Source organism: Macrosteles quadrilineatus, unplaced genomic scaffold (assembly GCF_028750875.1).
Source record: "Macrosteles quadrilineatus isolate MER2022 unplaced genomic scaffold, UCM_ALF_1.0 Scaffold_5__1_contigs__length_97177068, whole genome shotgun sequence".
Classification (NCBI taxonomy): domain Eukaryota; kingdom Metazoa; phylum Arthropoda; class Insecta; order Hemiptera; family Cicadellidae; genus Macrosteles; species Macrosteles quadrilineatus.
This window is the reverse complement of record NW_026542598.1, coordinates 84,973,891-85,118,069: the sequence shown is the minus strand read 5'-3', so window position 1 is coordinate 85,118,069 and position 144,179 is coordinate 84,973,891. Positions and strand designations below refer to the sequence as shown.

Sequence of the window (144,179 nt, the reverse complement as noted above, 5' to 3'; positions counted from 1 at the left end):
ACCGTATTATGTTTTGGTACTTTAAACTTGTTTGAATAACAAAATAAGACTCTATTTAAAAAAAATTACTTAAGTTTATTATTGGTGTTACATTTTTATTTGATTAAAAAACTATATCTTAACTCAGCCATTTCCAAAATGATGTATCTTCATTGATAAATCTTTGTTATGGAGCTGGTTTTACATATTAGTATACATTTTCAAACTGGTTTTTTTTTTACATTTCCTAATGAAAAACAAATCATGAAATGTCTGAAATATCCTCTCTACAATAGTTTCTGGCAGTAGTTCCTAAATTACTGGCAGTAGTTGGTAGTTTCTGGACTACAATAGAAGTGGTGCAGATATTTTAAATTCAAACTGAGAATTTTTATTACATCTTCTATCATTAATAGTTAAATTTATGAAATAATAATAAGTGGTTCCGACATAAAGATAAGGTATTATTATTTAACTTAAGGGTGCTTAAGAATAAAATCTTTAAAATTAAATATGAACTATGTACAAAAAAACAATATTAACAAAAATATACTATCAAATATGATTAAATACTGCCTGATTTTAATTATTGCTTACGTCTTGAAACGAATCTCTTATCTTTTGCGTATGAAAAATATTACTATAAATTAAATTAATTACAACTAAAGTTAAATTAAGTTTTATTACGATCAATGTAGTTCAAATGTAATAAATAATCAAGTTTTGATTAGCAAACTCCATAAATACAGAACCAAATTGCTGCTCGATCTTATAATTGGTCTCTCAGGACTTATTAGTTGACCTTCCACCCTCCCTACAAGATTTATCTCTTAACCTTTTGCGTCTTGATTCTATTATTAATCATTTGATTTCCTAGTACGGTATTATGCAGATTAGGTGTATCCTTTATTTAATTATTTATAAATAATAAGGCAGAGCCACATAAACCTTTTCATTTTAACATTTAATTTGTTGTCACTAGTTTGCTATTGTAAAGTAGTTATAATCAATATCTTCTATTGAATTGGTTCATGTTTTCTAGTCAAAAAACCCCTGGAAATATCTAAACTCAATTTCTTGAACTACTATTTGAATTTTTACTCTAGACACAAACTATTTTTAGTGTGATTGTAATAATATTATGTTCTATTGTTATGTAGTTTTGGCTGGATCAACACCATTACCTGTTTACTTATTTAGTGCTTATTTAAGATATTTTCTAATTAAATACAACTTATTAACATAATTAAAATGACATACTAAAATGGTCATAAACTCATTCTAAGATATTATAGCTAACAATTTCAGACTTCATAAATCTGTACACTATATCACAAAATAATGTATTTTTCGAACATGTTATCTGCTTGTTAATAAAGAACTATTTTTTATGTATTATTTTTTTTTTATGTAGCTACAAACATTAACTTATTTTATTGTTTTCAGGTTTGTTACTGAGTCTCTTGTGCACATCTCACTTGTCTTAAACTAAGATGTAACATCCATTGGTTGTAAGTATTTATGCCTTTTTAACCAGTTTATTCCATTTAAGTTACTAAAACTGAGATTGCTCAAATAATGTCATGATACAATTTTCATACTGTCTATTTTAATGGTGTTTTAAGTATATAACTGGAGTGGTATGTATATTTTAATGAGTAAATAATCTTTTTTAGTATAGTATTTAGTATTTGGTATTTTTACATCGGACGTATTTGAATTTATTTTAAATTTTAATACAAATCTTAATCGGGTCAATTGATGGTACCGGTATATGACTTATGCAATATTTAAACAAATGTATTCCGGCTTAAAAAAAATGTTCAACTATGTCATATTTTTACATTATATCTCGTTATGTAAAATTATTTGAAAAATTAATATCATCTGGAAAAGAATTTTTTGGAATGGTAAAAATGAAAACAAAAGCTCGGATTAAAATATTGCAAGCGGGACATTCCAAAGACCTGGTTTCATTCTTCGAATAAACCCGTAGAATGTAATGGCTTTTCAAGATATAATAATTGCTATGGCTTCCTTAAAAATATAATAATTCTCGCATTTGCATAAAAATTAATTGTATTTCGAAATATTTGTTTCTAAGCCACAACTCAACAAAACAAACAATACTAGTTTAACTTAAGTATTGAGTTATTCTTAAATATTTTAACATCGTGTTGTAAAACCTGAAAAAGAACAACCAAAAGTGTATGGTTATAATATTTTTTCTTTAGTAGAAAGACAAGTGTTAGTTAACCCGTAAGTTAAATTCAAAAAATGTTTTTTGTGTCAGTCCCAGGTTGCTTATATAGCTTCTAGTTAGAATTTTACAACATTATTTTTGGTCAAAGGATAGGACTACGCTCTAGAGATTGGTTGAATACAGAAGTGAATAAGGTTTATAATATGATTTTTAAGTACAAAAATTAGTTACATAATATTGAGAAGTTTAGTAACATACAGATATACAACGAAGATGAAATTAAACAAAAATATAATATTTTAGAATAACATTTCAGGTAGTAAAATTACGAAAACAGTGAAGGAAGGATGCAATGTTTCACATAAAGTACACTTAGCTCTAATGTTTACCTTCACTTTCACTAATGATTCTATACACTTCGTCAGTTAATTACTTAAAGTTATAACGAGCCTTTGTCAAAGTGCTCCTCTCAAGTTTATCTAACTATTATTAACTTCTACATACTCTAATAATCTATCAAGTTAAAGAGCTTATAAGGCAAAAATATCTAAATAAAAACTACCTATTCAATTTTACCTTAGACCAGTGGGTGTGAAGCTAAATGTTTTAGTTTATCTTTTATTATAGAATTTACGTGGGGTAGACACTTCAATCCCATGTTAGAGATTTCTCCAATTTGATAACTACAAAATACTACAATGTATTTGACCACAGTGTTTGGTGTTATAAAATTATTCTTTTCTTCTTATGTGCCACATATTTAATCATGCCTAGCTAAAGGTTAGCTTAGATTAAACAATTTCAGATGTTGTGCCCCCTAAACTTTTTGAGTAAGAAAGGCTGTCAAAATAAATAACAGTAAATTAACTGCAACGAATTATGTGATACGCTAGTTTCACTATGCTTACATTCATTAAAACTCCGGCTACATCCAGTTATTACTGATATAATGTCGTCCAAAGTCAGTAGTGCAAACGCTATGTGGGTAACCTATCATAGCCACCTCTTATTCAAGGCTGTGGCGTTGAAATGTGGCAACCTCGCACCGGCCGGCCTAGTAACGTGCCATTGTAATAAGAGTAAACGTGTAGAAATAAAGCCCTTTCGGTAGGCCGGAATTGCGGTGTTGCCACATTTGTCTTGCCGCGGCCTACAACGTTCATCCTGTGATGGTTTAAACTCACCTAATACCATTCCCTTGTGTTATCAGCTGTAAACTAATTGTAAAATTGTATCAAGCATTGGTTTAGTTCAGATCGTGGGTAAGTAAACTAAACATATATAACAACTAAACAATACAGCCCAAACCAAATAAAAAACTTTAACTAGGACAAAATTTACACCACTGTGTCGTGGTATTCAAAAGTTATAAATGTTACACATTTAGCATACTTCCGGAGTTAATACCGCAAATTTAAAACGGTTATTAATTATTTTAATGACGAACCTCATCTGAACTTCCTTCTGTCATTATATTCTAATCATCTCTTTTTTATCGTCTCTTTTCCTGTTTTAAATCCAGTAATACACCATTCACGATAGGTTGATTTTGGTCCTTTGGTTTGACTATGTTTATTTAAATGGAAAGTTCAATTTTCAAAAAAGTTTCACAATTAAAAGGAAGAATTTTTATGCTTAGTGAAGATGAAAAATCAAACTAGTTATTATAGAAGTATAAAATAACTTTTTCCAAACTACGTGTTATCACCTTAAAACCAACATGATTTCATTGGATTGTTTCAGTGATCCGATTACTGTGTTTTGTTGGATAACATTAATTGAAACTATTGTTACAGGAGAGGAAATCAAGGGTTGGACGTTTTTCACCTTACAATGCCATTACATTCAAACTAGCCAACATTCATTCAAATTGTATAATTCTAAACCCCATCATACAGATAGATCTATTTGGGGCTATATTCAAGCTAGATCTTGACCTTGCCTGAAAATATGTTGTACTAATATAACTTACAGTATACAAATTCGCAACACTATGAAAATTCTTCTTGTGTCAGATGGTGTTTATATGCCATGCAAAAATAATATTAATTTTAGTTTTATTATGATACGTAAAAATGATAGCATTTATATTTTTTATACTTTTACAAAATAACATTGGCTCAGATTAAAATGTATTTTCACAAATGCAATGTATTATTTTATTGACATTTTTATATTTTGGACAGACATCACTGTTTAGAAAACAGGGTGACATGTGTGCTTCAATATTTATGCAATTCATCACTTCATATGTCACTTTGTGACAGGCGATCTACACAATAAATATTATATTTCAACTAAACCAACATGTTGATCGAGTTTTCTACCTCTTTACTAGAAGGAAATAGATTATATAGTATTACCTACTGTTATTAACTACCCGTACATTTCTTCTTTCATTCGATTTTAAGGATAAAATTTATTATCTTAAAATACAAATGAAATTGACTATAATTGAAACATTTGAAATTAAATTGAATATTCTAATCAGAATGTTTTATTTAAAACATTTAGCATAAACATAAACAAGCCCTTTCAACAGCAGATGAAGTACTTTAAATGCTAAACACATTGCTTAATATTCAGTGAATGAATTTAATAGACAGTATATATCACTACTGTAATTTGCAAGTTACTTCAATATAGGAGTAGCCTACATTACTTTTTATGTATACGAATACATCAATCGTTGTAATACCACTTTATCTTATAATAACACATGCTAGTACATTTGTTTAAATATTCGTGCTTTCCATACGATCGATTTTTTTTAATAATTCTTATTCTTAGTCATGGCGATTTTATTTAGTATTACTTTTTTCATTAATCATTTCATTTGAAATTTACCTAAATTATTGAACCTTAAACCCTGACATTTCTTTAACTAAACCATTTTCAACGAAAAATATTTACCTTTAATCAATACAGTTATTTCTTTGGTAGCTGTATTTTTAAACTTGTGCCAATGAGTAAATTCTATAAACTGAAAGATAACTTTATTCAAACCAATTCCGTGGGCTGCAGTATTTACTGTAACGAAAACAACCAAAGTAAAAAAAAAACCAAACAGCGAAAACCGTACGTACTTTGTCCTTCACATCCATCTGTATTTATGAACTAAAACACTTATGACTATTAACTTTAGTCCCTCAAGGGTGGAGTTCCTTAAATGTACGAAACTCTCTGAGCGAGTATTCCAGTTTATTAACGAAAGTGGAGGCAGTTTTGCGTGTTGCAAGTCTGGCATTCTCTGGAGTCTCGCTTGTCGATGAACCAGAGAGTCTTTATTTCTTCTTTCATTTTCCTGAAGTAATTACAAATTTCTGGAGAATTAAGTTTTTGAAAATTGTTTTAGAGTATGGGGAAAGTATTCTTAGAAAACAAGAAAGTGAATAGTTCATTTAAGTGTAAAAATAATAAAGATGTACTTTATAATTGATCATGATTAGCTTTGTCTTTATATCCTATGCTTTTCTCTTTGAATATATTTTTGGAAGCTATCTTTATTCAAACAAGGTGGTGTTTTTGTTGGAATTTCACTCATGATCTGTATATAAGCTAGCATGTGACTTTTAATTTTATTTAAGTCATATGTTTATGTTTTTATATTTGTGTTTTTCCTTGATTCAATTAAACATTAGTTTTCTATTCTGTCTAAATTTAATTTGATATTCATGAGTTTTAGAGTCAATTCCACATTTAATATGCACTCCCCTTTAGTTTTACCATCGCAAAATATCTATTTCAAAGGTAAAACTAACATAATTTTTTTTATGTAGTAGAAAATCCTAAACGTTGAGTCGTAACAGAAAACAACTTCCTAAAAATTTTAAGGATGTTTTAAAAAGGTGCCTTGCACACATCTTCGTACTTGTTTGTTTAGATACCAAGGTAAATCTTCCATCGCTGGACCGGGACCAAAATAAGTTCACTTCAAATGCACTTAGTGTATGTAGAATTTAACGGATTGTCCCATCAAGTATGAAAGTCTTAATAATTAATTCATAATCGTGCAAATCTAACCTTTCTAAGTACGAATTAAGTACAGTGTAAATGATATGAATGACTGATTATTGAGTGCCATCTTAGTTCTGACTAAATTAATTGGGCTTCATTACACTAGTGAGGTTGGTATATTGGCTCACCCCTTTGGATGTATTATTTTAATTGGATATTTTATACACATGTACGTACACATGCTATTTATTTATCATTTATTTATTTTTTTATACTAAGGAATGGCCATGGAAGCAGTATTATACTTAATTAGTGAAAATCATAGAGCAAAACAGAAAAAAATCGTGTTAGGATATGCCAGCTGAGATAACTACTGCAAACGGCCCAATAGAGAAATTGAGTAAAGGTTAAAGAAATGTTAAGGTGATCCATACCAGAACGTAGAGTCCTATACAGATGTTTCCTAGATCACAATAACATCAATCAAACCCACACTCTCCCCCAAAATCCCCCCCTCTCATAACACCAAACCACGAATCTTCCCACCAACACCACAATTCAACCAATACCACTCTTCTTGTCTCCACTTCGACCTACAAAAATACTACACTACCACTATAAAAAACTTCGAACTTATATTTCCTCGATAAAAATAAACCAAATTAATTTTGTATTTATTTCCACTACACCTCTCACATTTATTTTAAGAATTGGTTAAGGTAGGTTTAGCTATGTTTTCTCCGTCAGGTTATCGACATTAGCTAGCCCAGTAATTTTCATCTGTTTATCCAATTTGTGAACTGATTGGAATTAATATTTTGACTTAAGTGGCAAATTTGATATACGGTACTTGTCTGCCACACTTGTCTAAATTCAGTATTTCAAAGCTGATCAGCTAATTCAGTAACCTGGTTTACAGCTGTTCTCATAGGAACAAAAAACTATTCCATATTTTAACATAGGGTAAATGTCACAGCAAATATTACCATTCTCAAGCTATCGTGTTTTGATTGCATTGGTTTGGTTGTGTCAGTTCTATCAGACACAGTCCCAGTTGTCCACAGAGTACAAAGGACCAAACAGTACCAGCTGCGCTCAAATAATACGTCAACAATACAGTTCGTATAGTAGCAGCGCGTCTGTTTCACAGTGTCTTGCACACATCTCTTTTGTACTGGTGCTGCTACTAAGTTTATATTCCATTTACCCACCCTGGCCAACATATGGATCCTTCAATGAACTTAGTTTATGTAGAGCTCAATTAGGTTTGTCTTTGATATGAATAAATAATATGAAGAATAAGCAAGATAACTGTTTATGTTTTAAAACACAAAGATGATTGTATAACAAAAACTTCGAGACAAAATGTGGAATGTAATTTCACCAGAGAAAATCTCCCTCACACCATCTCAATGCCGGAACTCATATCGACTTGTGGACCTAAAACAATTATGTTCTGGCATTGGTATTATCCAATTAAATTTTACTGTTAAATATTTCAAACTTCAATCAAGTCAAACACAACAAAGTATTAAAATTTTGAAGTCTAGGAAATTGAATCCACAATGTTGAATAGTGACAGACGAGGTGAAATTATATATATCAGTATGACATTGGTTTCCCGAAACTGTGTTTGATATACGAGAGGTAATAAATATAACATTTTATATTGGAGGGTAGTGTGATACTATATGATATGTCCTGTTTATGCATATTATCAAGCCTTATGAATTGATTCATTTCCTTTAATTTTATTTACGTCAATAAATTAAAACATTAAATAAACAGTCTTTAGAACTTGCAAATTAATTTATTTCTGAAATGTCTTAAATATCTAGACTTGACTTAATTTAACACGCTTGTCTTCTATTAACGAGTGAGATTGGCAAACTGTAAATTAAATTTAGTTACTTTTTCTTTTAAACACGTTTATATGCATTTCACATGTTTATCAGTGTGCATTTCACGTCTTGTGTGGGCTACAGCTGTATAAACACAAACATAAATGTCGGTCAGATAAAAGCTGTGAAGGCATAACCGTGTTTTGTTCTCTAGAGAACAGCTTTAGCCTTGCTACTGCATTAACTGGACAGCTTTGATTCACTGCCACTGGGGTAGACACGGGGTCTACATTTAAATAAAAAATACAAAAAAGATTAATACAAAATGTATATTCTAGTGCTTTTTATACATTGATATAGTTGAGGCTGTTTCATAATTCATTAAGGATTAAACTAATGACAATGAAATGTTACATAAATAGGTGTGGTGTTTTAGGGGCATGTTTTTTTGGGAGTGGAAAAGTGGATTTTATTTTCAAGAGTGTGGCTACTATTTTTGTAGGATTCGAGTGACTAAACTTTAGTGCTTGGGTGATAGTTCGGTTCGGAGTAGAGTGATAGTACCCAGCTACAACTGTTCCATTTGAGATGTTTATTTACCAAACACTATGGTGGTTGTGTGATGATTGAGACAGTGATATAGAGCACGGGTGTGAGATTGTGTTGTGGTTTTAGGGGAAGGTTGTGGTTTAGTGAAGGGGAGGGATTATGGTGGTGGCAGTTTTGGTTGATCCTATTGTTAACAGTGTTGAGGTTGTATGGACCCTTTGACCTCTGAAATTAGATCCCTTATCAACTAATGTGACTAACTTAATGTGAATTACTAAAAATTTTTTTATAAACATTATCAAACTATTAGTGTGTTCGGCCTTAAGCATTTATGTAAGGAAGACCTAAAAAGGTTATCCATATACTTTGATGAGAATAATCATTTCTGTTATTTTAAATTATTTGGGAGTGATAGGCCTGTCAATTACTTTATTTTATCTAATACCTGATTATATTTTAAGTTATATTCACTTTAGTGTTTCCTATAACCGTTACACTACTAAAAGCAACCTTTTGTATTGATCACAGACAAATTACGGTTTACTTTATGGATCTCATTACGTAGCTCTCAAAATTAATTATTCTTTTACACTCTTTCACGTTCTTAATATCAAGGAAAACATGTACCGGTATTGAGATTTTATTAAGTTAATAACTGTCTGACGTATGAATACTTTAGATCACAATTAACTAATACAATTGTGACAAGGGGAATCAAGGGAGAACCCTGAGATCATCAGACAATGTCAGGAAACAATTAAACTTGAGCTGCCTATCACAGTGAGATGGAAATATATCTCGGTTCATCTGTTTCACTTCATCATTAAATAACGTCATCAAGACAGTGACGTATTTTTCGTACTTTAAGCAGAGTATGTGGAGTTATTCTTGGTTTGTTGGCTACTCATCACTAAAATAAATTAATCACAGTTTACTAAAAAATGTGGAGGTATATTTCGAGTTTTCATCAAAACCCATCTTCAGGCTCTGGTAACAACATATCAATTCTATATCAAGGATTACCATTATGATATGACATCAGTAATGACGCAGATTTCTTTATTTTTCAACCTCAAAAATCGTATTCCCAGACTAATAATTCGAAAACACAGCAAGAACAAGAATCAAAATGAAAATTAGTACAGTATAAAACTATTGCGCGTGTTTTTATTTATTTTTTTACTTATATTTTAATTTATCGACAAGTGGAAGAGTTAAGTAAGTTAGTTTAAACTACACCAGACTAAGTAAAGAGGTTATAGTGATTAAATAAACCGCTCAAAAATAATTAAGCCTCTTTAGATTTACTTGTCTACTTTGATTGACAACTTTACTTTGAATTGACTTAGATGAGATGAAAAAGACTAGATTAATTATTCCAAACAACAGTATCAGTTTTTATTTCAGTTCATGGTTTAAGAACTGTGATATCTTATTCTACAAACTTAATTGATAAAATAAGCCACCATTCAAATACCGGAAATGAAAAATTTTGATATAGTATAGAAAAGTTTAAATATCCGAAAATAACTATTATACGTACTGTTATGCAATATTTAGACCTCAGTATCTATTAATTCTATCCGAATATGTACACACTAACATTGATATAAATACTTGATACAATCCTTGACAAATTCAATTTGTCAAATTTTGATAGATTGAAAATATAGTATTTTTTATTAATCATTGTTTAAAATCTTAAGAGTGAAAATAATCCATTTTTTACTATATTCAAATGTGTATCCCCTTCAGAATTACATAATGAAAGTAGTATTTTTTATTTGTTAACAAATCATAGAAATAACATTTGATAAGGAGGCTGTTAAAGTTAGACAAATGAACGCACTTTGCAAACATTTACAAAGATTTTACATCCAAAGACAGGAAATGAATTTTCATTATACGTAGGTTCTGGGAGACACGTACTTTTATCATTTTCCATTGGCTGCTGAATACAGCCTAATTGCTTCTTGAGATTGCATGGATGAGTTAACAACTCACTGAAACTGAAACAATTACCTTTTAATTATGATGAACCGTTTATTCAGTTTACCAAGTTAATTAAGATCTTATTGAGTTAATATCAACTGCTTGCTATAGGCTATTTATGTGCTAAGTTGTTATTCGGTTTAATTTGAAAAGTTCAATTTTATGAATATTCTACAATTTCATCATGATATATCAACCGAATAACTACCATTACTTCTTTTTATAGCAGTTTTTTTTAGTACGTCAGTAGTATGTGGGCGAAGATAGAACTTACATGGGCTCTTATGGGAGCTCCATATTTGGACATGGGATAAAAAGTACTTGGCGGCTCGGGGGATCGAACACGGTCCGACTGGATGAGAGGCGAGTACGCTATCCACTCGGCCACAACGGCAGTTAATAGGATAAGAGTGTAAGGTGGTATAATAGACTTGGAGGTGTGTGTGTATAGGATAAAAAGTGTTTGGGCGGGTTGAGGATTCGAACCCGGGGCGCCTGGGTGAGAGGCGAGTACGCTATCCACTCGGCTACAACGGTAGTTAATAAGACAAGAGTGTAAGGGTGTATATGGAGGCGATAGCTGCCGCGGTAGCCGCCGCCGCCGCCGCCGCCGCAGCTAATGTGTCTGGTTTTGATTTTGGCCACCAGAGGAGGGGTGATGGAGTTCTGATTTTGTCCGCTAGGTGTGTTTGGTTTTGATTTTGGCCACCAGAGGGGTGACGGAGTTTTGATTTTGGCCGCTAGGTGTCCCGCGTGTCTATGGTGGGAAAAAAAATCCTGTGGGAATTCGCTGTGCGGTGTAAGAGATTGACGGAGTTCTGATTTTGGCCGCTAGGTGATTGCCGCCCCCGGGGGTGGTGTGTGTAGTTCTGATTTTCACCACTAGGTCCTGCGAGTTTGGTTCCGTGGTGGTAGCGGGATAAATCCCTGCACCGGGATCCCTGTGCAAATATCCCACAAAAATCCCCGCTTGGTTATTACTCTGTGTTTAAAAACCTTACCTGGGGAAAAATCCCGTTTCAATACAGTGGTACAATGTCCTCTGGGACGGCAGTTCTTATTTTGACCGCAGGTTTATGTAGTTCTGGTTGTTGCTACTATGTTGCACCACCTTTGCCGGATATTATTATTGGTCATCTGAAACAAAACACAAGTTTTCTGCAGCCTGTAGGACAGGGTTTGGGACTGTCCGAGTGCCTGAAGGACACCCCCAGGTTAGGGTATTATATGATGCTGAACGCCAATCCAAAAATTGATAGCTACTAGCTGGTAGCTAGTAGCTATCACTAGCTGGTAGATACGTTAGCATAACACATAATACCCCCCTCCCTTATTTTAGGCTGAGAAAGAGTTAATAAAAATAGATTGTAAATCTGCAAGGTTGAATAAAAATGTTCGGGAGGGATGATAAACAAAACAGCACAGCAGACCTCTCTTGATGGTTCCGGATCTTGTATGAGAAAGAATCAATCAAAATATATTGTAAACCTGCCTAGAATTGGTGCCCGACATATTGGGCAGGAATTGAGCCTGTAGGCACAATCTGTGCAGCAGGTATGCCCACAAGGCTGAATAAAAATGTTCGGGAGGGATGTTAAGCAAACAGCACAGCAGACCTCTCTTGATGGTTCCGGATCTTGATTGGAGCGCTGCTCTTGAAACCAACGGGTGATGCCCACCACTATTGCAAATAACGATGACACCATCAGCTGGAGTGTCCCCTGGGCTGCTGTATATCGAAGGTCCTGGTTCTCTAAGGCGATATTATTCACAATCCAAGTGAGGTCGGAAAGGTCCATATGCAGTTGATTTATATCCTGCCAGGCCTCCTCTGGATTTTCGACTTCAGGAATGGGGAATCGATGGTATTGCTGAAAAAAATACGAACATGTTAAAAAGCTATAGATTATAACCACACACACACACACACACACACACACACACACACACATAAATGCACGAGCTTTTTATTTTGTGATAATTACCTGGAAAATTTTGTCTACTCGTTTCAACCGTTGATTGAATGGAATGTTGAAGCAGTAGACACATCCACAATGAGTACAATCTGACTGTAAAATGGACGGGCTAGGTGCACTATTGCTTGGGGATGGTGGTGGTGGTTCCTAAAAAATGTAAAATATATTATATATACGTAGAGAGAGAGAGAGAGAGAGAGAGAGAGAGAGAGAGAGAGAGAGAGAGAGAGGGAGAGATAGACTCACCTCATTACAACGTAGTGATAAGTCCAGCGGTTGTGGAGCTGGAGAGTAGGAAGTGGAAGGCCTTGTTCCGGCAGCAGAAGATTCTGCCAGGTCTAGAGCCTCTACGTTCCTCGACGTCACTCCGTATTCTCCTAAGAAGTTCCCTAAGGTGTTAGGGGATGGTGGTCTGTCAAATGAGGGAGACGGTGCCCACCGGGAGTCTCTTTCAGCTGCCGAAGGTGGTTGACTGTCGGCAGACGGAGGACCTCTGACAAAGAAGTCATCTAGGGTTAGCAGAAACTCCCTTATAACCGCAGAAGATGGCCGGCTGCCGGGAGATGGAGTGCGTAAATCAATATAATCGGGAGATGGGGTACGAGAGGAGTCATTCTGCAAATCAAATAACATTTCGGTCACTATGGTTTATTTTACTCATACACACACACCCACATATGTATATGAATCATACACACAGGCATGGAAGAGGTGATATAGGAAGCAGAGATTTTGGGTAAGACCTAAAGTATGTGGAAAAACTAAAATCTACACCTATTATAGTAGTTAAAGACAACGCTATTTGTTACCTCAGGGTTTTGAGGAGGCGACCAATTCTCTCCGGCGAATGAGGTGGAAGGTTGCGGCTCGTTTGGTGGAGTGCGCAAATCAATACAATCAGGAGATGGGGTGCGAGAGGAGTCATTCTGCAAATCAAATAACATTTCGGCCACTATAGTTTATTTTACTCACACACACACACATATATATGCATCATACACACAGGTATGGAAGAGGTGATATGGGAAGCAGAGATTTTGGGTAAGACCTAAAGTATGTGGAAAAACTAAAATCTACACCTATTATAGTAGTTAAAGACAACGCTATTTGTTACCTCAGGGGTTTGAGGAGGAGGCGACCAATTCGCTGCGGCGAATGAGGTGGAAGGTTGCGGCTCGTTTGGTGGAGTGCGCAAATCAATACAATCAGGAGATGGGGTGCGAGAGAAGTCATTCTGCAAATCAAATAACATTTCGGCCACTATAGTTTATTTTACTCACACACACACACACACACATATATATATATGCATCATACACACAGGCATGGAAGAGGTGATATGGGAAGCAGAGATTTTGAGTAAGACCTAAGGTATGTGGAAAAACTAAAATCTACACCTATTACAGTAGTTAAAGACAACACTATTTGTTACCTCAGGGGTTTGAGGAGGAGGTGACCAATTCTCTGCGGCGAATGAGGTGGAAGGTTGCGGCTCGTTTGTCCAAGGAGGAGGAGGCTGCGCAACAGCTCCAAACACCAGAAATAATAGAGCCACAAGCATCTTGGCAATTCTGTGTGACATAGGAAACAAGAGCTACTTTTATACCATCCTTTTTCCCCACCACTACTTCTGTTTGAGAGACTAGGGTTAAAAATAAAAACAAACAGGAGTTTCATACAAACATTGTGCGTTTATTGATTCTTTCAATGCTTAAATATCTTTACATCTGGTGATTTCCCTGCAGAGCCTGTGCATTGAATGCTATATGCTTTTGTCGAGGTGAACTCCTGCAAATCCCCCGACGTCAAGACGTCCACAAAGCGTGCCGGAAGAAATGTGACCTTCTCTTCCCCCTCGGCTGTTTCGATGTCCAGCAGGATTGTCGGTCTTCCGAACTTTGTGCTTACTTTTCGTGCAGCTAAAATTTTAGCTGGTTTGGTGAGCTCCCTCACCGCAATCTTGGGATTGTCGGCCTGACGCTCGCAAGCAGCCATACGTGATAAGAGATCCATCTGAAATCAAATTACATTATTAAATATGCAGCGTGTTGTGTATATCTTCTTTTCAGACACCTCGGCAATTGCAAAAGATGGAGCTCCACAGCCCATCTCTACTTACGTTAGCAGCGATGTGGTCTGAATGAAAGACTGGAGACGATTGTGAGCTCCCCTCAGGTGAGCTCTGGTTTTATACCTGGTCACTGTGTAAGGTGATACTGGCGCATATCCAAAAGCGGGTGATGACGCAATCTGATGCGGTGACTCATCAGATTGTGCAATCATAGCATAGTGGATCTAGGTTGTTTATGTGTGTGTGTGTGTGTAAGCTTTATTCGGTTCCCATCCACCTACGACAAAGGACTATTCCTGTTGTTACCTGTTCCACACTTTAGGTATGCAAACTGTGTGACAAAAGCGTGACACCAAAGGTTAACACACGGCACGTTTTGCGGAGGTTGTTGACCTGCTCGATGTTGAAAGCAGCTTGTAGCTGTTTGACTCCGTTTCCACACCACGATAGGTTATTCAACCATGTCGTAGGAGCCTCGGCGCGTTTTTTATTTAAGTGAGTTTCCCCAGTAGGCCTAATCTCACTATAGGCTAACAGCGGACCCACATTTCCACACCACGATAGGTTATTTTAACCATATCGTAGGGGTCTTGGCGCGTTTTTTATTAAAGTGAGTTTCCCATTAGGCCTAATCTCACTATGCACTGCTTGTATCTAGCAGCAGACCCACATTTCCACACCACGATAGGTTATTTAACCATGTCGTAGGGGTCTTGGCGCGTTTTTTATTAAAGTGAGTTTCCCCAGTAGGCCTAATCTCACTATTGAAACGAGCCCCAACCATCGCTCATCTGCAGTGACGACCACTCCATAACAAAAATGTCGCCTCCTGTCTGGTACAATATTGCGGTACCGCAAAAACACTAAACTACTTTTTTTTTTTTGGTCCTTTGACAAAAATGTAAATGTGGTTATTTACTTGGTGAAGCCTTTCAATTAACCCAACACACATATTTGACAAAGGATATATTTTACTCTTTTATATGTTTTTTTTTTTTACTTCTCGTCAACCTGTTCATTGTGAATACGATATCAGGCTATTTACTAGGCGTACCGTTCATTTTAGCCTCAGTTTCACCTTTCCAGGTTGAACGGAGAAGTGGACTTTGTTTTTTCTGTTTCATTCTACTTTCTACACTTGCAATGCTATTAAATATAACAAGGTACTCAAATATACACAATCATACACTGTGTGGGCCGAAGGAAACGCAATGTTCTACGAGTTTTACCTCAACCCTCTCATCTACCCAAGGACTTACCAGGGTTTAGCCCCAGCCTAAAGGGTAGGTGGCACCTACACAGCTAGGAAACGTCTTAGCTCTATTTTAGTGTGGGTCGAAGGAAACGCAATGTTCTACGAGTTTTACCTCAACCCTCTCGTCTACCCAAGGACTTACCAGGGTTTAGCCCAGCCTAATGGATAGGTGACTCCTACACGTATATAGAGACAATCAGCTTCCCAACACACACACACACACACACACACACGTACACATGTTATATATAATAATATTGACTTTCTGGAATCTCATCAAAACTGTGACTCTGTTCATAGAGAAATTTACAACTCACATCTTGGTACAGCGCAATATTATCCCAGTCAACTTTGGTGGCGAATTCTCGAATGAAAGACTCGGACAGCTTCTGATAGCGACTCAATATGCTCCAAGCACCTTCACTGAAATTACCCGCCATTTCTCTGAGGAATGCCTCGGAAAATTTGATACGCGTTAAAAGTTTTTCCCAGTTAACTCGGTGAAAATAACGTCTCAACATATCAGTTGAAAAATTATAATGTGTGGAGAGCAAATCCCAATTTATGTACCGATCAAATTTCATAATAAAACCATCTGTCATCACCCCTTCGGGTTCTTTAGGCTCCTGAGAGAGAATTTCCCACACCTGTTCAGCCATGATCCGCACAGCACAAAGTCAAACTACAGACTGACACTAGAGAAAATATTTGATTCTTTTTTGTGCCGTGTGCAGAGCACACTTTGAAAACCCCCCACTGTGTTGTGGTAACAAACAATTTACATGGTTATCTTCTCCCTCCACCCCCTCTTTACCCTCATCTGATGTTATTTCCAGAACATTTGGATGAAAGCGCTTTAGGAATGTAACCTTTTCCAATCCTTTAGTGTAGATGACACTAAAAGAAGCACATAAATTACGTATTAACCCCTCATCGTATGGAATTGTTCCATCGTCCCAACGAATACAATGGTAATGACGTGTTAGCCATCTATTTGAACGCCTAGTTTTTTCGTCAAGATTGCGCAACACATATGGAGGACGAAATATAATCTGACAGCAGAGTGATTCTGCAACTATTGCAAACTCTTTTACAATAAACGTGTTATTGTTGTCTTTGAAAGCGTGAAATTCAACAACTGCTACTGGTAAACGGCCAGCGCTTGAACAACAACAACTCATTGTAAAGTGATGTTGAAAAATTAGGCAGAGATGGGGGATTTTCCGTTCCCTCTTTGTTGTTTAACACCTCTGTTATGAATTCTCTAATATCGGCCTCGCGAGAAAACAGCTCCGTGAGGTGAATGTGCACGAGCGGAAGGCTATTAATAAACTGGACCCATTCTGCGTTGTTTAGTGCCAAAGTGTGTTCCCCGCCGTGAATGAATACGTGTTGTTTGCCAAATACCGAAATAACCTTCACACTCTCACCGGTGACGAGTGAAGTGTGGAATTTTTGGCCGAGCTCCATCGCTGCTGTGACAGCGTTGAAAGCTGTCACACCGAATTGATTGAATACATCCTGTGACCAATACACACTTCCTTTCTTTGATTTAAACAAAACGCCAATCTGGTTGTCTCTATTTTTGAATACCCCCGTAATTACGCACTTTGTCACATCGTGGTCCAGAAAGAAGACTTTTTTCAAAAAAATACCGGTCAGCAGGTTTATTCCCTCTGTAGGTTTAGGCACGGTTTCTATACTCACCTGGTCAGCAACAGCTGTGGCAGTGGCCACGTCCTCACTCGACGGCTCCATCATTGAAACTGAGAGATTTCGTAACGTTCACAGGTATCGTACCCCTCAATGGGGTTATTCTCTAGGGGGTCTGAAAGCGCGGGCTTTGTCACTTCCGGTACCCGTGTGTCCAGTAGTGACCTTCCTAGAATAATTCGGACATTATAGGTGTCGGGGGCGACATTGACATCGATACATCTTTCATTTAAACTAAAAACACCCAATTGTATGGTGAAATCGTATTTCAACTGATAAACGCTGACAATGTCAAATTGGCTGTAGAAACTGACACGCTTGAGAACATTTTCAACGCTACACGCTTTCCTTAAGAGATACGATCCGGGGAACGTTTCAATCCTTATACGGTCAAAGCAGGAATAGTCTGCGACGTGATAGTTTAGCATGCCCCCGTCACGGTCAAACGATCTGCCGTCACTGATATTCTGGCCGTTTTTATAAAGCGATACTAACACCTTCGCGAGTCTATTCGTCACATAGTCTTTACAAACTTCAAAGCTGGCTTGAATCACCTGTACATCGTCCACTACCTGTGAGGCCATCTTAACGACTGAGACCCTCATCTGCCTCTGCCTCCGCCTCCGCCTCCGCCTCCGCCTCCGTCTCCACCTCCGCCTCCGCCTCCGCCTCAGCCTCCGCCTCCGCCTCCGCCTCTTCCTCCGAATCCTCCTGGTAAAACGAAACGTACTTTTTTCGATCTCTCAACTTAATCCGCACACATTGAACATTGGCAACTTCAAGATCAGGTAGACTGATATAGTGACGGGGTATGTCGTCGTCGTCGTTGTCGTCGTCGTCGGTGTCATTCTCTTCATCGTCATTATTTAGCATACTGTTTAAGTCAAAAGATTCTCTATGATAATCATCTTTATCGCCATAGACATGTACATCCAGCGTGTCATACTTATGGAAATCAATTAATAAATTAATCAAATCCACCGCCGCACGAGACATAGCAAATTCTCTTATAACTTCAAATTCGATTCGATCAAACACTCCGACTGTGGCGAAATCCAAACTCAACAGCCTGCCGTTCCAATCTATTTTACGTTTTAACCTACCCTTTTCAAAGAGGTTAACATAAATCCACGCAATGTTCTGCCACTTTTTTTCTTCCATGTTTATCAGACAGAGACCAGCTGTAGACTAAAAACTATACAGTCACCTTACTTACAGAACCGGTGAGTAACTTATAGGTCATGTGACTATCGTGTATTAAGAGACAGTATGCTGTAGTGCTGGCGGGAACCGCGTTCTTTGTTTCAAAATCCACTCTCACGTCTACAGGTCCCGACTTGATTGCATCATTTTGTTTGGAGCAATCGACTACGTATAGCGGGACATTGGCGTTGAACTTTTCCATTGTGACAGCGGTTTGACCGGTAGACTGTCTACCATAATATGATTCTAGAAATCGACAAAACATTTCGTAAAATAGTGTTTTATCTCCGTTAATGTTGTCGTAGGGGAAATATTGAGAATTCAAATACACCTTGATGTTTGTCAAGTCGCAGTGGTCAAACGAGGACATGTCTTTAGCGTATTGATTTTTCCTATCCTCCTGAAATGCCAAAATGACATATCGAGGTTTCTCCAATTGTGCTGATGTTTTAACCGTCCACGAGTGTATATTAGTTTGTGGCAGTGACGGGTATTCGTGAAGCTCCCAAGACCTAAAAGGTATATGGACCGTGGTGTCCTTTTCGATCATGCGCAACATAGTAAGTCGGTAGGAGTCGGAAACGTTCACATGAGGAACACGCCAGTACACCCCTGTAATTGTTATAGAAACATCACTCGCGTCATTACTGATTACAGCATTTTTATCTGAAGCGGAGCGCAGAAGCACCAACTCCTGTTTGTTATTTACAATTACACGTCTGTAGTCCTCAGCAAAACCGAGTAAAAGTCGTAGTGGAACGGAAAATGAAAACTCTTTGGACTGTAATTTCTCGCCAGGGCCTAACCAGCAGGCATTCTTCAACATATTCACCTCATGGGGTCTGATCGAAAGAACATTTTTCATAGTTGTTGTAATACCGACATTCTTTGTCCTATCCACTTCAATACCCGCAATCTCATAGCGTATTTCATCAAAGAAAAACGCCACCGCGTTATTCACGAAATGCCACGGCGCCTCTGTTCTATCAGTTTTTGTACTTTTAACCGTACCCTTAACGAGCAATGTACTCTCAAACGGTGCTGTAATAATATCCTGTTGACTGATCGGTATTCGGATCTCATCGTTATTTTTAAACGTGGACGACGCGTATGGCTTGTGAGTGTGAAACTCCATGCCGGTGATGGCATCACTGTACTCTGCCTTTGTGTTTATATCCAACATTTTCAACCTTAAATCCAAGAGACCGCAAAAACTTAACACTCGACGATGTTAACCGTACAACGTCTTTTGGCCTACTGATGTTTAGAACAGGTAATATGTCCCTAAATACCAGTCCCATTGTTCTTTTTTCTAACGTGTAACCTAACAGACAATCTTTCGTTTCTGAGATTAATCAAGTTGCCGTCTTGATCGCGCAGAGATATCGACACGTTGTTGACACTTGAAACGTTCACTGGTAAGTAAATTATTGTGTTAGGTATCTCGACTATTTTATACCCTGGACCTACATTTGGGTAAAATTCGTGCACCGTATGACTTTCTCTACCGTTATCAAACGATCCACGAACAATATTACACTCGACACGAATAACATCAACTTTCATTATGTTGACTGTAGTATCGGATACATGTGTTTTCCCAGCTTCAAGAACTCTATTGGAGAAGCCTAGCAAGGATCCGATTGAATCGCCTTTAGTAAAATCAACACTCTGTGAGCAGAAAATTTCCGAACGTAAGGTGCTGTTGTTAGCTGTGAGCTTAAATTCCACATCCTTTCCCAGTTTCGCCTTTAAAGTAGACTCTATATTTTCCACCTCATATGCCCCTTCATCAATACTGACAACTCCCGCTTTACCATAGTAAAACTTGTTATTTATTCCAGATTCAATGTTGGGGATTGAATGAAAAGTCATTAAATCCACAAGTCCAATCTCCCACTCACCATCGCTCATGTCAACAGGTGGAAAGTATTCATTTGTAATATACGATCCACGACCGCTTAAGCTAAACATTTTTGCAGAGAAACTCTAGACACAAATGCCCGCAAACAACTGAATCAAATGATTGCACTCTACGATAATTATAGAAGACTTCACAGTTGGCAAAGTACTGCAACAGTTCTAGCGGAGGTTTTAAGTTGCCAAAACTATCAAAATAATGCACCCGACTACCCTCTTTTCTATAGCACACCCAATGTGTGCCTTCACCCACTGCCGAATCTAAGTTTACAATAGCAGTCTCATTTAAGTTAGGTCGAACAGGTAGAGTGTCTCTCATATACACTCCGCGAAAATGAGGGATTTTCAGTAATTTCGCGTAGTATTTCAAGTCGTAATTTGTCAACGGTCTTAGCGGGATCCACGTTTTTTTTTCCTTGTATTCCGCTTTTTACGTTTAACTCCACCCCCTCTAGGGTAGGGACGTAGATACAATCCTCTACCTCCAGGTGTCTTTCTCTTAACTCTACGAGTCGATTGCTTCTTCTTCCTCTTTCCACCACCAAACTTTGCCTTTGTCTTCATCGCTGTAGTTACTGCCCAGGCAGCCGCCTTTTCTCCTACAGACGCGTCTGATGATTTAAATCTACGCCAAGCGCGTTCTGCTAGCTCCTTATCTGCCTGTTGTCTGTGCGCGTTATCTTTGTACCTCGAATATGCGATATCGTGCACCTTACACGCTTCGTCTAAACCGTTAATACCTCTATCACCTCTGGCTAGTCTCTTTTTTAACCTTGTTCCAGGTCCACAATAATTATAACCCGGCAGGTGAGCTTCAAAAGGTAAAAGGTCCACAGCTTTGTTAACAATAGAAGATATAAGACCTTCTCCGACGACGGCTCTTTTGCGTCTGACCGATGTTATCCTCTTCCCAACCATTTTAATACTGATTGGAATGAGATATTTTAACTTGTCTTAAAAAGGTCGTCCCAGGTTGCTGTCTCGTGAACAACCTGCCCCCTCCATTCGTCATATGAGGTTAGACTCACGCGTTTCGTCTGATTCATCTGTTTATACAGTGAATAGGCTAATTCCGCGATAATTTCTTTGACGTACTGCTTGTTTACAGCATCGCTCAATGCTTGTGGTTTACTAACATTCGCTATTCGCCTACCCTTAACATCCCAGGATTTATCATTATTAGGTAAAATTGAATTACGTTGAAGATATTGTAGGGTAATCGCATCATGAGCACTTGATGGATCAGCGACATGACCTAAACGTTTATCCTTAAAGTTCCATGCTAATGAGCCTTGTAAAGGTACACGGTTGTCCATGTACAATTTATTTACAGCATCTCCCGCTCTACTAGGAGGTGCCAAGTTTTGGATAACCGTATTTTTTACATCAAAAGCCCCATCTTTATTTTTAACTAAGGCTGTGCTGTTTAGACACTGAAGATTTACCGCATCCGCGTCTTTTACCGGCAGTGCTACGTTCCGAATAACTGCATTTTTTGCATCAAACTCTCTCTGTACACTTTCTCGTGTTATAGCGTTTTCTTTAAGAAACAATAGATTAACTCCGTCTCTATCAGCTTTCGGCTCTGCAACGTCTTGCAACCGGTAATGGTGTATTGAGTATGCTTTTGCATCAGTCAATTTAAGCGGCGTATGAAAATCCATATACTGCTTAGACACAGCATCATTAATACTAACAGGGTCAGCTATATTACACACACGGGTGTTTTGAGCATCAAAATGACCACTTTGCCTTGTCATACAGTTTAAAAGTGATTCCGCGTGGGTTCTAAAATTAATCACATCAAAATTGTCCTTTGGATTTTCGACATTACACAAACGTTTACCCTGCATATCATAGTTACCATCTTGAGTCAGTGCAAAGCCCTCGCCCTTTGGCCCGACAAGAGCCTTTTCCTTTTTCTCGTAACGTCCGAACTTGTCTACACCCATTGTAAAAGTGATTTGTATCTACTATTGCCCGCCCCTTTTATAAACCCAGCTTCACGTAGCTCCTCCACAATATTAAGGATTTCATTACTATGAGACGTGTTTCCAGACTCAGTTGACGCGGTTAGTAGTTTCATTCTGCTTACAAGTTCATTAGGGTCGTCCCAGTGAACAATATCCCGAGATGTAGCAGTCTTCCAAGTCATGCCCCGGCCCTGTTTAGCGGGAAATAATTTTCTAATGACGTGTTTGTATTTCAAACTATTATCCCTTCTTATTTGCTTGTAAAAGCTGTATTGTTTTTTGTGCGCGTTTGTTGCTACTAATATATTCTTGTATGTCTGCAGGTCTTCACTATTGTATAGATCCTCATCGGGTAGTCGTTTGAACAACAATTCGTATAAGCCGACTGTAGGTTGATATTTTGTATTATTTATAACCAATGACCCGTCGCTGTCAAATTCTAATTCTTTATCACCAATCATTAACTTATTGCCGTCACTATTGTAACGGGGACCATAATCATGATCAATTATTCGAGACTTTCCGCCGGCATCTGCCATGAGTAGTTTCATATATTTCCGCGTCAACGGGTTTTCAAAATGTTCGTCGACATATCGGGAAGCCGTTTCCAAGCCTACAGGTGAAGACACAACATCATGCAACCGGTTCGGTGTCGAAACGCCAGTAGGTTTAAACGATTGGTTAAAGTAATTATCATCATCGTCCCCACTGACATAATCCATTGCTTCTTCTCCTTCTTCTTCTTCTTCCCCTTTGACAGCAGACATTTGTTCAGCTTTTATTTGAGGCTCAGTTTTTTTCAATTCTCTGATAATCGGTCTATACTGCTGCTCTAGTAATCTTTCATTTTCAACATTACCATCTTTAAATCGTCGAAACTTACGTCTTACCGCCTCTTCTAGTTCGGCAATTTTCGACACAAGGTCTTTATTCTTCCGACTCATCTTTGCTACTGAACTATCAACCAACAACAACAACACATTTATGGCAGCTCAACCTGCCTGAAAAACATTGCGCGTCTCTTGTGTTTACGCAAATAACGAACCACATCCTTTAACGAGATACCAGATGCTATATTGATACCTCTGTAGTACCTCTTAGTGTGTGCATCAAATAGTGGTATATTGTATCGTGTTGACCAACTTCGAAAAACAAAAGTCCTTTTCCACCCTCCTCTCCATTGTGGTATTTCAGCCACAGTGTATCTATCATCACTGTTATCCATATATTTTTGTAAAAGACTCATTGGCCGTTGAGCCTGATTGTGGTGTAATAGAAATGAATTTACGAGCCAAAACTCGCTAGGATTTGCGCCTGTAAATTCTCGCCACTGATCAAATAGTGCTCTATTAGTTATTGTATAAACACCGTCACTACTAAGACTTATACCAAAATGGTCGCAATAGAGTGGTAAAGTTGGCAATGCCGCTTTCAAAAAATCTGTAGTAAAAAGTCCTTGGCACAGGTTGTTTGCTGCTGCATAGCGCTTACCCCGAACCCCAGGAGGTAATCCTGGAGGCACTGGACCATATGCTACATTATAACTAATGTCAATATGACATTTAGAAGCTAATGCCGTCTTATATATTGTTACGGGGGACCTTATTGGTAGTGTACGCTCAGTTAATACTATGCAACGAGCGGCGTAAGGGATTTTACACCCATATTCAAGCATTCTCAGATAAATCTGTGTAAAGTTTATGCCGCCATGCCGGTCTCGTAGAGGTAGGACCTTTCCAAAAATATCTGGAAACGGTCTGAATCGCGATAACATATTATGAGATTCGCGTACAGTACAGTTTGTCATATCTTCGTGGTAGATAACAAGCTCTAGTGGTACCTTTTTTTCTTCGCATTTTGCTAAAAACTTAATCCACAGTTCACGGTTGTAGGTGCGTTCACTAGCAGATATCATAAGTAAAATTACAGGAGGCAGTGTGGCGCTTTGTTTTGCAGCTTTATGTCGCCAGCACCGCCGGTTATAAGGATGACCATGACGCCCCTTTCTGCTGCAATAATTACCGCAAAACTTTCTCCTATCTGAATAGTAAAAAGTGCAGAGATTTGATTTAACATTATGAAGTTTTGTGTCGTAACCTCTAAGATCGTTGTACGTATAGATGTTTACCATTGTAGTTCAACTATAAAACTAATGTGTACTGTACAAAGCATAGCACTTTTACATAACACATACCCCCCCCACCGCTATCACAAATCCTCTACAAAAAAGTCAAATTTCAATCTGTACCTCCCTTTGTTAATATCACGAGTCTTATCTATTACCAAAAACCCATGATTTTCCTTCCACGCTTGAGCACACAACCCTCTGAACTTATCAAAGCTCATATCAGTGTTAACATGATCAGTGTATACATGTCTTAGATTCATATCATCCTGCCTGAATAGTATAATAAAGTTACAGTTGTCTCTCACCAACTGTTTAGGAATCTTACTGTACGACTGACCAAGATAGAATACATCAATATTCCTATGTCTACCCATTGAAAAATAGGACCGGATGTTGTTGTGCTTTTCACATGATATATCGTCAAATATCATAACTGAATTCGGCTTAGCTTCGCTTGGGTCGACAATTTGTTCATTGTCATTGAATGCAAAGTATCCGACTTCTTTGGGTAAAGCTGACGAAAGAAATTTGTATTTCGGCTGATAGAGGGATTTTGAAAACACGTAGATATTTTCAAATACTACACCATTTGGATCGAATATAAGATTGAATAACACGTTCGTTTTTCCCGCATTTGAAGGACCTGATATAATACAACGTACTGCTTCCGGCAAAAGGGGCCCATTTTTATTAATAGATGAGCTCATACCGGTACCAAAATATTCATCAAAATTCCGGACAGAAATATGAGATCCTTGCTCAGCTAGTCTCATTGTGACACTGAAACTTTTCCTCTCCTGCTTGAACTTTAAATAACACCTCACCGAGGGATAGCTCTAAATAAGAATATCGCTTTTGTTAACCCATGTGTCGTCTTTACCATCAAAACCCAACCAGCGAACTAGCACTTTATCCCCTTTACGTTTTATTACTTTCTCCACAAGATATACATCCCCAGTCTTAGATATACTCAGCTCAGCCTCATAAAATCCGCCCTTAAGGATTTCCCCTTTAGAATCTTGTAAGATATAAGTAACCGGGTGGGTTGGCTTTATTGCATATATTTTAAATACTTCGTTTGTCCAGTTAGGCATGTATCCTTTAGTGAATACCCGCTTGTATTTGCTAATTCTCACAGAATCGCCGACAGAAAACTTTGGTTTGGCAGCAGCAGCAGCCGTGGCACTTTTATGACTACTATTTATTCGCGATAAAATTGCTTTAACATGTTTTTGCCTCACGTCCTTGGGTTTCATTCCTATAGTTCTATGTTTTGAATTGTTATATTGATCAACGAGCTTCTGCAGAATAGTTACCCACTCATAGCTCCCCTTTGCTGTAAATAACGTCCACATTTTTTGTTTTATTGTCCTGTTGAACCTCTCAACAATGCTGGCCTTGAGATATGAAAATGTCGCATAATGATTAATTTTAAACCTGCTGACTAACGCTTTAACATCCTTGTTGAACCATTCTTTACCCTCGTCGGTTTGTAGATGTTTCATTTTATGTTTTAATAATATCGGCTCTAGCACTTTAGCTACTTCAACACCTGTCTTGCCTTTAAGCGGGATCGCAAAAGCAAATTTAGTGAAACAATTAATCATAGTTAGTATATAACGATAACCTTTATTGTATTTTGCATACGGTTGCATCTCAACTAAATCCGCCTGATAGAGATCATTAATACCTTTAAGAGTCACTCTACGTCTTGGATAATTTCGGCGAGCGGGTTTGTGCAGCTCTTGAGCTATTACTCTCCTGATGTCCATTTTGAAATGACATTTAATTTCGCGTTACAGACTACTTTATTTAGAGCGCTACAAAAAGGGGAGAGCATCTGTGTCGCAGTTGCGAGATGGGCTTCAATTTGTTCTGTTGTGTTGTTATATCTCTTCCGCCGCGGTCACCGCCTATAGTTAGAGCCGCTCGATCGTACAGAAAACCGAAACCTGACAACGAGGTCTCTAGTACAATACACCATTACGAGGTAGTAGGGCCTGCACAGCGGCCACTACCGCCACTACCGCGACAATAGGTGAGTTTATTTTCTCTAAAAAGGATGTCATAGCCCCTCCACCGCTATGACACGTGAAGGCCTTCCACAATCATTATAGTTGCCTCCTCCGTGCGGTATATTTTGTATACGCGGTGACCATGTGGTGACCGAGCACCTCATTAAAGACTTACTATTATGTTGTCTCAGTAGGTGACAACCTCAGTTACACTTGTCGCGTCAGGATCTATATTTAGACTCCCCACTACTATCTCAGTAGGAGATGCTTCACACCATATGTGAACGTGGGAACAGTGTGTAGTATCATGTTAGCTCTACTATTATATATACATAGTGTTTGTAAATCTGCTCTTGTGACTTTAATTGGAAAAGATAATCAGTGTGAAAAATATTACGGGCCACGTGTTTGTGTTGTTCATCCCACCATAAGAGAACGATCGAACTCTTCTGGTAGTGCTAGTACTCTATGGAACTTTGGAGGACCTGCTGAGTGGTCAAGTGAAGAGGAGGAAGAGGGGGAAGACTCTTCAGAAGAGGAATTTATTTGGAGATTACAAGGTGGAGGAGGCTGGAATGGATGGCGAGATTATTAGCAAGATGATGATGATTGATTTGGTGAGTGATGTTTCTTAAAACCGTACGGTAAAGTATCATAGTCCCCATCTCGTTTACGCTTAGGCCCCGTAATCTTAAAACGTTTCGTTTCCCAAACAGTCAGCACGTCCTTACATTTAGTTCGCCTAATTCTCATCTCTGTAACCTCATGCATCGGATTTTCACTTGCTGACAAGACCATTTCTTTGAGTTTTTGAAAATTTAAACTTTCGCTAGCTTTTAGGTTCAGAGTCAGTCCTTTGATTTTACAAACAGAAACAAGATTAGGTCTAACGCCTTTATTAGTATACACAACATAGGCATACGTCTTAGGACCTCCAGAGACAAAAGCAATAATAAATGAACCTGGTCCGTAGTCAGTCAGCTCATCAGTCATCTCACCTAAATAGTCACCAGTAGGTACTTTATGTAGATTATCGCTTAAAAGATATACAACACTGTCTGTATCGTAGTAGATTACCTGTGCTCCTAAGGCCTTAAGATGCTCGTACAGCTTCAACCGTGCTTGCGCTGTCGTGTATGCCGCTATAGCCACATTCACCCTACGCAAAGAACCACCCACCTCCTCTATATTTTGCCAATTTACCAACAATGTATCTTGATTGATTTCCTGAATAGTATTTACCTGAACAGCAGGGTTAATTAACATATTGAACAGAGTCTCAGGATCTCGCACAATAGTAGCCTTTGTCTGATTTTCTCTCTCCCCAAATTTTCCCCAAAAGCTGTTCAACATTAATTTTGCTAGTGATCGGAGACCGCCGTTCTTTTCAATTTTCAAAGGATCCAAACTGATTCCTTCATGGTCAAGGTACTGCCTTATATATCTATTTTTGTCCTCGTCAGTTTGACACCATTCTGGATATCCTGATGCTTCTTGTTTCATTTTCAGAAATTTATTAATAAACTCTGTAAATAGGCCTCCTTTTTCAAAAGTTGCAACACCATATTCCCAGAGTTCATAGTACTGTAGAATATTATATCCGTTCTCTACTGCTACGCGGATCTCATCCATTACCCATGTTCCTACCAAGGCTCTTTCGTCATCAGAGTGATGACAGGTATCCTGGTTTGTCTCCTCACCACATTTTCTGCAAAGTACAAACATAAGCTTCCCATGCATTCTTGAAGGAAGAACCGGGTGATATAGATCTACTGGAGGAAGGATTTTACATTTCAACAAACCCTCTACAGACAATCCTCTTCCCCGGCATTCTGCATCTCCAACATATACCGTCGGATGGCCTACAGGGTACTTTCCATACTTACACACATATGGGTACAGCGAACAAACATCTACATATTTTATTTCCTCACCAGACTCACACTCATGATAGGTTTTTGTGTTTCCTGTACGGCCACCATAAAACGCGTCTCTTGGAATCAACGGTACATTGTTTAAAACCGGGTGGTTCTCCAAATAACTAAGATTCTCTTGTTTCTTTAACACAAGAAAATCACACTCCCACATCTCTATCACTTCATATAAAGTGTTGGCTAATCTGTCCATTTTCTCTTTTGTCTTTTGGTATCTATTGTTAAGCGTGTCAGATGGGTCATCCTGGAGGCGCTCGTCACGTTTGAAAGGAAAGCATTTTTTGCAGCCGTGAAAGTAGCACCCGTGGAACTCATAAATACGCTCTCCATCAAACCCATCAACTTTATAGCCATCTATAACTGTCTCTCTCTCCCTACCAGCATGCTGTATTCGTACATTTCTTTGCATCTCCTCGTAGACTAACCACTGGAGAGCTATAGATGATTGAGTGTCACCCATCCTATAGCCTTGCTTAGGAATCAGTCCTATTGTATTTGGTTTGAGAAAATTTCTCCTAAACGCAAGATTACAAGCACTTGCTATTGTCACAGCTTCTAAAAACGGGTCTACATTGCACTCGGTCAATAGTAGGTTCCTAAATTTAATGCAGGCCTGTGCAAGAATGTCAACATCAGAAATACAGTATTCCACCAGTTCTTTTTGAAAATCAAATGTATAATTACTGTTTACCTGCTCATCATACCATCTCTGAAAGTCCTCATGCGTCTTTTCAAACATTGTATCAGGGCAGAAATATTCTCGAGGTGGCATTGGTCCTTTGTAGCTCTGGTTTGCTAAGCTATTAAAGAGGTGGGGAAAGTAACCTTTCTTCTTCTCAGGTGGCAAATCAAAAGCTTTTGGAAGGGCTGACAGAGGCATTGGAAAATAGTTAAGGGAATCAATGAAGCGCAAATTATCAAACTTCATTAGAACAATCTTAGATCCGCGCATAATCAGTTCAGGAGTGAATTTTGTATTTTCTAATACATATTTAAGAACAAATTGAAAATCAAAGCCCTGACCATTGTGTGCAATCACACATACATCTTTATAATGTCTCCTTAGAGCCAATACGTAGTCCATAAAGCCGTGGACAGGGTCATCTAAAAATATGCGGGTCCTAGCTTCACATTCTTCACAAGGCGGCTCATTAATACATTTATGGCAGAACCGTTGAGAGACACAAAGGTTGACTCTATGAACCTTTTTATCACGCTCAAACTCTGATAGGCATTCGTCCTGTCTTGTCTCAAAATCAAAGAATATGTAGAGAAAATCTGATGTTTTTGGTTTTCTAGTATCTACTTGCATATAACACTTGTGGTTCGCCTCTTTAAAGTCCATACATATTTGACACCAAACCTCACCACAAACATAAGGAGCTTTCCTCTTACTCAACCAAATCAGTTTGGTACACTCTTGACATTTATAAACTGATTTACATATACTGTTCTGATGAGCTGTAAAACAGAGCTGATTTTTAAAGTGTCTATTACACTTCGGACAAAGTATACCATTATATTCTATCTTACATGGCGGAGATGTTATCATACAAGCTGAACAAATAGTTTCACAATGATGATCACCAGCTGTGTTATACGGGACGTGACAGCCTTCACAATAGTAATTACAAGCAAAAGCACCGGTCAGATTGGTAATCACATTATAGTGACCCTCATGAAACATAAGGTTAATTTTATACTTGGCATTCTCCGGATCACCTGAGTAATACACTTCACGCCCCTTTCTGTCATAATTGTATACGGTTATTTGATACTTTTTCAAATGAGATTGGAATTTTTCTAATTCTGTCACACCCGCTCCTTCTGTAGGAATATCTATTTGTGTTTTATCCAACAACTTTCTAGCTTTAAGGTCCTGACGCCGCCCCTTATTTGCCCTAATCAATGTCCATTCAGGGTCTTTTTTCGCGTGAGCCTTTGCTACTACCAAAGCTCGTGGAAGGCACAGATTATCTTTATTTTTAATTACCACTATTGATTTTCTTGATCGACACTCCTCGTCAAAACTATTAAAAAACCCTGGTCGTCTACGTCCACTGCCTACAGGTAAATTAACACGGGTACAGGTGATTTTAAACGTGTCACTAGATTTAATTATGTCGGTATTACTTTGAATTATTCCCCCAAATATTTCCCACAGGATCTCTCCATTAACCTTATCAGCGGGTCTAAACGCTACGTACCCGGGCTCACTTTGTTTTAGATTCAAACTCTGCAGTGTAAACCCGAGCTGATCAGTATCAGACGCTTCAGATTTAACCTTATCAACCAATTCATTAAACCCATGCTTCAACCACTCAAGCTCATTTGTATCTTTAGGCGGATTATTAAATTTAAATGTAGTCCTAATACCATACAACCTGAATCTTTTAACATATGTCTCCTGTGTACTTAACACCTTAACAACTTCCATTTAGTTAAGTATCAAAACACATAGTGAAAAATAAACAGTATAATATAATAGTGTACTTAACACCAGCGGCAGAATAGTATGATACGTTAAAATAATACAATACAACACAAATTTTAATAAAACACTACTACCGGCATAACAGCGTAAAGAATAGAACAGTGAATTAAATGCTAAACTCACCTCAAGTCAGGGAAAGACACTGAACAAGACTGATTTCTTAAAATAAACTTCCATCCTTTTATAAGACAACAAGCGGAAGTAGGCCTTGGCCTCACACCAAATATGGCCAAGCATCAAAGTGACACACAATACGCATATCATGTCCTCGACATTATTAGCCAAAACATTTTAGTCACGATTGTGCTATTATGCCCTCGACATTGTTAGCCAAACATTTTAGCCAAAATTGTGCCAACAATATAACCTATTGCAACAATATAACAGGGTCGCATAACAATGCGACCATATATATTCCAATTACGCACCGCCGCGCGAGCACGTCCATAGCCTCTGTCGCCGCGCGATCACATCAAGCACGTCCGAGGTCGCACGTCGCCGCGCGATAACATCTAACCCAGAGACACGCATATTCACAGTAAAGCCTAGTCAACTTAAAGAATATCAAACAGTCACAGCAGCGTTCAACCATCAAATGGATATTACTCCACAACAGCACTGTGCCACTGATATATTCAGTTTGATACCAACACATATTAATATAACACACTATCTGTTAATTAGCATATTGGTTTAACCGAATACTGTTTTTAGTTCAGTTGTTTAAAACCCTCTGCAAAATAACAGTTAGAATACCCCTACAAACAATACATAAGATTTATTTACACTGAATTATATTAACCGAGCGGGGATTTTTGTGGGATATTTGCACAGGGATCCCGGTGCAGGGATTTATCCCGCTACCACCACGGAACCAAACTCGCAGGACCTAGTGGTGAAAATCAGAACTACACACACCACCCCCGGGGGCGGCAATCACCTAGCGGCCAAAATCAGAACTCCGTCAATCTCTTACACCGCACAGCGAATTCCCACAGGATTTTTTTTCCCACCATAGACACGCGGGACACCTAGCGGCCAAAATCAAAACTCCGTCACCCCTCTGGTGGCCAAAATCAAAACCAAACACACCTAGCGGACAAAATCAGAACTCCATCACCCCTCCTCTGGTGGCCAAAATCAAAACCAGACACATTAGCTGCGGCGGCGGCGGCGGCGGCGGCTACCGCGGCAGCTATCGCCTCCATATACACCCTTACACTCTTGTCTTATTAACTACCGTTGTAGCCGAGTGGATAGCGTACTCGCCTCTCACCCAGGCGCCCCGGGTTCGAATCCTCAACCCGCCCAAACACTTTTTATCCTATACACACACACCTCCAAGTCTATTATACCACCTTACACTCTTATCCTATTAACTGCCGTTGTGGCCGAGTGGATAGCGTACTCGCCTCTCATCCAGTCGGACCGTGTTCGATCCCCCGAGCCGCCAAGTACTTTTTATCCCATGTCCAAATATGGAGCTCCCATAAGAGCCCATGTAAGTTCTATCTTCGCCCACATACTACTTACGTCATAACTTAATTGAGTAGATAGATACTAAAACTTGTTTTAATTTTCATAGTTACAATGAGTTTAAGCAAACCTTGCTAATCCAATTTCATCCAACTACAGTCATTTTATACCAGGCAAAAAATTTAAAGTAGGCATTATATCATTTGTGTTCTTATTCAATAAACTTGAGCTACTACACCACATTTATATAGAGTATGTAGACTTGACATAAACTAAGACTTAAATAATTGATTGTAAAGTATTTACGATTAAAGGGTACGATAAAGGGTTTGACAGATTTTAAAAGATTTAAAACCAGTTTATTCAAATTGTTGTCAGATAAATGCTGCTACAAGATTGGGGACTTTTTCAATTAGCTATTAGTATGTCAAATCAATAGTTAGTTGTAATGGTTGAACAGTAAGTAGTTGTAGGGGAGAAAGTGTATATAGATTATAGCTCTTAATTAATTAGTGTTGTAAATTTGCCAAATGTATAGTTATGTTTATTCTTGACTTGACACAATTCATGTATAGAAATGTACTGTTTGAATAAAGGATTTTTTGATTTGATTTGATTTGATTATTTTCTTAAACTATTTGAAATCCATTATAAATTTCTATAACTAATATTCCTACTAGAGTAAGTTACTTTAATGAGGCCCTTTATAAAATCTAGTAGACTTTTAATTATAGATTTCATAACACTGTTCATCGGACCGTTTAAATTCAATGTAAGTTTCTTCCTGTACGTTAAAAGTTTAGTAGATTTTTAAGAATGAAAGTAAAATTTCGCATTTAAAAGCATTATACATATCATAATGTAGTCTTTTCTATTAAACCTGAAAAATATATGTTCTGTAAAGTCGTATCTTAGATTATTTATTGTTTTGTAAGATTATTTAAAAAATATATCCCCTGGTGAAGAATTTGGAATTGTAAAAATGAAAACAAAGGCTGGGATTAAAACAATGCAAGCGGGACATTCCTAAGTCCTGGTTGAATTCTTCAGATAACCTGTGAAATATCTAATGGCTGCTCAAGAAATAATACTTTAATTTATTTATTTACACGGCAAACGCAACTTGTTTAATAGACACATCAGTGTTAACAAGACTATTGTTGTGGATTTCTAAAAAAAATTAAAACTAATTTTTCTCTTTTTTGCAATAAAAGAAAATATATTTTGAATGAAATATATTTTAAACTAACTTTAAATATTATTTTCTTAGTTTCAACTATCTAAGTTGAGTTTTCGTATTATAACAAACAGTTGGAAATAGTATTATATAAAGTAGCTTGAAACGGCAAATCCAAAAATGTATTCCCAATATTTTTTAGTATGACAAAACTTATTATTATTTAAAATATTTTCTTTTTTTCCATTCCAGATTGCTTAGCATCATAGTTTTAACCTGGAAAATAAGTAGTTGAGTACAGAAATGTATTAGGAATAATAATACCGTGATGTTTAATTTATAATACTTGCTACGTAAAATTCAGTAGGCGAGGGAAAAAGTTGAAAAAAAAATACTTTAGAGTAACATTTAGATGGTAATATTACAAAAACCAGTGTGGGAAGGATGCAGTGTTTCACATAAAGCACACTTAGCTGTAATGTTTACCTTCACTTTCACTAATGATTCTATACACTTCGTCAGTTAATTACTTAAAGTTATAACGTGGCTTTGTCAAAGTGCTCCTCTCAAGTTTATCTACCTATTATTACCAACTTGTACAAACTCTAACAATTTCTCAAGGTAAAATATCCAAAAGCTTATTCAGTAGAACCTTGATAAGAAGACCCTTATGGGGATGATCAAATATGACTTGTTATCAAGGTTGACTCCCTATATAGGTTTGCAATAACATGCATTTAAGGGCAATATAAAATAATGGGTATTTGAAAATGAGAGTTGTTTTTACTTGTTATTGAGGGTCTTCTCATCAAGGTTGTACGGTAATGATTATATTAAACCAATATATAACTGTCATATATCCAACCACGCTTAGACCAGTGATTGTGTAGCTATGTTTACCCCATATTTTACTAAACACCACTTGAATTATACATTTCATTGTTGAAACTAATTTGATAGCCACAAAATTGTTCAAATTAATTCAACCATAGAGTATTCTGATGTCAAATGCCATGTTTCTGATATGCTATATTGTTATTATGCCTACCTGAAGTTAACTTAAAGTAAACCATTGGGAATGTTATGTCTCCTAATTTATCAATGCTGGAAATGAAAACTACATAAATAGTGACAAACTCAGTAAAAAAACTTTTTAATCTATACTCTGTTTAATGACCGGGTAAGATTATGTTGTAAATATTAGAATACTTCTAAAATCAATCTTGAATTCTCGTAGGTTTCTTTGGTGATAATTCATCAATTTTCTCGTCATCAAAACTTAATGACAAAAATAGTCATCTACGAGACAAAAAGTAAAATTTCATATTGGTTACATTCTTGGTATATAGATTTCAACTACAGATATATGCACAAAATAAATATACAATGAAACCAGATATACGAGCTAAAACAACTAGAACAAAATTTACATAGTGTCACGTTCTTCAACAGTTATAAATGTTATGCTTATGACATGCTTCCGGTATTATTATCAAAACATTTATTCGATAACATATTATTTTTTATAACAAACCTCATCTAAACTTCCTTCTGTCATTTCATATTCATATTCTCATTTTTCTTTGTATTTTAAATCGGATAACACTATTCACGAAAGGTTGATTTTGGTTCGTTTTATTGACTGTTTTTACTTTGACGGAAAATTCGATGGTTTACAATGTTTGAGGAAAATGGGAAATAAAATGTTACATGTATATTGAGTATATATACTGTAAAATCATTTTCGCTGCACTACTGTGAAATCACCTGTTTTCGTTATATTTGTATCCCCTACGAAAAGTCCTCATTACATTGCTTACTACGCGAAAAGAATGTTTATTGTGCAAAAGTAAAGTTTACTATTCTTTCCGACATAAACAAACATACGTCATTTGATATTGTTTCATCAGCTGTTTCAATTTTCAACAACCAAAACCGTACGATCAATGTAAAGGTTAACATTAAATAGAATGCATAACCTGAAAATTTAAACTTTTGATCCTAACTGCAATATAGAAATTATTCTAATGTCTACTTTTTATAGAAAATAATTAGGCTTTGTTTTGTAGCGAAATGTAACGTTCAAACTCGAGTGTAAGTGGATCTTTACATATTCTCTACCATATTTTAAGTACCTAAACTCTCGTACTTTAGACATGCAATGACTCACTTTCTATTCTTCTTATGAAATATACCATTTCGTCATAATGCAGGAAAAATGGGTGTTTCCAATACATTCTTTGTGAGTCTAAATTAGCTCTGTTTCCTCCTTGTTCGAAAAATAGTCAACTGGAGTCAGGGACATCAGGTATACATTCTTCTGCCAAAGAAAATAGTCCTGTTTGGAAAAATAATAGTTTTATATATATATATATATATATATAAATATATTTGTGGCCCTTTACAATAACATCTTTGCGAATCCACATTAAAAAACTGAAGGTCAACGACAAAGTTAACATCATTTTATTAAATAAAAAAAAAAATTACAAAATCTAACAGTACAATCTGGATACAAACAATATTTTGAGATTTTTTAAAATTATGTATAATATTTATAATATATCACATTGTATTGACATAGTTGTGAATAATTCTACTGACGTTAGTAATCAAACTAACAAAAATACCCACTAACATTTAACCTATGTACGTATTGATGTACAGTCATAATAATATCGCCAAAGTGTCAATAGATTGTTTCAGTGATCCTATTATTGGCTATGTTCAATAACAATGATTGAAACTATTGTTATAGAGATGAAATCATCGGGCTGATTGTTTTTCACTAAACAATGGCATTACGTTCCAACAAGTCATGATTGTTATCAAATTGTGTGATTCTAAAAGGTAGTCCGACATTTTTGATATCCGAAATTTTGGCTTGTATCTATGATAGGTGAGGTACGTTTTTATGTAAAACTAAGCTGTTGCTTCAGTACAGTACAGTACTTATTGTTAAATAATATACTTTACCTACGACCGTTTTTTTAAGTAGCTGTTTCAGTTCAGTTCTTAGAATTGAAAAGTTTCACATAACAGCATTGTTTACTTTCATAACAGCATAGTTTTACCATTGACTATACACCTCTACGTAGAGGTGTATAGTCAATGGTTTTACTCGTAACAACACGGGTAACGGACTCACGAGGTTCAAGGATTGAGAGAGAAGAAGTAAAATTACAATTATTCGAACTTCAACTAATCAGCTGTTCATGCCAATTCAATTGTTGAGTGGTGCAAATAGTGTTTGGTACAATGTTTCTTTGCATCACCGCCAGTGGCAATGAGAGGTTATAAACGAAAACATAACCTCTCTTAGGAGTTATGAGTATTGATTTTAGTAATTAAAACACTGCCATAGGTAAAGGTAAAGTAGTGTACGCAACTCAAGTAAATAGTGTTAACGACACAAGTATAAAATTTAAGGTACGAGCCTCATGGTTATAAAAAATATAATTTGAAACCTTTTTGGAAACAATGTCTTTAAATGTTATAATAGATGTCAGATTTAAGATAATTTCTCAAACTAAGTCGAGCTATGTATATATGATGCTATATCTATTCTTTCTTCTGTATTTATTTAAAAAAATTAAAATAAACAAACTTTTATTAATATTATCAGTTGAACAGAAAATATACCTTATATAAATCAAGTTATTGGCACTGCTACTATTTAATGTCACTTTTTCAACTTTTCCATACGACTGTGTTTTTAACTAAGGTTCTTCTAAGTATCACTTTAATCTCTAGAAAGCGAATTCCCTTAAATGTACAAAACTCCCTGAGTGAGTATTCCAGTTTATTAACGAAAGTGGAGGCAGTTTTGCGTGTTGCAAGTCTGGCATTCTCTGGAGTCTCGCTTATCAATGAACCAGGGAATTTTTATTTCCCCCCATATTTGCATGGATAATTAAATTTATTCTGGAAAATAAAGTCTTTTGAAATTATAACTATTCAAAGAATATACTATGACTAACCTATTAGTCATAAAATCGTAAAAAAAAGTATGTTGAGTTTAGTAATATTTCATTACTAAAAAAGAGTAATTGTTGGAAGATAAATTGGGGACGGACAGGTGATTATCTATATATTAATTTGAAACTGTTTTTCTTTGTCATAGCTATTTTGAGAGAACGGCTGGGCGTAGAAACTCGGTAGGGGTGTCTAAAGAAAGGTCTTGGTCTGTAGATGAACCATCAAAAGAGAAACGTGGTAAATTCCCTAGGGGCTCTGCCCCAGTGGCCTTTAAAGTCCCATCCCATGTTATTCTTATGGAGGAAAACGGGGTTTTTGTCACAGCTAATTTGAGAGAACGGCTGGGTGTAGAAACTTGGTAGGGGTGTCTAAAGAAAGGTATTGGTCTGTAGGCGAGGCCTCAAAAGAGAAACGAGGTAAATTTCCTTTGGGACTCTGCCCCAGAGGCCTTTAAAGTTCACTCAGCAATTTTGTTTACATTACGACCATATGGATAATTTTACACTACTTTTAATGAACCAGCTGTTAATATTAAAATTGTATTCAAAGGTCTACTGAAACTGTCAAAATTAAATGTTTACATTATCTATTATTTATGATTTTAAATTGATTCTCCACTGCATGGCAAGTTTTTTATATAATACGTTTTAAATGTTGTGATCAAAAATATATGCTTTATTGCTCTTAGAAAATTTTAAATTATGAAATAAGTGTGACATATCAATTTTAAAGGAACATAATTATTCCTTATCGGGTTAGCTTATATATATATTGTATGGTTGGCACTTGCCTTTTTTTTGCCTACTTTCAATTACCATTTATTTTTTAATTCAAGAAAGAACACCAGAAATTCATTTATTGGAATAAAAGTTTTTGACAATCGGGTTAAAAATTGTGTCATAAATGAGTACGTTGAGGATGAGAGCTGTGTTCAAGTTTTGGAATAGACTAACTACGGAGTCTATGGTTTTGGTAAAGTAGGTGAACTAATGTCAATACAGGTATTTAAAAAAATGTGTACAGGGGTTTTACTTTGCTGTAACAACACATCTAAACCTCACTACATACAAAGCATTCGGAAACACAACAGTGTCATCACATCTAATTGCATTTGCATAATTTGTTACCAAGGCTGGACTAGATTATGGATTTGGTTCCGCAAATGTTCAAGATTTGTGATCAAATTTCCTACAATTATGGTTTATTCCATCCACGAAATACATGCACAGCTTTATGTTATCGATCTGGCCAAGGCGAAACTATCCCATAAGTTAATGAATTATCATGTAAGAACAGGATGATTAAATACATGGGTCGATGTGGCAAGAGAAGGAATTAAAATTGCTTAGATCGAAGTAAGAATCTTACTGCTTTCTCTGCTTGAGAATCAGATATTTTTATCAAATAAAAAAACTGATTTAATATGCTGATAAAATTCTGTATTTTTATGACCAAAGGTGAAGATTTACTTATAAATCCGGATACAATCTGAATGTGTTTTTTTAAGCAGATTGAATTTGTTGTTAGTAATAAATATTGACTCTTTCCGTAACATGATAGACTAATTATGTGAACTCATTCTCCCATATAGTGAAAGTGGCTTTGACATGAAACAAACTCATGAACAAACAATTATAAGATTCCTAAAAAAACCTTTTGGGCAACATAAAGCCGATAAAAAGGTAGGAAATATTGTGTTAAACGAATTCATCAATCACGTTTTTTAGGGAACACAATCGTCATACTTATATTTATGTTTATCCTCCCTTCATTTACCTAAGATTTTAATGACTTCACTCTATCTATCGCAGTTAGCTGAGTTTACATAAAACCTCAAGATTAACCGTCGATTTCGACGGGGTTCTACTAGTTTCTCATTATTTTGGAATAGAGTGGGTATGACGAACGTGGTCAATGAGTCTTACCGCTTTCCCCTAGTTGGCTTACGCCTTTAAATCTAGTCCTCTAAAGTTTTATTCATCTCGTAAACATACTTAAATGCATTTATGATATTTAAAAAATAATTTATAGTCTTCATCGTAATGCCTGATAAAATATGGATGGCTAGTCATTAAAAACTGAAAAGATTCTGTTCAGTTCTCCAGTTTTCGGTTCAAGCATTAATACGTGGTAACTAAAGTGTCGACTATTGTATATTATAACGATAAGCTGTGATAACTGATGCAAACAACCCGAATAGAATGATTGAGTTAAAGTTAAAGGGAGGCTAAGGGTATCCATATTTTTGAGGGCGAGGCCCATACAACTTTTTCCCAATTCACAATGGGATCAACTAAAACATCCTTTCCCCAAATATTCCCCCCTCTTCCACAAACGAATCCTCCGACATCATAATGCATACCACTCCACTAGTCTGTATTAATATTTTTTACATATATATTACCTGGTTTTACAACTATTGTCGTAGCACCACTCAGTTCTAAAAACACCACCGAAGTATTACCCTCTTTTAATATCAGTTAACCTGCATTAACTTGCGAAATTTGTAAAGCTAGTATTTGTTTCTTAGCCTGTTATCTACCATGGCTTATGCAGTCATTTAAGTTTTTATTTAGTTTAGAAAATGTGGTACTGGTTTGAAGGATATTATTATTATTTTGTTCTGGCTAAGGCTGCTGATTTAAGCTATAAACTAGAAACCACAGCCAGTGCAGTATTTCACAGCTGTTCAACTAATGCAGTTGTAAGGTCTAAGCTGTTCTGAAGGGAACAAAGCACGATTCCGCCTTCGCAGCTTTTATTGGACTTTTGGTATTTTTTACGCTTATCCAGCATAAAAGCCAATAAGAGTAACTGACCGTATAAAACACTTGACCGTATAAAACAGCTGGATCTATCATTACGCTTATTTCAAGTGTAAGAAAGTAATAGTGAATTTTGCCACGCCTTAAAAGTGTATGTACCTATGTACATTCAAAAATGCAAAGCTCATAAAAACGTATTTCTTGTGTGTAATTGTCCCAAATTTCTAAACATTATGGTTGAAGTTACAACAAATATTCCCATTCTCAAACTTTTGTATTTTGATTGCATTTGTTTGGTTGTGTCAGTTCTATCAGAGACAGACCCAGTTGTCCACAGAGTACAAAGGACCAAACAGTACCTCCTGCGGTCAAATAATACGTCAACAATTCAGTTCGTATAGTAGCAGCGCGTCTATGTCATGGTGTCTTGTACACATCTCTTTTGTATTGGTGCTGATACAAAGTTTATTTTACATTTAGGTGTCGTAACCAATAGGTGTATGCTTTGAAAAAAACTCAGTGAATCTAGAACTCAAAAGCAAGGAAAAGAAGGTTGCTGTGTCTAATTAAATAATAGCCTGTTTGTCTAATTTTCACAACTTACTCATTCCTTCACTGGACTCTGATATTATCATTATAATTATCAATTAAGGTGGGGACTCATGAGTAAAGGATGATCAAGTACCGAATAAGTGTAGACTATAGTGAGATGATCTGTGTTGCTTTGTTACTGCCTAAGATCAGCTGTTTCATTAGTCAGGTTCATGTATTTTAAGCTTAATGCCTAGAAAAGCTGGACCAAGAAATAAACCATAAAAAAGCTACTGATTTATCTCAGGAAAAATATGGTATCCTTTCGATTGTTAGGAAAACACTATAACCATTTAGCTATCCTGCCAGTCTATAGTCAGAATACTTTTTTAAACAATTCCCTTACACATTTCAGCTTGACAAAATATATTACTGTAGTATGAATTCGACTGTATTATCATACGAAGTGGAAAAAAATTATAGTTGATGATACAACTTATTATCCTCAATTTCGAATAGTTAGACTATATACCTCTTTTATATTTGCAATCTAAAAACCAGTATTATATTCGTAATCGTGAATTAAGAATAAATTATTGCATAATTATTATACCACACATCATTGCATACATTCACTACTTCTAATTGGGTTCAATTACTAAAAAGACATCTAACCTCTTTCTCCTTCACAAATAAATCTCATACATTTCCTAACACATTGATAATTTCTCAGGTAATTAAGAATAAAAAAAATATATTTCCAAAATACTAATTAAATGTGCGGTTTTCTCTCATGAAAATGTTTTACGTTACTACAAATAACCCTAAAACCCAAAATGTTACCTTGATATCCTCTCTATACATGGAACAGTTTCTCGAACTAGTAAACATGATCACAATCATAAAATACCATAAGAAATACCTGTCAGCTTGCACAAAAGTTGGTCCAAATAAAAAGTAAACTCACAAATGATTACATTAAAATAGAAATATTTTTAATTTAGCTTCAACAAGTCTCACACACATTCACATAGAATTTATACAATATCCCCAATGAACTAGTAATAGGAGTATTCACTGTCAGTTCTGCGTCTTCTAAGCCGCTTGACTTTCTTTTGACGCGGCTGTTTGGCAGCCAGATCCACAAACGGCTTCTTGTCACTGTCGCTGAGAGACCTCCACGCCGCAGCCGCCTCCCTTATCATCTCCTTGGGACTGAACTCCCCCAGGTGCGAGTTGCGAAATGCTTGCACGAAGTTTATATAAGGCATCCTTGTGGGCTTGGGTACCAAGTTTGTCGTGGTTTTCTTCAACCCAGCTTTTCCTGCTTTATCCATGATTCACACAAATTACGAAATTTGCAAAAATTTGATTGAAGAAGATTGTAGAATTTTTAAAGGTCCTGTTGCAACGGGGATAATTTACAGACTGATTTATTTTTTGTTTCCTAGGAAACCACTTACAATCTTTGTTTACTTTCCAATTTTCCATTTAAATAGATTTAACACACACTCCCACGTGGTGAGACACGTTACATTCAGAGGTGTGTGACGGCTCGGACTGAACCTGTTAACCAAAGGTGGATGGGAGCATTTAAAAAGTCCCCTTTTTGTAGAGAAAATTCCTGTGTTTATGCCAATCGGTATAAACGCTTTATCTTATTACTATAGATGAAGACTCCGTAAAAAAAGACAGCTGCCTTCTGAGCACCACTAAACAAATTTAAACTAATTGTATTGTTTTAACATTGTAAAGTGCTTTCGACCTTTTTAAACTTTCTGATGCACAAGCAAAATGATGCAGTGGCTATGTTGCACTAGCATAAGTTACAGTTAACTATTTCATGACATTTGTCTAAACCTTTTCAATTGGTGATTTTGCTTTCCAACCAAAGGCGCTAAAGGAAGTTGAATTCACATGAGAGTTTAATCAGGTCTAGCTGTATTTACAATTATGAAAGTCTTTCATTTGATGAATTAAGAAGTTGAATATTGTGTGTAATTTAAAATACCATTGGTAGAAGTTCCCACTTGATTAACGTTTGTTGACTGATTATAATATAAAAAACTTATTTATTTGATCATTTTAATTTTTTGTCGCACGTTCGATGGTTGCGGGACAGAAGAAAAGAGTAAAGTTATTACTACAAAATCCTACGGATAGCACTGATATACTGCAAATTAATACTATCGAGTGTAGTCGACTAACATGATTCACATACATCACGTTTGCATGCAAAAAATTATTTTCATTATTTTGTTTTCGTTTTGATTTTAATATCTGATCCGGACAGTCAACTTGCTCTATTGCACGTAAATGTGCATTCATATTTTTAAAACATTTCTGAATTATAGAACTACTAATTAAAAATGCAGTATTGCTAAAGTGTAAATTTTCTACACGGTCGTCCGTAGTCTTTTTGCAGTATTCAAGACACGAGGCAGTTTTGCGCGGTAGCTTTCGGTGGTCGGTGGTCGGTGATTTCGTCTTTATCGTTGACAAGAATGTCACCCTCGTTGCCAGGTGTCCAGCCAATGTTGTCTTACACACTTCTTGTCGCCATTTGATGTTTAAATACGCGGAATGCCAAGTTGTCCCATGTAACTCCTGTAGCGGTTATAACGAGAAGCGTGTTATTATGCGTGTAGTAAATATAAATTGCAGTAGTTTCACTCTTACAAGGATCTTTTTGTTGACAGTAATGCACATCTGTGTTCTGGCTGCAGTAGTTGTGCACTTGAGTTTTTAACTGTTATGTTTAACATGTTCTCAGGTAATTTAGAAAAAATGTTTATATTTGCAAAAGACTAATTAAATGTGCGGTTTTCTCTCATGAAAATGTTTTACGTTACTACAAATAACCCTAAAAGCCAAAATGTTATCTTGATATCCTCTCCATACATGGTTTACAGTTTAGACACATGTGGAATACTAATAAACGTGTATTTCTACATCATTTGTATCTATTCAGCTCAAGTCTGATTACTTCCTACAGTACACTGAGTTTTGAATTTCCCTCCGGTAGAAATCAGATTGAATATCAATGTGTAGAACTGTCTTTCAATAATTGAACAACATAATTTTCTCAGGTACATAAGACAATAATGTTGGGATTTAGGAATGTTCTCTGGTGAGATTATATAGTTTGTCTCTGCCTTCTTGTTGTACAATCAATCATCTTTAGTTCTCAAAACTTTCAAAAAGTATAACCTTTTTCGTTTAGTAAAGGTGATTTTCTATTCTTCAATTGGCTTTCTTTTACTGTAGACAGGTATATTATTTAGACTTGAATTGGTTAGGGTTTAAATTTTAATGAAATTATGACAGAAAAATATATTTTTTGCAAATGTATCAACACACAGCAGAACAGGAATTTAAATAAACTACCCTTTTCCTCTTAATTGCAAATTTTTACCCCGCGTATGTTTGGGATAATCGTACTTCTTGTTATGAACAGGAATATCAGCTACTTATCATCGGTAAGTCAAGAATCAGAACAGAAGTCTTCTTTTCTTTTTTGGAATGCATAAATATGACTATGTGTTCAATGGATTTAATCAACACACTTATAAAAGCTAAGTAAACACAATAATTACCTAGATGTACCCTAATTGTTAATATGTGAAGTATAGGTAATGAAATTTGTATTTATGTTGTTTTACGAGTCTTTCAAGAAGTTCGAAAATTATTCTTCAACACATTGGTAAACACCTATTTCTGCTAAGAGCTTCTGGAACAGGGAGAAAGTTATGAGTTGAACCACGGTCAATATCTGGACTTGGGCCAGCAGCAGCGATGGGTCTGGTGGTTGTGTTTAGCAAGACAAATGGTATATAAATTGCTAGATAGATGTTTAACAAAATAATTCCAAAAAAGGAAGAAATTGTTCTCAGACAGTATGCCAACCTTTGTGAGATTTTGATTGAATACAATTAATTTTTTAATTATTTATTCATAATTATCGATCTCTAATAAGTAATAAAGATCAATGAAAATAATCCATTAGAAATTTAAACGGAGGGTTAAAATCTGATTTATCTGTTAAAATTATAAATTAGCTTGCCAAATTTATGAAACTGAATAATCTTAGTTTGTTTCTAATAACCATATTGTGGCGTAATATGTTTACTTATTACTTATTAGCAAATTGTATACAGTATGTAAATTGAGTATGGGAACAAATCAGAATTTTTAAAACCAAAGTAGATAGAAAATATTCTGTTTATGGCATTGATTGTTAACAAAGGTTCCGCAATCGTTTACATCAAAAATATTGTTTAACCCCGCTTAACAGGTTATTGGTAGGGGATAACTTTTTTTTCAAACAGCAACCCCTATTGAGTGACCCCTCATGGTTTTGTTACGAGAAATACTATGACGCAAACCCGAGGTATATACCTCATCCCTGGCCAAAATGGCAGCTATTAAAAAAATGGGATTTTGTGAAAAATCACCTATTTCACAAATATGGAAACAAGTCTGTATTTTTTTCATCAAAATAGATAGGAATATTTTGTTTTTGGCATTTATTGTTAATAAAAGTTTTCAGGATTTTACACATCAAAAAATATTTTAATCTAACAAGGTTGGTGGTAGGGGGTGTCTTATTTTTCCAAATAGCCACCCCGATTGAGTGGCCCCTTATTTTGAAGGGGTTTTAAAAGAAATACAATGATGCAAACCCCTAGCCAATGGTAGAATGTATCACCCCTAGCCAAAATGGCTGGTATTCCAAATTTTGAATTGGTGGAATAGGTGCTTTTTCACATAAATCAAATTTTGAAATACCTGCCATTTCGGCTGGGGATGAGATATATAATTTGGGTTTGCGTCATTGTATTTCTCTTGGAAACCCCCTTTGAAATGAGGGGTCACTCAATAGGGGCTGCTATTTGAAAAAAAAATTATCTCCTATCAACAACCCTGTTAGGGGGGGGGGGTTTGAAACATAACTTTTTTGAACATAACTTTAAACAAAAAAACATAAAAATAGGATAAGAGAATTCCGTTTATCCATTCTTCTTTAGATGAAAAAAAGAACAAAAAAAATATTTTGGGTCAAGTTTTGATACACAAAGATGATTGTTTTCACAACAAGAACGCAGATACTAACTGTGGAATGCAATTTCACCAGAGAACATTGCCTCACACCGTCCAAATTCTGGCATTGCTGTTATTGACTTGTGTAAAAAAATTGATGTAGAATCAGAATCATTTAAATAAAATTTTAGTCTCTAAGATTTACTACAAGATTAAACTACAACCATACGAAACACATAGCAAATAAGGATTAAAAAAACTAAAGATGTTTCGAAAACAAATCCAGACGGTTAAATTGAGTCAGATGATGTAAGATTTATTGGTTTATTCATTGAGTGTATGAAACTGTGTTTAATATAGGAGAGGTGATCAAGCTATTATTACCTAAAGGTTGTATAATTTAATCGTAGAAACCCTTCAGAATCGCTTGAATTTCGCAAAGATTGATTTTGCTATCATCTGTTTTAACTCGTAAAACTTAAATTAAATGTTGACTTGATAAAAGACTTTTTAGGTTTAATTTATCTACGGTGAGTGTGGAATAAAAAAGTCATAAAATGCTATACTTTTAAATTATAATTTCCCTAACCCATAAAGTAAAGTTAATATTTTTAACGTTTGAATTAGAAAGTTGTGGCTTTTACTTTGTGGAAAATAAAAAGTGCAATGTATTCTCTAAGCCATTATTAAAATTGTTATCAAGACTTTTTATCTAAATGATCTATTTAAGGTATTGAATTCCTATGAATTACACGCTTATTACTTTATGTTGTTTTAAACTCACAATTGGTTGACAAAATTTAAATTTACAGCAAAAAAATGGGCATGGAGTTTCATTTTCACAAAACTTAAATGGGGTTCACCATATGTAGGCTAAGACTACATAAACACAAAAATAAATGTCAGTCGAATAAAAGCTGTGAAGGCAGAACCGTGTTTTGTTCTCTAGAGAACAGCTTTAACCTCACTACTGCATTAACTGGACAGCTTTGATTCACTGCACAAGCAGTGATATATAAAAAGTCAAAAACATTAAGTTAAAAAATTTAGTCAGACATATACTAGTGATTGTTTAACAATTTGTGATATATTCCAGGGCATTTTCGTAACTCATTGGCTATTATTTGCCAGATAAAGGTTTAAAATAGAGATCGGGGTATTAGAGCTGTGTTTTTTAAGTGGAAGTGGAGTAAGAGGGTAATATTTTTTAATAGGGTGGGACTGATCTTTTATTTATTTATTTATTTGCCAACGGATTTACACCAATTTTACAGTTTGATTGAGTTGTAAATTGCTCATTATGACTAGATAATCCATAATAATAATAATAACAATGAAAGGAATGTCAGATGTAACAATAATAAGAGTAAAGTAAACATGTGAAAAACTTGGACAAAGAGAGAACTGAGTAACGATAAGCAAGTACATAGTTAAATGAATGACGAAGATATGTAAGATATCTTTATGAGGGTTGTTATAGTTAAGTATTTGAGAGCTATGGTTGAAAGTATTGTTTGGTGGACGTAGTAGTACCCGACTGCTAGTCCCTAATGTGATAGGGTGACTACTTCAGTGTTCGATGTCAAAAGTAGTAGTGTGATGTTTTAAGGGTAGTGATATACAGCACGGGGTGAGATTGTATTGTGGTTTTAGGGGAAGGTTGTGGTTTAGTGAGAGGGAGGGGAGGATTATGGTGGTGGCAGTTTTGGTTGATCCTATTGTTAACAGTGATGCGGCTGTATGGAACAACCTCAGAAATGTAGATCCCTTATCCTTTGAAACCGATGTAATTTACTACATTTTGACATACTTATATTATTATTACCTTTTGCTTAAGTTTAATAAAAATAGTGTACAGTACCTACCATATTTCAATAAGGAAGAAAACCTTTGAAGAATGTCGTCTCAATGAGAATATCATCAGTAATTTTGAATCCTCTAAAATAATATGACGGTACGTATTTATTTAATATTCTTATGTTTTCAAGATGTTTAGGAAGGTACTAAACGTTGCTTCTCCACACACGTTACTCAATGTAAGTCTGCCTTTCTGGAAGAACTTAAATCAAATGCTGTTTCATTCATCATTTTCCCAATATTTTCAAACCAACACGTAAGCATCACACTAACTCAAAATGGAACAATTTAAGCTGGACAAAAACTGTTTCATAAATCATGATCGATAATTTATACTAATAATATTTGTGTTTTATCACTATTTAAACAATTTAGTTTTATTTTTTAGTCATACCAAAGTCCATCGTCATATAGTTTTTAAAATACAAAACTTTGAGCAAAAAATGTAAATTAAGTGTATTTGTACATTGAAAAGCACACCACCACGGATTTTGAAATCCCATCTACAATGTGTAATTAACCAGTCAAAACAGTATATACATACATATGCTTTATCACTTAGTCAATATCATTTACCATTGTTTTACATGTCAAAGTCAGTTCAAGTCCTCTCCAGGGACAAGTTTATATCTGTTTGACCACTACTATGAGACATCACCTCTACAGCTCCGTCAGTGTGTTTATCTTTTCCTCCCCCACCCCCCACCCCTCCAAAATCCATTACCCCTCCCCATCCCTTCCAACAGGCAAATACATAAAGTCCACCTGGGCCTGCCTCGTTACTTAGACCAACTCTTTTACCAATGATAAGCCATTAATCTATGTACTTTATGCTGTTTATTGCAATTAGACCTAAGAGTTTATAAATGTATGCTCTTTTAGAGTTAATTTAACTCCATCATCAGACCAAATAGACAAATGGAAATGGCAAAACATTCTCATATTGTGTCTGATGATGATTGGAGTGTCCAATCGAAATCGATCACCACTTACCTTTCATGTATATTTACCGTCTTGTGAGTTAGGTAACAGTATACACGCAAATATATGTTCTAAGTGTTATTAGACGTATCTTTTATTTACTTTCCGTTTTTTTTGACACATTAGTGTTTTAATATACAAAATTGTGAAACAAATTTAAACGCCAGGACCCGATCCTTCTGGTGTGCAAACTCAATCAAGTTTATGCCTCATGCCATCTATGCAGTCGATGATAAAAAAAATAGTTTAAATAGTAATACTTTTATCTAGGACTGTTTATAACACTAATGCTAATTAGCTTTTAGAGTAGGATTATAACTAAATGGGTATTAGGATGTTGTTATATTGAATATTATGGTTTTAATTATAATTAAAACCATAATATTCAATATGATACTAATGGAAGCACGTATTCTTTAATCTAACAAAATACCCTAAAGGACTAATTTTCATTAGGTAGTCCTTTGAGTGGCTTCCATACCATGTTTTAATTACTTGAATACCTTGCAATTACATTATGAAACGTTTTCTGCATGGTTTTAGTGAAATTAAATAACTATTTGTAATCTCCTTTTTTATTTATTGTAATATTCCAATCAATTTTGATCCCCTGTAAATCTTGCATGCTAATTCAATAACATCCATCTTTGAATGTAGTATCTGAAAAATGACGTACAGTATATTTTACAGCTACAAAATATTCTTGCGGTTACAAAAGTCCCATATATTTTTTAAAATATAATTTTAATTACTTGCTGTTTATAATCAGAAGGACGTAAATAGGTTTTCGTACTACATTGAGACGTGTAACATCATCTCATAAAATCCAAGTACTACTCTGTGTAAGGAACCATAAGAGTGACAGATTTTATAAGTCAAACAAATGAACGCACTCTGCAAAACGTCGACAAAACTGATTAATTCGAGACTAGGAAATACATTTTTATCAATATGCACACTCTATAAAGCCTGAGCTTAAAATATATTTTTCATTAGCTGCTGAATACAGCCTAATTGGTTCTTGAGATTTCACGCCGAAGCTAACAACTCATTGAAACTGAAACAATTACCTTTTAGTCATGATCAACTGTTTCTTCAGTTCATATTTTTAATTAAGATTGTATTCTTTCTTGAGAGGATTTAAGCTCATAGCCACATGTTACTTAACTTCTTTCTAGTATGAAGATACAAAATATTGGTAAACAATTTGTTAACTAACCTTTTAACTCAAAAAGAGTCATTTATTTAGACCTTTATTGAATAATATATGATCCTTTTCTCTCTCATTGGTGAACTAGTGCAGGTATTTTCAAACCATGAAATGCTTAAGAAACATTAGCTATAATTCCAATCTGAAAAATAGTTTTAAACCATTCCCTGTTCTTTTAGAAAACGTCTTTACACTGAGTTTTATTATACCTTGTTAGTTAAAACATCCTACAAATTACTGGAGGTGGTAAAATTAAATTACTCAAATTACTTCATGAATCTAGCTAAAATAAATCATCTGATCTTAGTTGTTAACAAAGCTACATAAGTCATCTTACACAACCATCTTCCACTCATATTTGTACGTAAAAAATACGCCTTAGCTACAAAAACTTAACTATACACATTATTTATTATATGAATCCCACATTAATACCTACTGCATCATTGAATCAGTGATTGAAGTTATTGAGTGAATAAGTGAGACAGTTGAACCATGAGATATCCGTCTCGTTGTGATAGGCAGATCATAAGTTTGATTGGTTCCTGACAGAGTTAGATGATCTCTGGGTTCTGCCTTGATTCCCCTAGTCACATTGGTATTCAACCGATAACCATTAGGTTAATGCACTATTAACAATGTAAAGTCCTCACTTTACAATATTAAGATCATAGAGTAGTGCATATAAGTGGAATAGTATATTTCGTACCTAGGGCCGAAAATGAGGGTTTGCCGGCTCGAGATCGTTTTTAAGTTCGAGACGAAGTCGAGAACTTAAAACGATCGAGAGCTGCAAAACCATTTCGGTCCGTGGTACGAACGCTATTTTTCACCACACTATACCCTATTACCACTATTCACCACTATAATAATGCACACTGATAGTCAACACAACTACAACTTTAAGGTTATGTGAAAAAATAATTTGAGGAATCAGCAAAAATAAAAATGAATAGTTGCTAGGCAACGGTGACAATAACACAATTCTATTGCAATGCTATGGATTTTAATTGTGTATTTAAAATGCATTCATGTTTTAAGTAAGTAAGCGGACAGCTGATTTTGCGGCCCCGGTCTGTAAAAACCTGCTCGGTCCCCAAATTACGATGACAGCTGGCATGGACAGCAAAACGTAACTTTCAGCCACCAATTAGCGTATGTAATACAGCCAAAAACATCATAGTGTGGTGAAAATTTATTTTTAGACCCTTATAATTAAATCAACAACAAATATATACATGGTGAATCAAGTAAGATGTCCACGATTAAATTGAGACAAGCCATTTGTCCCACAATTTTTTTTCCTAGGCACGAGCTCGGAATGGTTTTTCACATTACTTCAGGCTAGACCTAGGGGTTACGGCATTATCACTTAGATAAAATCCATTGGTGAATTGGCGGGATTTGAACCCAGGACCCAAGGAACAAGAGTCCCGCGCTCTAACCACTAGACCAGCTCGCTCCCCACAATAGAAATTGGGTAACTATAAAGTACCCTACGCCTTTAAACAAAAGAAGTAAGTAGCTGGTTAGCCAGTAACCGTTTGATGTTAAGGAATGTCTTCAGCTGCCCTTGATCAATTGACTGTCATTCTTTTGGTCTTGTGTAAAGAATTTTACCCTTCCAATAATGGATAAATAATGATAAATATACTAAAAAAACACCATAAAAAGAGGAAAAATAACAGTCACAGCATTATTAACTCCAACATGCAATGCTCATTACCAACCATGAACTTGGCACGAAAACTGAGTTACAAATGTACAATTAATTATTCAGTGTTAGTAATGCAATAAAGTAAGAACGTGCCAGTAGATAATACAGGCAAACGAGGGGTGTGAACTGACAACCTCATAGACAAGAGCAGTCCTTAGTCTGTGACGTCGTGATTCCAACGAAGCTGACGTGACTCAAATATCAACTTTGGTTTAGTTTAAAAGTCCAGTGTTTCAAAAATGTTTGTTTCAACTTTTAGTTTGTGTTCCAGCATTCACTGAGTTCTCGTAATAGGTGGCAGCACCTTACTCGTGGAAAGACAAAATCTCCTCGTCTATAGATAACCTTTCAAGTATACATTTAACTCCTTGGTTAGCAATTATGATGTTAGAATAAAAAAATTCATTTGATTAGACCATTGACAGACTGGTTTGATGTAAAATATCAGTTCTATCTCAAATCCAACTTTTATTCAAAACTGTATGGTTGTAAATGAGAAACTTATTGACAGCTACAAGGTAGCTAACTCTATAAGGAATAATCGACTTGATGTTTAAACCTAATAAATCTTACGATGCATTTTACAAAGGTGAAAATTGTTTCCTTATTTTCGTCAAATTACAATTTTTTACCAAAGGCATGACAACAATTTCATATCACATGAATTTTAATTGAGCTATTTTATTATTGATTGGATCAGGAAACTAATTCTGGATAACATAAAGCTATCACTTATATTGTGTTAGGTATGAAAAAAACTGATGAAGTATTTATCCTTTCATAGAAATCTAATAAAGTTGCACTTATTCGAAGGCTTAAAAAAACGTAATTGCTTTCCTGGATTGTATTCTTTATCTAGCCTACTTTACTTAGGTGTAGTTGAAACCAACATACTTAAAATTTCACATATGCTTTGTGAAATAATAAATAAATAATACTGTAAGCTATAAAATAAATAAAACAACCACACTAGTTTTATACCACTCTAGTTTTATTTTCAGATTTTCTGGAATCTTTAGCTGTCTTATGAATCAACAGAAAATTGTATTTTTACGGTAGAGAAAAAAAGAAAACTGTGTTGTTTACAATGTGTATTTATTTCGTGCCGTAGAGAAATTTCTCTGGAAAAAACAACTTTTGACGGTTCAAAACTGGACCTCACTTCCTTTGAAAAGTGGGCTTTAAAAGTCACTTGCTTGTGAAAGAACTTATATTCGTCAGGAACAAAGCTACATCTGGATATTTGCTATTTCATCCCACACGTTTCCTCCATTCATATACGCCTTAGCTACTACAAAAGAGCACTTACTTTCGACATCCCATCTATATGGACCATCTGACGCCAAATTTTATTTAATAAAATAGTTAAGTGTACTAGTCACAGATTGCACTATTTTCTGAAATTGTATCTCTTCATCTTTTGCTACTGGTTAATTTTATGAAACATAAAAGATACCATCTCAGTTTCACCTGATAAAAATGGCAACAACTCTACACAAAGGTATAGAAAATTCAGATGTATTAGTGGTCAAAAACAAATCTAAACGGACCACATCCATTATACACTCACAATTTATTCAAATTCATACTCAAACTTGACATATCGTACTGTATTTTATTGTATCGTTTTGTATTCTTGTGTTTTAGTCAGCTAAAACATTAACGTACATGAAGTACATAAGTGTTTAGTAGATTGACTAAAGTGAAACAGTTGAACCTTGAGATATTACCATCTCAGGTTCCCTTGGAGTTCCCTTGATTCTCCTTTTCATATCTGGATTCATAGATTGAAAAACCAAATAATTGAATTCAATTGCCAATAATGTAGTACAATACGTGGAGAACGAGAGAAAAAAATTTACAAATAGGAGATTTTATTTGCAAATATTTTTATACATATATCGCAAAACTACATTCTCATTAGCTCCATGATCTCACAACGTAGGTTCATGCCCTGCCTAAAAATAATGGTATAGTATCAAATATAGGTTTGTAAATTACAGAAGCCTCTCTTAGAAAATAAAAGATAATTTACAAATTCCAAATGGAAAGCTCGTTTGGTAACTAAAAATCCGTTCCCGTAATAATTTACTCTTCTGGAGCCCCCTAAAATGTAAATTTTATCTATATAGTTAACAATGATATTTTATTGTACTTTTCTTTAAATTGAACCTGTTGCCACCTATTTCAAGAAAAGAACCGTGATAAACAAACTCTGTGAAAAATGCATTTAAAAATGATTCGACTAATTAAAGGTACGATGTACCTATAAAATGCTAATCTAAGTTTTGATTTGGAAACGACCATAATCTTAAAAAAATTTTAAACTTTCTCCTGACGATAAAAGTATTGAAGGTGAAACAGAAAGAGTTCAACCCTTAAGTGTAACAAAACTAAAAAATATATACAACAAAATAAAATAATCTTCATGCAATGGTAAAAGAGTTCTAAGTAACGAGGCAGGCCCAGGTGGACTTTATGTATTTGCCTGTTGGTTGGTGGGAGGGGAGGAGGTAATGGATGTTGAGTGGGTGGGGGTGGGGGAGGAAAAGATAAACATAGTGATGGATCTGTAGAGTTAGGTGACATCAGTAGCGGTCAAACAGATATAAACTTGTCCCTGGAGAGGACTTGAACTGACTTTGGCATGTACAGAGTAAATTATATTGGCTAAGAGATGATAAATATGAATATATAATTTTCCCCGGTTTAGCAGGAAATTGTCAATTAGTTGATTGCAGGAAAATAATCAAAATACGTTAATTTGTGACTTTTGAATATAAATACATAAATAACTTATTGGGAAAAATCTACTGTCGTCACTATGCAATTATTGAGATAATCCACAGGCTTAAGCAGTATTATTTTTAATAATATTTACCATACTCTAATATGATATGGTAGGCTATACCATACTATAATATACATATAGAAATTATCTATATTCAATTTCTTAAAGTTTCTGCTTATTATTATAACTACATTGTAAGCATTATTATAGTACTGTACTCGTTTGAACACTAAAATATTTTTAAATAGTTTTTCCAGCGATAAATTAATAATGTAAATTATAATACACTTACATTTTCGCAGGAATTAAAGAATTTAATAAAAAAAAAAGGTTATTGCAATTATTTGGTTATTTTAAAAGCTAGTGAAATAAATTCCTTCCGATTTTTAAGCTCAGTGATGTCGAATGTCAAATCATAAAGTTTGTAAGTGTTTGAAACTAAAACTAATTTTTTCAATGGTCAAGAAAAATTAACTAAAGTCAAAATTAAGTTAATTATGAGTTTCAACAACATTTTTAAACCCTTTGCGGATGAAAATCAAATTAAAACAATTTAATCTTTTCAATATTTGAGTGACTAATCAAATATCCTGGATAAAATATTGTAGTTTACATTTAATCAAATATATTTAACATAAAATATAAGCTTGATACCTCTTCCTTTACAAACTCAGTTGGTGACATCTATGGAATACTAATATTCGTACATCCTTCATCTGACTTTATTCAACAGTGTGGATTTGATTTCCTAGGTTTACATGAATTAAATCCGTATATACTTCATTGCTTTTTACTTGACTTTTTTATTTATATCTTTAAAATTACAATTTAAATTAAATAATACCAATGACCACAGAATTCTCCCAGGTACACAAGTCAATACCAATGAGAGGATTGGGATGATGTGATGGAATGTTCTCTGGTGAAATTACATTCCACGGGTTGTCTCGGCGTTCTTGTTGTGAAAACAATCATCTTTGTGTAACAAAACTTTGCGTAAACATGACTTACTTTTATCTTAAATTGTATAAAATTGTAAAGTAAAATTTAATCGATATTTTTTAAATATCCACTTTAATCTATTGTTTATTAGTTGTGCTTATAACAACGTATATTTTTTATTACGGGGGTGCAAAGCTTTTGTGACAAATTGACTGTTTATTTTAAGTTTTCGGTTTATCTAAGTTCCATTAAAAACTAAAATCATCCTGCGGATTTATAATTAATTGCAAAAAGTATTGATCTAAAGGCATCATTTTCATGCTTATTATTTCCTACTTGCAATATGTCTACGGGTATATCTTGATAGGAAACAAACATCTCATTTTTCTTCTTTTTTTCTTTTTTTAAGGATACTAGCATTGACTATTGGATACAGCTAGTTTAAATTTTTAAACTGTGTTATGCATAGTAAAAGCGAGGATAAACAAATATTATGTTATAGTGGCATTTTTCTTCTATTAAACTATTAGTACTTTTTCAAGGATGGAACAGAGGGCAGTATTTTGGTTATTGATAGTAACAGTTAAATATTGCGAGTTTTTGTAGTTTTTTAGCGATAGAATAATTGTGAGTAAGTTGATGAGAGAGTTCCCATTTTAACTATTCACTAGCCCATCACCTTAAAGCTTAACTATGCATAACCGATTATCACTCTTAAGTATATTCCTTGAGAGCTTCTTAAGGTGGGGTCAGACGAATAAAACATTTTTTTCATAAAAGATTTAGTTTTTATGTTTTATTATTTTTCATTTAATGCTCATTAAAATTATGCCTTACTTAAAAAAAAAACTGATTGCTTCAAAAGATTTTATTGAGGTTTTAATAACGCATTGTTACTCAGTTTTGACGTTTCCATAGTAACAAACAAATAATATATAAAATATATATATTTTTTTAATTTTTTGTAAAAAAAAGACAAAATTTACTAAATTTAGACTTGAGAAACTATTTGATAAGGAAAATAACTCATACAACCAATCTAATGCAGCTGGACACTATTAGAAGTAATTTCTTAATTTCCCCACTTACTTTTTAGTAGGCCTGAATAAGCTGTTTCGTTGCATTTTCCGAAAACTAATATTTTTTACTTTAGGAACACATATCTAAAAAACTAAAAGAGATAACTCCAAATGTTTTTTTTCTATTTCAGATGTACAAGATAAAAAGAAGGTTTAGTTGTGATGGATAAAAAAAATTATTTGAAGTTAATTCAACTATTTTTTAGATGGAATATTTTTTCAATCAATTAATAATTCCGTAAAAATTCAAAACGTTCAAATTTTATGAAACTTTCTGCTTATTTCGTAGAATACAAAGGAATCAACCAATAATAAAAAGTTTGATGAAGATATCTCTTATGGTTTTTGAGATATGTGTTCCTAGATATTAATAAAATAGCATTGCGAATATAGGCTGTCCGAGCACCCTTGAGGGGAGTCCTGTGTGAAATAATTTTGCCAAACATCTATGCGATAACTTATAGACCATTTGTCTTGTTAACATAAACACCAGACCCATCGCAGCAGCTGGCTCAAGTCCAGATATCGACCAGATAGCTTCCTCCTACCCCGAAAGTTCTTATCTGAAATAAGTGTTTCCAAAAATGTTGGGAAATATTTATCAAACTTACATTGTTTAAAGACTCACAAAACACAGCAATTTCCAAAAAAAATAATATTAATTTCCCCCGCAATACTAGAATAGAGGCGTGTCAGCTTGTACTTAAAAATATAAAACAAAACAACGTAGCATAGCAATGAAACTACTATGTTACTATTTTGCTTTTAATAGTCCCTAATGGTAGGCTGTATAAAAATTTGTAATTTAAATAAAAACGCGAGTTTTAAATATTGTGGATATTTAAAGACATGCACTATGGATGCGATACTCCCTAGTGTTGATTTACGTCCGCACGAGTGAGGACTAAGACGCAGAACTATCCTGAAAATTATACCAACTCGTATATACCAAGGTAAAAATGTTGTTCGGATTCCACTATAAAATGTAGGTCCCTTAGCTGCCATTAGCTGTATGGGCTATTAATTAACAACTGTGTCTAAGGAACAAGTCGGCCTTAGTCACCAACAAGACTACAAGATCGAACCACTCATCCTACATTCATCTACAGTCATACTTGGCTTAAAATACCTACTTCGTATGGTCGCCATTTCATTGAAAATGATTAAAAAGTATTAAGTATTAATTTAAAAACACATAAGGAATGGAGTACACAGAATACATTATGACTGTAAACGGAGGTGTAGTCTTAGACAGTATTTTAAGACAGATATTAGGGATAAAATATGAAATCGTTATTTAGGGTAATCAGAGAAATAACACTCACATTTTTGCTGGGCTCAAAATTCACTCGATTTTGAGAAGCGGGCATACATGTTAAGAGATAATTATCAAGGCTTGAATTTTCAAGCGGTTTTCAAGCTAACTACTATAAATGGATCAGCTGTTAGATGTCAGACTGATGTACGAGTGTTTGTCTTGGTAACGTAACTCACCTCATTGTTGACACTTGTCCCATTGTTTGCTGGTCTAACATCTTACCTTTCAGTTAGCTTTGCTCACTAAACTTTCATCATTACCCTTTGTATTTGTGGCAGATCCTTTGCATTCTTCAAAGGGTTTTGAGGCAGATCCAATCATAAATTCGATGAAGTACAATCGGACTTTTATGGTAAGAATGTATTTTCTGAAGATTAGGTTCTACATGTCTAAGAAACCAATCTAAAGGAGTTTCTGGTATTTTAAAGAGGTTTAATCTTAGTTAAGCTTATTTTATATAGTGAAAAACAAGATAATTATTACGAAACAAAAGTTGTTGTGTTAAGTAATTTGTTACAAAGACGTCCATTTGTATTTGTACCTTTTTCGTGTTGGGAAATATGATATTTGTAAAGAAATCCTTTTTTGTCATCATCATCTAAACTAACCTAACCTTACGTGCAACTAAACTAACCTGACCAAGCCTTAAAACCTAACCAACATAAACGTGGCCTAACTAACCTCACATAACCATCGTAAACGCCACGTCCAACTGTGAAAGAGAGGAAGGCCTCTTCTTAAAACACTTGGTATCCTCAAGGAATCAGAGATATATATATATATATATATATATATATATATATATATATATATATATATACAGTATATCTTCCTAGTAAGATTTAGATCCGAGACACTTGTATCCTATCTGCTTTAAACTTTCCAAAAGACTAAGACAACGTTTGTTCAAAGTATAGAAGTTATTCAGTCTTTCCGATACAACAATTCTACATGTTTATCAAAGATGTAGGTAAAATCACTTTCTACTTGAAAGAGTTTCCAAACCAGTCTGATATAATCATTCAAAACAATTGCTTTGAGGGTTAGGGGAAATTATTATACGAAAGTATAAGCGTAATCTATATAACAATAGGCAAGCATGTTTCTTTAAACCCTTTTTTCTCAGCTCGTGTGCATCGTAGGGAAAATCTACGCATACTGTTCCAGAAAGATATTTTCTTGTAGGTGTGCAGATTCCCTTTATAAATAGGCTCAAAAATGAACACAAAAATGAATTTTAAATTTTTAAAAAATAACATGGGACTTATGGTAAATGCTGGTGACAAAATAACAACAAAATATAAACAGAAAATAAAAAAAAATGGAAGAAATTTCAACCACATGTTTTGTTACCAGCGTGGGGGAAAATAGTGAAGTCTGCATATAAGATATTTTCGGTTGAGTTTTCGACCACTGGACGACCTCTAGTATTACTTAATACTGATAACACTGTTAAAAATGCCAATCTGGTCACATTTGTGATTTAAAGGTTTCATTTACAGCCAACGGTTTGTTGAATTTACAATTAATTATCGCCAGGATGGTCTGCTTTAGACAGACAGATTGCAAACTAATTATATTGTACCTTGGGCAAAGCCTCTTGGATCCGGCCTTGTTGTAGAAGTCCTGTTAAATTAATAATCTACTAAATCTTGAACATCTGTTGATATTTCCTACATTTAATCAGATACAGTAAGTTCGGCAAAGTATATATCAGGCATCAATAGATTATTTTATACAATACCTGAAATGGATCAGGAAAAGTATGAAATAAAGCTATATAATTTTCCTTGTCATTCCTACAATATAGAATGCTTTTTACATTAATAAAGAGGGGGAGGGCACGGATTTTTATTATTTTATTTTATAATACGACATAACCTAAAAAATTACTTAATTGAGATATTAAAATAGTTATAATTGTTTTAGGGTAAACTGACAACCCATTTTCCCCATAAATGGAAGACATAACACATAACTTAATCTAAAATTATTATTATTTGAAATGAAATTGATTTATTTATTCAGAAAAAGATGCGAAAACACGTTTTTGCTGGTATTTTAACCTGATTTAGTCAAAAATACAAAAAAAAAGGTCAAGGAGAGATTTAAAAGTCTAAGCCATAAATCATATATATATATCAACAAAGGAGATACAACTAGTGTCCAGTTAGTACTAAGATATATGCTACAGGCGATAAATAATTGTTTTTTATTGTTTTTTTTTTTACCAACGTCCAGGATTTTATCAAAACGAGTCCGAAAACAATCTTTACTATTTAGTACGCCGATTACTTAGCGATGTTGTTTTTCGTTTAGTATGTTCAAGATTTTCATCACCAATATTTGCTTCAATAATTAGCTTCAAACAAATAAGTTTCTTAATATTAAGCTAAACCAGCTTGTGAACATGTAACAGTTATATAACTAAAAAGGAATTTGCTATGCCCCATGACAGTCATAAATTTCCATCTAAATGTTTTTTAATGAACGAGTTAGTCCTGCAAGTCTTAAAAATGATAATCTGCTATAAAGACTGAACCTCATCAAATAATAAAATTGGCGGTTAAACGATTATGCAAGTGCCAAGATTGATTTGGAAATCATCGCAAACATCATTAATCACCGAATGGTATCAATTTTGGGCAATGAATTAGATCTGAATAGTACGGAGTTGACAAGCCAAATTTGAATTCCTACAAAATCGCAGTGTTTTGAGATAAACTATAGCCTAATTTCTGATTTGTCTCTCGAATTTATTTCGAAGTATATTTTGTATACTAACGTAAGGAATGCTTCATATTGCAGAGGTATGCAGGTATGTTTGAAGCATGTTTGAGGTGACCCAAAGTGGCTTCACATTTACCTTATACGGGATTAGATGATTTCTACATATAATGTGAAACTAGACTAAAATATCAAATTATTTGTAAACATTTACTTTGGATACTACAAAATATGCTTTTTATCATGCTGATTTGTTTGTTTCATATGATCCTCTTAATTCTACTAGTATCTAATATTATTTGGAGTAAGCTTTTTCTTTGGTCATAATAATAATATACTATTAATAATGTTTCTATGAGTAAATCTTATTCTAATAAAATTCTTAAGATGTGGTTGGATTTCATTAAATATATATAAAATATTAAAACATAACTCAAAAGTAACTCAAACCATTATACCATGCGTTAACGAAAATAAATAGGTGAAGGAAACGTCCGATCTATAATTTACTGTAAGTTATATTTAACATTATATCATAGTTTTTAAAAAGAATAGTTTATTTTTACAAGACTTGTTTTATATGGTTCATCTTTCCAACTGATACGAAACTTGCTCAATATTTCTCGTGTTACCATTAAAATGGTTATTATTAAATTCTAGTATAAGAAAACAGCTGTTGTCGAGGTGATCAGCTGTTTCATAATTCGCAGTTTAAATCAATGATGCAGTAAACCTGCAAACCTGAGTACGGTTGCTTGAAGTCAATAGTGTCTGATTGGCTCAGATTAAATTGGTCTGTATTATCGATGGTTGCATTCGATTTTAAATCATTGTTGCATTGTTCATTAGATTGTATTTGTTACAAATTAAATCAAATACTTTCAAAGTAACAAACCCATCGATGTATATAACCTAACCTGTTATAAGAACAGTTAGGTTATATAAATCGATGAAAAAACCTAATATCAACCTGATTTGTTATTGTTTTATTAAATTCAAACAGATACTTTGGCAAGTGTTTGATACTATTTGCCATACCCCATAATTACTTGTTTCCTCTATGGTGACATTTTTATTTGAAATTATTTTAATCAACATCTGTTTTTTTCATTATTTTCTTCGTTAACACACACTTTTACAGTCCACTAAAGCTCTTACATATTTTGTTATTATTTTTAGAATGTAATTTGATTTTAACGCTGCGCAACGCAATTCTAAATTTAAAATAGTTATAAAATTTAAATGTCTAGACTTTTTAAAACTTCTAAAATCTAAAATTTTGGTCCTTCGAGCCGGATACTATATTGTCAAGAATTTATTATGGTAAATAAGTACACAAGGAAGATTTGGTGAGTTTTACAGACTAAATTTCTACCGAGACCTACTACTGTACCTACATTTTGATTCACATTGTTTCACGTTGTATGGACCAATCAATCTTCAATAAAAATGCATTTACACTTCTTCGCTTGAAATAGGCTAATGTTGTCCAAAGAATCTCTTCGCTTTATATAAATTGAGTGTAGATCACGCTATTGAATCTGCTGATAGTACCAAGTCTCAAGTTAGGTTTGACGAATTAAAATCTGTTTAGCAATGCCTCAATCAATATCAAAATTTCTAGAACGTGTATAAAATATAGTCAAAACCCGGGCTATCTCTTTTAAATACAATTTGGACAAGGTAAGCTTAGGCTAGGATATTTATTTCAATTCATTTGTGTATTTTGAAAATAAAACATAACCAATCTGCTGCCTGATAAATCCAAAACTGGTATTATTTAGAGTATCCCATTTACAAAGTAGTGAAATGATATAAATATAATGTTAATGTTAATTCTATTAGGTTATGTAGATTAGGATAGACATCCACTTAAAAATAATAGAACGATTAAAAGTAATCAAGTAAATAAAAGGACATTGATTTAAAAAAAAAATAGAAAAACGACTCGGTCACGTTAGGAATTATATTAGACAGCATGAGATAAACTTTGTTTGATGTGCTATTTATATATTCTTCATAACCCCCTCCCAAAATAATAATCAAGTGAAAACATAATTAAACATGGTACACATACATCTCGCCGTTAATCATTTTAATGTATCTTGTTTTACAGTACAAAAGTAATATTGGCCGTTAGTGTGAATTGTTTTAGAATTCAGGGAAACAATTCAAGGCGTATTTTCTTGGCATGAATAAGAACAATCGGATATAACAAACACCCGGTGAATAGGTACAAATGGGATACGTTGAAACATATTCATTGATATTCACCACCGCAGGAACAGTCTGATATTGCTGATTCCATCATGTAAATTTTGAGCGTCTGGCATGCGTCTTTATAATTCTGCATAAATATTTGTCTACCTTCAAATGACAAATTTATTTTACAACATCGTATATATTTATTGGTTTCTGTTACATTATATCCAATTCTATTATAGGGTCCATTATTTACGAGATACTTAAGTTGGTAGTATCTGACGTCCAATATATAAGGACCAACTCTAGTCAATTTTAGTTCACTATGTTCTATCTTTTACATTACAAAATAAAGACTGTAACAATACATTAAATGTACAATACATGTTAAGATTACATTTTATCCTTAGATTGTCAGACTACGATAATCAATGGGGTTATTAAAGGTTTCACAGTTTACAAGTTCTCATTTAAGTTTTTCATTATTTTCAAGATACAGTAGCGTATACAAATTTATTTTTTTTATTTTTCATATTTAAATTATTAAGCTTTTTGGTGGCCAGTACTGTATTACTAGACCACCATCTGTCGTCGGCTTGCATTTAACTTAAATAAAATTTAAAGTAAATAACACCAATTAAAATGCTTGTAGTTTCTAATAAGAAATAATAAGAAATTTTAAAATTGCAATAGAAATTTTAAAATTGCAATAGCCATTTTTGTTATATTACAACAATTTATTATTCCTCGTAGTTTGCGTTAGAACGGTTACGAGAGGGATTTTATACTAAATTTCCAATGAATAAAAGCTTTCTAGAAAACGTTTAACTTTCATTTTATGATATAATGTGTTAAATATTTGTCAAACTTCATAGAACAAACACCGGGGATAGTAATAAAAATGATGTGAAAATATCAAGATGAAATCAGCGTAGGTGGTTGTTAAAAGCTTGGAAAAAGGTTTCTCCGTTGTCTTGACATTTAAAACTTCATGAATATTCATCATCACTAATTGATATGATAATAGTCTTCGAAGTAGTTTTTGTTGATTTTGATGAATAATGCATTTCATTATATTTAAACATTGTAGTTTATCCATCTGTAATTATTTCTAAACTAGTTTGAATAAATTGTAGCTGTTTTATTAGCGTTTCTTCAAGTCTAAGCTTTATAGTGAGACGATAACTATCGGTTCATCTATATTAACTAAAATACAGCTACTTGAGATAACTAAAACTCTTAACCTTTAGGTATATTTTTGGGGAATAATGAACTAACAGTATTACAAGAACATGAATGTAAATATTTTGTAATCTTATGTTATACCGACGTCACCAGGTTTTTATGATGTATCCACCACACCAGGTTAAGTTAGGTTAGGATAGGTTAGGCTAGGTTAGACTAGTATAGGCTAGGTTAGGTTAGGCTAGGTTAGGCTAGGCTAGGCTAGGTTAGGATAGGTTAGGCTAGGTTAGGCTAGGTTAGGCTAGGTTAGGTTAGCTTAGGCTAGGTTAGGTTAGGAAAAAGCCAAACATTCTAATTAATTGAAAGTATCTTTTTAATGTACAAATAACTTAAATGAATTTAATTACCTAGTGTGAAGGATATAGCAAAAAATAACTGGTGTGATCGGTGTAACAGAAGAATAATTGTAATAAATACATCGATACTTGATCCAATTACATACCGTAATTATACTTCATGGATCATAATTATTAATGGGCTGGACAACATTTATCACGTTAAAAAAAACGGCAGTTGTTAAGTTGCTAAGTTAAAAAAACGGCTTTGCAAGCATACTTACTTGCATACTTGAAGGCATCCCACTTGTAGCATTTCAGCCGTGGTCGTCATTTTGGTTTATATAGAGTAGTAGGCCTATATAATATCTTCATCACTCAGGTATTCATCAATAGAGTAATAGGCCTTTTCCATTAAATAATTCTTCAATTTTTTCTTGAATTCGGTTGGTACAGAGCAACTTCTTAATTCAACCGGTAACCTATTAAAAACTTTACTGGCCAGTCCTTGAACTCCTGATTGGATCAAAGTTGTTCTATGGCTTTTAAGGTGCACGTTGTGTTTGCCTCTTGTGTTGTAACTATGAACTTCTTTGTTCCTCTTAAATATTTCAGGAAATTTCAAAACCAGCAAGGAAGATTCCAGAATTACGACAGATGAAAGAGTCAATATTTTTAGATCTTGGAATAAAGGCTTACAATGCTCCAGGTAATGAACCTTGCATATAATTCTTATAATTCTTTTTTGTAACAGAAAAACTCTGTTGGCCTCACTACATCCTCCCCAAAATGCAACTCCATAACTTAAAATGCTATGGAAACACCCATAGTAAATCTTCATCAGAACATCTAATTCGACCACCACATTTCTCAGTCTACGAGCCAGGCAGCAGACCACGGTCAGTCTCTCTATTACATTGTCAATATGGTCATTCCATCTCAGATTATCGCAAATGTTAATGCCGAGATATTTAAAACTATTTTGAGGTTTGATATTAACTTGGTCCATTTTAATCAAAGGGCTGTAGTCTGGTTTTTTCCTGTTATAAAAATGTAGAAATCCAGTTTTTTCTTGATTTAATACCAACTTATTATTATGGCACCAATTAGTCACGCTATTTACACCGGACTGAGTCTTCTTAATTGATTCATATGTATTTGAGTCGGACACCATATGACAGACGTCATCAGCATAAAGCCATACCTCACCCTGCTGCACAACTTCTGGTAGATCATTAACAAATAGTAAGAAAATAACAGGACCCAAGTTAGAACCCTGCGGAACGCCGGTATTCACATCATGTTGTATCTCTGACTTGTATCCTCTTATTACATGATCCTCACCAAGGTGTTTGACTACTACCACTTGTGACCTGTCCCTTAGAAATGACATGATCCAATCTAATGGTTGGTTCTTAATACCAAACTTTGACAATTTATTTTTTAGTAGGCTATGATTAATGCAATCAAATGCTTTAGTCATGTCGTAAAACAAAGCATACACATCTTCCATGCCATCAATCCTGTCATGAACTGAGGTCAATAATGAGAATATAGCATCTGTGGTAGATTTCTTTTTCCGGAATCCAAATTGATTTTGCAGTAAGATTTTGTTTTGTTCAAGGTAAGGCAGTAGTCTATTTAGAAAGGCCACTTCAAATATTTTAGAAAAGACTGACTGAACCGCAACTGGTCTATAATTACTAATTACATTTTTCCCGTTCTTTTTGTGAATCGGTATTATTTTGGAAGTTTTGATTCTGTCTGGGAATTTCCCTTCCTTGAAAGATTTATTTATTATTGTCATGAGGGGTTTAGCCACCAAGTGAGCACAAGACTTCACAATGGTACATGGAATGTCATCTATACCAGAACTAGGTTTACTACATGTTGATTCAATAATCTTCAAGATTTCTTTCTCATCGGTAGGCCAAAGACTCATCAAGTTGAAATTTGTCTCCTCCACCATAACATCTTCCTGTGAAACATCAACGTTATGGCCACCACCCACAACATTAATAACCTCCTCATAAAAGAATTTATTAAAAGTATTGGCAATCTTCACTGGATCTTCAAGGGAATTATCATTTACTTTTAAGCAGATATTTTCATTGACAAAAGTATCTTTAGTAAGGCTATGTACAACTCTCCATGATTCCTTACTAACATTCTTGGATTTAGTAATTTTATTGCCAAAATAATTCTTCTTACAAGAGCTAACCAATTGAGCATGATGTTTCTTTGCTTCGATGTATCTCGCCTTTACCTCCGTGCTATCCGAGCGTCTAGTCATCCAGTAAAGATCAGTCAGTTTCGCACGAGATCCTCTCACCTCTTCGTTTTTCCAGTTTACATCACAATTACTATTTATTTTAATCAAAGATTTAGGGAAACATACAGCAAAATAATAGGTAAAAGTATCATAAAAAACATCAAATAAATTATCAGTGCCTCTACTATCATCGTCTAAAGGCCAACACTCGTGACTCAAATAATATTGAAATTCCTCCATTCCAGTTTTTAAAATTCTTGGTTTCTCAATCTTATATCTAACATTACAGATCATCTCCCACACTAAATCAATGTGCAACCAGCTATGATCAGACATTGGAGTGACCATATTTATACAATTTATGTATTGAATATCATCGCTAACAAATATATAGTCAATTAAGGTAGCTGTGTTCTGTGTAACCCTAGTATTCTTCTTGACTGTATTAACTAATTTATGGGACCTAATAACATCCATAAAGCATCTCCTATGCAAGGTATCTTCGTTGTCGTTGATGTTGAAATCTCCGCAAATAATGATGGGAAGATTAAGATCCTTTATTTGATTTAGAATGTCCTCAAAAATCTCAATAAACTGATAGAAGTTAAGATCATATGGAGGTCTGTATGTAACAAGCAAAATAAACTTACACTTATCGGAAGTAGTAATCACACAAGCACTACTTTCACATACATCTTCAACCATGATATTTGTAATATTTTCATTTAGTGAGTAGGATTTTACATTAGTATTCTCTTTTTTCAATATGGACACCCCTCCGCCATTTCCATCCGATCTAAATACACTGACTACTTTATTGTAACCATTTATTCTAAAAGATTGATTTTTTACATCATTTAACCAAGTCTCCGCAAAACATAAGATATCCGGAGAGCTATCCTCTATTTCTACTTCAATCTCCTCAACCTTGTTGAAAATTGACCTTATATTTAAAAAACTAATTCTTAATGATGGACTATTCACATTATGTACAAAAGACTCCATCTCCATTTCTTGATGGATGTCTAAACCAAGTTTTTTTTAGACAAGCCTATGTCTGTTAGGTCTAGGCCTAACAGTACCCTCTTCTGTATGATCAATTCTAGCACCAGACCGGTTTCCATTATTTAGCCTAGATGGTACATAACGACATAGCAAAATTCCTTCAGGCCATGCATCTTCATTAAGTATTCTATTAAAATAATCAGAGCTGCAACCTACCTTGAAAGATGCATAACTGTCATACTTGGTTCTCAGTTTTTCACAAATCACCTCACATCCATCTCCACATAGGCTCATAACATGCAACTTTACTGATTCAGCATCAACTGTGGGTTTAAGTCTTGATATGAATAACCATGAATGCTTAGTCGCTACTTCGAGCCCCTCACTAGGTTTCTGTTTCCCAAAAATAGGTTTATTCAACCTAGGCCTATTGCGTGGTCCACTTTGAGTCTTGCCTTTTCCATCTGTATTTCCCCGCTTATACTCTTCAGTGTTGCTATTACTATGTCTAGACCTTTTGCTTTGGTACACCTTCCATGTCTTGTTGTCACTTAAACTTGGATAATCCTCCTCATAATTTGTACATAAATCATTGGGATTGTTAGTTTGAATTGGACTCTTGCTGTGGAGTCATACCTAGGTCCACCGCGGTCAATCTCCCCCGCGCTAGTTTCCGCAAGGTCTGCGGCCGGCGGAGCATGAGACCAACAATCCCTCCCACTTGCCTCTGAGTCGCACAGTTTGGTTTGGCCGACCTAACCAAACGGTGCGGCGGACAACTGGAGACTACTTCACTCGTAACTACGCCTGCAAAATGTAGGATACTTTACCAAAACACTGCTGTATTGCGGGCTGACTAATGAGACCGTTTTCTGTAAAGTAGTACATTAACTGTACAAATTACCGTACACTTGCTTGGCTACGAAAAATAATTATTCAATTTTATCTATTCCATGATTATTAATGGTTTGGAAATCCATACACCACTTTACTTACTAATATTAATGGTACAGATTAAGCACATAACATTAGAATGATAATTCACTTTAAACACAAATGCAAATTGTTAACGACAACATTTTATTAAAGACAAATCAATCAAATAACAATAAGCCGTTTAATTATTAACACAAAAGGTTTCGTATGATTAGATTATTCATACTGATAAACCACCTATGGCCATCTATAATAATATTTGGGTTTTCTTTTCCGAGTCGGGTTAGCTCTTCTACTCGACCGATTTTCATAATTTTGGCCTCAAACTAAAGGTATGGACGCACTACAGATTTGCAATCAAGAATCGGCATTCATTTTTATTTACGTATATTTCGAGTTATGCACAAAATGTGTCCCTGTACATTTCTTATGGGAGTTAAATTAGTTTTTTTCAAGTTCGTTTGGCTCTTCTGCCCATCCCATTTTCTTCATTTTGGTCTTAAAATAAAGTTAGGCAAGCAAATATTTGTGATCAAACATAATCATTAATTTTTCCAATGTATTACCCAACGAAAAAATTTATTTTTTTACTTCAATTAAAGATGTATTTCAGCAGCTCTAACTAAATTACCCTATATGTTTTGGTCTAAAAACCTTTAGTGAAATACCAGCTTTCATTTGAGCTATTAATTATTAAGATTCCGATCTTAATAATCGTACCTAAAGCACTGTTTTAATCAGTTAACTTCAAGATACTGTATCGCTCAATCAGAAAACATAAATTTGATTATATCTTGGATGTGGAATTTAGTTTGTGATATTTTTACTCAATTCAAATTACGTTATTCTATTTGTTTTGACCTAAGAACCTTCAGTGAAATACCAGCTTCCATTTGATTTATTGATTATTAAGATCGGACGTACCTAAAGGACACAGCTAAATCACGAACAACACAAATTGTTCAAAAAATAGAGTTATTTATCATCGATTTATAGTCAAACGATCTTGCTTGCAACCTCAACAGTAACTGTCGACTTTGACGGGTTTCATCTAGTCAATCTTTAAAAAATCTAACTTTCATAATTATTTGCAAATCTACACGAATTAGGCTTTCCAACGATTAAGTAACAAAATCGGTCCGGCAGGAATTATAAATTTTATGATTTTTACATAGATTTGTTTTTCTAACAAAATATATGGATGAAGTATAATTTAAAACATGCTATGTAAATTAATGGTATGTTTCGGGAATAAATAGTTTTATTTTAAAACGAGCTGTTGGCCCGTCCTACGTACGGGAATCGAGCAGTCCATTAAAATTGTATATAGTTATATCAATATGTCTATTCCTAATTCAAGCATAGTTTAAGCAGTTCAAAGTTTATTGTAAAGAAAAAGCTACCAAGATTAATTAAAACTTCTGGTCGCTGTTACTTTCCCAACCTGTCCTCAAAAATTCGGGTGGTAAAACAATTTTCATAAGCTTTCTTTTGAAGTCTCGTGAGCTTCGATTCGTATAAAGCAATGGTTAAAGAATCTTACTTAATTTCTATAATCAATGACAAAATCGCAGAGTAAATAAACTAACCTCATAGTTCTTAGAATCTATACTTATAAAAGGCAAAGCCCTCACTGACTCACTGACACACTCATCACTAATTCTCCCACTTCCCATTTACCTAGGAGGCTGAAATTTGGTACACCGATTCTTTAGGCATTAAATAGGAAAACTAAGTTGTTTTTATTCTGATCGGACTCTCGGACTCCGCCCCAGTGGCTCTGGATTTTCCCATGTTAACCTTATGATTTTTCATATTTAAAAGGAATTAATGAATCTTATCAGCTGTTTCAATCAAACAAGATGGTTCTGTTCTATGATGTTCAATAGCATTAAAGTTACAAGGATTACAAACAGGGTGCAGCACTATTATTTTTTTTAATTTATGACAACAGCTAATTTGCAACCAAAAGGTGAGTGAGCGTAGCGAACGAACTTCAACCTGAAGGCGAGTTAGCGAAGCGAACTAGCTTACCTGAAGGCAAGTGAGCGCAGCGAACGAGCTCCAACCTAAAGGTGAGTGAGCGTAGCGAACGAACTTCAACCAGGACGTGATTGAGCCATGCGAACGAGCTCATCTTGAAAATTAAGAAGTTAAACGGGGCAAGGCCCGCGGGTACAGCTAGTATTTGTATATTCAACAAGCTGTTAGTTATAACAAATTATATTGCACTAAAACAAACTAAAGATTTTATAGACTGTTGGAAAAATAAATTAGAACATCTATTATTTTAATTTTACTTTGTATATTTAAATTATCTCTCGTCCTCTAACCGAATAAATAAACGTATCAATTATTAAAGCATTACACATAGTATAGAAAGTCAACCCTACGTATGTCATTTCATTTTCATCCAAATGCTGAATTTGTGTCGAAAACGCTGATTGTTTACAGCTGTTACGTTAAGCAAATTGTATTATACCAAAACCTAGAGTAGAATGTTAGCGTCGGCTGCTGGACTTGTTAAAATTTTAAACTTGACTAAAAAAAACTGAAACCCTAAACTAAAATTGTGGCTTCGACATTCCCTAGTTCCCAAAATTGGCTTCTTTAAAATCTTTCTTTCAACGCAAAAATGATGAAAATCCGTCAAGTGGTTGATTCAGAATCGTGAAATAAAAAAAAACCTGTTACGTTTTAATATATAAGATAACGTACACATTTTTGTAATATTCCTGGAATTAGTTTGGGTTTTTATTACTCGATACTTAAATTATATAAATAACCAAAGGCAAGACAACGTCTGCCGGCTTCAGCTAGTTTTTTGATAATCCTATCTCCTCTCTGGCATTATTTAATTCGAAAATGATTACATTGCATTATAAAGTGATTTCATACGTTGTAGGCCCAGTTATCATGTCTTACAGTATGCCCCTTCAATCACGGTTAAAAGATTAAATACACCCATAAAGAGTTAAATTGTGAGTGAAAATAGAATGATAAGTATTTGTTATTTAATTAGAAGATTTACCTAAAAATGGGGCCCATTGGCTTCCTTATGGGGCAAGAATAAGTGACCCAATGTCCCCAGTGTCAATAAGCAAACTTTTAGCGAATTTCCCTATAGGGAAGTAGCTATTACCGTAGGTCTCATGGTAACACTTAAGCCCGGGACCGATTTACTTTTTCATTTTGATGTCCCCAGAGGCCAAAAACACCATTCGTTCAAATTTTTATATATGTATATATATATATATATATATATATATATATATATATATATGTCCGTGAACACGATAACTTGAGTAATTTTTATCCGATTTTGATGAAATTTGGTTTAAAGGTGTAAGGCGGGATAAACTTGAATGAGTTCGCGATCCAGCATGATCGGACCATGGGAACAAGGTTTTATGGGGGGTTTTATGGGGTAAAAATTGGTTTTCCCACTTTTGACCCTCAAAACACAAAATTTCCCAATTTTCCTCTAAACCTTCTTAAAGAGCTTAAAAAAACAAACAATTCAGTATATCAAAGTGTTTTTGTACGGTTATTGGTTACGGAGAAAACTAAAAAAAATGGTCAATTTAAAATTCCCATGTTATTCTTATGGAGAATATTGTAAAATGTTGTAGTTTGCTTGTTTATGGATATCTTTTGATCAAACTTGGCAAATATATTCATTTTATACTAAGCAATAATTATTTAACTTAAAACACACACTTTATTAGTTTCCTTGTAGCAGCAAACCTAGGTACTCGTTAAACCTAATGTTTTTTAAATAGATCAATTGAAAATCAATTCAGCCAAATGGAAATTCGCTAAGACGGCAGGTTTGCTGCGGCGGGGGTATATTTTTAATTAAAAGAAAACTGCTTTTCGTGGTGGGCCCTCCATAATAGTAGGCTATTTTTAGGACGCATTCATCCCTTAGCCACCTTCCTAAGATAAATAAATTATTACATATGAGATTATGAATTTCGAAATGGAAAGGAGTGTTTCTTCAGCGTGTAGATTCTTAATATAATAATAATACGACATATTATAATAACGAATAATATGACAGATTAAAGTGTTTTCCGTACGTAAATGTGAGTGAGTGTATGTATAATTGAAATAACATGCATTAAGGAAGCAGCCAGATTGGGTAAAATAAAATATGTAAAAACAACAATTCATTTAATTTAAATAACAACCCCTAATTATTCGGTCCACAATGGAATGACATACCGGGCACGTTATCGGTACTCTTACTTGAGTACCATCTCCATTAATAGAGAATAACTGTTGAGAGACAAATGCCCTCAAACACCAAACACCTACTACAAAACACGGGGTGGCCACAGGGGGTGCAAAGCCTCGTGGGCTGCATTAACACCGCAGAAGCGGAGCGGCGCGGCGGTTCGATGACCAGAGGGTCCAGTTTTGCGAGCAAGAGAACAAAGAGTTTGCGTTCCTAGAAACCCAAACAAAGACTGATGTGTTGGGGTGCGAGCTTTCTCTCGGCGGCAGGTAGCTACAGCCGCGACAAGGGTCGCTGCAGTTGTAGCTAAATAATATCATCGACGCATTGACGGTGGTGGATAGATAAAAATAAATTATAATAATTATCATAGTTCAATGTCCTGATTAAGAGCTTAATTTTTACGCAACAACCTTATATCAGACAAATGTGCTTTATGGACAGATTTCACGTTTAAGTCCCTACCACGTGCAACACTTGGTTTTTAGCAAATTTCCCTATAGGAAATCAATAGTTTCTTAGCAAACGTATTGACTGTTCACTTTTAGTTTCTGCCAACAGTGGTTGGAATTTCATAACAGTGTTTGTTTCCCATGTTAATCTTATGGAGAAATACGAAACTTTAAATGACCTCTGGGCCTCACTCTCTAATTATTTCCCTAAGCAGAAAGTTTCCTGCACAACTTCACGTTACGCTCTTTCCAATGATACCAAAAACATGCCAATCGGTTCAGTAGTTTCGGAGGAGTAATTGTCACAAAAAACCTGCTTGCGTATTAAAAAAGTAATAGATATACTGTTATAGTGTCCCTGTTGCTGTTTTCTTTTTAGTATATCAATTCATCCAGGCTCTCTCTCTTTTTTCTATTGTAATATTTGCGCCAACCCAAATCCAAATCTTTATAATTAATACGCTACATGAAACTTTGTCGGTTGAACTCCTCCGCCATTTCTTAACCGATTTTATCCATTGACGTCTCATTGGAAAGAGCGTGTCGAGTAGATTTGCAAACTGGCCTTACATTTATGAATACATCCCTTAAGCTCTGCCCCAGTGGCTTTAAAGGTTCCCATGTTTTCCTTATGAAGAACATAATTGTTTACATTTTGATCAGCTGTATAATTTAATTGCTGTTAATTATCTTTCAATTCAACGAAACGCATTGGTTTCATTTACTGATTTTGGTTGAATAGAAATGAAATAAATGTACTACTGTACTTTAATTTACAATTTAAATAATCGAGAAAGCCTTGGCAATTTGATATATTTTACCTCCTATATAATGAAGAACACCTACAGTATGAATATTCCCACAAAAAATGAACAAGGATGTTAGTCGAAGTGTTACTATTTTGTAGGAAACACGGACTTAACTTTATGATTATTGGCAAAGGAAAACACTCTAAGGCTGAATTAAACTGTTACGGCAAGGACATTAAATATATGTTTTATTAAAAGTCAAAAGAGATTTTAAAATAATATGACTACATCCAAAAAACTTTAAAACAAAAAACCATCTGAACAATATTAGGCCTTTCAATCCTGCATTTTTTCAGGTAAATTTATCCATTGAGTATACACGTTTATAATTGAATATACGTGTGCTCAATTATATAACATACGTTATAACAGTAACTAGCCAAATTATTGCCAATTGAAGCAAATACAATTGTGATAGAGAGGTTATGCAGACAATCAGGCAGTTCTTAAGTAATGTAAACAAAATGTTATCGTTGTAAAAAAATTACAGAAATTTGTAAACGTACTGGCAACAATGGGTAGTACCATGCAGACTACATTATCATTGACGAAGATCAACATGGACAACCTAATGCGGCTATAAGTGGGAAATATTTGTAGAATACACTAAAAAACTAGATCAGCTGTAGAAAAATGATAAAATATTTACAAGAAATGTTGATTATATGGAACTGTTAGGTACGTGATCTATGAGTTGAGTCTTTTAAACTCATCGGAAATTATGACTTTTATTAGGTTTTAAATAAGTTATTTGTTTTTAAACAACTACCGTAGGTACTTTACTTCTTCGCAATTGCTCGATTTCGAGCAACATGTACACTTGTAGTGAATGTTTCATTTCAACCAAGTGTTTGTAGCAAACTGTTTGTCAAACTTCCATTACTATCCAAACTATCCATTATTTCGTAAACTGCCCATTAAGGTCGTAATTCATTTCTAAAGCGAACTTTCCATATACCTAATGTTAAAAATACCTTAGCTGTACTTATTTGTTTGTTATTCTTTCAATTTATTTCCTTATTAAAATAAGTGTGATTTTTTTGTATTAGGTACTGTATTCTGTGTTAAAACATGTAGCACACGGAATGGTTGATATCACCCCATTTTTCAGGATTCTCTACGGAGAAAATTCGTTTGAGTAGGTTGGTGTATGTCTCAAATCAAAGAAATAAAATGACTCGACTTAAATTACTTAACACAGGTTATCAGTAAGGCATATAAGGTTTTCTTAAGTTCTCGATTCTGGAAACACTTTGTTGCAGCATGTTACCTCGAATTGAAGCAGATCGTTTAGCATTCATTAGAAGTCATCAGTTAAAACTGAGAGCAGAAATACCGGTAATGTAAGTGAGCCTTGACGACGCAAATAGAGATATTTAAAATTAGTTTCTAATAAGTTTTCAAACAACTCTAAGATGTAACTAAAACTATTCGAATTTAAGCTTAATGTTTTTCTTGGCGTTATGTTTCATACTATGCGGCTCATTGAGCCTCACGGGTTCTCTAGTACTATACAATAATTGAAAATATGATGTCATTTTGAAAAATTTTACAAAACCACAACATAGCAGTAATAAATAAAATATTATTAAAAGCAACAAAAATTAACAATCCATTGATTAAATGAATGGTAAAGGCGTTCCTGTTATCCCACAATACGGCGGAGTTTGCAAAAGGTATACTAGTTTTTGCAGGCGTTGTTTCGTATGGTACTCAGCCATACATATACAATAAGTGCCGGCTATGTATAACAAGCTTTATTTTTACATTGATTTCCTTGTAAAATCAAATAACTCAATTGTTAATATAAGTGTAGTAAGAAGATTCGTTCACTCATCTATTATTACAATTAATACAATAATAGCATTCCCCAAAAATTTAAGTTGCCTTTTTTAAAAATAAAACTTATTATTATATCTTCTGGCTAAAAGTTTAATTATCGTTCTGATTTTAAAATATTTATTTAACATTACAAAGTTTAAAGTAAATCATTCACCTACTATAGGAGGGTTTCGAAAAGGGTAATTAACTTCAAAAAATACAAAAGGATTTTTTTTTTTCTAAGAAAATAAGCAGAAACCAGATTTATTTATCTTAGTAGCAAAAATGCTATACAAATTTAAAGCACGGGTTACTTTTGTATTAGTTTTACTCTTATCCCATTTAAATACTATAATAATGATAGTATCAATAAACAAATGCATATTAGTTATGTAAATGAGACTTTGTCCTGACCGCACCAGCCTAACAGATGCGTTGGCCACTGGCAACAAGGTCTACCGGCAGCAAACACGACTACATCCCCTTCACCCGTCACGGAACTGGTTCAGCTCGGACATTTCGCACCACCAATCGTAGGTCAGGTTGGTGGTCGTAGACCTTGTTGGCCGCGGACCTTGGCGCGTCCCCCTTGCTGTAATTTACACTGCCAGGACTAAGTTCGAAACTAGGATTTTCGTGTCTAGATTTGTCAGTATCCCCCACTCTTACTACAACATTCTCATTTGTAGGTTTCTCAACCGACAATGTATGATCTGAGTTATTTTTCATTTCACGATTGCTACCATGTAGGCCTAAACCATTTGTACTCCTTTTACCATTTCCATTACTTGTCTTGTTATTCTGGTTAACTTCACTCAATTGAACTGAGTTTGTCATCTGCAACTTCTCAGCCATAGTCTGAGAATTGATAGGCCTAGGCCTAGTCTTAACCAAACTTTCAACATTGTCAATTCGACAATTAGTCAAATCATTATCTTTAGCCAGTTTAGTAACCATTGTCAATAATCTACTTACTGAATCGTGCAGTGAAATATACTCATCAATATCACCTGCCTTGTTCACCAATTTATCAACTCGAATGGAGCATTCCTCACAATACCATTTGACATGCTTGGATACCATAGTAATACCATTATACATGTCCAAATCAATTTTTATGCAATTTGGGTGAAACCATTGTCCACAAAAACCTTCACAAAACAATCCACAACCATCTCCCGGTATAACTGATTCACAAACCGCACACGGTGCACATGACTCATCATTCTCGTTGTCGACTTCGACTGTGACTGTACCACTTTCGGTCTCCAATTCTTGCATCATATTGATTTCGTTCTCCTTTTTTTTCTTCCGCTTTTCAGTTTTCATTTTTTAATTTGATTTCAATAATTTTCCAACTACGCAATGACTAAAAATACAATAATTCGTACTTTTTCAACTACCGCACATTAAAGAAAAGCTTAGTCAATCCGCCATCTTGAAACTCTTCTCAAATTGAAACTCTTCTCATTGGCTACGATTTATTTAAAATTATGGCAAACTTCGTAAATTCATTAACTAAATTGATTTCTGTGATGAATGAGTTACAAACATTACTTGGGATATCATTATAGCTTTTTAGTGGGGGAATTGAAGCTTTTGTTTCATAGCTCAGGAAATAAAGTGCAACTGTTAAACCATTCAAATCTCCCATTTTCCGAATTTCCAATATTTTAAGTAGCCTTATGTAATGGTGATCTTAGTGTAAATGAACTGCAATGCACATAGTTTTTTTTTTTCAAATGAAAGTGTATAACTTTAAAAGATAAATGCTTCTGCAAACGTGTATATTTGTATACATTACAAAACTTGTTATACACCGTTGTTACAACGAACATCATAAATTTAATCCAAACTACAAATACATTACTATTTTCCTAATATTCACCCACTATGACAAACAAAAAGACACGAAATAGCTAAGAATTGTATGTTTTTATATTCGTTGTTCTGTAGTTTGTTCCACTTTAAGTCCCCACCGGGACAGCGATGTAATCAAAGTTGACTCTGGAATGTAATTACTGGATAACTTTGCTGGCTTTGGCCAAATCTTCATTATACCCAAGCAAGAACAACATTCTTTATCCACCACAGTTGGCTTTAAGTAAATGAGATGTCCGAGTTGTACTTTATACAGCTGTTCAAAGTGATTGTTTATGCGTAATTTATAGGCCTACGTTAGTAAATAAAAAGTTCTTCTAATGTAAAACAATAATTTAATTTAACAAAACTAGAAAATTTATTTTCCTAGCACTGCATGGAAATTATCACATTGGCATACCTGTAAACAGTGCGCAAAATAGCTCATTGCCGCCCTAGAGCGAGAATGAATCATTCCCACTCCCTAATCAGCTGATTTCATTGTTGGCGTTTCTACACCAACCCCAGCTGCAGATCCGGTAAGCAAATTATGTAACCTTAAAAAACAAACACTGAATTACCAACGTGTATTGACCTACTAAACAGTTTTAAAAACTCGTAATTTATTGTTGCATTAAATTAACTGAAAATTCAACCGCATCACTTTATGCCCGCGTTCAGACCCATGTAGCTGGCTGAGACCCAAATATTGAGCGTGTTCAGCTTCCCTGCAAAATACATAACTTTCTATCTGTCCCAAAAGCTCTCAAATAACATAACTAAGTGTTCCCAAATATCGAATTACTATCCGATTCTCCCCGTTTCATTCCGTTACTGGAGTTATTTTTTGTATTTGCATTTTTAGGGTTTCTGATTTCAATTAATTATAAATAAATGATGTTGGAGTTTTAGGAGGCACCTTTAAGGAGTATTTGAAACCAAAGAGAATACTTTTTAAATGTGAGATAATTTATTCATCATTATAATTAAAGGTTAAAATATAATAACTAACCTAAGATCAACTGACTATTTGTTAACTTATATTGTATAATTATTTAACTACAAATTTGTTTATTGAATTATTAATGTGACGTCTAAATGGTAAACAGATTAAAATTTACCTTAAAAGAATAAATTAAAATTAGTTTAAGTCAGCGAACATACTCATACTCATACGGTCTATCATTCTATACAACGTTCTATATAACTATGAGGTTAGTTTTTACTCTGTAATTTTGTCATTCATTATAGGAAAATAATAGTTAACATAAAGAAAATATAAATCGGACCATTAAATAACAAAATGGCAGCTAAAAATGATTAACACAATGGTTATTAAAAGTAATTTTGAACCGCCATTTTGTTATTAATAGTCCGATTTCTATTTTATTTATGTTAATTGTTATGTGTCGTCAAGACCTGCAAAATGATACCAAACTCGACTATACCTGCTATTCGAAAATTTTGAGCTACCCCCACTACTCACGCCTAAGGGCAACATTTTAAAAACCGACCGTAATTATTGTAGCAGTTCATATCCAAACACATTGCTGCAAACTGATCTCAAATATCTCAAATAGTTAAAAAGTTAAAGGGGGTGGGAGTTAATTTTTGGCCACCCCCATGGTTATTTGAATTAGAAACGTTTTAGGGTGCCATTTTGTTATTAGTGAGCCAATTTTGGTTTTATTTATGTCAATTTTATGTTTCGTCAAGACTTATAAAATTATACCAAACTCGACTATACTTGTCATTTGAAAATGTTAAGCTACCCTCTACCCTCACTACCCCTAAGGGCAACATTTTCAAAATTGACCATAATTATTGTATCCCCTCATATGTATGAAGGTTCTTGCAAACAGATTTCAAATATTTTAAATGATTGAAAAGTTAAGGGGAGTGTAAGTTACTTTTCAGCCACTCTGTAAACAGTTTTAAAAGACTATACTCGATACCCGTACGTAGTACAGGCCAATAGTTCGTTATTATAAAGATTGAAAATTACAATTTAAATGAACAGAGCTAGTTTTTAAGAATTTAAGTACAATTGTATTAAAAGTTAACTGACATTTTGGTAAAAAGTAAGATTTATAAATGTTTTGTTCGATAATTTTCAAGAGAATATTATCTTTACCTGCGTTTGGCACTTATTATTTTTTTTACTTCTAAAGACTTTAAAACTTCCAAAAGCTACTAGATCATGTAGTACGCTACATTTAAACAAGTTGGTGGGTTTAATTGAGGGACAAAATGACGTATTAAACCATCAATGTCTAATCACTTGAACATCTGTTGTAACTCAGCTTGATGGCGCCACTCAGCAAATTGACATTCTGTGGCCTACAACAAACTGATGTCTTGTTGTGAGGGATTCAAAACTTGTGTATACTACACAGATAACTCCTTTAAACAATTAAATTACTACTAAGTTACTGTGTTACTGGATAGGTTGAATACTAAATGATCAAATAGCTGAATCGCTAAGTTACTGGTCCATAGGTAAAAGAATACTGAAATGAGTCATAGAATCACTAAGTTGCTATATTTTAAATTTCAAGATTATAAAGTTTGTGGTTTTTAAGAAATTGAATTATTATACAGTATATACCAAAATGTTTATTTACTGAATCAACAAATTTAGAAACAGTGAATTGCTTTAATAAGCTCAATATTATTTCAAAATAAAGTAATCGAATGTTGTAAACTACTTGATTTAAGTGTTGAACAATTAATTGCTATAGAAATCTGTGTTTTACTAAGTTGCTTCAATTAGCTTCATTAGTTACAGAACTGCTTAAACTCTGTAACCTAGTTATGGATTCGTTGGGTTTTCTATTTATTATTATTATTGTACTACCCTTCACTACTAACATTTAATTAATCCATAGAACTACTAACCTTCCTAATCATTGAGCTATTGAATGCTGAATCGTTTCTTAAGCATTTATGAGCTACCTAATCACCTATTTTTTTCAATTTACGTGTTACTAACTAATTAATTCGCTCCAAAGTTAAATGTCCCAGAAATTACTTAATTCTATTCTGTATTATTGTATTTTTCCAATAAAGAACTACCATTTAAATTTTATATAAGTAACCAACTGAAGACAAGTAAAATAATCAAATGACCTAGTAATTTTATGATTTTCTATTTTTGTAATTAATGTTTGCTACTACTATAGGTATTCCAAATATCTATCTTAATTTTCTAACAAATTTAATGGGTTAATAGCTAACTTTTTACCAGAATTTTCGATTATTAACTGCCCATATGAGATAAACCCCTTAAAAACCAAAAACTTTCAAAGTAAAGCTTTATCAATGAACCGATAAACCAATAAGCTGTTTTAAATTCAATCAGTCAAATTGACATGGAAGTGCAGCTAAATTTGTTATTTTTACGTTTATCAATAGTAATACCTTTGTGAAACTTTCTTTAGTTGTGTAAAGTTAAGGATAGTTACTTTTGCATTACAATTAAGTATTTATAAACAATATAAACGTGAAGAATGCCAACTGACTTTTACCTCTTAGCATATAGGTGTGGATAAAATGTCTAACATAAAAAAGTTTCTAAGATTATATTCATGTTCCAATGTTTGAGATAAGGAAAACACCAGTCCTGTAGCGAAAACAGCGGTAAACATCTTACAGAAACATTTTCTTTCTTTCGATGGAGGATAGAAAATTTTGCAAGACAGTTAATGGTATGTCTGTTGCCATGGGTACGGACCCAAATTGATAGTTGGGGCTCTCCCACCCCTCAACCAACACATTCAACCACCCATTTCCTTACTTACCTATTTTTTAGTTGATACTACTCTATTCAAAGCACATGTTTTACTATATTTTATAAAAAGATCGCGAGCAAATTTTTCATTAGTTAAGTAGTTTTACCTTAGGCTACATGATAATATGTACCAAGATCCGCTCTAAAATACATATATCAAAATCTTAAAATAGTATCATATTTCAATAATTAGTTAGACTTCAAGTCATTCCATTTTATCCCCTTTCCACCTTTAATTTACCTACATGCTCTTCAAATATTCGTAGGCCGATTCAATTAAGATAAAGAACAAATTATCTTAATATAAATAAAAAAAGTATGTATACAATTGAGTTTTTTGTTATTTTTACAATAAGTAAAGGAAGTCTTCATGAACTTTTGAAACAATGAATTATAGAACAGTTTATCATCAAGAGTTGATTGAAACTTGAAAACGTTGGTTGGTTCAAGTAATTTTTTTTAACTAATCAAAATTATTTCTCATGTTTTTTTTCTTAATGAATATAAATATTTAAGCGGTTCAATCGTAGAATATATTTAGCCGATTTATAACCGACTTTATAGCTAGCATTGTTATGTTTAACGATGCGGAAAGAAAACGTCACATTGAATATCGCTTTATCCTGAAATGACTAATGGTTTCTCAAGTGCTTTGGAAACATTTGACTTTCATCGTCTATTCAATTTCAGTAAACAATTTAAAGATGTGTCCCAGAGACATGCGATTTATACATTACATATAACGCGAGGTTGCAGTTTTATTTCATCAGTTACGAACTTTGTTTTACATATGTTTACGTTTTAATGGTTATACTGTAGTGGTTTGCACGCCGCTCTTTATGTATTAAAACCAAGTTTTCGTATGTTAAATTTTTACACTTTGTTTTTGGCTTGTCCTTAATGCCAAAGTATTGTGACAACCTTAAACAGGCCGACGAATGGAAACACTCTGAATAATACAATCCCCACCTTAATTCTACCTACACGTACATTAAACATTATAAAATAACAAAGACATGTTTTCAAAGTCGTTTTTCCCAGAAAGTGATAAAACTTATTAATTTAATGACGTTAAAAGCATTATTACCTTTGGGTTTTAAGAGAAGTAAAGTAAATGAATTCTACAATAGGAATTGTTGGATGTTGAAAAGAAAACATTTCATTACGTTTCCATTTACCAATCTATTCCAAAAGGAAATGTGTTTACTTATTGCATTATGAACCTTTTTTATTTCCTTGCCTTTCAGCGCAAATTAGTATAAAATTCTAAACAATGATTTGATTGCTTCTTTAAGCATTTACGTGTACTCCTTCTTTACAGCGCGGGCATTTTCTAGGTGTGAATTTCTTTTACAAATGTTACTTATTGTTAGGAAAATTAGGGCATTTTTAGAATCGTGTAGACATGTAAATAGGCCTACATTATATAAATACGTTTTGTAGTCTTGGAATCATGTTCACTGCCCTATTTAGTGATAACAGGATAATTTAAAGTATATAATTACAAATGTTTACATGGGTGTTTCTAAATTGCGGATAATGGACGGTGGCTGGGCCCGTGAGTCTCTGACCCATGTGGATCTGTATGATGGCTGCTACAACTCTGGACTCTCCACAGTTCATCCATGTTGTTTGTTGTGTTACAGAGATGCGGATGGACGGTGGCTGGGTCCGTGAGTCTCTGACCCATGTGGATCTGTATGATGACTGCTAGAACTTTGGAGTCTCCACAGTACATCCATGTTGTTTGTTGTGTCACAGAGATGCGGATGGACGGTGGCTGGGTCGGTGAGTCTCTGACCCATGTGGATCTGTACGATAGCTGCTAGAACTCTGGACTCTCCAACGTATATTCATGTTGTGTGTTGTGTTACAGAGATGCGGATGGACGGTGGCTGGGTCGTTGAGTCTCTGACCCATGTGGATCTGTATATGATGGCTGCTAGAACTCTGGACTCTCCAAAGTACATTCATGTTGTGTGTTGTGTCACAGAGATGCGGATGGACGGTGGCTGGGTCCGTGAGTCTCTGACCCATGTGGATCTGTATATGATGGCTGCTAGAACTCTGGACTCTCCACAGTACATTCATGTTGTGTGTTGTGTCACAGAGATGCGGATGGATGGTGGCTGGGTCCGTGAGTCTCTGACCCATGTGGATCTGTATGATGGCTGCTAGAACTCTGGACTCTCCAAAGTACATTCATGTTGTGTGTTGTGTCACAGAGATGCGGATGGACGGTGGCTGGGTCCGTGAGTCTCTGACCCATGTGGATCTGTATATGATGGCTGCTAGAACTCTGGACTCTCCAAAGTACATTCATGTTGTGTGTTGTGTTACAGAGATGCGGATGGACGGTGGCTGGGTCCGTGAGTCTCTGACCCATGTGGATCTGTATGATGGCTGCTAGAACTCTGGACTCTCCACAGTACATTCATGTTGTGTGTTGTGTCACAGAGATGCGGATGGACGGTGGCTGGGTCCGTGAGTCTCTGACCCATGTGGATCTGTATATGATGGCTGCTAGAACTCTGGACTCTCCAAAGTACATTCATGTTGTGTGTTGTGTTACAGAGATGCGGATGGACGGTGGCTGGGTCCGTGAGTTTCTGACCCAAAGACCCATGTGGATCTGTATGATGGCTGCTAGAACTCTGGACTCCCCAAAGTACATTCATGTTGTGTGTTGTGTTACAGAGATGCGGATGGACGGTGGCTGGGTCCGTGAGTCTCAGACCTATGTGGATCTGTATGATGGCTGCTAGAACTCTGGACTCTCCAAAGTACATTCATGTTGTGTGTTGTGTTACAGAGATGCGGATGGACGGTGGCTGGGTCCGTGAGTTTCTGACCCAAAGACCCATGTGGATCTGTATGATGGCTGCTAGAACTCTGGACTCCCCAAAGTACATTCATGTTGTGTGTTGTGTTACAGAGATGCGGATGGACGGTGGCTGGGTCCGTGAGTCTCAGACCTATGTGGATCTGTATATGATGGCTGCTAGAACTCTGGACTCTCCAAAGTACATTCATGTTGTGTGTTGTGTTACAGAGATGCGGATGGACGGTGGCTGGGTCCGTGAGTCTCAGACCTATGTGGATCTGTATGATGGCTGCTAGAACTCTGGACTCTCCAAAGTACATTCATGTTGTGTGTTGTGTTACAGAGATGCGGATGGACGGTGGCTGGGTCCGTGAGTCTCTGACCCATGTGGATCTGTATGATGGCTGCTAGAACTCTGGACTCTCCACAGTACATTCATGTTGTGTGTTGTGTCACAGAGATGCGGATGGACGGTGGCTGGGTCCGTGAGTCTCTGACCCATGTGGATCTGTATATGATGGCTGCTAGAACTCTGGACTCTCCAAAGTACATTCATGTTGTTTGTTGTGTTACAGAGATGCGGATGGACGGTGGCTGGGTCCGTGAGTCTCTGACCCAAAGACCCATGTGGATCTGTATGATGGCTGCTAGAACTCTGGACTCCCCAAAGTACATTCATGTTGTGTGTTGTGTTACAGAGATGCGGATGGACGGTGGCTGGGTCCGTGAGTCTCTGACCCATGTGGATCTGTATATGATGGCTGCTAGAACTCTGGACTCTCCAAAGTACATTCATGTTGTGTGTTGTGTTACAGAGATGCGGATGGACGGTGGCTGGGTCCGTGAGTCTCAGACCTATGTGGATCTGTATGATGGCTGCTAGAACTCTGGACTCTCCACAGTACATTTATATTGTTTGGTGTGTTACAGAGATGCGGATGGACGGTGGCTGGGTCCGTGAGTCTCTGACCCATGTGGATCTGTATGATGGCTGCTAGAACTCTGGACTCCCCAAAGTACATTCATGCCGACGACGGTTCTGTTCGTATATCCAAAGGTCATGCTGCATATCAGGTTAGTTTTTTTTTTTTTTATATACAATGATTTTTTGTAAAATACCTTTATACATTATCAGAATCTTGTCAAAGTGGTTAGTATATATATTTTTATTGGAGGGAGACTTAAGTCCAATAATCGTAAATTATTTAATGATTTTTTTCATGTGTTTTTTTTTTCGATGACTTTATCCCCTTTTTATTATGCAGTATCCTAATTATTATTGTTGCTCTTTCTTTGGCTGTAAGCTACGTACCTCATATTATCTTTATTGGGAACTTTTTTTATTTAAAGTATTTTATCAACAGCCCTTAAACTCTCTGGCTGTTTAAGTTCATAATTTGTTGTAAAATCAGGTTTGAGTAGTACAAGTATAGTAAAAATTTATTTAAACTACAGTATTTTATATTGCCCTTCAACTCCCTCGCTGTTAAAGTTCATAATTTATTGTAAAATCAGGTTTGATTAGTACAATTAGACCCCTTATTTCATTTAAAAATGTTATTGCTGCATTGTTGTTTATATTGTTGTAATTATAACCTATAGCAGTACATCTTTCAGAGTAATCGTACTGAAATGAGACACTAAAGCATTGTAAGGATGTGAATTAGATTTACTTCATAAAAATAAAGAACATTATGATTTACATTGTGTGTTTGAAAGTATAATGAAAATTGGTTTCAGTAAAAAAAGAATATTTTACTTTGAGGGAATCCACACAAACGTAGTAAACAAATTAACAGTTGCTAAGAAAAGGGAGCTCCAAGTGGTTGTTTGTTTAAGCGCTTTGCTTGAAGTTTAATTTAAACCAATGTTTGTTGAAACATACTGAAAATGTGGTGCTTTTTAACTAAGATGATTTTTTGTTACGGGTTTGACCCTATCTTGCATTTATTAGTTGTTAGTCTAGATCTGAACCAAATGTATGTCAGTATTTCCTTGATCAATAATGAAATTGTTCCCTTTGAAAGAAACTTTTGAAAAATGTGTTATCTATGTTTGGAAAGGGTTTTCGCTCTTAATCCTGACTTCCAACTGCTTTAGGGCTCTGTCTCTCTATTATTTAGTGATCCAAGGTACATATTTTTTACATAACATAATTTTTTCTCATAACTTAATTTTCAATAGACAATGAGATTCTGAATTGTCAAAAGTTGGATTTTTAAGATTGATTGGGTATTGTAATTTGGATAGTTAGTTTTTTGGTTGAAAATTGAAGTTATTTTGGAAGTTAAACCAATGGAAGGTCAGTTGTCTGACGTTTTATTGTTGGGTGTTCTATTGTTAAGTTTTTATTGTTAAAGGTGTAATTGCTATGAAGTTAGGGTTGATTTACTGTGGATTACTGTGGAACGCCAGAGGTTAATTTAGAGGATACAGGGTGTCTAGATCATAGAGCAATGTGTCATTTGCAGTTGAAGAATGCATGTACAGATTTTTATTAATGACGTCACATGGTAAAGGTGGTGCCGGTGCCGACGGTGTCCGGGCAGAGTTTCCACGAAGACCCGGGTCCGGCCAACCAGCTCTTCGCAAAGCCTTCATTACACCAATGTGTAAGTTGAATAGCACACATTTTCATTTGATTTTCCAAAATATGGTGCTATGACCTATTAAGACTAGTTTATGGGCATCAAGAAAGGCATGTTTTAAGTTAAAAAGCTTACTCACGAGCAATTTAGGCAAAATCACGACTCTTGCTTACATAAAGTGGTGCATTTATCTGATTAGCCATCTTATTTCAGCTTTGATGTTGAATATTATCATTACCACCTAATTTTAGGATTATTACATTGATTTTACTAAATTAATGTAGCTGTTCCCTTTATAATGGAAATGTAAGTGCATTTTTGGCTGAATACAAAAACTACTAAGGGTTGGTAATTTATAGTTCACAGCAGCCTAAGAATCAGAAGAGGGGAATTTGAACTTGCTAAATCAAGTATAAGGAATGACAGATTGTAATTAGGTAGTTTGTGAAGTTTTCAATTTTCATGTTTCGATTTGTTTATTTATATTGTTCCCATAGAACACGGAAAAAAAGTGTCATGTGACATAATTGGGTAAGAGCAAATTTGGAGTTACAATTATTGAAAATAAATTCCAAACACTTTCGCCAAGGACATTTATTCATTTAAGTGGGTAAATTTCATCCCGTGAATCCTACTTCATTTGATCTTGTATTGATAGGATGCCGGAGAGAGAAGAAACCGACGTTTACTTCAAAGAATTGCCTTCACACTTAGAGTAAGTATATTAATTTCTTGCAGAACTAATAATAAATCTACTAACAACTAACATTAGTCCTATGACGGGTTTGCACTTTATTTTCAATAACTTCAAAATTCTCACCAATATAATTTTTCCCATGCTAAATGTACATAACATGAATTGACAAAAATTTTGAAAGTTCAATGAAATTAATCTTGCAATTGATTTTGACAATCGTTTAATTTTAACTGACAAATTATTGAGGTATTGTATTATTGTAGATATATATTTTAAGCTTAGTGTCTGTTAGTAGGGTCCTACATTTAGTACACAATTTGTAAACATCGAGCATACTTGCAAAATAATTTAAATTAAAATTCCTCACCATTCCAATTGCATGCCTTATCTTTTGTATAAACTAAGCACATAAATCCTTAGTTTTCAAATATTTATTGAGATTCTATGCTTTCTCCTTTTTTTATTTAGTGTAAAATCTCGGTTTAGATTTTAAATATGAAAAACGTACCATTTTCCTAATTGTCACATGACATATAGGCCTAATAACACAGATAAATTAAGCCTATAATGAATATTAATCTACTTTATAATTCCCAAATCAGTTTTTCATGTTTTAAAGTCACTGTAAGATGCAATTACTTTACTAGAAGAAGTATGTTAGGAAATTTGTATTTAAATACGGACTATGTGTTTTGTAGCTTCTAAATAATTAAGGTAAGGTAAATTTGCAAAGGCTGCATTAAATAAGTCCTACAAGTCGTATATTTGGTTGCCTAAATTCCCAAGTTATATTTTTTACTTTCACATTGTTCTTACTTGAATAATATGAATCTAAATACCTTAGTTCGTCAAATTCTAAATGATACTATAAGATAGTAAATCTTCCCTGCTTACTTTATAGAGATGAGTTGTACAAAACCTATTACAGGCTATAAGGTGGTATGTAAAGGTTTACTATGATACAGACTCCATATTTTTCTTTCAGAATCGCTTTGCCACTAATGGTGGGAGAGGGTCTGGGTCGTTGGAAAACCGTCCACCGAACTGGTTCGCAGCCAAGTTCCTGCACCGCTTGCCTGAGGAAGAGAAGAAACCACCCTCGTCCTGGTCGAACATCAACTTCGACCCAACCCAACCTTTTCACTACCAGGTAAGAGGGGCGTAAAATGTTCTTAATGTCACTCACACATTTTTCTAATTCAAATTGTAATTGTAATATTAATTCTTGAGAATATGTATCTTATGTATTTGATGATTTTCCTCAATATTTTTTTTCTTTATTCCATTACCGTACTGAAGTTTCTTCAATAATAATTGGTATTGAAGTAATTAAGGATTTCCGCTTTGCAAGAAAAAGTATAGGCTACGTATTAGTAGACTATTGTAAAATTTGTTTCTGCTTTGTCACTCAAAACATATATTGTATTTGCATCTCTATATATCCCTTATCAACGAAGACTCAAAAGTTAATGTGGCTCTTGCCTTCTAAAAAGTTTTTTTTATACATCTCCTGTCTAAACAATGTTGAGACGTAAGGAACTATTGTGAATAATAAAGGACTACTAACGTATTTTACCTATGAGATAATAGTTTTTAAGTAGGCCTACAGTAATATCTGGTGTATAACTTATACTGTTGAATAATAAGTCTTAATTCTTCTACCCTGAACCAACAATAAATATTTTTAATATCTTCCCAATTTGTCCCTAGTGGCTGGCGGTCGTGACGTTGGCTATATTCTACAACCTGGTGTTCATCATCGGCCGCAGTGTATTCTGGGAGCTCAACAACGCGGTAACATTGCTGTGGTGGGCCTTGGACTACACCTGTGATGGCATCTACCTGTTGGACACCGTTATACACGCACATGAAGGTGCAACTTTGTGATTATAAACATTAGGATTGATTTGTAATGTTTAACTCATACAATCACTGAATTATCACTGAACATTATTTTTCTGACAAAAATTATTGCTTGGTGTCTCTTATTCATGGATTTTTAATTGTGGAAATTTAGGAAGAAACAAAAATATAGATACAATTAATTACCACCCTTGGTGTGAACTTTCTAAAAGTGTAGCTGAGAAACGTGTAAATATTGTAACTGTATCCCTTGAGCCAGATCGGAAGTTTGTTCGAGATGTTTGAAAACCTCTCAGTAGGCTGAGAGTCCATATGAATGTGCATTTTTTGCATGTCCTTTACTTATGGACTCTTGTTATTTCAGCAAATTAAATTTTTCAACAACTTCAAGTGCACAAGTTCAAACTACAACCAGATTATTTGACAGTTAAAAAGAGCTTATGATATGAAATTACAAGCGCACGCTATGGTTTTCTCCAAAAGATTATTGACCAAGTTTTCCAATGGCTAGGAGTTTCTCACAGGAATATTTACCCTGAAGTATCAATAAGTAACTATTATTACTTTACATTCAAGTTGTCTATCACAAATTCTACCAAACATATCCTCACAGCTGATTCTCCATTTTCCTTCAGGCTACCTGGAGCAAGGCATGATGGTCACGGACGCAGTCAAGCTGCGCCAGAACTACGTCGCCTCCAGAAAGTGGCTGTTTGACTTTGCCTCGCTGATCCCTACAGACCTCGTGTACTTCTACTGGCCCAGTACCGTCTGTCCGCCCGCGGTGCCTTGCCCCGTCATAGTCAGAGTCAACCGACTATTTAGGATACCTAGGATGCTCGAGTTCTTCGACCGAACCGAGACCAGAACCGGGTATCCCAACAGCTTTCGGATATGCAAGGTTTGTGGTAAATTAGTTGGTATAGTGCTTTTGCTAGCAGTATTTGTATTTACAGTTGTACAAAGAGTTAGTTTAAATGAGACGTTTGTGTCACATTGGATGTTTTTAAGGAACACTTAATACTTGAATACTTAAATAAAGTAAAAGTAAAAGTTTTTATACAATTTCCTTTATCGTACGCACAGGCAAAGTTTAGATCAACTGCGGTGTAGGCAAATTTCAAGATTGGGAGGCCACAGAACTCTTGGAAAAATTGATGAAAAATTAACAGCTAACTAATTTGTACGTTTATACCATTCTTAACTGCACATATTTATTTACTTTGTATGAGTGTTGTTAGGTTAAGTGAGGTAGTTTGACTTTTGTGACAGTGTTTTAATAGTAGCCCTCCTTATAAAATGTCCTACGATAGTAATAGCAAAGGAAGGTGCAAAATACTCAAGAATAACCAAACCTCTATACTTGTGTCACGTTCGCAGGTGGTGTTTGCCATTCTAGTCCTCATCCATTGGAACGCCTGTTTCTACTTTGCCATCAGCTACGCCATCGGGTTTGGCACCGACAACTGGGTGTACAACCTCAGTGGACAGAAGAACTCTACATTGTCTCGCCAGTACATATACAGCTTCTACTGGTCCACTCTCACACTTACCACTATTGGTGAGATTGATTAATTAGTTTAGTAAAAAATAGTTGAATAAAGACTTGTAGATTTAACGCTAAACAAAAACCACCTTACCAAGAAATGCTTTCTCCATTTCATAGGATTTCTGTTAAATTATTCTACAAATTTATATTTTTAAAAGCACAAATCTATATATTCTAGATATTTTACAAGTAATTTTTGTCATAGTTTTCAATTAATTATATCACATATTTTTAACAACCATCTAAAGGAGAAGTTAGAACCAAACTCAAACAAATAAACAAATAAAGTAATTTTTGCAAAAATTTATTGTAGTGGCCTCTGAACTGTAATAATGACTAATTGTTTTTATATTACCTGTCGTCAGTTCCAAATTGTTACTTTCGGCGATCTCCCATTTTCAAGCACACAGTATAGGAATACACATTAAAACTAATAGTATTATTTTAAATACTATGCCATAAATACATCTCAAATCTCTTTTTGTTAAAAATCTTTTTCTTTTCTAGGAGAAACACCACAACCAGAGAACGATGTTGAATACCTCTTCGTCGTTGTCGACTTCCTCGCTGGAGTTTTGATCTTTGCAACCATTGTCGGAAACATCGGCAGCATGATCAGCAATATGAACGTAGCTAGGGTGGAGTTCCAGAATAAGATGGATGGGGTCAAGCAGTACATGAGCTTCCGCAGGGTGTCCAAGGAGTTGGAGGCGAGAGTTATCCGATGGTTTGCTTACACCTGGGCAAACAAGCAGGTATAATGATGAAAGGAAAGTGGTAAATCTACACAAGTTAATAGTATCTATGTTATCTTTGTTTGTACAGTATAGAGTTCTTTTTTGCAACTCTTTCCATTGATTCTTAAAAAAAAACATTCTAAAACTACACCATTAATAATTGAATATTATTAACCAAACTGACCTAATCAAACATGTCCAACTGGTATTATTGGGTTTCAACTGGTGGAAACAGATAAATTTATTAATACACAAAAGTTTGGTTTATGCATATTTATATATATATATATATATATATATATATATATATATATATATATATCAGGTGCCTTTAGTAGGTTTTATGTTGGTGAATGAAGTGATATTTATTTGGTATCATATGGGGATGATGTGGAGGCAAGGAAATAATAATTTCTATGTGCTGTTGCACAATAGGTACATATATGCTTTCATACCCAAATTTCTTGCCACTATCTCGATCTTTAACAAGTTCAAAAAACATAATCTTTCTTTGGTGTTTTTTTTTTCAAAGTATCATAAAACTGGATTAATGGGGGCCAGTTAATTAATAGTTTGTTGAGTCATGCAGCCAATGAGCTCCCCCTTAATGCATGTGATAAATTTGTATGACTCAAACGTTTTCATTACAACCATACTAGAGTACCCTGATTTTGATGACCAGGATATTTAAGTGGGCAAATTAGTCATAAACTGTCAAACTCGTAACTAGCACAAAAAATCTGTATGTACCATTCTAACATTCATGTAATGTTTTTTCACAGGCCATTGATGAAGATAAAGTGCTTGCAGCTCTACCAGACAAGTTGAAGGCTGAGATTGCAATCCACGTTCATCTGGACACGCTCAAACAGGTCAGGATATTCCAGGACTGCGAGCCGGGACTGCTGGAAGAACTAGTCCTCAAATTAAGGCTTCAGGTAATTTTCTGTTATAAACGTCTACTAATTCAATTTAATGTAAACATTGGCTTTGAAAAATTGAATTAAAATGGATTAAAATATTTATATTGCTATCATGATCCAAGCTCTAATTTCCAAAAAGTTGATTTCATTGTGTTGTATTAAATTAGTTGGAATAGTGACTAGGGAAAAGTTTCCTTTAAATTTGCATATCTTTAGCAGGAAATAATAATAAAGATTACAAATGATTAAGTTAAATTAATGACTAAATATTAAAATCACTCAAACCATTATAAATATAATTATGCTGCTAGTGAGACTCGATTAATTTGGTATAAAAACTGTTTGCAAGAAAGAAAAAGGGCAAGTACAATAAATTTCTAGGCAGCTCGTGCTGCAGCTTATGTTCACACAATATGTTTTTATTTTTCTGGCTTTTGCTCTATTTTGAACTAGAAAAACAATCAATTATTTTGAACGTATCTTCTCACTTAATTTTCTTTGATGGTTTTGAGTGATTCTGAATCAAATTCCTGGGGTCTGTTCATTATAAACTACAAACTAAAATTATTAGTAAATCAGCTGATCGCCCAATGCAAATTAAATGGAAATTCCAAGTTACACATTGTAACTAATAATTAATTGTGAAATAGGCGCCTATGGTTGTATGACATTTCTGATGGTCAATTCTGTTTGAATGTTATGTCAATAGCTGTGAAGACAGTTTGTGCTCAAGTTAGGATATTTTTGCAGGTTTTCAGCCCAGGAGACTATATCTGCCGCAAGGGAGACATCGGTAAAGAGATGTATATAGTAAAGAGAGGAAGACTTAGCGTTGTAGCAGACGACGAGAGTACTGTGCTAGCCACTCTCAGCGCAGGCGCAGTCTTCGGAGAGGTAGGAGGAAGGGATTTCATCCTGAATTTTGGATATTTTCGTACCCAAAAACTATGAGATATAAAAACTATACTAGATCTATAGAACACCAGGGACTTGAGGGAAGCTAGAGAAAGTTTATGCACAGTATGGGATAAAAGAGATTTAAATAAAGGCTTTAGAGGCCTGCCTTAAAAATGGGAATTTCGAGGTATTAAGGATAAAAAGTATACATTGAATAAAGAGTTTGGTGTTAAGGGTCAAACTGTACCTAAAGAAATATCTCATAGTCAAGGCAATAAATTTTAAGAATCCATCTTTTTATTTTTGTTTTATTATGTCTAGGTATTGCCACATTATTATGAGAAGGTAACATTGTATGGCTTATGATTCCATATAGTTTAATAGAATGAGTGTAAACAAACCATCAAATTAATTACTATGAATCATCGAATCATCCACGATTGTTGCAAATACAAATAACAGACATAAATCAGGAATTAATACATGAAAATCTATTAGAGTAAAATTGAACAATCTGTCTTTGGTTGATTTCTCCAATGATTTTAAAAGTAGGGTGAAAATGAAGAACGTGTTAAAACTTCAATCAAACTTACAATGAATAGTTATGATGGTCCCAGTATTTAATATCATTGGAGTTCCTACTTTACTTCAAATCATTTCAAATCAAAAATATCCTTTTTCCTACAGTTACTTAACAATGTACATGTTCTCTCACTGATTTGAGAAAGTAAAGTGGCCAATTCGCTCACCAGTGAGACAATGTTAACATTGTCTCACTCTAATTACTTTGTCTCACTCCAGATTTGCAACGTGAAGCCACGAAATAGTGAGCGTGTAACATGCAGACAAGGTCGTATGCGCGCGAAATACGTTGGCAGTACTGGCTGTAAATCAGCTGGTCAGCTGTTTATCATTAAATGTCATATTAAAAGTTCATTTCTGTGTAAAAATATGTTACGTTTCTTTACCAATTTATTTGTTTTATGGTATCTGTAGGAAAAATATAATGTGCAACTAAAGTGCAAAGTGCAACTGCCTCACTCGAGAAACCATTCCTCTTCTCTCGAGTGAGTCAATTGCACAAATAACTATATTCATATTATATTATTTATAAGTACAATGGTACAGGAATATAGTCAAATCTTACAAAATACAATTTTTTTACATGAGTCTAAAAATAAACAGAGTTTTTATTTTACTTAAACATGTTTCCATTTGTTATCCATTAATAATCCACATCCAAGCTTGAATTTTGTTTTATCAGCTCTCATATTTAGCAATAAAACCAGCTATAAAAGCCAGTGCTTGTTCGTCTTTCTGTGACGATCTTCAGCAAGTCAGTGATTTTTAAGCATTCTGGGAGTCTAATATCCTTTTCGCAATAAAAACCACAGTTGTGTCACTTATGAGAAAACCAAGTATATAATAACATTTTATGTTTGTGTCGTATTTACTTCTTTATTAAAAACCAAATTTTGATTATTTATTCCAAACTATCTACTTCAAGAATGTTTTGTTGTATTTTAAAGTAAAAGAGGATCAAATAAATAACGGGCTTACAGATATTTAAAACATTACCTAATAGTACATTAGGTTTTCTTTTTGGTGCCAGTGTTCTTGAGTATTTTTCAAAAAATCGTTCACAACAATTCAAAATCATTAACAATAAATTATCTCATAAAACCAACCAATCACTGACAGTTAACCTAAAACTCCGCTTCCAGGTGAGTGTTCTGGAAATTCCCGGCAACAAGACGGGTAATCGCCGTACAGCCAACGTACGCAGTATTGGCTACTCGGACTTGTTCTGTCTTGCCAAGCAGGACTTGTGGAAGGCCTTGTCGGACTACCCAGACGCTCGGACTTCGCTGCTAGAGCGAGGGTGTCAAATACTCCGGAAGGATGGCCTTCTGGACGAGGACATCTTCAGACTATCCCAGGAGAAGAAAGAGGGGATGGAGGATAAGCTGAATAGGATAGGTGGGTTGAGTAAGAAAATATTATGATGATAGGTGGGTTGAATAACAAAATATTGTGAGGATAGGTTGGTTGAGTGACGAAATATTGTGAGGATAGGTGGGTTGAATAACGAAATATTGTGAGGATAGGTGGGTTGAGTGACGAAATATTGTGAGGATAGATGGGTTGAGAGACGAAATATTGTGAGTATAGGTGGGTTGAGTGACAAAATACCATTGTGAAAATACTGTAGGTGGGTTTAGTAACAAAATATTATGAGAATAGGTGGGGAATTAAATCTTGTGATCGAGTTAGAGTTTCAGAAATGTAAGATTGTACAAATAGTTACGTCAAAATCCCCTATTGATCAAGACTCACACGCATATTATGTAGGCTACTGTATTTTTCACCCATTTATGGTCTTTTGGTACATATTTTATAAGCCTTTAAGCATCACTTTTTCCTATTACACTTTTTCCTTTCTTTCAGAAAAATCGTTAGAAAACCTCCAGTTGAGGTTTGCAAGGTTGATGGCGGAATACCTCAATCATCAGGCCTCTGTGAAGCAAAGGCTCTTAAAAGTGGAGAAAAGAGTGGATTCCACAGACAACAGAAAGTGAGTTATATGCACATAATAACTTATTCCTATAAAAAATTATTAGTATTGTCTATAAGACGTTATGGACATTGCCCAATAATTTTGTAGGCCTAATCATCAAACAAAATAAGTTGTTTTTGTAATGTGTATTTTCTCGCTAATTAGAAAACTTGTTCAGTCATAATAATCCAGTTTAAAACACCTAAAAAGTATTTAATCAAATGTAAAGTCATACAAATGTTTAATAATCCCCATTTTTTAAAAGGTAAAACTATAGTTTTTTATCAAACACTATTATAAATACACAGAGTTATTTTAAAATATCTCCACACTCAACAACATATTCCACGCCATTGGAAAAAAAGAGTTTGATATTTGGTAAGGGATAAGTTAACTTAAAAACCCCAAAAAATATAATACATTTACTAAAGCAATTAAAACAACAACAATAGGTAGTGAGGTAAAGTAATTGTACAATAATGTAATCGTAAATAAAGTAATATAGCCAAGTATGAATCATAGGAGAAGGTAAGAGTTTAATGATGCCACTCAGTATAATGTCCGGGTCCACTCTCTTTTATGGCAACTTCATAACTGACCTGACCTTGCTACTGGCTCTCTAGATAATGACATTACCTCTACTGACATTACTCGTGACCAACCGCTACTTCATATATTTGTACCATATCTTTTTTATAATACTATTTCTTTAATGGGAAAGGTTTTAGCTTCCTAAATTGTAAAAAATAAAAAAGGAAATAGGCCTAAACCAGAGTTAAAATCTTCCCTATTAAGTAAAAAAAATTAGAAGAAAAGTGCTTATTTTTTCATAAATTTATTATCCTTTAATCTTTTTTAAGTAAAATAGATATAATTTATTGTCAGCGGTGTTGTGCGTTGACTCATTCCCACTCTGATTTTCCAAAACCCCAATATATTAAATTGGCAACCCATGCTTTTTCCAAGGAATTATGAGCGTTCCACCATAGAAATTTACGACCACACGACCGTTTACTACATGATCTATGGGGAACAAATGAAGAAGACTAGTCAATTAAAGAAGAGGGGAGGTTAAGGGACCATCGTTTGTCATCATGAGCACACACACACACCTTCACACGCCAACACATACCAGCCAGTAACCACAGACAAGGGCAACTATTACCATTATTGAATCGGATACACCCACAATGAAGCAATGGTTAGAAGAATATCAATGATTAATTGTTTTAGAACCATTTTTTCTTGTAGATTTTGTTATATTCTTCGATAATCCGCCAAAAAATGTGGCATCTCCAGGGAGTGGGATATTAATTTTCCTTTTTCAACAAATTAATCAAAAAATGAAATTGTACTTAAAATACCCCCGCCGCAGCAAACCTGCAGACTAAGCGAATTTCCATTAACCTGATTGGATTTATACTAAAATGCCTCCATAAAAATAGCATATTTATTTCCTATTTAAATAGAATTAGTTTAACGAGTTTAGACTTAGGTTTGCTGCAACAGGGAGGGTAAAAAAGATTTTTTATAAAATGATAAAAGTTTAGTAAGAAATAAAAGTATTTTCCAAAATCGATCAAAATATGTTCATAAACAAGCAAACTACAACAGTTGACTTATTCTCCATAAGAATAACATGGGAATTTTAAAATTACAATTTTTTTTAATTTTCTCCGTAACAATTAGGCGCATACTAACGCTTCAATATACTAAATTATTTGTTTTTTTAGGCTCTACAAGATGGTTTAAAAAGAAATTGTGAAATTTCCTGTTTTTAGGGTCAAAAATGGGAAAAACCTATTTTTACCCCATAAAACCCCCCATAAACCCCCGTTCCCATAGTCCGATCATGCTGGTTCGCGAACTCATTCAAGTTTATCCCGCTTTACACCTTCAAACCAAATTTTATCAAAATCGGACAAAAATTACTCAAGTTATCGTGCGGATGGACACATATATATATATATATATATATATATATATATATATATATATATATATATATATATATATATATAGATATATAAAAATTTGAACGAATGGTGTTTTTGGCCTCTGGGGACATCAAAATGAAAAAGTAAATCGGTCCCGGGCTTAAGTCTTACCACGAGACCTACGGTAATAGCTACTTCCCTATAGGGAAATTCGCTAAAATGGTCTACGTTTTGCTCGTAATACTGTAGCTTACTGAAGTGGACATCTCATCTATCATGGAACGCCTCCAGTTAATTTCTATTCAAATGTAATAGGCCTATAGTTGTAACTTGTAAGAGCCCCTCATAGAGTTTGCCACAATCAGTTTTTCCATTTGTTTTTTTATACTTTTAAAAACTAACGGTATGCATTTAGTATATATGCAAAAGTAATTAATTAACCACATGGCACCAAGAAACCTTCTTAAAAACAAATACAATTAAATAGCAGAGCAAAGCATACCATTTATTTACATCACCTCTGTTTCAAATTTTACTTTCATATGTTTTGTTTAAACAAATCTAGCTAAAACTCTTTCAAAATCCCTGATGTGGGGTATCTTTAAGACGGTCTTGGGGCTAAGCCCCTGGGAAGTTATCACGAAATTGATGGTGTATAAACCTACTCTATGAAATTCTACATAGGTACACTCCCAATATATATATATAACAAATTTATAAACCAACATAATTTTATACTTGTGGAATAAAAGATGCTATGGTTATCAATTAGTTGTCCTTCAGTTTTAGGCGTACTTAGGTAAGTGGAATTCAACAGCACTCTGTAATTTACTTATTCATGTAAATTAACTCTCTTAACTATGTTATACTCATATTAACTACGTTAACTTTATTTCCAAAATTGTTAATATGGGAATGAAATGTTTAGTTTCATCAGTAGTCAAAGATAGCACACAAATTAAGTGAAAGTTATGAAAGTCTACCCAAAACTTTTTTGTAATCATCCAAGTATGTTAATCATTTGGAATCTATGTAAGAGGAAAAATTTGTCATGCTGTATTTTTTTTTCAAATGAATTCAACTTCTGGAAAGCTATATGTATGTGTGTGTACATGTGTGCCTGTAAGGGTGTCTGTAAAAGTAGTAGGAGGGTTGACTGCAGGTGACAGCTCCTAGTATATCACTCATCTCTTCTTGACAAAAATCTGAACAACTAAAGCATGGGATGTTAGTTTTGTTTTACACTTTAAAGTTATAGGGTTAAAATGTTTTATATTTTAGTTTCTATAGATAAAATTTTAATTTTGTTTCGTAATTTAAAATTTGGAAACTGAAATGATTAGAGAGGAAAGAATCAGAGTAGTTAGAATAAAATTTAGCATCAGACTTGATTAGTAGGAACCAAATCATAAATTAAAGGAGGAGATTTTACCTTGAACTATTTTCTTCTTTGTAAATCTTGATGTGTCTGAGATATTTAGAGTTTTAGTAAAAAGAGTTTTATCTTGGTTAATACTTTGATACTTTGATATAGAGAAAAACCACTAAATAACCAATGGCAAAAAATAATTGAGTACAACCTTTTATATTTATCAACATGGACACAGAACATTTTAAAATCCAACAATAATAATAAAGAAAATGTTAATATTTTTAAACCCAAAATATGTGTTAGAGCCAGACCAAGGGCAAAATATTTGAATGTCAAAACCTTTATGTCTTGGAGACAGACTAAAGAGAAAATAAATAAATAGAATACTTAATTCAATTCAATTCAATTCAAAACTACTTTATTCATTTCCTGTACATAATACATTGAATAGTGTCAACAGTTGCAAGTAGGCCTAATAGTTATTAAATACATTTCTAACATAATAAAATAAAAACAAAATTTCACAAACTTAATTTTTTTTTAAGTCTAAACAAAAAATACATAAATTGAATTTGTTTTTTACTTCAAAGACTATTCAACTCTTAAAAAGAAAAAATAGCCTTGCTGATGAGAAATCTCTTTAATTTATTTTTAAATATTGTTTTGGAAGTCTCTGATTTAATTTCGATTGGGAGATTATTATAAAATTTTGATCCCGCATACATGGGTTTTTTCTCAAAAAGTTTTAGACTATGGTGGCCAATTACAAGGTTTTCCCGATTTCTGGTGAAATAATTATGACTATCCCCAACTCGTTCCAAATCATGAAGTCTGTCCTTTACTGATAAAATTGTTTCATAAACGTACATTCCGTAAATTATCATTATATTTTCTGAACTACTTAACTTAACAGAAACTATCATCATAGATAAAACATACTCCCTAGTAGATTTTTCATCCTTATGGAACAGCTGAAGACAATTTTATTGTTAGTTCTGTACGGTTTATGTAGAGGTCGTGTTTTGTTTACAATTTGTTTCCCGTTATTACAGCCATTTAAAACCTCGTTTAGCCAAATAATACGATCTAATCATAAACTAGGGGTAGTTAGATAACCAAACAGTAAAGCACAAATCAAGAAATTAACCCTAAAATAATAGAAACAAAGTTTCGTCGACACTAGCGCCCACGTGTCACGTACATGAACTAGACACGAAAAACGTGCTTCAAAATTTACAGTGGGATGAGAAGTCTACTTGTGTTGGTTAGTCTATGCTATCATTTAGTAGGTAATTTAAAATATTAACAGTTAATGAATTAATTACTTTTTTTAGTTTAAAGAATAATTTGTATTGCTAATTTTAATACAGCAATAAATATGAATACCCAAAAGCCCAAGAAATAGATATTGAAGGTCAGAAAGAGAAAGGACAAAATTTAATGTTTGTAACTATATGAGCTAGTAGGTATATATGTACTTTGCAGCGTTTTATCGATTTAAAAAGCCTTTGAAACTATAGGAAAACAGGTACGATAAGTATCAGTTATTACACTTCATATACACACACTTCCTACACATATACACTTCATATAGTCATATGTTTGAGCAAACGAAATACAATAAACAACTAAATAACTTGCAAACATATGTCTTCTTGGATCAGCTGTAAAAAAATGAACTCCATCAAGTAAGAAACATAAACTTAGTATGGGTATCGTCATAGCCTCTTATCTATTGTTTGCTGCTGTTCATTTAATATTTAGCTCCAAAGATCCCACCTGAAAGCATTGAAGGCTAGGGGGGTAGCCATAATTTAGAATGCCTAAAGAATGTCTACGCCTTTCCTAGTGGCTGTGTACCTCAAAATTAATATTTGTTCTCCAAACTGGGTCCACAATTAAATCATCAAATAAATAAATGATTGATATTTTTGTCACACAATGTAAAAATACAGAGAGACATCAAATCAAATCAAATCAAAATCTCCTTTATTCATGAATGTACAAGTACAAAGAATAGAGTCAGTGAGTACTTATTGTCTATTCACAATATTTTAAATTAAAAAATTCCTCAAAGGAGTAAATTGCTTTTTCTACTAGGTACATTTTTAAAGTTTAAAGTAAAATTTCCTACTATTACATTCATTTTTTATATCTTTTGGTAAAAAATTTATTTATCTAAGGCCTCTATACACCGTGTTTTTTTTTATAAAATTCTAAATTATGCCTGTTTTGTATAACATATTTTGCATTTCTGGTATTATATCTATTACTGGTAGGCCTAGGGCCTACTTAGTTCTAACTGTATTTTTTGTAAATGGTGCTGCTTAGTATATTTTATTGTCTCGTATATATAAATTCCAAACACTGTTAGGATTTCCAAATTAGAAAAATGATACTTTACACTTTCGATCCAATTTAAACTTAGCATTAATCTAATAGCTTTCTTTTGTAACAGAAGTATTTGATTAAGGTTTGATTTTGAGGTCCCTCCGTACACACTAATTCCGTATGATATAAATGAATGTACAAAAGCATAATACACCAGTTTTAGAGCCGAAAGATCACAGACATAGGACATCCTTCGAAGAGCATACAAGCCTGATGACATTTTGCCTACAACATGCTGGACATGAGAGTCCCAACTTAAATTGTTATCAATAATAATTCCTAAAAATTTTAAATCATTTACTTTATTAATTTTAGCATTAGTCTTCAAAATTGTCTCATTGTTTTTATTTTTACGAGAGCACGCCCCGTGGTCGAAAAATCGACCAAAAGTATGTATTGTACAAACTTCTCTATTTTCATCCCACACTGTAAATAAAACATGTGATTGGAATGTCTTCCATTTGTTTTGATTTTCTGTTTATATTGTGTTGTTATTTTGTCATCACCATAGCAACGCATAAGACCCATGTTAATTTTTTAAAATTTCAAATTCATTTTTTGTGCTTATTTTTGAGCCTATTTTAATTTATAAAGGGATTCTGCACACCTACAGGAAAATAGCTTTCTAACGGTATGCGTAGATTTTCCCTACGATACACACGAGCTGAGAAAAAAGGTTTTAAAGAAACATGCTTGCCTATTAATATATAGATAGATTTGTACAGAAAGAAATGTAACTACTTTTATTTTCATTTAAAAGAAAATTTTTGCTGTTAAAAAAGTTTTTAATCTTGTTAATAGAGTGAGAATAAGAACATGCATGGACGCCATTTTTCATATGATAAATTCCATATGATAAATTTCCATCCAGGATACTATGCTGTAATGTATTGCACATTTTTTCTCACATGTGAGGAAGGGAGAGTAATGTCATTATCTATAGAGCCAGTAGCAAGGTCAGGTCAGTTATGAAGTTGCCATAAAAGAGAGTGGCCGACATTATACTGAGTGATGCATCATTGAGTTACAATGGGAGGTTTCCTTTAGATCCTTTGTTTCTTCAATTATTGAAATGCATTGACCATGGTAGAAAACAATATGGTAGACAGTTTGTAATTGTGCCGATTTTAAATTCAAAGATTTAAAATCCGCGCCAGGCAATGGACAAGTCAGTCCAACATGACGTAACGCGGAGGAATACTACACTCGAACCGTGTCGCGTGCAAACGTCTCGTCGTCACTCGTGGCTCAGTACTCGCGTAGTCTACATGTGAAGTCGCGTTTTGTCGCTGGTGTAGGACGAATTTATTAATATCTTAATTCGTAGCTCGGAAATTAGCGTTCGGGCGGAAATTGTACGTGCATCAAACGATCGCAATTGTCAAAATTTCGCCGAATTGCATTTGGGGGTGTGTTTTATTAGTATTAAGTCGAGAAAGTTGAGATGCCGGATTGATTGTTCGCGTTCGTGATGAAAATTCGTACATGCATCATATCGATAGCAAATGTCAGTTTCTAGCGAATCGCGGGTCGTCGTGAAGGTATTTTCAATTGAATCATTAAACGCCAGCTCGAAAAAACAAGAATTAATAAGTCCTACACCAGAAAAAAACCGTGTCGTGATATTCCGCTCGGTCAGACAAAAAGTCAAAATTACCACGAGTCAGTTTTTAAATGTTCGGTACGCGTGAATCTTCGTCGGAATGAATGTTAATGTGTCGACATGTGTACGTAAGTAAATGTTTGTGTTATTTGTGTTTTAGTATTAAAATAGTCTTGCCAATCTGCCACATTTTTTCACATGTACCACTCGTTTTACAAGTTATGAATCATGTTTTGTTTGGTCTGAGATTTTCGTGTTTCATTTGGTCTACTTAGAGCACATGGTCACGATTCAGGATAAAATGTTTTATTAAATTTGGTCATGTCATACAAAGAATTTAAGTTATAATAGTGAACCTAGTCAAATGAAAATTAATTATTAAATTGAATTGAAATGGTGTATTAATTTAAAGAGCAATGTTTATCTGTGATATTATTATTTTTGTATTCTATGTAAAGTCAGATTCTATCATCGTCAGTATTATTATTTAAAACGTTTGAATTTCATGTGTAGAATAATTTTTGAACAGTATTACATTTTTAAATAGTGAGAGTTTGATTGTGTAACGTAAATGGGGGTAACAGAGTGCTCGGTCGAAGGCTAGGGTTGATAAAGGGTCATGAGGATAGACTCCCATTAAATTCATAAATATTAAATATTAAATAAAAAATTATCAAATATTCGACTCAGCAGTCGATTGGCCCCGTTGCACTGATCAGCAAGGAGTGATGTAGATCACAAACCTACATAATAGTCCCTGTTTGATTAAATTGTAAACTGGCCAGTTTGATAATTACGAACATCTTTGGGGAGTCTGGTGATCCAAAACAAATAAATAAAATCATCAAGGCTAGGTTTTCCCGAGACTTTGCAGTTTTAAAAATGAACAAACCGCCAATTTGAACATACAATCTTACAATCAACTCTCTCACTCTCTCTTTCAAAATATTGTTAAATTGTGCACACAAAAGGTTATCACATTGTATAAATTTTATTAATTATTGTATCACAGCTCATTTGCAATTATCATCTCATTATACAGTATTTTTACAAATCACCATCTTTTCATTATCCTGTGTTTCAGCTGTTAGTATTATTAGTATAAAACTGGTAAAGCAGAGAGGTAAATGGCTTAACTGAAAGAGGTATACAAAGTATTCACAATGAGTGTTGATGATCACATTTTGTAAATATATTTTGACAGTGCAATTTTTATAAGCTCAGTTCATAATATTTAATATTAAATTGGTGAATTCATGAGCAATCGGCTTAACCGAATCCAGTGTATATAAACATCTTGAAGTCATACTTTTGATAAATATTTCCTGGACAAACAGTTTCACAAATATTTTCAATCAATATTTCAATATTATTATTTGCAATTTTACAGTTTTTCAGAGTATCAATTCATATCACAATCTTTCGTCAGAACAGCACATTTTAATTCATGGAGTGTTCAAATAGACACATCTATTAGTTTTAAGAAGTGTTAGAATTAAGCTGAAGAAGGTGTGAAGGAGGACAACATATCAGACCTCTCACGGTCCATAAATCGGACTTCTGGGATATTTAATTACAGGGCCCACACTTAACATCTTTATTTCCACTGCGCAGCTCTGTGATTGTAATGTCCTCAGTAGTTCAATTAAAAGTGTAAATTAAATTCATTAAAACCCCACCAGGGGGCAACTTTTTGTTATACTCACACCTGTATGGAATAGCCAAATTGCGTTACATAAAGGTGTGAGGTGAGTTCAGTGATGGAATGATCAATTAAGTAAAGAGTATATTTTGAATATAAGTGAAGAATCTCTTTTTTTTTCTTTACATAATTCACTGTAAACACATTTCTTACATCAACGTACTTTGATACATTTTTTGTGAAGTTTGGATGTGTTAGCTTATGGTTTTGAATTGTTGTGAACAATGTTGATTTTGAAACCCTCATGTGTGATTTTAGCTTAACCTTCATGTACATCAGTCAAAACGTCCCCATCTCAACGATTGATTATTGATTATTGAAAAGGGGTTTCATCCAGAGAAAAGCTACTAGCTTTTTGAAGGTTTATAACTGGACCCAGTGACTACCACCATAGACAAAAAGAATTAAATACTTTTTGTCTATGCTACTACTTGATCATGGGGCTTTTAATAAGTGGTCCTGACTAATGACACAGCTGGTTTAAGTCTTACTCAGTAACAAATAAAGCATCACACTTCACAAGTGACACTTCATCACACTTCATTCTACCCTCATCTTTCACTTGGGTTAAAACACACAACTAGGTGAAATCCCCATCTCAAACAGTAACATAGTATGGTGGTAGTCTCAATGAAGTTTTCAACATCAAAAAGCTACTGATTTTCTAAAATATTTGCCTTTCCCTCTTTCTCTCTTTTATATAGTTATTGAGTTGATTGAAGAATTAGTTAAGGAATAGTGGTTAGTATCTCAAAGCATGATTTCAGCCAAGATTTATTGATTGGGATGAGCTGTGTATTAAGATAGAATTCTTCACAGCAGACTTATGCATTTTTTAAATCTCACCATCACAAAACTATATTGGGGCAAACCTTTTGACAAATATGGCAAAAATACCGACCAACAACGTTTTTGATGTGTCCAATAGAATACATCTTTAAGGAGGGTTAAAATTTAACACTAAGTTCAACAAAAACATTTCACCTAGTACCACTTCATTTTACCTATTACATTTTCTACTGGTTTTACCAGTTCAACGTCGCACTTATTTCCGAAGGCCAAAGATTTTATATACAATATACTTTAAAGCTAATACAGTCTACTTTGTCTGTGGAATCCTACCTTCAAGTTTAAGGAAGTATATTTATACTAAAACATTTTACTTCTTCTTACACTACGAATTAAAAATTTGGTTTTGTTCCTACAGGAAGAGACGTCAATCTCCAGACTTCCTGTTGGACGTAGCCGCGTCCCAGGGCTCTCCGAGCAGACTGACGCGCAGATCCTTTCAAGGAGTGCCTCAGGACTCTTGGGCGCGCAGACGACGCAAACCTCTCTCCCTCTAACACCCCTATGACCAACCCTCCTCATTCAGCCTGTACACATAGCGTATAATCGAATAGAAATAAACGTTTTTGTATAGTCATAAACGCGAGGATAAACTTTAATACATCTTTATACACTATTATTACTCTAGGTGATTTATTTTTCTACAACAGATAGGTTTGTTATCGTATGATTTCGGACGATCTCGTGCTCGAGGATTATGTGATATGGTGCGATTGTTACGTAAATATGTTTTAATTAATAAAGTTTAGGTTACGATGTTTCTCGTTATTTGTTGTTTTTATTTAACCCAATAATATGAGGTAAGGATTTTCAACGATGTTGAAATTTGAAGTGTGTAGTAGTGATGAAGAAAAGTTATACATAACTTATTCCATGGTTTCATTTTTTTCTTTTTCAAGTGAAATGCCTTGTATAGCTTTGTTACTGACAAAGACCAGCTGTTTTATTAGCTAGGACCATTTATTAAACGCCCAATGATTAAAGACATACAATCAACTGCACTTGATGAAAAAATGTCAGTCTTTCCTCAACACTGTCAGTAGTTGATGTTATTGATGTCATACTCCGTCAAAGTAACAAGTTGTCCAATATAGTGTGACAAACGACAAATTCTGGAACCAATCGATGTCGGTTTGATAAATGGTGATCAGACTTGTTAGCCACAAATATAATTCCGTGATAACTCCCTTCTGGTGATTTCACTTATTTATGTGGTCTCAGTTACTGATTTATATTTGACCTAACACTTTTGGTTTTATATTACCAGGTTAAAAAGAAGGCAACTAGTATTTTATATACATCAGGATATGAACCTTCTTTTACTAAATTCTATTTCAGAAAATTAAGCAAGATTAGTGATGTGTGTGGCTTAATGAACAATTTAAATTTGCAAATAACTACCAGTAGAAAATAATTCAGTATCGAGTTTGAATACAGCAAGTACGGTACCTATACATCTTGTCCTGATTGCATGTCCAGTTATGTTGAAGAGTGCTGAGTTAATTACTCTCACGTTTTAGGGTAACTTGTAAGAGTTTGTTTTCTGGTATTCATTCTAGGGTACTATAACTATAAATTACAAATACATGAAAATAAATACTGGTACAATAAAAATACTAAAAATATACTTTTTTTACTATTTTCTTTATTTTTACTGTACTCTAAATTTTCAATTCAGTAACATAAAAAAATTCATTTTAAAAATTTAAATGTTTAAAAGTTATTAGTGTCAAGGTTTATTAAAAAAGGTTGAAAATTCAACCTTTTTAAATAAACTTTCAAAAGCTTTTCATACTATACTCGGTCCCCTCCACTTGATTCAACCTAACAATAGCTCAACAGCTGAGGTTTTCCAAAATATCAATCATCTGCAACATGCATTAAGCAAAAATAAGTGAGGGGGGGGGGAACTTCCCTTCAAACCACCATAAAGTTTGTGAAGGGACATGGATCAGCATCACCTTCAGCTGATCCACGAGGGTGAGAAGTCTGTAGGGTAAAATGCTTAATCAATGGTAAAACCTTTCGATATTGTCTTTTTACCCTGAATTGATATCCCTTTTATGAACCAAGCTCAAAGACCAACTGTTATTAATTTGAAGAAAATTAATGTTATTAAAATAACAATAGGTAACAAAACTGACAATTTTCAAGGGAATATTTTTGTGAACCCCTAACCAGGAGGATGGAAATTTTGCTTAGTCTGCAGATTTGCTGCGGTGGAGGTATTTTTAATTTATCTTTTTCAGTATTTCAAGGTTTAGTAGCACCTTAGGAATCTCCTGTCTCTTTCATCATTTTACATAACTCAAAGCGAGCAATCTTATTTTAACAGAGACAGGGGACTATAATCTGGCTGAAATATTTAGGCGGTTTAAGGGGAATTTTACATATATCCCCCTCTCCACTTATTTGTCTAATAGCCTCTCCAGCTGATAACGCTTTGTTAGCAAATGTCAAAACAAATGAGTAATCATTTGTTGATGTTTTTGTTTACTATGTGGTTTGGTTTCTGTATAATTAAGTAATACAGTGTGATTTGAAATGGCAACTAAAGCTCCAGATATTTCAGTATAGACTAAAAAAATAGTGTTTAGTGTTTATCAAAACCTAAAGGATATAGTTAAGACCCATCCAAATGTTACAGTATTGAAATTATTCTCAAACACACAACAAGCTACTGCAGATGCATGCTCATTGTCACTTCGAAGTATTCAAAGAATTACCGCAGAAGGAAACAAAAATCCTATACATAATAATTGTAGGAACCAATTTCTATCATCTACAAAAAAGAAGCCTCATGAAAAGTGGATTACAGGCCTTGACGGCTTTGACAGAGATGTCGTGCGACGTACTGTATTAGAGTTCTATGATCGAGGAGAATATGTGACCTGTGATAAACTGAAGAATGTTTTAAGAGATAAAATCGGGTTTAGAGGGGGGCGAGACTCTATGCGGAAGGTTTTAAAAAAATGTGGGTTCACATTTAAGAAGTGTAATGATGGTAGGCGTTTTTTAATGGAAAGAAACGACATAGTAACAGCAAGATTAGAATTCCTCCGAAAAATGCATGACTTAAGAGAAGATCCACTACAGCGGCCTATAGTTTACCTGGATGAAACCTGGATTAACCAAAATCATTCAAAGAAATACATTTGGCAACATTCGTCAAACGAAGGTGGTTTGCGTGTCCCAATCGGTAAAGGTTCGAGATTAATCATTGTTCACGCCGGATCAGCAAAGCACGGTTTCATTGAAGGAGCTGAGCTGGTGTTTCAGTCCAAATTGGAAAAACAATGAAGATTGGAAATTCAGTGAAGATTGGAAAAACTACTAAGGTGACTACCACAAGGAAATGAACCACGAAGTTTTCACAGAATGGTTTGTAGATATGTTGAAACTCTTAGATGAGGGGTGTATTGTTGTTATGGACAATGCCAGCTATCACTCAAAACTGAAAGAAAAAATTCCCTCTTCAAAGACTAAAAAAAAGGACATTACAGAATGGCTAACCAGCAAAGGGATACCTCACAACCCGAGACACACTGTCAGAGAATTATTAAACATCGTCAGAAGTCACAGAAAGGAATATAAAAGATTCGAAATCGATGACATTGCTCTGTGGATGGGGCATGAAGTGGCGAGACTTCCCCCGTACCATTGTCAGTACAACCCTATAGAATTGATTTGGTCACAGGTGAAAGGGGAGGTGGCAGAGCAAAACAAAACTTTTAAGATTAAAGATGTGAGAAATTTACTGGAAGAGTCTATTAAACGTGTTACCGTTGAAGATTGGAAAAACTGCGTGCGACACAGTGAGAATATTCAGAAAGAGGACTTTTTAAAGGAAATAGGCATCCGTGATGACAACTTCCAGGAGGACAACTTTAATGGCAAGCCTACTCTGGATGGTTATGACTCAGCATTTGGAGCTCTGACTGATGAACTCAAGACTAAGAAATTCAGTGTGCTGATATGCTCCCCCATGGGTTGTGTGCGAGATTTTGTTCGAATTGAACATTTTTCAAGGAAAATAGTGGAGTTTCACAGGACCACTGGCATTCCAATCATAGTGGTAACAAAAGAACAACCTGGTGCTCAGAGAATACTTCACCATGGACTCTCCCATTCAGAATTTGTCCTTAAGCTGAGACAGAACATCCAGACATTATGCCCGGCAAGCAAACCAACAACTGTACCACTGACACTCTGCTCATCTCAACCGTCTTCGCAGCAACTACAACCACTATCTAGTTCTCCACAGCATCACTCACAACCAACTTCAACACAACTTCCTGCTGTTGGTCTTATCAGCCCCCGGTTGGTTCCAGGCGGTCTCAGCTATAACGAAGTTGTTAAGTCAAAACCATCGAGTGTTGTGAAAAAGCAGAGCAAATGTGTGGTGTCAAGTGTTGAGGGTGATCCATCAGTGTTAGAGTTAGATTCCTTTTTAGATGATAGTTCTCCTTTAATTTTAAACTGATTCATTCTGACAATGACCTTGTACCTGCTAAATTAAGTAACTTAGATAATTCTTTGCACAAAACAAATTCACTGGCTCAAAATAACAAACTAAAAGGTTTATGTAATCAATCTTTTTATTCAACTAACTGTGATTTAATAATGCATTACAATTGTCAAGGTTTAAATTTAACAAAAATTTCAGCTCTCAATTTATTTTTATCTGAGGCCAATTTGAATATTAAAGCTATATCTTTTAATGAACATTGGTTAGATCATAATTCAGCCTCTCTGTTAAATACAATCAATAATTTTAAATTGGCTAGTTCTTATATAAGAGAAAGTGGCTGTAGGGGCGGATCTTGCATATTAGTGGATAAGAACTGTAAATATGTAACAATAACACAGTTTTCCAATTTAAATGAAGACTTTATTTTTGAATGTTCTGCTATTGAACTTGTGGATTTTAATTCAGTTTTAATTTCTATTTATACAGTACCAAATTTCAACATAAGTAAACAGTTTTTAGATAGACTTGAAATTCTATTTTTGATAATACAGAAAAAATTAAAAAAAAATACTGTTTTTGTAACTGGAGATTTTAACATAGACATTTTAACGAATGACACATTCACAAGTAGATTTAAAGAAATTGTTGAATGTAATGGTTTTTGTTTTCAATTTGAGGAGCCAACTAGAATAACAAATACTTCATTTACTTGTTTGGATAATTTTATCACACCCAAAACGTTTAGTTGCCATTACAGGTTAAACACTGAGTTAGGTCTTTCTGATCACAATGCTATATTTATAAACCTTCCTAAGCTAGCCAAGTGTAAAACCATTAAGAATACTTCTAGTTCTTTTAAGAAAAGAATCATCTCTGATAGAAATACAGATGAATTTTGCAAATATCTACAGAGCACTAATAATAATTTTGTATTTAACCCCGCTTTAAACCCCAATGAAAATTACAATAGTTTTTTGAGAAATTTTTTATTATCTTTCAATCATATATTTCCTGTTAAATCGCTAAAAAAGAATGCTAAAACTAATAAATCTACTCTGAATTGGGTGACCCAAGGTATAAGAATTTCCAGTAAGAGGAAACGAGAATTGCACTTGGAAGCCAAGTTTAGTAGAAACCAAGAGTTTTTATCCTATGTAAAGCAATACAAAAAAATATTTAATAAAGTTGTAAAAAACTCAAAAATTCTCTCAAATAATAACCTAATTAGAAAATCTGAAAACAAGTCTAAGGCAGCTTGGCAAATTGTTAACAATGAACTGGGTTTAAACCGTACTCAAAGATACAAAATTGTTTTAAAAGATGATACAAACCAAACCACTGTTGATAATCCTGATGATGTAGCTAAGCTTTTTAACAGTTTTTTCTGTAATACAGTTATTAATCTGAATGTAGAAAAGGCTTCTGTCAATGGTGTTCATTCGTCTGTAAAATCATACTGCAGTGATGGTGGGGTTACATTGTGCAATCTTAGCCCCACTAATAAAGATGAAATAAAAAAGATTATCCTTTCTCTAAAGAACAAAATTTCGGTAGGCTGGGACGAAATCCCAATTAAATTGATCAAATCTGCTGCTGACATTATCTCCGAACCCTTATCTCTTATTATAAATCAGTGTTTAAAGAATGGTATTTTTCCGGATCAACTCAAGTACTCCCAAATTTCTCCCGTTTTTAAGAAAGGTTCAAAATCAGATATTAATAACTACCGTCCAGTATCAGTATTAAGTAATTTTTCTAAAATATTTGAAAAAGTAATAAGTTATAGACTAGTTAATTATTTTGAAAGTAATAATTTATTTTACAATAAACAATTTGGTTTCCGAAAAAACTTAAGCACAGTTTCTGCTCTTACTCAGTTTGTTAATGAGATTGCAGAGGCCTTGGACAGGTCTCAGGCCACAGCAGGTGTTTTCTGTGACCTGTCTAAGGCTTTTGATTGTGTGGATCACTCACTCCTGTTGCTAAAACTTATTGATTATGGGATTGGGGGAAGTTGCTTTTCTTTAATACAATCTTACCTTTCTGAAAGAAAACAAAGAACTTTAATTTTAGAAGATAACAACAAACATTATTCACCATGGGAAATTATATCCACAGGTGTTCCCCAAGGCTCAGTATTGGGCCCACTTTTTTTTCTTATTTACATTAATGATCTTCCAAAAGCTATTAATAAAGAACTAATTCTTTTTGCCGATGACACTACTGCTTTGATCAAAAATAATAATACAACTGAAATGTTTTCTTCTCTGCAAAGTGTGGTTAAGGACATGGAGCAATGGTTTTTAGAAAATGGGTTAAAACTTAATGTTGAAAAAACAAATATTATTAAATTTTCTACTAGACACAAAAATATGGAAAACTGTTCCTTTAATTTAGTTGAAGCTCATAAATTCTTAGGGGTTTACGTAGATGACGCAGTTAAATGGGATTCACATTTGAATTATTTACGTAACAAAATTAGGTCGATATCATCTTTATTCATACATTTAAGGGACTGTGTTTCTATTGAGACACTTAAAGTAGTTTATCATGCTTATGTGGAGTCAGTGTTAAGATATGGCATAATTTTATGGGGTCAAGCTACTGGTATTAAAACTTTATTCAGGTTACAAAAACGTATTATTCGTATTATTACCAACTCTCATCCACGCAGTTCTTGTAAGAAACATTTTCAAAATTTAAGAATTCATACATTAACGGGGTTGTATATACTAGAATTATTAAATTACATACATTCAGTTAAAAATGAGCTACCAGAAACAATACATTTTAATCACAGGTATGAAACCCGAAATGAAAATATATTTAGACTCCCCAGACACCGTTTGACCCTATATGAAAAATCTCCATTGTACGCTGGGCTGAGATTGTACAATGTGCTTCCGCCATGCTATAAGTCACTAAGCAAAACCAAATTTAAAGATACAATAGATAATTTTCTTATTGACAAGGCTTTTTACTTAATTGAAGATTTTTACAGAACTACAATTTAGAATTTTTTTTTTTTTTAAGTGTTTAGTTTTAAGTTAAAAGTTTTAATTTTAAATATTTTATGTATGGATTTAATTTTGACAATGCACCTATTCTAAATGTTATGACATGTATGGAATGTTTTGTGCAAATAAAGTCTATGTCTATGTCTATGTCTATGTCCAGCGTATCGTAGTTGATCTCCGGAACGACACAACTGACAGCGACAGTACCGATGACATTGATATGGAGAGCACAGACGGAATCGAATTCTAACAATATTGAAAACCGTGGCAATCAAAGGGTTAATATTGATTGTAGAATAATAATGTAAATGTTGTTATAATATACCAACATCAACGACTTTAATGACTAATAATGTTATATTAGAAATTAATTATTTTGTTTAGTTACTATTTTAATTAAATTATTTTTAATACTGCTAATGAAAATATTATTCTAATTTAGCTTTGATAGCTTTTAAATTTGAGCTGTAACCTTTTGATCTTTTAATTTTATTTTTTTAATATTGCTCAAATTGAGCAGTTTACAACGCCGAAAAAATGTCACCGCGAGTCCACAGACTCGCTGTAACAAATCTGCGGGATCGCTTTCAAAGCGATCTTTTGAAAACGTAACACTGATTCGCTCACTTATAAATACGTAAGTCCACGGGCTCACTTTTCCAATCCATGAGCAGAAATGAACCTTTGAGATCGTTATTGGTTGTATAGTGGTGTTTATAGGTGATTATAGCTCGATTGAAAATAGAAAAGTGGATATATATCCACTTTTCTGTCGAGCAGGTAAAAAGAATAAATAACAACTTTTTTTAATGGTGATGGATCTCTATAAGTCTTTAGTTACTCAGTGATCTAGTCACTGGGAGAAAAATGCTCCGTCAGAAACCTAGTACGTCACGGACTCCTTTTGCGTACTGGACGTTTGTGATAGGCGTCATTGCGTCCATTTATTTGTTTGTTAAATTCAAGTTCAGGTTATTTATCTGTATATTTAACCTATATTTTGTTATAAAAAGAGCTATATTTTTTAAGTGTTACAGTAATTTAGTTAGTTTTTTTTATGGTTTTCTTAACTGTGTATGCTATACTAAACAAACTTTTAAATCAAGACGAATTTGATAACATTTTTCGCGTCACATATAATAGCTACAAACACAGATTTCAGTGCCTAAATTTAGAAATTTTAGTATGGAATACCCCCTAGGCCCCCAGGATATAATTTGAAAATCAGCCTTTTCCAATCAAAAAACGTCTAATTCCAACCATGTATAAGGCCTGTATGAATTAGGTAAAAATGAAAAATAGAAGTGGTTTGTTTACGTCTTATACATAACAGCAAACAGCTGTCTTGGTCAGTTCCAGTGGAGGGGATAAGAGTTCTTCCCCTTAAACCGCCTAAATATTTCAGCCAGATTATAGTAGGGGCATAGAGGGGGAATTTTACCTCCCTTTCTAACAACATGTGTTAAACAGCCATTTCGGACTTTTTAAAGTCAATGGTTTATGATAGGTTACATAAATTCCTTAACACACAACATATGCTTACACAAAATAAAAACACAGATGGATGTGTTGGGTGTAAACAAAATAAATAAGGTAAAACAAAAAAGTGGTTAAGTTTAAATTAAGTGATAAGTGAGTTAAGACAATGTATTGACTTGTGAATAATGTATTTTAAAAACTTGTTCATAAGTGGATGGTGTAACTCAAAAAACCTTCTGATTGTGAAACATCTGAAAACTGATTTAGAAACAGAGCCTTCCACAAGAGAAGGTTAAAGATTGGCAACCTTTATCTCTCAACACGGGGAGCTACGAGAGAGTAAGTACTGTAGAACCAGAAGTTAGAGTAAAAACTAAAATACATTATTGTAAATATGTTTTCTTTTTTAAGCTTAGACTAGATGTAGGTCTGTTGTGGTAAGTCTATAAAACATTACAATAAAATAACCCGGTCAATTATTAGGCCTACTCTTGCTACTATAATTAACAATAATGTTAATTTTTTTATGTTGAGTTATGAGAAAAAGAGGTATATTTTTATTCATTTTTCCGTTAAAACGTTTAAAACGTGATTCGGGTGTTATACTTGGTAATCACCAAAGTAAACGTGTCGGGAAAATTAGACTCGGTCGAACACCAGAGTCGATACGGGGTTTCTTAAATCAAATTTAAGTAAGACGGTTCGGGGTAACGGAATAAGTCGTACGTAAACCGTTTTGGCAACTTAAATGATTTCCGAAGCTGGTTTAAGACAAAAGGTAGTGTGCTCGTACGTGAAAAAGTGTGCTGGGTGCGTGCGACTGCGGCACAATAAAGTAAAAATAATAAAACTTCTCTAAAATGAGATTAAACTAAATAAACTTGGTAGCACACTAACCTGATGCCTTAGAATTCTACCAGGAACGGGGGAAATCTTTAATTGACCAGAATTTCGTAAGTTAGGACTGTTGGATTTATCTCCAAACAGCTGGCGTACTGACGGTTCGGTAGCGGGTGGACGACTGACCATGAGGTCTGCTCTTCTGGTCCTTCTTCGCCATCGCCCCTGGCGGCGGGGTAGGTAACTAGCGTCCTCCCCTCTACGATGACGTAGGACCCCTGCCTCTACAATGCCGCTGAGAACGCGGGCGCGGCTTACCCCGAACGTTGAAAATTATAATATCTTAAAATGAAAATCGGGTTTTTACCCCTTGACGGGTTTTGGGCCGTTACAATTGTAGAATGTTAATTTTACATAAACACTATTTAAACAGATTTATTACGGCACATCAATCATTAAGCTCATGACGCAGAATCTTTGCAAAGGTGTGTGCAACTATTTGTACACTTGTAGATGTGTGCACTCTTTTTTATTCACTGACTCACTGTAGGTGGTTGGTGTTGAAGGTTCCCACCCAACAGAACATTGACTCTCAACATTTAATTCCAAGAATTTTAAAACATTGGAAAAAGAGTGGTTTTGAAATGTAAACTAGTTAAATGTGTCGTACAGTAGGTATATTTGAAAGAAAATTTTGAACTACAGTAATTCCTTTTTTGTTAATCCCATTCTCCTCAGTTCTTCTGAATGTTCGACCTTTTTAATGAACACTCAGCCTTTTTATTGCTAAAACTCCAAATTGAAGTGTGTTGAGTATGTTAAGGGTTTTGAAACAGTCAATTATTGTGGAAGCATTGGTGTCAGCAATTGGAAACGGTTGATCTAAATGTTTTCAATAAATAAAATCAACATTTTAGTCAACATGACAAAGATATAATTGTTTTAAATTTAAATTACAGTGTGGTTCTCATTTACTTTCATTTTTCTTTATTTTTTATCTCAAAAAGTTCAAATTCTCATCATATTTTTCAACAATTGCATTTCTTTATTTATTATTTTAATTTGTCTTGTATTTTCAAGTATCGATGCCTGGTGTGTGGAGAAATCCTTCGAAGCAATCGTCCGGACGCTCTGATACAACACTTACGCCGGAGACACCCGTTTATCAACGTCAGACAACCTTCTCCTACAGCGGTAGGTATTTGTAAAGGGTCTGATTTACACAGTACCAGTATCAGTGTGTAGTGTCATTGACTATATACTGAAGTAGACGTTTCATCTATATGGACCAGCGTACGTAGTTTGTGTGAGCCAGTCACATAATGCAGTGACAAAAACTCTATTTTCTACCTTATTTTTTGTGACTGGCCAAGTTGATGGGTCATAACAGTTGCTATAGCTCACAATAAGTAATACCATTAGTTTTAATTTGTAAAAAAGATTGTGTATTCAACAGAAATCAGTAATTTAGATCAGCACAATCTGTCAGTGGCTCACATCAAGAAAAATTTACTGCTCTAAAATACCTTTGCAAAATGTGATAAAGAATATGACATGTACATTCATCAAAATAACAATACACTGCAAAGTAAACGGTTGTATTCATGCTTATAAAAATACCAATGTTATTTATTTTAATTTGACGCTGTAACATTTCTTGATGAAATTGTAATAAAGCTATTGTCTATTGTCTATTGTATATTTTTACAATCAGACCAATCTGGATGGATGGCTGGTGCATTCCAACAAGATAATTTCGCATCTAGGAGATTCTTCAGAAGGTAGTAACAAAAACAACTACTTCTACTATGAATAATTTTACTTTCTATTCAATAAGCTCCCTTTTGTAGGATCAACATATAAAATTACATATTTTAAGTACCTTTAACCGTTAATGTACAGGGAGTTTATAGGATGTCTGTTTTTCCTACAGGTAAGAAGACCATGCCCCCCGCCATGTCCACTGCCCCAGGTCCCCCGCAGTTGTCCTTGCCCCCCGATGATGTCTTCACCCCCGAACCCACCACCTTGTGCCCCGTGTCCTCGCCCCTGTATGCCCCCACCACCATGTCCCTGTCCACCCCCACCTTGCCAACCCTGTCCTCTCCAACCTCGCCCCCCACCAGCTCCCAACCCCCCGCCACCATGTCCGGCCCCCTGCGCTGTAAATTGTTGGCCCCCGTCGCAGGGAGATTACTGCAGAGCCATGGAGAAACAGAAGAGGAAGGAGTATCGGACAAAGTACAAATGCACTGGTGAGATTGCATAAATGTTTTGTTTTTCCCTCGTATGCTAGGCTATTGCCCGGTATCATTTTTCGCATTACTTCAGGCTAGACCTAGAGGTTCTGCATTATCACTTATAAAATCCATTGGTGATTTTGTGGGGATTTGAACCTAGGACCTCAGGGTCTGAAATCCTACCAGGGTCCTATCAGTGGCTGTTGAACCGTCTACGTGGTTGGCAAACATCTTTCTTTTAAAGTACCTACATTTTTAAACTAAAACTATAAATTCAATTCTGGACTAAAATCAAAAGTAAAAAGTCTGAAATCTGAAATTCACCCACAAACCTTATTGTATTTTTTTCCAAATGGTACTTTTTACTTCTAACCTTAAAATTTTTTTGCTGAAGGCCATTAAGAATAACCACGATGACTATCACTAACTTTATGAATACCTTTGGTTCCCAAAGAAGATGACACTCTCCAGTGATTCAATCTTAAAATACATATGAAGAAAACTGTACGAAGAGATTACACTGAACAAATTACCTAGTTAATAATCACTATTCTTTGTGAGGGAATTAAGTGTCACCAATTAATGAACACATAACTAAAATCACCTGGAACAATGATGATTTTAATGATGAAATTGATGTTTGTTGACAGTGGAGTCATGGCGGCCGGGTTGTACCAAGGTTGTTTGCCCGTGTTGCGGTTGCGAAGCTCAGCCTGTCATTCGCAGACAACGCAACCAACTCGCCAGCAGCTCTCTGGGTGCCTGCTTGATGCTCGGGTTGGTATAACTGTTACGTTCTAAAACTTAAAACATTTTGGTGCAAATTTTGCAGTTGTAAAACATGTTTTTATGAAAAATCTACTGTTTGTTTGACGTTTGTCTAAACAGCATATTATTGATGAAGGGGAGGCACATGTTGGCCAGCATTTGAATATATTTTTTTAACATTGTCTTTAGGAAATAATTATAAAATATCTTTTATGAACAAGATTCTATGAATGTGTACCTCCTATTAAAGTTTGAACAAAGCTACACAGATCATCTCACTCCATTCTGTACTCATACTTCGCTCATATTTGTGTTCAAAAACACACATACAGTATGTAGGGTCACCAACTCAATGATTGATGATTGATTTTATGCTTTATGTTATTGTTAATACTTTTAGAGGTTTAAATTTGTTAGCCATGTTATGAGGGGAAATGTAAGAGGAATTAATGTAGTTGTTCCTAACAAATTAAGTTATTCTTCCTGTTTTTGTTCAAATGCAAGTTTCAAACTGTATTACACTGTTTTACCAAATGGTAAGAGCTGGCTGGCTGATCAGTAGGAAAGCAAAACAATGCACGTTGAGTTGTTGTCCAAATTAAATTAAATCATTTGTTGTTAATAAACATGATGCAATAATTTGTTGGGAGGAAAAAGTTCTTTTAGGAATACATTAGAGACAGAAATGGGTACACATCTAACTCACCAAAGAAAAGAATTTCATGGAGTTTAATTGTACAAGAAAAGTTCAAATCAAAAGAATAGCAATTTTTTGCCCCTCCAATTCCTATTGAGATTAATAGGGAAGATGTGCTTCTGAATAAAAGCAATCCTTATTGGAGTGAAAAACAAAACAAGTTGTGAAATGTTTGTGTACTAAACTGCCTGGAACACAGTCACTTTTATAAATGGGCCTGGGACCCAGGGGCGCAAGAGGTTTTAGGTTTGATGGTGGCAAGGAACATAATAAAAATTCCCCCACAATGTAGGTGAAGAGGGCCGCGATTATCTCACAGACCATAGGCACCTCTAATACACAATGCCGGAATATCGATCTGGCAACGCCGCACTCACCCGCCGCCTGGATCCGGCACTCAAGCTAGGCTACAAACATCAATGAGAGTATTGCTGCTCTGTATCAATGAATGAAAATATGTAAATGACATATATAAGTGGATTTTAGGGTACGGTAAAATGGCAAAATTAGAATCTAGCTTGTTTAATTAGTGAAAAAATGCAACATACCACAATATTTCTAGGACTAAAAATAGAAACATAATATTTTTTGTTGCATTTATCATATTGTAAGTACGATGAGTGTGGAAATGCATATTTCCTACAGTTACCTAACAATGTACATGTTCTCTCACTGATTTGAGAAAGCAAAGTGGCCAATTAGCTCATCAGTGAGACAATGTTAACATTGTCCCACTCGAATTGCTTTGTCTCACTCCAGATTTGCAATGTGAAGGCACGTTTCCTTACCAATTTATTTGTTTTATGGTAACTGTAGGAAAAATATAATGTGCAACTCGAGTGCAAAGTGCAATCGCCTCACTCGAGAAACCATTCCTCCATAGTAAGGATTTCTCTCGAGTGAGGCAATTGCTCACTTTGCTCACTAGTTGCACAAATAACTATTTCCTATGTTAATCTGTACTATTATAACAAAATCTAATGGTTTCTGTCTAATTGTATGTTATTCAATATCGTAAAAACTACTAGACCGACTGGGTTTACATTTTACAAAAATATAGCTACTTTACCAAGAATGGTAATAGGACTATTACCACTTCGATATTGATCATTAGAAATAAGACTCCCATTGCAAATGGATTTGAAGAGGCTAACATCTGATCCAAAAATTTGTTCAAATAAAATCAATTTTCAATTTTAAATAGGAGTATTAGGTTTTAGCATTAACACAGATACAGATGAAGTCATCCCATCCATATGGATCAGCTTTCACCAATTTTTTTACTAAAAACTAATGTAGTTGTGTGAGCCAGTCACAGAATGCTCTAGTGTCTAAAACTCTATTTTGTACCTTATTTTTTGTTACTGAAATAGTTACTGGGTCAAAACAATTGCTATAGCTCATAATAAGTCATTCTATCAGTTTGACTTGGTAAAAACCATCATGTAATTGGCAGAAATCAGTAATTTATATCAGTGCAATATATGGTGGCTCACATCAACTAAGACAAATTTGATCAAAAACCTAGCGACAACTTTAACATGGGGTGGAATGTCTAGTTTTAGTCAACCTGGAACCAGCTACAACGAAATTTGAAGTTTTCATTTCTTGTTTGACGGCATACTGACTAAATAATTTATTTTCTTTGTATAATTACTAAGCAAACATTTGCCATTTTATAAAAAATTGTAGAAGCTAGGTATCCATATGGCTTTCCACAATATCAATTGATTTTTTATCACAAAAACATTCAGACTGGAGTCTGAGACTCTGATCCTTTTATTGTAAGAGGGTGTATTACATATTTTACTAGTACTTAAAGAAACACTGGTTTATTTCTTTGAAGTGTTAGTTATATAAGTTATTTTAATCACTTAACAACAGCATTTATCAATAAGATTCAAAAATAAATTTTTAGGATATAGTGTAGTTTTAACATCCTCACCTAAAATTTTCTTCTCGTGTTTATATTTACACGAATCATTGTCTTTATTCTTATATTTGTTTGCAAATCTAAGCTCATATTCGTGAAAATGTTTCACGCAAACACGAGAACTGTTTTAAGGTGTCTAATTTGACCAAAGAATAGCAGGAAGCCATTGTTGCTTACCTGGCGGGTCACTTAGAATCTTAAAACACTGTATTGTTTTATTAAGTTTTAATTGAGCTTTTGTAATCAATTATCAATTATCAATCATTGAGATGGGGACGCCACCTAGGTGCGTATTTTAACCCAAATATGAGTGGAGGATGGGTGTAGAATGGAGTGTGATGACCTGTGTAGCTTTGTTACTGACTATGATCAGCAGGTCCATTAGTCAGGATCATTTATTTAAAGCCCAATGATCAGGAACAGCTGGGTCCAGTTTCGAACCATCAAAAAGCTACTGACTTTTCTCAGGATCGAACTGCGACCTTTTGATTACCAGGCGAGCACTATAACCACTCAGCTACCCAGCCATTAGTAATTACTCTTGCACCCAGATACAACACATCTGTCTGGCATGTTGTTAAATTTTAAGATAAATGTCATTACTAATGATTAAAGGTAGTAAAAGCGTGAATAAGTAAGTCGGTACGCGACTCCTCCATTCACTGTAATGGTAAGACGATCGCGCATCAAGACTCAGATGGGACGTTGCCAGTTTTCACTCGCCACGGCCTTGTGTACTGAAGGCTATGCACAGACCCATAGCACATCACATCGCAGGCCTGGCCTGGAACTCTTTTCTCCTCCATTCTTTTATAGCATTTGCAGAATAACTTTGACCAATAGTGAACATAACCTAATTTCCCCTTGTTGACAGTTGTTGGCCGTTATCCTTCCTACCGTTCATGCTGTGCGAAAGTACGGTGGTCAACCTGTATTGCGCCCAATGCAACAACTTCCTCGGAGCCTACAACCGCAAGGAGGGTTGCATCGTGGATGTCGAGGCACAACTGTGCAACCCTGGCGTTGTTCCTAACTTCCCCTCCATACCGCACTGATCATTACACTCTGTTACAAATCAGATGTTTAGTAAATTGTTTGTATTTATTTTACAAAAAGATTACTTGGGAATGTTTTAAAGTGATTGTGTGTATTACAATAGTTATTGTTGCAAAGTGTTCATTTATCATAATTTTAAGCTAATTAACAGTATTGTAAAGCAAATATTAAAAGTCTTCTGAGCCTCGACACTCTAGCTCGCAAAACAATTAAAAAAACTCTAAACTCTTTAAACAATTTCTAATCCCACAGTTTACTATATATTTAAATTACAATCACTCTGGTGTTTGAGCAAATATTTTGATATGGTAAATAACTCTTCAGCGGCTTTTTGAAATCAACAAAATTAACACATTACTCTTATGGTGGGCAAATCCAAGTTGGCTGTTAGCTTCCATGGACTCCCTTGGAGAAATATTAAAACAACAAAGAACATTTTTAGTCCCAGTTTACTAGACATTTAAATTATAATCACTTTGATGTTTGAAAAAATATTTTTGGAAGGTAAATAACTCTTTATCAGCTATTTGAAACTATCCAAGATGGCCGCTAGCCTCCAAGGAGTAAACTATATTTTAAGTACCGGTAATTAAATCAAAGAATTGATTCTAGGTATTTTCAACTTTCAGAAGAAAAAAAACTTCCAGAGAAAAGAATATATCACATTCAGAACAAAGTTTCATTGTTGAAACATAACACAATAACACTGTTAGGTAAATTTTGAAATGGCTAAAAACCTTCGTCAATAAAGTTATAGTCAATTACTTAGATTTTATACTGCTTTTGAACTTGGTGAGTAAGGATATATTTCAGCATAAAAAATCCATTGATTAAAAAACAAGTTTTATTTATGAAATTATGTGAAAATCTTAAACTAACATATTGTAGTATTGCAAAAATTAGGAAATGTTTCCCATAAAGCTATCACAATTAGTAGGAATAACTCAATGATATAGTATCTACTAGAGTAGTAGTTTACTACCAAAAGGCATTTAACATTTTTAGGGGCGGTTTGGGAGCTCGTTATTAGCGCTAGTCCCCGACTAAGAACCGGATATTTACAGCATTTATGTTGCCGCCTAGAAAACAGGTTTGTGAGCTTGGGCTCAGTAAGGCGCGCGCCTGACTTGTGCAGGGATAATCTCGCAGGGATTTCTAAAATATTGTTCGTTTGGGAGTCTGGTGGACTCAGGCGCCAGCCTAAGAGATAATTTCGGTGGGTTTGGGAGACCAATTTCAGGACTAAGAAATATATTTTTGTCATAAAAATTAGTGAGTTTAGTCCACAGCTTTAGTACTGCCAGGGAGCAGGTTTAAGTTAACATGGCCGGTGTGACCTCATTAGCATGTTATTATTTATATATTAAATAAAAGAATGTTATATTGGAATTTGTTATTAAATTCTGAACAATTTCATTACTCTTAAAGTATATTTGATAAAAGTTTTTTTTAAGGTTTCTGTTGTTCAAAATAAAACAAAAATCTTGATAAAAGTTATTTTAAGGTTTCTGTTGTTCAAAATAAAACAAAAATCTCGCTTAAATTATTTAATTTCCTTTAAACATGAATAATCATAAGGTTAACATGGGGAAATACAGAGCCATTGGAGCGGAGCCCAAAAGGATTTTTGAGATATAAGAATATGCCTATATATTAATAGGGAATGTGCTATCATCATGCCAAATTTCAGCCCAATCCGTCCAGTAATGCATGATTGAACTTCAAACAAACACACAAACTTTCACATTTATAATATTAACTAGCTGTACCCGCGGGCTTTGCCCCGTTTAACATAATATGTGAGGTCGTTCGCATGGCTCAATCACGTCCTGGTTGAAGTTCGTTCGCTACGCTCACTCACCTTTAGGTGGGAGCACGTTCGCAGCGCTCACACGTCCTGGTTGAAGTTCGTTCGCTACGCGCACTCACCTTGGAGCTCGTTCGCTGCGCTCACTTGCCTTCAGGTTAGCTCGTTCGCTACGCTAACTCGCCCCCGGGTTGAAGTTCGTTCGCTTTGCTCACTCACCTTTTGGTTTAAAATTAGCTGTTGTCAAATATATAAAAAAAAAAATAATAGTGCTGCACTCTGTTGGTAATCCTTGTAACTTTAATGCTATTGAACATCATAGAACAGAAACAACTTGTTTAATTGAAACAGCTGTTAAGATTCATTTATTCCATTTAAATATGAGTACTCATTAGGTTAACATGGGAAACTCCAGAGCCACTGGGGCGGAGCCCGAGAGTCCGATCAGAATAAAAACCACTTATTTTCCTATTTAATGCCTAAAGAATCAGTGTACCAAATTTCAGCCTCCTAGGTAAATGGGAAGTGAGAGAATTAGTGATGAGTGAGTGAGTGAGTGAGGGCTTTGCCTTTTATATATATAGATAAGATAAGCTAAACATATATAAAATTTGAACAAATAGTGTTTTTGGCGTCTAGGGAGATCAAAATGAAAAAGTATATCGGTCCCGGAACAATGGGCCACCTACGGTAATAGCTACTTCCCTATAAAGAAATTCGCTAAAAGGGTGTCATGTTAAAAATTTTAAGAATTAGTAAAAGTTGTTTTTTTTTTTTTTGTTATAAATGGTAAAAGATATATTTTACATTTGCCTTGGCTTCACACAATCATAACCTCCATAATTACTTAAAATAATTTTTATTCCCGTCAATAGCCCTATATTATACAGGGAAATTACAGTTAAATTTTGAGGCTTTTTAATTATTGCATGACCGAGTTTCAGTGTGTTCCCACACACACAGGGTAATTTTTGATAAATGAATAATGTTTCTGATCTCTGAAAGAGATTATATTGTTTTTCAGAAACCTATGTTGCTCTGTACGTATTTATAAGGAGTAGTACTTAAAGACAACAGATTAAATAATTTTAAACGTAAAATGAAAATTAAATTGACTCTTATAAGAATGTAATATAAAGAATTGCGGTTCTTTAGTCATTGAGATGTAAAACAAGGACCTCGCAAAAACTACATTTTTGCAATTGTACAATGCAGAAACTTACACCATAGTCTACTAATTAGCCACCATTGATATACCAAGATTAAATTTTATTCATCTTCAATTGAAGGGCTCCCACGAACAACGTTCCAAGCGCCAAATTTTTCAAAGTGGAGATATTGAGCGAACAACGTGCCATACGCCTTCCTCTAACAGTAGGGATATTTTGTTTTGTCATAACTGCAGTGGTACGCCTGCTACCAATGTTTTAGTGGAGCACGTGTTTCCCAGACTCCAGCTACGCCGCACGAACAACGTCTCATCCGCCACATCATGGCTTCAGGGTCAAGCGTTTTATTGAGTCCCGGCGACCAATATAAGCTAAATGCCGGTAAAAAACGTAAATTAAAACTTGTTGTATGGAAGGATAAGATTCGCAAGAATTCAAGGGATAGTGGGGAGCCTTACATTTCAAAAAGGAAGAAAGCAGTTCCTAGCAAACTACCACCAAGTGAGGTAAGTGGAACAACGTTTCTATCGCCACCTGATGCTCATGTAGGCCTATAAGAAAGTTTTTTTTAACAATGTTTTTAATCTTATCTTATGTTTTAATGTGCATATCCTGCTAAATACCTAGTCAAACAAAATATTTTTTTAAAGATCGCCTTTTGGCAAAAAAATACAAAAAAATCATTATTTTTACGGACCCATAATAATTTTGGTAATAGGTTCGTATGAGTTTATAGTACATATTTTCTTCCAATAATAACTGTATCAATGTAAATGTAACGATTTTTGTTTTTGTTTCAGGGCAGAGTATGTTCTTGCCAGTTTCAATGCGATCAGCTAACCTACGAAGAGAAAATGCAGCACTTCACTAATTTCCACAAGCTGGACTACAACAACCAGTCGCAATTCCTGGCCAACGCATGCATTAAGGTGGGAGAAGTGAAACGAAGGAGGGTGAGTGAAGATGTCTCTCAAAGACATTGTACACCTGAATATTACATTCCTCGTAAAGATAGGCTGTTGCGAGTATGCAGGAAAACTCTTTGCAATGTATTTACGATCACACCGCGCCGAGTGCAATGGCTTTTGGGAAAGATCAAGTTTGATCAACCTCTGACTGATGACCGCGGGACTCACAATAACCGTCCACACAAAATACAAGACGACACAAAAGAATTAGTTAAAGAACACATTAAACCTTTCCCATTGCAGGAGAATCATTATTCCCGTAATGACAGCAAAAAACAATGCTTGGACCCCAACTTATCAGTAAAGAAAATGAGGAAACTTTTCCTCATTAAGCACCCAGATGCTAATGTTTCTTTGCATGTACTGAAACATATTCAAATCTGATTTCAACCTAAGGTTTGGCCTTCCTAGATCTGACACATGCGCATATTGTGATCGCCTCTTCATTAATCTAGTTGCGGCTTCCAATGAAACTGAAAAGCAAGCAATTGAAAGGGAAAGTCAAATACATCATATGAAAGCAGACCTGGCCTACAAATCTTTAGCCGAAGACACAGCAGTAGCCAAAGCGACCCCCAACATAGTTGCTATTTGCGTAGACCTTGAACAGGTTCTTTTTTGCCCACTTCTCACTCATAATAACATATTTTATCAAAGACAACTGTCATGCTACAATGTAGCAATACACAACCTGGGCCTAAATAAAGCAACAATGTTTTTTTGGGATGAAACCGTAGGAAAAAGAGGTTCCGCAGAAATCACCTCGTGTGTCCTCAAGTATGTTAGCTCTAATTTTAGAAAACTAACAGTAGGTGAGACTCGAACACTAGTAATATGGTCGGATAGATGTGTCGGCCAGAACAACAACTGGCGAATGGTAGCTTTAATGCAACATTTAATACAAAGTGACTACTTTACCACGGTAGAACAAAAGTTCCTAACAACAGGGCACAGCTTCCTCCCCTGTGACAGGGATTTCGCTTTGATTGAAAAAGCAAAGAAAGGGGCAAAGGTTTACATTTCTTTTCATTGGGTTAGTGTTATTGCTAACGCAAAAGACTCAAATCCATTTGAAGTTCAAGTTATGGACACAGATGACTTCAAAAACTCTGACCTCGTTTTGAATTCCTTGGCCACAGGAAAATTTGGTATTACGCAACATGTGTGGTATCAGATATCCAAAGATGATCCAGCTACTCTTCGTGCAAGACCTACACACAATGTTCTGCGGCCATGGACTACACACTGCTTGGCAAAAAGAGTTAGGAACTCCAGGGATGGCAGAGTCTACCCGCCAGTAAAGGTTGCAGAGTTTCCAAACTTGTACCCAGGTCGACTAGGGATCAAGACTGATTTGCTGGATATGATGAGATACATACCACAAGAGTTCAGAGAATTTTATGAAAATATCACAGTGGCATAGATGGAGAAAAATGGAAACATTTTTATATATGTTAATTTAAAGATCCGTTGTTTCTTGTGTATTTATCAGTTTTGATTTTGATATTGTTTTCCTTTTCTACTAATAAAATGTACTTGTATTTCATACGTGTTTTTTTTACCTTAGAGCCTATAAAATATCAAGTATAAGTTTTGTTGTTTTCACAAAGGCCAATTTAAATACAGTGGAATTTAAATAATATATGTTCATATAATACTTTAAAAAATAATCGCTAAATTAGTAGTTCTATAAAATACCTGAACACAAAATAAGAATATAGTACCTAGGTTTTCTCTATTAACATGTTCAAGATTTTAAATGGTATTTTTTTTACTATGAGGTCAACATAGTCTCTTGGTTGTTGTGGAACACTGATTAACATAATATTTAGAATTTTTAAAGTTTTAAGTTTTGACACAGCACAAACTTAATGAACACTCTTAAGGTCTAAGGCACGCAAAGCTAGCAATAGTGACTGCTGCTCTGATTAACAGGTATGTATGTGTGGAGATCAGGAAGATTATGGGCATGATGGTGGCTAATGGTGAAGCAGTGATGAATAGTGGAGGAATGTAGAGGGGTTGTGGGGGGTTGGGGAGGTAAATGACCTTAATCTGGGCCGGGTGAGAGCGTGACTATGACGTCACGTTGTCTGCCACTGTCCGTATAAAGTCATCGCAGTGATGCTGCCTAAGTTTCAAAGCATTGACCTTTATAAATAAAATTGTTAATATTTTGATGATATCAAAACATCGCATTAACAAAAACTATATTGGAATTAACCACATTGTGTTTTAAGAATACTTATATAGGACATTATTCTGGGGACTATTAAAAGAAATTCGAATTTATTAAGCTAAATAATGATATATTAAATTATAAAACGTCAACCCCTTTGAGGAGTTACTTAATACATAAACAAGCAATTTTCACCTCGAAAAATAAAAAAAAATATAACTATTTGGGAAACAACGTTTCAAGCGCCTGTCGCTTGAAACGTTGTTTCCACAAAAAAAGTTATAAAACAACAATATGAAATAAAAACTTAAGTTGTTCATTATATTTAGACGTTTTAGACTCATACCAAAAATTTCAGGCAAAAAAAACCAAAAAGTATGTATTCTAAAAAAGTTTTGCATAAAACACTTTGTGGCGTGATTACTCAAAACAAGTAGCTCGGCGCTTGGAACGTTGTTCGTGGGAGCCCTTCAACTGTTCATCTTTTGTTGTTGTCTGCAGTGGCCGCTGCCAACGTCAAAACCTAAATTCCCCGCGATTCCCCGTCTATCTAGTCACGACTATACTTGCTCTACAACCATTACAACTTAGCTGCAAGCTCCCAAGCCTGGTTTTTGATCCGGGTACTAAAGTTAGGCGAGTCTAATACTAGGCGCGTACTAGCTTGACTCGAGCTCCCAAACCGCCTCTTACTTTTTAAACACTGAAAATAAAAGTAATAGGCTAGCTGTAGTAAATAATGGTGTACTACAATGATCGTTTTAAATTGTAAATTTAAACAATAAAAATAATTACAAAAGCACAAACAAAATTTCAAACAAAGAATTACATTTTAACAGCAACAAAATATTACAAAACCTGAATAATATAAAAAACTATGAACTAATAAATATACCTTGGTGGGAAAAACTCATTCCTAAAACAATTTAATATGGCCCCTTTTACAATTACAACTAATAACTCGTAATATTTCATGAATTTAACTTAGAATCATAAAGCCTTGTGGTCACAGGAGATATGTAGGCTAATAATATGTATCCAAGAAAATATGAATTTGTTAAATGGCTAATCTCTAAACAAAACCTACATAACGAAGACCAATGGGTAAAATTCATATCCCCAACAGTTTACTGTAGCCCCTTTTACTATTGTAAAAAGTAATACGTAGTTCTGAATCTGAATTGTTTTTTTCCCCTGAAAAGAGGTTAGCGACCTCTTTCAACAAGTAGCAAAAATAATAGTATTATTTCACAAGGCTAAGGGAACATTCCTGACTATTATTGCACGGTAATGGTATTTCCCATATCTACTGAAACAGTTTGTTGGATACTGTTACAAGTCTGCAATACCAGTTATATATTATTACCATCAATATATTGTTTGTACTGCTTACCAAGACATGGAAGGAGAGCTGACAAGATAAAAAACTCTTAAATATAGCCGACTAAAACAATACAAAATTGCAAATACAATAATTGTACTTTTTGTAATTTCTTATTGACATGAGTGACGAATTTCTCTAACGATTATTGTTTGAATGAAGCTGAGTTTATTTTCCAAGTAGTCAGGAGTAGCAAAAAAAGGGTTTTTTTAGAGCAACCGTGTGTCAAACCACTTGGATTATAGCACAACATTTTGTTAGATAATGTAGTCCTATTTTTATGTCCACCAGGATGGTCGATAACCTGAATCAGATAATCAAGACTACTGCACTTCACATTCAGTATAACTGTGCAACAACTTTATACGATTGAAAAAACGTAACTATTATCTCATTTTAATTACATTTCTTTCATGTTTATTTCTTTCCGTTGAAGATGTTTCTTTTTCGGGCTTTCAATTGTTGGATCAGCACCGGTGTGATGTTGTTTTCCTCGTCTAACATCTGCTGAAACACCTCTCGTGTTCTTTTCATCTGCCGTCCTGAATACCAGAGTCCACCTGACTTGTAACAAATGAACAACGGAGCATCACATAGTGGTCTAGGAGGACTGGTTGTTGGAACTGAATCATTGGAATTTTCATTAATTTCTTTACCTTCCGTTTTCAAACTCATACCTGGTAACTTTTTCAGTAAATAATCCACATCATTAATATCAGGTTTTTCTTCATAGGTTTCCATCGTGGAAAGACTCATTTCATCTTTCTTTCCCTTGGGTTTGCTATTAACGTCTTTTTTAAGTCTGTTAGGACTTAACTCGCCAAATAGAACTCGCTTTGGTTCAAACGTTTTCAGACGTTTGGACGGTTTTTGTATCATTGAGAGTTTACATTTCTTCATGTTTTCATTGAGATCTAATTTACTGATTGAATCAATATCTGGGATAGTAGAAATGTTATTGTTCATCGAAACAACCTTTTCCGCATCTTTCAAATCTAATTGAGGTGAAAATTTGTCAGGTGAACTGTTTTCATTCATTATGTTTGAGTGCCTGATAAAATAATGACGAAGCAGTGCTGCTGGCTTTAGAACCATGTTACACTTATCACAAACGATAAGATTTAATGGTTCAGCATCGACAACTATACCAAACATATCCTTGTCTTCCTTATGTAGTTTGTTTATCTTACTATCAAGCATACTCATCTGCTCTTTTCTTTTCTCCAAATAATCTTCCCATACACCCCACGGTAGTCCAGCAAGCTTTGATGGATCCATCTTCAATATTAATATCTTGATGAGTACTTCACTTGCTTGTCAATCTGAAAAACATCAAAGAGAATAAATTACTATGATATAATTATTTTACCTACCATTGAATATGTAATGATAATAGTAAGTCTCAATTAATATTGCTAACCTACGTCAGAAGGATCTTTTTGACAATTTTGACTTCATACAGGAGTAAGGGGAAACTATTTAAGTTATTTGTTACAACCAACCTTCCTGGAAATGTAGAACATGTTTTGACAATGATCCTATTTTGTACCCTTTCTATTATTGAAAAGATATGTGACAACATTTGCAGTAAAACTTCTTTCAGCTGCACCTCCTTAAACTAAAACTGAAATAGCCAAAACTATCATAAGAAATCAAAATCAATTGAAAAAAGAGCAGGGAATTATCTTCCGTGATGCAGGTAAATGCAATGGAGCAGATGACATGGATCTCATACCAAGATAGCCAACGGTTCAGAAAGCAACTGTCAATTATTTAAAGAAATAGATTTTGTGTGTATACTTGGTTGAAGATTTTTAACACAACAGCAATTTAAATCAAATAAAACACAGCTGTTGTAGATCTCTTGAATGTACATAGCTTTTAAATTCCAACAATTGATTTACCAAAAAATAAGGCGTCAATAACAGCTTTGTCCTTCAGATAATCTGGGTTTTTCCTGAATTCATTTATTCACAGGCCTACAAGTATGTATGATGAACTCACTGTTACACTTGTTGTGTGTATGATCCCAACTGTGTATGGCAGGCGGAACACTTGTGAATGTAGACGACTCGGCTAACAGGAGAGTTCTGTACTCCAGAAGGGGCTGCGTTGGTCACTGCACTACACATCCCGCATACAATGCTGCAATCATTGCACATGACTTTAAAGTTTTTCAATCAAGAAATAATATAAGGCAACTCAATCTACAATTTAAAAAATACCTGTACAATTTTCCCACGATAAAACGACACTTTGTAATCCAACATTTGGTTAGTAGACTCACGACCAGCAGAACAAAACAAGTCTGCTGCAAAATCAATATCCCACTTTTCTTTATCTTATAGACTATGTACCATCATTGTATAACCCAGCTTTTATAAATTACAGGTATTGTTTTTTACATATTTTGCTTACTCCATTGTATTCTTATACCGCATCTGATGCTTAATAGTAGGTTTTTACAGTTTGAAATTGGACCCAGTAACCCAGTTGTCCCTAATCGTTGGATTTTAAATAAATAATCCTGGCTAATGAAACAGCTGATCTTGGTCAGCAGTAACAAAGCCACACAGATCATCTCACTTCATTCTACACTCATTCTTCACTCATATTTGGGTTAAAGTACACACTTAGGTGACACCCTCATCTCAATTGATACTGTTAAGTATTAGTTAGGCTAAAAATACTGTGTAAAAAGATAATGTCAACATTTATATTAATTGAATGCATTAAGAAAAACCAAATTTTCAGTAAGTAACAGATATTCCGACACCCTGGTAGACAAGCCGACTTTGTGTTTAAACTTTTCTAAAAGATTAAAATCAAACCTGTTCTGAGGCCAGTCACACACTACATCAAACCATAGACAAAAAGAATTAAATATAGACTGTCAGCCGTGCTGCAGTTACCATGGTTACCATAGGTTCCGGCGCACACCGCTGTAGTTTACGTGGCGCGTACGCCGTAACTACATGGCGCTCCAAGCAGTGTGCGCCAGAAGCTATGGTAACCGCAGCACAGCTGACGGTCTATATTTAATTCTTTTTGTCTATGATCAAACACAACAATGTATCATTTGATTGACTTGATGCTATTCAGTTGGATGGTCATTAAAAATTTTTACTTACATACATTACAGAACATTTTATGTGGGGTGAAAAGCGTGATTATATGTATAATTAAGAGGGCAAGTGCAAAGGGATTTTTCTGATTTTCATAGCATTAGACATAAAAAGAAATCAATTATTCTGTGACTTGTTCTTTTTAATTTTCATACAGAAACTGAACTGTAGGCTTAAATATTCCGCTTCTGTCAAAATGTAGCCTATTGTCATAGGCTACCAAAAGTTGTGGTTCATGGTATGATAGGGAGTGTGCGGTATGGTGCTGAGTTACGTGTTGTAGCAAACACTGCCGAACACTAAAGAGGGAAATTTGCACTTGGTGAACCTCTAAAAAGAATATTTAAATATGTTCAACCAAACTCCTCAAACATATTTTTTTAAGTTACCAATTTGATGTTTTTATTTTGGTTATTTTTGTCATATTTTTCGCTAAAATAAATTTACGAGTCAAAATCCAATCACCTGTCCTAAAATCCATTACCATGAAGAAAAAAAAATCATAAAATAATCAGCCCACTAAATAACAAGACTATACTCTAGTAATAGCCGGAGATAAGGGTGTTAAAGGGGCGGTTCACGAGCTCGGGACTATCGTAGTCCGAGCCCAGAATCCGGAAATAACCGGTATTTGGGCCGCGACTTGAAAAATCGGGTTCACGAGCTCGAGACTATATAAGCCGCGGACCAAAGTGATAGGCGGCACACAATTAGTGCAGGGATAAAACCCGGTTTTAAAAGTTGGGTTCACGAGTCCAATTACAGATAGTCCCGGCTCTGATCATTAGTCCCGGTGGGTTCACGAGTCAAGTCCGAGCCCAAATAAGATGGTTCGGGCCCAAAAGAACAATGGTGTTTGGTCTCCAACTCAGACCTGGTAGGAGGCAGGTTTAAGGTGAAATCATGCGGGTTTTATCTAATATTTTTATTAATTTTTAAAAACTGATGTTTAAATATGGTTCCTCATTAAATTCCGAACAATTTCATTACCCACAACGCCATATTAAAAAAATATGTAAAAATGGTAAAAAGGCTCATAAAACATGAAAAAATCAACAAACTACAAAAAAACTACAGATAAAGTATGCACGGAACAAATTAGTATCATAACAAAGATATTTTTACTGATAAACCCCATGTTAGGCCTATTACAATTTTAACGATATAATTATGCGTAGAATATAAATATTACTAATCAGCCACAGTTAAACCACCGTTATCTAAAACATAATTAGAAATAGTTTTTTTGCCGTGGGAGACATCAAGCAAACCGTCAGTTGTTGAGTACGATTCGCGATGATATCACCGTCTTGCGTTGTACCGCCGTGTGTATTGTATATGACTATGAAATATCTATACTGCATTATGTTAACAATTATGTACCATCACTCCACTACCTCGCATAGGACCAGCTCGTTTATCATGACTAAAACTCTTTTATGACTTGATGAATTAAAAGATAGATTTAGATTGTCCAAAGATGCTGTCAATGAGCCATTTGAGGCGTTAACTCCCAGGCACGGATTTCCCGACAGCAAAATCCATTACAGTATTCTAAATTGAAAAAAAATTTAGTTGCACTAATATTTTTGGCTGATGGCACTTTTCATCGAGAATTTGGTGATTTATTGGATGTTAGTAAAGCTTGGGTAGTAGCTTTGTTTGGTAATTAAAGCAGAACAAATCAAATTTTCAGTTTGAAACTATGCTGGAAGAAAAAATACAATTTTTTCACAGGATATTATTTCAACATTTTACAGCTAGATTATTAAAGAGTGTAAGAATAACGGAAAGAATACACACATACGATTTTTATATCTAAATAGTCAGTACCTCTAAATACATTTTAGTTTCAATAATTGTACAATTTAAATAAGTTTAGTTAAAATTAGCCTATCCAAAAATCTCCATCCTAAATGATGGGGCATTTATGCAAAATAGGCATTCATCCGGTTATAAATACCCGGTTATTTTATGCCATGCATCTTAATTGAATTACAATAATGTACACAGAAAAATATATTTCGCTAAAGACTTCCATTATCTGATTTCATACAAATGTGGCTTGTTGTGTTTATAAATCAATAAACATTGATATATTATTATAGGCGAGCTTTGAGACAATAAAATACGTGAAAAATAACAGTTTTGGACGTTTAGGTTCAGCCTTTTTTCACGATAATCCTATTGTACGGAAGAATGAAAGTGCGTATGTCAGCAGCAGTGGCTTGACATGTGTTTCCAGGCTGTTTTACCAACGTCTCAACAAAAATTCCCTGCGAATCCCTGTCATTAGGCTCCGCTATGGATTTGGTCTCGACCTACAATGGGCCCGGCTTTCACATCATTTGGCTCTGACTCGTGAACCCATTTTTTGGTCGTCGCTTATATAGTCCGGGACCAACGTCTGGTCGCGGACTATGAAGTCCCGAGCTCGTGAACCGCCCCAAAAAGTCCTTAATCCCACATAGATGCTGCACTACTGTTTGGAATGTGCTGAAGAACACCTCACCAAAGCGAACATGCTACATCAATTGTTCATACCAAAATAAACAAGACACGAGACTATTAAATAATCCCCCACAGGATCGGTCATCTTCAACTACTGTCAAATTTGATTTTCCACATTGATGACAGTAAGCAATAACAGGATCCCTCTTGAACTCTGGCTCATTTGCTGCAATTTCCATTACATTCTTGATTAAAATTTAATAATTATTCTAACAGTATGCTGATAGAAACCTGTAACTTAGGTGACCACACAATAAAACCTAGCTGGAAAATCTCAGAGAAGAATGATTTTTTAGATAGTAAGGAGTTAAGGAAAGGCCAATTGGCTGATTAGGATTATTATGTACAAGGATAGGGATCAGCTAGCTTACCTGGTAGATAGAGTCCAGATTAGCCTTGATTACACATAAAACACATGACAACACAGAAAAACTTAATATTTCGTCCCAGTTAGGGACTTCATCAGAAGGGAGAAGAAAGAAAACTTTTCTTTCTTTTCTTCTTTTCTTTGTTTTCTTTCTTCTCCCTTCTGATGAAGTCCCTAACTGGGACGAAATATTAAGTTTTTCTGTGTTGTGTCATGTGTTTTATGTGTAATCAAGGCTAATCTGGACTCTATCTACCAGGTAAGCTAGCTGATCCCTATCCTTGTACATAATAATCCTTTTTAGATAGTAAGTTAGAAAACTCAAATTTATCAATACAGAGCTTAGACTCTAGCATTGAGGAATGACATGGAAAAACATAACATTTTTTTAGCTCACTCTGGCCCGAAAAAAAGGATAAGTTTATGAGCAGTCTCAAAAGTAGGCTTACTTTTAGCATGAATTTCCATAGGAAAGTAGCCTAACACCGTAGGTGGCACTGTCAAACCTAGACCCAGATCCTATAGCCTATCCTTTATTTTTATTTTTATGTCATCAGAAGAAACAAACACTTTTCGTCCTAATCTTTTTTTGAAAAACGTAACAGATTTTGACCATCAATTGGTAAAAATATTTTGTTGACATACCAATTTTTCAGTGTATTGCGGTTTTGCTTTGGTTTTGCTTGGTCCAAAACGCTAAGATTCTGTTCCACAGTAACAACGTTCTGTTTTCATTTTACCGATGCTATTTTGTTGTTGGCAATAAGCAATATTTTTTGGGATAAATTCAAAAAACTTATTCCTAGTCATATCCTGTGGAGATAAACGTAGGTTTCCTATCGCCGAGCGTGGGAACAAAAATGTCGAGATTCCTAGACAGCGGTAGTTAAACCGAACTGCTCTCAAAGCAAGGCCGGTTAAAACAAACTGTAATATTTTACAATCGAGGGCGGATGATCCGATTATCGGTTAATGCAAGGTTGGTTATGAGCAAGGCTACTGAAAAAGAGGTTGCCTCAGTCGTGTAAATGATGTCATCCGCCAACCCACTGGTTCTGCTTTTAATTCACACAGCTGCCACCTGTCAAATTCTTAGTTATTGTTGTTTGTTTTTCATTTAATTATTTTCACAGAGCTTACACAAAAATAAACAACAATAACAACGAATTTGACAGGTGGCTGTGTGAATTAAAAGCAACACCGACCGGGGCGGCAGGTGACGTCAAACGCGTGACTGAGGCAACCTCTTTTTCAGTAGCTTGGGTTAAGAGGGAGTCTACTGTAATTAGTTAGACAGCTAGGTTTAATATAATGATAGATGCTGAAAGGAATCTAGGTTACCGGGTTTAAATGTGACTTGTTAGGTTTATGGGGATATTGGGCCTAAGACAACTTTGCACTCTTCATTATGAAAAAAATAATGGAGTAATATTTTCCTACAGTTACCTAAAGTGGGCTTCCTTCATACAGACTTCAAAATACAGACTTCAAAATACAGCATTCAAAATAGCTAATTGCTGCATTTACTTACTTTAACTGCACTCCTTTTGTTTGCTACACTCCAGTATTCCAATCAAACAACACAAAACAATCTGCTTTTAGGCACGTACAAGTTACAACATTGAAAATAAGTTGGCAACACTTAACTTAAAGATACCGGTACTTTACTAGGACTACGATCAGCTGGTACAGTGTTTGTTTCCCATGTTGTTAAAAGCTTGGATTTAACCTAACCTAAAAAAGTGTTGTAGCCTATATACTGTTTGAAAAACAAACTTAACGAGCTGTTGGCCCATCCTACATATGGGAATCGAGTAGTCCATTAAAACTGTATATAGTCTATTCCTATTTCTATTCCTAATTCAAGCATAGTTTAAGCAGTTCAAAATTTATTGTAAAAAAGACTGCCAAAATGAATTATAACATGTGATCATTGTTATTTCCCAACTAGTAATGCGTGATTGCGAGATGTTCCAATCAAAACGTTTCGATTGTTTGAACCTCTCGAGACGTTTCGATTATATTTTTGCTTAGCGAGAGGATCTTACCGAGAGGTTTTATCGAGATGTTCGTGACGATTGTTTCGTTTCAGCACGGCTTCTCTTCTCTTGTATCTTGCATTCGTCTAGAGTACCGAGAGGTTTTAACGAGATGTTCGTGACGAGTGTTTAGTTTCAGCACGGCTTCTCTTCTCTCGTGTCTCGCATTCATCTAGAGAACCGAGAGGCGAGAAGTCCTTACCAAGAGTCTTTTTAACGAGATGTTCATGGTGATTGTTCTGTTAAGTGCGGTATCGTCATTTACTATCATATAATTTCTATTGTATGTGCAAACCTTTATTTATTAGAAGTAAGATCATGTCTGTGATAATCCTGTTTATATTTTTGTGTTTGTTGTATGTAAAAAAGAAGTTAAATGTAGGCTTATATGTACACAGATATCGAACATTCGCCAATGTAACACCAGAAACCAGTTCATGTTAGATATACCATACAGTAGGCTACCTAAGTAAGTGTAAAAACAGTTTTGCGATTATTGGTCTAAAAATGTTTAATAGGTTGCACACTGAAAGCAAATCTTTACAATTTAAGTTATTCAAACTTGGACTCCATGACTGGCTAGGCCTGAATCCTTTCTATGACTTGTCAGAATATTTTTCTATTAAGTCTGTACACTTTTGATGTTCCGATTGACAAATAGTAGGCCTATTGTATTTTTAACTTTGTATTGATCATTTGTAACGATCATATTGATGTTGACTATTACATTGAATATTGTGTTTAAAGACAATAAAGATAAAGATTCTGATTCTGTATCTGCCGGGTATTGACCCCAAATAAGAGGTATATCTTACTTCAAAACCAAGGAAAGTTTATGGATATATTACTTACTTTATCTACGGAATATTGACTTAATACCACTCAATAAAACTATTGACAAGATGATATATTTTACAAACAAAATGTTTGTATTTAAATCAAAATGTTTATAACGAGACAGAAGGTTCTCATTTAAATTGTTAGGTAGGCTATGTTAACAGTATTATTTACAATTAGGCCTAAACCCATTACTTCAAAATAATTTTCTATTTCTGTTGCCAATACGGAGTGACGTAAGTGCTTATTCATATGTCAACAGTATGTTGTGCATAATAGTCTACTATTCTAAAAGAATCTAGAAAAAGAACTAACATCCTTGTAACAACTCTCATGAAATGTAGGCAGATGCAAACAGACATTTAGGTTTAACGAATGCAACAATCGAGAGAAACATCTCGATTGTACAAACCTCTCGCTAAGCAATCGAAACAATCGATAAGCTGAACATCTCGAGAAGGAACATTTTGATTGTTCAAACATCTCGCAATCGCGCATCACTATTCCCAACCTTTCCTAAAAAAGTTGAGTACCTAGCAAAAAAAATTCATAAGCTTTCATTTGAAAGCTCGCGAGCTTCGATCTTATAAGTAGAGCAATTGTTATAGGATCTTACTCATTTCCTAAAATCAATGACAAAATCACATTAGTAAATAAAACTAACATCATCTAATATATAAAATTCTCGTGTCACAGTGTTTGTCTGCAAACTCCTCCGGAACGACTTCACCGATCGTTATGAAATTTGGTGTGTAAATTCTGTAGGTATGCGAATCGGACGTAAACTATTTCCCGTTTCGAAATTCTTAAAAGGGCTCCGCCCCAGTGGCTCTGGAGTTTCCCATGTTAACCTTATGAGAAATGGAATTAATGAATCTTAACAGCTGTTTCAATTAAACAAGTTGGTTCTGTTCTATGATGTTCAATAGCATTAAAGTTACAAGGATTACCAACAGGGTGCAGCACTATTATTTCTTTTACATTTATGACAACAGCTAATTTGCAACCAAAAGGTGAGTGAGCGTAGCGAACGAACTTCAACCTGGAGGCGAGTGAGCGTAGCGAACGAGCTAACCTGAAGGCAAGTGAGCGCAGCGAACGAGCTCCAACCTAAAGGTGAGTGAGCGTAGCGAACGAGCTCCAACCCAAAGGTGAGTGAGCGTAGCGAACGAACTTCAACCAGGACGTGATTGAGCGATGCGAACGAGATCATCTTGAAAATTAAACGTAACGGTACTTTCTTTCCATCGGTCTGTCTTAGGGGAAACCTATAACTTAGGCGATACGAAGTTCGCCGGGTCAGCTAGTAGTTCTATAGAATATGAAATATTTTTATATTCAACCAGCTGTTAGCTAAGCTTATAACAAATTATATTGCACTAAAACAAACTAAAGATTTTAAAGACTGCTCAAAAAAATAAATTAGAACATCTAACTTAGTATTTTACTATGTATTGTTAAATAATCTGTCATCCTCTTACCGAATAAATGAACGTATCAATGATTATAGCATTACACATAAATAAGTCAACCCTACGTATGCAATTTCATTTTTATCCAAATGCTGAATTTGTGTCACAAATGCTGAATGTTTACAGCTGTTACGTTAAGCAAATGGTATTATAGCAAAAGCTAGTCTAGAATGTTTACGTCGGCAGCTAGACTTTACAAAAATTAAAACTTAATTTCTAAAAAAATGAAAACCTGAACTAAAATTATGGATTCGACATTCCCTAGTTTTCAAAATTATCGGTAATACTGAACTTATACTACTTATGTTAAATTGCAGTTTTTTTGCGTTATCTACCTAAATTAGACTATTTTAAGCACTTTTTACCATTGGCACTTATGGGGAAACGCTTATTTCACCCTGAAAATCGTGTTTGAAAATCAAGAAAAATGCTAGAAATGGGCAATTTTAGACGCATGAAAAACTTTTTGGGTACAGTTTCTTAACTGGACTAACTTATGCTAAGTTAATGTCGATTGAAAATATTGTTTAATAATCAATAAGTTATTACCAGGTGTATCAGTTATAAAATTAAACTGTCATAACCTAACCTAACCAACCAAACTTGCTGATAGTAAACATCGATTGAAGGTTTAACTTACTAATAATCGGTATTAGCATAGCTAACTTAAGTTAAGAAACTGTACCAAACTTATTTTTACTTTGTGTCAATAACGTAATACTAACCTAACCTAACTTAACCAGTGTTTACCGAAAATTGGTCATTTTGGCACATTGTTTACCTAAGCATGGGTTAGGTTGGGTTGGGTTGGGTTGGGTTGGGTTTAGGTTAGGTTAGGTTAGGTTAGGTTAGGTTAGTTTATTTTATTATATATTTAATTTGGGTTGGTTTACCCAAAAATGGGTCATTTTTGGCAAGTTATACTATTTTTACGATTTTTCAAACCTGGTTTCCTGGGTAAAAACGGCATTTGCCAAAAAAGTGTTTAAAATAGACTAAATAATTAAAAAAAAACACACCCTAAGTTAAAAAGAAAATTTTCAAGCCCAAAAATCATTGATTTCTAGCATTTTTCTTGATTTTCAAACGCGATTTTCAGGGTGAAATAGGCGTTTCCCCCAAAAGTGCCAATGGTAAAAAGTTCTTAAAATATTCTAATTTAGGTAGGGTAGATAAGGCAAAAAAAATGCAAAATAACAAAAGTAGTATAAGTTCAGTATTACCAAATTATCTTTCTTTCAACACAAATATCGTGAAAATCCGTCAAGTGGTTGATTCAGAATCGTGAAATAAAAAACCCCTCTCACGTTTTAATAAATATGATGATTAGTTATGCTTTATAGTAAGTAACTTAACTGTAGGAAAAAAAACAATGTGTAATGCAAGTGCAAAGAACCTTTGCTCTTTGCTGCACTCGAGAAACTTTCCACATTTCTTTCATGTGCAGAAAAGTGCCACTTTGCACACTTAAAACACAAATAACGCATAAAGCTGGGCTACAAACAATCGACTGAAAATATCAATCTGATTAACTTAGTAGTTTAGGTCTTCAATTGATTTTTACATAATCAGCAAGTCTGGTAAGGTTAGGTTTAACATTTTCTAATAATTGATAGACTAGGTATAGTTAAATATGGGTACACTTCCGTAACTTGTATTGCTGGCCGTATTGCGGAAAAATACGTCCGCGAGAAATATTAACGATGATGTCAACAGATAGAGGACACTTCAACGGACACGACAGTATCAAAATCATTTACCTAGGGGATAAGTGAGGGGGGGTAAAACCAGCAATAAGTAGTGTGCGCGCCCGATAAAATCTATTGCCGGCCGTATTGCGGAAAAATACGTCCGCAAGCAATATTAACGATGATGCCAACAGATAGAGGACACTTTAACGGACACGACAGTATCAACATCATGTACCTGGGGGATAAGTTAGGGGGGGTAAAATCAGCAATAAGTAGTGCGCGTGCCCGATAAAATCTATTGCCGGCCGTATTGCGGAAAAATACGTCCGCGAGAAATATTAACGATGATGTCAACAGATAGAGGACACTTCAACGGACACGACAGTATCAAAATCATGTACCTAGGGGATAAGTGAGGGGGGGTAAAACCAGCAATAAGTAGTGCGCGCGCCCGATAAAATCTATTGCCGGCCGTATTGCGGAAAAATACGTCCGCAAGCAATATTAACGATGATGCCAACAGATAGAGGACACTTTAACGGACACGACAGTATCAATATCATGTACCTGGGGGATAAGAAAGGGGGGGTTGAGTCAGCAATAATTAGAGGGCGCGCCTGAATAAAATCTATTGCTGGCCGTTTTTGGGAAAATACGACCGCGTACCATATTACCGATGATGTCACCAGATAGAGGACACTTTAACGGACACGACAGTATCAATATCATGTGTCGTGTCCGTTGAAGTGTCCTCTATCCGTTGACATCATCGTTAATATTGCTCGCGGACGTATTTTTCCGCAATACGGCCGGCAATAGATTTTATCGGGCACGCGCACTACTTATTGCTGATTTTACCCCCCCTAACTTATCCCCCAGGTACATGATGTTGATACTGTCGTGTCCGTTAAAGTGTCCTCTATCTGTTGGCATCATCGTTAATATTGCTTGCGGACGTATTTTTCCGCAATACGGCCGGCAATAGATTTTATCGGGCGCGCACACTACTTATTGCTGGTTTTACCCCCCCTAACTTATCCCCCAGGTACATGATGTTGATACTGTCGTGTCCGTTTAAGTGTCCTCTATCTGTTGGCATCATCGTTAATATTGCTCGCGGACGTATTTTTCCGCAAAACGGCCAGCAATAGATTTTTAAAGGCGCGTGCACTAGTTATTGCCAAGTTATTGCCAGGTTCACACAAGTGACACAACTAACTTACACACAAAATTATATCCCTACGATCCCTGCAAAAACCAAAAATAGTTAGGCTAACTTATACTTTACCACTCTGTTGAGCACTAGGTGACGTTTCTTCTGCACTCATCATATAAATTAGGCTCTGCTCAGTCCACGATTATTAGGTCCATGGTTATTTGCATAGTGATTAGTAAACAATGTTTAGAAAATATTTGCCACAAAAGTTAATCGTTAGCTATTAGTTTATAATCGTTTGATTTGATTATAAAATAATAATTCAAAGGTGAATAGACACCCTAACCAAAACCAACCATACTAAATTTTCATGTTCATCCTTTCCTTTTCCTTTGTTTGTTGTTACTTGTTATACTCGTTAGTTTAGTTGTTACAAATGTTTGTTTTTTGTTTGTTTAGGTTAGGGCCACTGAGCTAAAATTATACCGGGAGGGGAACGGGCACACGGAAGGGACTAAGGCTAAAGCTGTAGTGACGTCATATCTCTAGTGGCTAATGTCTTCTCTTGAGGCGACACGATTACCGTAACGAAACGATGTGATTTCAGCGGCGTACGTGGCATAGTTGGTAGCGTTTCGGATTGGTGTTCAGGAGGTCCCGGGTTCGTATCCCGCTGGCAGCACTAACTTTTTGTCAACAAATTGTTCATATCAGCAAGTTTGGTTGGTTAGGTTAGGTTATGACAGTTTAATTTTATAATACTAAATTTTAAAATTAACAAAAAACTA

General features: G+C 34.8%; 5 protein-coding genes across 8 annotated transcripts; 2 read left to right on the top strand and 3 right to left on the bottom strand.

Moving 5' to 3' along the window:
* Nucleotides 1-18,731: 18,731 nt before the first annotated feature.
* Nucleotides 18,732-19,922, bottom strand: LOC128995751 (uncharacterized). Its single transcript, XM_054420769.1, has one exon. The coding sequence runs from the start codon at nucleotides 19,920-19,922 to the stop codon at nucleotides 18,732-18,734; it is 1,191 nt and encodes a 396-aa protein (XP_054276744.1).
* Nucleotides 19,923-21,049: 1,127 nt separating this feature from the next.
* Nucleotides 21,050-31,734, bottom strand: LOC128995750 (uncharacterized). Its single transcript, XM_054420768.1, has 6 exons — nucleotides 31,632-31,734; nucleotides 29,755-29,813; nucleotides 27,698-29,322; nucleotides 23,342-23,589; nucleotides 22,524-22,601; nucleotides 21,050-21,471 (listed from the first exon to the last, which is right to left on the bottom strand). Exons 1-6 carry the CDS (start codon nucleotides 31,732-31,734, stop codon nucleotides 21,050-21,052), a joined length of 2,535 nt encoding a protein of 844 aa, XP_054276743.1.
* Nucleotides 31,735-85,468: 53,734 nt separating this feature from the next.
* LOC128994214 (cyclic nucleotide-gated cation channel subunit A-like) lies at nucleotides 85,469-106,932 on the top strand. Of its 2 annotated transcripts, XM_054418595.1 has the most exons (13): nucleotides 85,469-85,597; nucleotides 87,043-87,135; nucleotides 87,770-87,826; nucleotides 88,794-88,958; nucleotides 89,519-89,681; nucleotides 90,307-90,572; nucleotides 91,052-91,232; nucleotides 91,728-91,975; nucleotides 92,740-92,895; nucleotides 93,631-93,774; nucleotides 95,502-95,757; nucleotides 96,226-96,352; nucleotides 106,547-106,932. In XM_054418595.1, the coding sequence occupies exons 1-13, from the start codon at nucleotides 85,496-85,498 to the stop codon at nucleotides 106,683-106,685; spliced, it is 2,097 nt and encodes a 698-aa protein (XP_054274570.1). In that variant the 5' UTR covers nucleotides 85,469-85,495; the 3' UTR covers nucleotides 106,686-106,932. The 2 variants fall into 2 exon arrangements, with proteins under 2 accessions (XP_054274570.1, XP_054274571.1); XM_054418596.1 differs by lacking the exon at nucleotides 87,770-87,826.
* A 10,149-nt stretch (nucleotides 106,933-117,081) lies between these two features.
* On the top strand, nucleotides 117,082-122,791 carry LOC128995347 (uncharacterized). Its single transcript, XM_054420334.1, has 4 exons — nucleotides 117,082-117,189; nucleotides 117,929-118,250; nucleotides 118,886-119,012; nucleotides 122,508-122,791. The coding sequence occupies exons 2-4, from the start codon at nucleotides 117,995-117,997 to the stop codon at nucleotides 122,686-122,688; spliced, it is 564 nt and encodes a 187-aa protein (XP_054276309.1). The 5' UTR covers nucleotides 117,082-117,189; nucleotides 117,929-117,994; the 3' UTR covers nucleotides 122,689-122,791.
* A 7,173-nt stretch (nucleotides 122,792-129,964) lies between these two features.
* On the bottom strand, nucleotides 129,965-143,797 carry LOC128994790 (uncharacterized). 3 transcript variants are annotated; one of them, XM_054419560.1, is made up of 4 exons: nucleotides 143,524-143,797; nucleotides 135,863-135,995; nucleotides 132,198-132,338; nucleotides 129,965-131,515 (listed from the first exon to the last, which is right to left on the bottom strand). In XM_054419560.1, the coding sequence occupies exon 4, from the start codon at nucleotides 131,469-131,471 to the stop codon at nucleotides 130,611-130,613; it is 861 nt and encodes a 286-aa protein (XP_054275535.1). In that variant the 5' UTR covers nucleotides 131,472-131,515; nucleotides 132,198-132,338; nucleotides 135,863-135,995; nucleotides 143,524-143,797; the 3' UTR covers nucleotides 129,965-130,610. The 3 variants fall into 3 exon arrangements, with proteins under 3 accessions (XP_054275535.1, XP_054275534.1, XP_054275533.1); XM_054419559.1 differs by lacking the exon at nucleotides 135,863-135,995 and having other exon boundaries at nucleotides 143,524-143,578; nucleotides 143,748-143,782; XM_054419558.1 differs by lacking the exon at nucleotides 135,863-135,995.
* Nucleotides 143,798-144,179: the final 382 nt, after the last annotated feature.

What these genes read in the sequence shown, in the direction of transcription:
- LOC128994214 (XM_054418595.1), top strand. Translation starts at nt 85,496, where the DNA reads ATGTGGATCTGTATGATGGCTGCTAGAACTCTGGACTCCCCAAAGTAC. An exon ending in AAGGTCATGCTGCATATCAG is followed by an intron (nt 85,598 to 87,042) that starts GTTAGTTTTTTT and finishes CACATGGTAAAG; the next exon opens with GTGGTGCCGGTGCCGACGGT. An exon ending in CAGGCGCAGTCTTCGGAGAG is followed by an intron (nt 93,775 to 95,501) that starts GTAGGAGGAAGG and finishes CTCCGCTTCCAG; the next exon opens with GTGAGTGTTCTGGAAATTCC.
- LOC128994790 (XM_054419560.1), bottom strand. Translation starts at nt 131,471, where the DNA reads ATGGATCCATCAAAGCTTGCTGGACTACCGTGGGGTGTATGGGAAGAT.
- LOC128995751 (XM_054420769.1), bottom strand. Translation starts at nt 19,922, where the DNA reads ATGTTGGATATAAACACAAAGGCAGAGTACAGTGATGCCATCACCGGC.
- LOC128995750 (XM_054420768.1), bottom strand. Translation starts at nt 31,734, where the DNA reads ATGCGTGTCTCTGGGTTAGATGTTATCGCGCGGCGACGTGCGACCTCG. An exon ending in TAAGGAGACATTATAAAGAT is followed by an intron (nt 29,323 to 29,754) that starts GTATGTGTGATT and finishes ATTCTTGCACAG; the next exon opens with GCCTGCATTAAATTTAGGAA. An exon ending in CTTTGCACTGACTCAAGATG is followed by an intron (nt 21,472 to 22,523) that starts GTAACTATGATA and finishes TACCTTTTGAAG; the next exon opens with CTCACCTGCCGGGTTATAAT.
- LOC128995347 (XM_054420334.1), top strand. Translation starts at nt 117,995, where the DNA reads ATGATGTCTTCACCCCCGAACCCACCACCTTGTGCCCCGTGTCCTCGC. An exon ending in GACAAAGTACAAATGCACTG is followed by an intron (nt 118,251 to 118,885) that starts GTGAGATTGCAT and finishes GTTTGTTGACAG; the next exon opens with TGGAGTCATGGCGGCCGGGT. An exon ending in GGTGCCTGCTTGATGCTCGG is followed by an intron (nt 119,013 to 122,507) that starts GTTGGTATAACT and finishes CCTTGTTGACAG; the next exon opens with TTGTTGGCCGTTATCCTTCC.